The sequence below is a fragment of the Cervus canadensis genome, chromosome 4 (genome assembly GCF_019320065.1).
Source record: "Cervus canadensis isolate Bull #8, Minnesota chromosome 4, ASM1932006v1, whole genome shotgun sequence".
NCBI lineage: Eukaryota > Metazoa > Chordata > Mammalia > Artiodactyla > Cervidae > Cervus > Cervus canadensis.
Window position 1 is genome coordinate 82,184,609 of NC_057389.1, and position 144,179 is coordinate 82,328,787.

At 38.3% G+C, this 144,179-nt stretch overlaps 1 protein-coding gene across 1 annotated transcript; it reads left to right on the forward strand.

Annotated features, from left to right (window-relative positions):
• Positions 1–45,324: 45,324 nt before the first annotated feature.
• Positions 45,325–116,738, forward strand: SLC27A6 (solute carrier family 27 member 6). Its single transcript, XM_043465962.1, has 10 exons — positions 45,325–45,852; positions 53,741–53,944; positions 62,382–62,540; positions 63,848–63,972; positions 87,440–87,634; positions 104,562–104,652; positions 107,734–107,932; positions 108,934–109,031; positions 110,223–110,353; positions 116,154–116,738. Exons 1-10 carry the CDS (start codon positions 45,327–45,329, stop codon positions 116,328–116,330), a joined length of 1,905 nt encoding a protein of 634 aa, XP_043321897.1. The 5' UTR covers positions 45,325–45,326; the 3' UTR covers positions 116,331–116,738.
• Positions 116,739–144,179: the final 27,441 nt, after the last annotated feature.

The following is a 144,179-nucleotide window of genomic DNA, read 5'->3' on the forward strand; positions in this document are numbered from 1 at the left end:
ATTCTATATCTCTTTTTTATGGTTATTGTTAAACTTTTACTACTTGTAGATGATTAAGAAAGTCAATCAACACTTTTACTGTATCTAAAGAATAGCTTGTAATATTTTAACTTCAAAGATTATCTCCATTACATTAGCTCCTTAACAAATTATTCTATTACTAGTATTTCCCTTAGAGTTTATACAATTATTGCTTATGTATATATTATGACAAATTTGCTAACTCTATTGCTCATAATTATTTCTTTTACCTCAGGTCTTTTTTTCTGGAAGAAATCAAAATTTCTAAGTGAAAGTCCCTTGGTAAAAAATTTCCTCAATATTGTTCCTTTCAATATGTCATAATTTTACCCTTGTGCATGAAAGATAGTATTTCAGGGCTATAAAATCTTAGTTGACGGTTATTTTACCTCAGCACTTTGAGGCTTGAGACTATTATTTTTCTTCTGCTTTTAAGGGTTTTTTTTTTTTCCCTAGTCAATCTGTCTTTTCTGTCTGGCTGCTACAAAGAAGATCATTATAGCTATAAAATACTACTCTGGTTTAATTACATTGTATTTAAGTATGAATTTGGTCTTCTGTATCTTGTTTGTGACTTAGTGTATCTTGTGAATTTGAGGACCCAACTTCCATTGCACTGAAAAATTCTGAGCCATAGTTTTTCAATTGCCTTTGATTTGTTAGCTCTGTTTCTTCTTAAAATTCTCATAAGATGCATAATCGCCTTTCTCCTCATCTTTTAATTTCATTTTTTTGTGTGTTTTCCACTTCCTCTTTTACACAGACTGCATTATAAATGACCATTTTAGAACTTTAATTCAATCATTTTAGAATTATAACTATAGTTGTGTCTGATGCTATATATTAACAACTCATTGATTACTTTTAATTTCAGTGATTTTGCTTTCACACTTACTAGAAATTTTCATTTAATTTTTGTTCAAATCAACCTAGTATATTTTGAAAGTATTATATCTTTTTATTTTATTTTTATTTCATTTGTATTTCTCTAAACAACATAAGTCCATGGGGTCACAAAGAGTCGGACGCGACTGAGCGACTTCACTTCTTCACTTAAACAATATAACATCTTAATGTTTTAACTCCTGCTTTCATAGTCTGCTTAGCAGTATACTTATACCATTTGCTGTGTTTAAAGCCTTAATTGCGATAGCTTATATTCTGTCATGTCTTATAATTTCAGACTACATGCTTATGTTGGAAAGGATGGTGGAGCTTTATTTAAGGAAGCCTTATGGGGACTTATTGATTCCCTGATGGCTCAGACGGTAAAGCGTCTGCCTACAATGTGGGAGACCTGGGTTTGATCCCTGGGTCGGGAAGATCCCCTGGAGAAAGAAATAGCAACCCACTCCAGTATTCTTGCCTGGAAAATCCCATGGACTGAGGAGCCTGGTGGGCTACAGTCCATGGGATCGCAAAGAGTCAGATACGACTGAGCGACTTCACTTCATGGGGACTGGATTGAGGGTGTGCCTCCAAAGTTACTTTATGCTATACTTTCTTCTGCCATGAACATTACTAGATGGGATGACCTGACTGCCTTTGTGCTCAAATACTAGCATCTGTATTCGCAGACCACATAGAAAATGTACATTGTATTTAAAATATGCTTGAGGGTACACCTTTGGTTACAAATTCTCAGAGGTCTTTTACCCAGATACTTGTACTTTCTACACAGATTAGTATGTATGAGATTTCTCTGCTCATCTCCATAAACTGGTGGATGACTATGGCTTTTCCCCGTATAGCTTTCTTCCACCAAGTGTGGGTCTCTCGGGTGGTTCTGGCTTGGCACACACACTTAGTCTGTTCTTCAACTTTCAAAATCCAAACATTTGTCTCCTACACCCTACCGAAAATCTAAGCCTCTTCTGTACTCTGCCATCTTGGCTTTTACCTTCTTTCACCTTCTTTGCTTCCTGAGTGCTCAGATGGAGATTTAAAAACATGTTTGTTACAGTTTCCCTTTAGGATGGTCACTATCAAAACATCAGAAAACAAGTGTGGGTGAGGATGGGAAGAAATTGGAGCCCCTGACCATTTCTGGCAGAAACATAAAATAGTGCGACCACTGTGGAAAACAGTATGACAGTTCCTCAAAAAATAAAATATTGAAATACCATATGACTCAGCAATTCCACTTCTGGGTATATTCCCCAAAATAATTGAAAGCAGGGACTTGAACAGATATGATCACACCAACATTCATAGCAACATTATCCACAATAGCCCAAAGTAGAAGAAATTCAAGTGTCCCCTGAAAGATGAGTGGCTAGATAAAAATGTACATATGTACATATAATATAATAATATTCAGCCTTAAAAAAGGAAAAAAATTCTTATACATAGTAAAACATGGATGAACCTTGAAGATGATATACTAAGTGAAATAAAGCCTTGGCAAGAGGACAAATATTGAATAATTCCATTTGTTTGAGGTTTCTCACTAGTGGTAAAGAATCTATCTGCCAGTGCAGGAGATACAAAAGACACAGGTTCAATCCCTGGATCTAGAAGATCCCCTGAGGAGAAAATGGCAACCCACTCTAGTATTCTTGCCTAAAAAATCCCATGGACGGAGGAGCCTGAGGGGCTACAGTCCATGGGGTCCCAAAGAGTCAGACATGACTGAGCACAGTGGCAGTGGCCTGAGGTATCTAAAGTAGTCAAATCTTTGGAGACAGAAAGTAGAATAATTGTTGCTAGGGTAGAGGAGGGCAGTGCAGAAAGATCAAAGAGTTGTTTAATGGCTATGGAGTTTCAGTTTTGGAAGATACAGATTTTTGGAGATGGACAGTGGTGATAGTTCCACAATAATGTGACTATAATTAATGCCAATAAACTGTACACTCTAAAGTGATTAAAATAATAAAATTTATTTTATATATATATATCCATGATGAAAAAAAGGATATTTGACACACATTTTGCCCAACATCCAGTATTTCTAGGTATTTTATATCAGAAAAATTTCTAGGTTATTTGAACTGCAATTGTCCCAAAATAGGGATTCCCTAATTATATTACTTTTAGGAACTTTGGGTTTTTATTACATGCCAATGTATTGCTGAGACAAGTAAGCAAGAGAGCAGAGAAAATAAAACTTGAGGTTTCATTATTAGAAAATTCTTGTTCTCTTTAGTCTTATTTGACTGCTAAGGTAGTTGTATTATATGAATCTAATATGATAACAGGAATCTCAAGACTTCAAAGATGAGAAGCAAAGTAGTATCTGACCTCACAAGAAACATAACTGTTATCAACATGTCCAAGCTCATTCTGCTCATTGCATGATAGTCCAATAAGTCTGGGAGATGAGGTGTTGAGGCAAGACTTCAACTTTATTCAGAAAATCAGCTGACCAAGAAGGTGGCAGACTAACATCTCAACCATCTTCTCGGGGCCTGGAGGCCAGGTTTTTATGGATCAGAGATAGGGGGAGGTGAGGAAACAAAGTAAAAATTCTTACAAGTATCTCTTAGAATATCAAGCCTCAGGCAGTGGGATGTGTTCATTTCTTTCTTCCTGCAGAGATAGGGGGAGGTGAGGAAACAAAGTAAAAATTCTTGCAAATATCTCTTAGAATATCAAGCCTCAGGCAGTGGGATGTGTTCATTTCTTTCTTCCTGCTGTCTACAGGTGGACAGGGTTATGAACAAAGGCACTTTAGTTTAACAGTCAGACAGAGAGGGGAAGGGTTCCATGAGGCAGGCCATTACATATAATCTAATAACAAAAGCAGCAAAAAACAGGGATTAAAGTTACAAAAATGGATCCAGTATGGAGTCAAAGTTAGTCCTTTCTGGTTACAAACGCAGCTACATGGTCCTTTAGACATAGCTTGTCTTAATCTCTCTGGCTTTTCTATTTTCCCTAATAATTACCCCCTTATTTTCATTTTCTCATGGCATCCATTCCCATCAGCTTGTTGCAACCCATTTGAAGGGACCAAATTCTCTTTACCTCATGAAAATTTTTGATGTAGTATCTTGGCATCTACCTTTCAGAATAAGGGCTATAGATCCTTGACTTAGCAGAGGATCCCTTGACTTGAGAGGAGTCTGATTTGATGATGATTGTGAGTTCAAACACCTGGTCCAGACATGTTCATTCACTAATAATGAATACACTACCTGGCAATGTGAGGAGCTCCATGGACCCACTCCCCAGCAAAACTGGCAGAAGTTATTTTTAAAAACCCCAATAATTTTAAGTTTCTTGAAATAGTCCTAAAGGCATACAGAAAAAGAAACACTCAAGAAAGTCTTCTTAAAATGTGGTAAAAACAGCAAAAATGTGTGTCAGTGGAACCACCACCAGCTCCCTCCAGCCCCCTCCCACCCCATTCAGCTCAGCATAATGGAAACTGCACTTCTGATGGGTGCACCCTCTTCCCCCAGCTCCCAATCAGAGACTGTGGTATTTTCCCAGAAGGGCTAGATGTCAGTATTTCTCATACTGCCCCCAACTATATGTGGTAAAGGCTAAGGTCTGGCTAAGCACTGCCAAGAGTTGGGGACCCTGTTCTTCCATCTAGCATCCTCTCATGGGACAGGACCTTTATCTTGGATACAGTGAATACTGGAACCCCATCACACTCGGCTGTTCACAGACAGAGGTTCCATGTCACAGGTGGCAAGCTGAGACTGGAGCCTACTGTCCTCAGCCTCTACCTCCCTTCCAAATGTCCCAGATCCTGAAGCAGGGGTGTTGCCAAGAGAAAGTAGTGTGTTACTTTCTCTACTTTGAGCTTCAGAGGAAACCAGAGATTTTGCCCAAGAATAAAGGTAAGTCAAAAAAAGAGCAATTATAGCCCTTCCTAAAGGAACTCACCTTATTTGCAGCAGTTTGGGGAAGTTCAAGCCTAAGGGCACTCTCAAAAACAATGGCAATTGTAGTAAAAAAAAAAAAAAAAAAAAAAAACAATTGAGTAGATGTATAGATTCCATTAGAGATATAAGCTAAACCACCATTCAGTTAGTTTACCAGAGAAAACCAGTAAAAGGGACAATTATAAGGAGTCTTTCCAGGGTCAGAACAAATCTGAAACACTGACCTCAAAAACTGTCACTAACAACACGTCCTGATTTTAATCAGCTCAGTCTTTGGCGCAATTTATGCCCCAGAGCATTATTTAAAGCAATAGAACAGTCAGCTGGCAATCAATGGGGCTTAACAGCTGGTTGTGTTCAGGGAAAGGGACAATCAAAGAGATCTCTGCCAAAAATCACTGCCATCCCAGAGTGGCTGTGCAGGCTCCATGCTCCACAGGCTGCTCCATCTAGCAGCAACATTAGAAGTTTCATAATGTAGGGAGAAAACAGACTTTGTTAAACTCATCAAGCCAGTCTCTAAACAAATAAGCAAGCAGAAGATCAATAGCAAATCCTGGTGTGAAGGGCCAGAGTACCTAGTTTTGCTATTAATACAGTACCCAAAATGTCTAGTTCCAAAAGGGGAAAAAACGATTGCCAGACATACAAAGAAAGGAAAACCTACATGTGAGAGAAAATAGCAGGCAACAAAAACTGCCTGTGAGAATAATCAGATACCAGATTTAGCAAGACCTTTAAGAAGCCATTATAAATATGTTCCAAGAAACAAAGGAAACCATGCTTAAAGAAATAAAGGAAGAAATGTTGAGTGTCTTCTCAAATAGAAAATATAAAGAAGTTGTTAAAATTAATGACTTTGTCAATAGATTAAAAAACTTTTTTTGGTAAAGATATCATTTGAAAGGACCAAATGGAAATTATAGTTTTTACTGAAAAGTAAAATAACTGAAATAAAAAATTCACTAGAGGTTTCAACAGTACATTTTAACTGTCAAGCTAAAGAATTAATGAACTTGAATATCACTTTTTAGACATTATGCAACCTGAAGAACAGAGAGAAATAGAAATGAAGGAAAATGAACAGAACCTCAGGGAGATGTGGGACACCACTAAGTACATTGATATTTGCAAAATGAGAATACCAGGAGAGGACAGGGAGGAACAAAAGAAATACTTATTGAAAACTCAATGAAAAACATTCATCTACACATGCAAAATCTTGTCTGGTCTGAGACTGGGGGCCCACACGAACACAAAATCACATCATTTGTCTCCAAGAGCTGTTAGAAGGGGGAAAAAAATCCATGTCTGTAGCAAAATTATTAAGTAATCAGCTGTTTTAATTTTTGAGGTAGGTAATAAAAATGTATCTAGTTCACATCAACAAGAATTCTCCTTTAATGTGAATCTTGAGATTCTATAAAACACTAAACTAACTTCATAATCAAAGATGTATTAAAATAATCAGTGATGATTTAATGATTAAATACTATCTTAAGTATTATCTTTATTGACTTAAATGTTTGACTAATAGAATATTAATTCATGTTATCTAATGGTAGAGAGGATAGTTTCTAAGCTAACTCTTCTACTCCTTTGGGATAGAGCATGCCTTACATGTAGAAATTAAGATTTGAGGGTCTCAGTGACTCCCCTTCCCTAAATTTACTTCTCCTAAGACTTATTACTTCTAGTTAAGCCCCTCTTCCAGATGCAAATGGAAGAAGGACCCTATTTAAAGCTGGATCAATCTTTCACATAAATCCGAGTGAGCTAGTATACCTCCCTAAGGTGAAGCAGAGAAACCGGAAGGACCCTTAGAGTCACTAAGATTGGAAGACAACACAGCTTGGGCAGTGCCTTGATGGTATGAGAGTCAACTTTGATTACTTTTAGACCTTATTTATACCCTGCTCATGTAGGGGATTTGAAAGGCAAATTACTTTTTCTATTGGTAAGATAATTCAAATTTGTTCAACTTACTTGTCTCTACTTTCACCCACAAAATTTTTAAATGACTCTAATTTTAGGAAATGACAGAAAAACACATAAAGGAAAAAGTATTCTGTAGTGAGCCATGTATATTGAAGCTATGTTGTGATTATAGAACATAATACAGTTCTGAGGCTTTTTGATTGGGAGGAAAACAACAGTAGGGATTGGTATGTACAAAGAGAAGTAAATGCTTCAACACTAATGAGTTTAATCATCACATTCTTTCAAGGATTATAATATTGAGAAGGAAAGGATGCCAGATTATAGAGACCTGTTCTGTTTATGAACAAGCTGTATATCAAGTGGCTTCAAGAATCTGGTATCAGTCAGGCCATAAGAATGTACCCTCTGAATTGCCCTAGTAAAGTGCTGTGGCATTAGCATCTTCACTCCTTTGCATTAATCTCAGCACTCCTACCTTCTGGGGTGCAAGAGTGTGGTCAAAAAGGAAATACACATTATTTTTCAGTAATCCATGAAGTCTGATGGAAAATATGTTTCATTGTAATAAAACCACATTGTGCTATAGTTAAAACATCCCGTTTACTTTTGTCTTGAGTTTTCTTTTGGATGAAAGGACACAGAGGAGGGACACCCATGAGACTTGTGGTGGTGGAAAGCATGAGGAAGGCTAATTACTGAGCTCAGCTCTGAAGGAAAAATAAAGACCAGAGGTAGTTAGGGCAGGAAAGGTGTCCAAACAGAAGAAGCAGAACATGTAATGTCCAGAGGGTAAAAGTGAGCATGATTTTTTACTGGGACCTGTCAGTGTATTAGCACTTCTGAAGGATCGAGTGTGAGAGGAGACATTAGAAAACTCCAGCTATGAAGAGATGTGGCTGAAGAAATCAGTTAGAGGTTCTCCCCTAATTTAGCACAAGCTGGCAGTGAAGTGAGTTGGGATGATGAGAGTTAGAGAGAGCCAGTTGGGATGATGAGAAGTGAAGCAGTTCTCGAGAGAGCGTGAGGTAGAGATAACAGACCATGGTATCTTTTGTGAATGCTCAAAAAATTGGAGTCAAGCATTTATGTCCTGGAATCAAGATTGCTGGGAGAAATATCAACAGCTTCAGAGATGCAGATGACACCAGCCTTATGGCAGAAAGCAAAGAAGAACTAAAGAGCCTCTTGATGAAAGTGAAAAGAGAGTGAAAAGGTTGGCTTCAAACTCAACATTCAGAAAACTAAGATCATGGCATCTGGTCCCATCACTTCATGGCAAATAAATGGGGAAACAGTGGAAACAGTGACAGACTTTATTTTTTGGGGTTCCAAAAAATGGTGACTGCAGCCATGAAATTAAAAGACACTTACTCCTTGGGAGAAAAGTTATGACCAACCTGGAGAGCATATTAAAAAGCAGAGACATTACTTTGCCAACAAAGGTCTGTCTAGTCAAGGCTATGGTTTTTCTAGTGGTCATGTGAGATGTGGATGTGAGAGTTGGACTATAAAAAAAGCTGAGCACCAAAGAATTGATGCTTTTGAACTGTGGTATTGGAGAAGACTCTTGAGAGTCCTTTAAAGGAAATCAGTCCAGAATATTCATTGGAAGGACTGATGTTGAAGCTGAAACTCCAATACTTCAGCCACCTGATGTGAAGAACTGACTCATTGGAAAAGAGGCTGAGAAAGGTTGAAGGCAGGAGGAGAAGGGGATTACAGAGGATGAGATGGTTGGATGGCATCACCGACTCAATGGACATGAGTTTGAGTAAACTCCGGGAGTTGGTGGTGGACAGGGAGGACTGGTGTGCTGCAGTCCATGGGGTTGCAAAGAGTTGGACACGACTGAGTGACTGAACTAAACTGATTTATGTCCTGGTGTCTGATTTAAATGGGGAGCTCGTATTCCCATTTCCTGCAAAGGTTGGGGGGCTGTGGCTAGAAGGTGCAGTCAAGGTGGGTGCTAGGTGGAGGCAGAGGTCAATATAACTGACATTTCTACAAATGTCTGTTTCATCTTTATAAGGCATAGATTTTGTGACTACTTCTTTCTTTTTTTGGTCTCTTTTGTGCAGAATGGGCCCTTTATCTCTAAATTTTAGCTGAAACGTTTGATGAGAACAGCAGAAACACTCATATTTGCTGCCAGCAAGGCAATCGTCCCACTCTATCAAGGAGTGTCCACAGCTGAGGCATTGTTCAAGCAATTCAGGCCAAAACAAGTTTTCCTGAACTATATAGGTCATCAAAGATAAATAGGGGGAGTAATTTTTCTGTTAAACAGGGGCAAGTATAATTTCTTCACATCTTCTCTTTGTTTGATGCATGTAATCACAGCAAAGAGTAAATGATTTTAAATAAGGGAAATTATGGACGTTTAAAAATAAGTCTTCTTTAATTGTAAATAAATACAATTTGTTTTTCATAGTGACTATAGTTAGAATGTGTTTTAGATCTTCAGCCACATCCAGGAACATCTAAGAATGCTGTCTGGGGTCCAGAATTTTTTTTATATATAGCCTTAATGGTAAGTTAATTTGATCTTCATAAGAACTGCCTTGGCTGCTGTCAGAGTGTGACTTAGAATGTCTGAAGTTTGAGAGGAAACAGACCATTTGGGGAAGTAACTTCAGATGATGAGCGAACTACAGCATTCAAACCACATCAATCATGGGGGTGGAGGACTACCGCTAAGCACATATGAAAATAGTTGGGACGTTTCCAAAGGCATGGGGAAGAGCTATAGCAGGCACTTAATGTTTAGTTTTAAGGGTGTGGTTCTTTCTTTTAAAACATTTGAATAGTTTTAAAAGGTTACATTTCCTTATATATTGCACTTTTATTTTTTTAATACTAGCTGAGAACAGCACCACTGGGAAAAGATCTGGGTTGTCTTTGGTTGCTAGAGGATACCTATTCTGTTTGGATAAGAGACACGTGTAATATTGCTTGCTGCCAAAATTATCATCTGCTAGTATACTTTATATAAATGAAAGTCCACCAGTAGAGTTTTTTTTTCCTTAGGAAGGTTAACAATTTCTGATATTTACAAATCACCTAATAATATCCTTCACATGCAACAGCAGGGAGAATAAGGTGAAGGAAGCACAAGATGGGAGATGGAGGAAATGAACTGACCACCTAAAGAATCACCAGATATCCTGATATGAGAAAAGAATGAGAGTAGGGGCAATGGTGGTTGAAAAGGGGAGTGGAAGAACACATTAAAAAAACTGACAGACTTCACAGTGTTCATGGAGCTAAGTCCAGAGTCAGAAGTTCACTGAAGAAGAGGAGGGGTTGAGTGACGACTGCATATATGATCATGACTCATTTTCCATTGGGCTCCCCCGTGGCTCAGATGGTAGATATAGAATCTGCCTGCAATGCAGGAGCCCCAGGGCTCGATCTCTGGGTTGATAAGATCCCCTGGAGAAGGGAATGGCTACCCACTCCAGCATTCTTACCTGGAGAATTCCATGGACAGAGGAGCCTGATGGGCTACAGTCCATGGGGTTGCAAAGGATTGGACACAACTGAGTAACTAACACTATAATAAATATCATGAGTGACTTCTCTTTTAATTTACTCTAAATGCATTATTTAAAATTCAGCTTCTGAAATTTTCATAATGTTTTTTTGCTAAAAAGAAAATAACCAGCTTCCACTAACAGATTTATAGAAAAAAATGACTAGTTATTTTGACCATTCATTCAACAAAATATTTATTGGACATCTATATGGACAAGACTCTTCTAGATGCTAGAGATACAGCAATAACTAAAATAGGGGGAAGAAACCTGTCCTCACAGAGCTTATGAAGTAATGAGCTAAAGTTGTTTTGATATACAACAATGGATCTTCCCAAACCAGGCTTCCCTGATGACTCAGGGGTAAAGAATGTCTGCTGATGCAGGAGACACAGGTTCAATCCCTGGGTCAGGAAAATATCCTGGTGGAGGGAAATGGCCACCCACTCCAGTATTCTTGCCTGAAAAATCCCATGGACAGAGAAGCCTGGTGGGCTACAGTCCATGGGGTTGGAAAGAGTCAGACATGACTGAGCGACTAAGCATGAGCATGATATAACACAGTACATACATTAAGCAAACGGAATATACTGAATATATAGTATTTTAGATAATGATAAATATTGGAGAGAAAACACCAAACAGGAAATGGAGTTAGGAAAATTATGTGTGTTAGAAATGCACTAATTTTGCAGAGGCCAGCCAGCCAGCCAGGTAAGACATTACTGAGAAGCTGATATTTTTAAAAAGATCATGAAGACTTGAGGAAGTGAACTTTGTGAAAAGCTGAGGGAAAAGCATTCCAGATATGTATAAAATAAATATAATATCAAATTGGCAGACATAGTGCCTACCTTATAAGTAAGTACATTAAATGCAAGTGGGCCAAATTCTTCAACTGAAGGCCAGATACTGGAAGAATTTGTTTAAAAACATAATCCAATTATATACTGTCTCAAAAGACAGCCTAATTCAAATAGCCAAAAAGTGGAAACCATCCAAATTTCCATCAACTGATGAATGGGTAAGCAAAGTGTGGCACACCCATGCAGTGAAATATTGTTCAGTCATGAAGTATAATGAAGCACTTATACATACTACAATACGGATGAACCTTGAAAATATTATGATAACTGAGAGAAACAATACATAAAAGGCTGCATATTGTATGACTGCATTCTATAAAACATGTGAAATAAACAAATCTATTAAAAGAGAATGTAAAATAGGTTTGACAGGAATTGAGTGGAAAAATAATGGGGGTACTGTTTATGATTTGGAGTTTCTTTTGGAGGTGATAAAAGTGTTATGGACTCAGATAGTGGTGATGATTGCACAACCTTGTAGTATACAAAAAAACTGAATTGTATACTTTAAGATCATGAATTTTATAGTATGCAAATTATGTCTCAAAATAATTACCACTGTTCAAGAGGACAAATAACATAGCAGATTAGGCAGAACAAAACTGAAATTCTAGATTTGAAATGAATAATAATTAAAACCCAAACTAATGGATGGTGGGACAGGGAGGGTTGAAGATGATGGAATAGGAAGACTCTGAGCTCACCTCCCTGCCATGATTACATCAAAACTATAAATACATATAGAAACTCTCTCTGAGAATGACCCAAAGACTAGCAGAATGGCTCTTCTACAACCAAGGCTGTAAATAAAGAACCATGTAGAGTCTGATAGAAGGGAAGGAGTGGTTGTTTGCACCTCTAGTGGTTGACCCAAAAGAGGAGGGGAATGTAACAGGCTTGGGTATCCTCTCAGGAGAGGAAGGGGTTTAAGCAATGTGTTGGGTATTCCAGCCCTGGGACTTGACACCAGGGTTACAAGGCCTCTTAGCTGATTTGAAAATCACTGGGGCCTACCAGAAGGCTGTAAGAGATGGACAACAGTTATTCTTAAAATGTGTTGTCAATATTTATACAAAAAAGCGCTTCATAAACAAATAAGTCCAAGCAATGTTCCATTGTTTGTATTACAAGCAGATCTATCTTTTTGACTAAACAAATTCTCATGTCTTTATCCAGTGAGTCATAATTAAAAGCATTTGACTAAAGATGGTTATATTTATGTATTCTGAATACTGCTACCTCTCCAGCTTCTGCATGCCTTTTCATTCTTATCTGTGTCAACCATTGTATGTGTTTTATTCCCTTGCTATCACTATCTGAAGAAATCATGTGTACTTCTTTATGAAGAGAAATACTGGAGGTTAAAAACTGAGAAAAAATGGTCACGTATTTGTCAAAATGGCCTTAGAATTATAATATTGAAGACTAGACTTTGCAGCATAACTAGACGAGTAAGGCTAAAGGAAAATGTATCCATTTGTGAGGGGAAAAAAAACCTGAAGACCGTTTTTGAACACTGGTAGTGAGGAACTCGAGTGAGAAAGCTTAGTTAAGGGACATCATAAAATGGGTATGAACATTTAATGCATTAAAACAGTAAAATTTTACAAAACAAAATTTTACAAAAAAAGATAACCATGATGGTATGGTCACTCATACTATCACTCATACCAGACTGGCTTGCTGCAGTCTATGGAGTTGCAAAGAGTCGGACATGACTGACCGACTGAACTGAACTGAACTGACAGTTAACTCAGCTAAACCTAGAAATTATCATGCTAACTGAAGTAAGCCAGATGAAGACAACTATCATATGATATCACTTTGTATGTGGAATCTAAAAAAAAAAAAATGTGTTACAAATGTACTCATATACAAAACAGAAATAGACCCACAAACATAGAAAGCAAACTTACGGGTACCAAAGGGGAGGGAGGGATAAATTGGGAGTTTAGGATTAACATATACAAACTACTATATATAAAATAGATAACCAACAAGGACCTACTTAGAGCAGGAAACTGTGCTCAGTACTTTCTAGTAACATATAAGAGAAAAGAAGTGGACTACATACATATATATATATGTATAACTGAATCACTTTGTTGTACATCTGAAACTAACACAACATTGTAAGTCAATAATATTTCAATTTAAAAGATGAAAAATAAAATAATTCAGATTGGAAATAAGCAAAGTGACCACATAATTTATCCTTCAAACTGAGACACTGGAAACCAAGGTGAAAATTGTCAGTCATCTTCAGGCTAGACTTGGAACTAACATGCTGTCATTTCTTCAAAACTCATTAGCCACAGAAGTCAAAGGTTAGCTTGGATTCAAAGGGAAGAAACATCATACCAAGTTAAAATGGAAGAAGCATCAAAGAGCGTGTGGCCATCTTTAATAAGCTACATATGGTCAAAGTGGGCTCAGCGTAACACCAGAATGTCTGTACACAGCCATTCACTTACTGTTAAACCAAATACTATCAACTGTCCTTACTCAAATCTGGCAACTCAAATTTATATAGTCAGTCTCATGATAATTATGATAATGTTAATCTCTTGCCTATCAATTAGTCAGATGAGTAACTACTAGCATCATCCATACACAAGACATTGGCACTATGTAAACTGCTATGGAATAAAAACATGAACCCAAAGTTCCAACCTTTAAAGGAGCCAAGAATCTATCAGAAGGTAATCATTCTCAAACAGGCACCATAAAGAAAGGGATGTGAATTCATAAGGAAGTTGGTTCTTGGTGCCCATTCAAGAGTATGTGCAGGCTTATTTATCATTGAAAGAAAAATGTTTATTGAAATTATGTAACATTAGTACATAACTATCAAGTCCATTTAACATTGTATAATCTTCATTCTTAATATTCCAAGACATTTAGTTATGGTAACACAATTTAATAAGTAACCACACAGTGTTAGGCCTCTTTTTACTTTTACTCTTAATGAAAGTGAAAGTCGCTCAGTTGTGTCCAACTCTTTGCGACCCCAAGGACTGCACAGTCCATGGAATTCTCCAGGCCAGAATACTGGAATGGGTAGCCTTTCCCTTCTCCAGGGGATGTTCCCAACCTAGGGATTGAACCCAGGTGTCCCTCACTGCAGGTGGACTCTTTACCAGCTGAGCCACAAGGGAAGCCCATTAGGCCTAGGTAATGGTTTTATTTTAAAACATTTTGTTTATCCTTAAAATTAAAGCCTTTGAAAGAAAGAAAATTATGTAATTTGTAAAAGTGAAGTAGCTCAGTCATGTGCGACCCTTTGCGAACCCATGGACTATAGCCTACCAGGCTCCTCCATCCATGGGATTCTCCAGGCAAGAACACTGGAGTGGGTTTCCATTTCCTTCTCCAGGGGATCTTACAGACCTGGGGATCAAACCCGGGTCTCCCGCAATGGAGGGAGAGGCTTTAACCTCTGAGCCATGTGGCACTAATACAAGTGAACTTACAGATCTGGACGTACACAAGTATTATCTCAAGAGGTTTACCCACTTGTGTGCCAGACCCAGGAAGTCCTATAGAGGTCATACAGGAGTCACACACACACACAGAGCAAACTGTGGACGTTTCAACGTTACTTTGACTTATGATTATGGCTATATGAAAAAAAAAGATAGGCCCTAAAAATGAATGGTGGAAAAAGCCACTGTTATCTATACTGAGAAAGAACTGGTCTAACCCTGCAGGTAGCAGCTCCAGAGAAGCAATGAATCCTCTCTAAAGAAGCATTAGCTCTAACTCTGTAAAGAATTATGAGTTTCCCCCCTCAAGGAATGCAACAAAAATTAGAAAAACCACATAGACTGAGACTACAAGGAAGAAGAAAAGACAACCACATGAATTATACCTCAGGAGATTTAAGTTTACAAGCCAGGTTCTCAGAAGTCAGCAAAAAGTAACTATTCATTCTGAAATTTCTAATAATAGCAATGCCATCAGAAACCCCCTCCTCAATAAATCCTCAAACATAATCCATGTTGATTAATCTAAACTAAGATATGTAAATGTGCTACAATGTGGATCTCACTGCACGCATTTATCTTGTTCATCCTTTTCTTGACTCAAAGCAGATTACAGCAGCAGCATCACCTTATAGATTGTAGAACTAGCTCCTTGTTTGTTTATTCTTTTTGGATATTGAAATATTCTTATTCAAGCTACAAAGTGTATCTCTACTCAACCTAAATGCAGAAAAAGAGATTAGACTTGGGATAATTTATGTGCTTATCAGTCACTACAAGTGGGATTTGTACGACAAATTCCATCTGATTTATTTCGTATATTTGGTATTCCTGTTTGGTAGTTATCATTATCATTATTATTAGATGTGACAGGTTTGGGGTTTTTTTTGTGTGTGTATATGTGTGCTGCTCAGTCACTCAGTTGTGTCCGACTCTTTGCAACCCTATGAACTACAGCCCACCAGGCTCCACTGTCCATGGAATTTCCCAGGCAAGAATACTAGAGTGGATTGCCGTTTCCTTCTCCAGGGGATCTTCCCGACCCAGGGATCGAACCCACGTCTCTTGTGTCTCCTGCATTGGCAGGCGGGTTCTTTGCCACTGTGGCATCAAAAACTGTTCTAAAAATAATGAATTTTCTTTTTAGGAAAAATTCAGTAAAAAAGAACAATAAAAGTCAACTACAATCTAGAGATAATTCTGTATACATTTTGTCACATTTGTTCAATATTTAAAAAAATCTGCACATGTGTGTATAGGATCATGTTATGTACTGTGTATTGTATATGGACATGTATATGATATGTGTATATGTACTACACCCAAATGGTATGAGATGGGTTGATTTTAGCATTAAATACACTTAGCAACAGACCCTGTATAGTTCAGAAGACTGTGTAAATCAGATAGGTCTGAATGGAGATGGGGTAGATACTGGAAGATATCTTAGGTTGGGTTCCCTGGAAAAGCACTAAGAAAAAGAATTATGTGTGCAGAAACTTAATTAAGGGGGAGTGGGATGATGCCCCTCTCCCATCACCTATAAGGAAGTGAGAAAATCAGGATTGGGCAAACAGGGAAATTGAAACAGGGGTCTAAGGCAATCCAGTGGGGAATTTAGAGCTTGAATGGTCCTTCAACAAGGGGGCCAGGCATTGGGAAGTAATACTTTTTCTTTTATTTTGGAGGAGATGTCTTGTCATACTCCATACTACTGGACTTTTAAAATCTCAACTGATGTGTTGTGCCCTTGAAATTTTGTACAATTTATTTTCCATCTTATAGAATGTGTCTGGAGTCCCCCAACATACATTCTTCTTGAAACTGAATTTTAAAAAAACAAAACACTAATGTATAGAACACTAGCTGTCTTTCAGAAAATTCCTGGAGAGAGTCACTGAGCACTTAATGCTTCCTTATTATAATCTAGAACTCAGTCTAATAGCCCTATCGTGTTTAGGAGATAGGGATTTTCATTCTGGGCAACCAAATGTGCAGGGGAAGATCGAGTTTTCTGTTACAGACAATGAGCAAGGTTGGAGGGCCACTGACCATCTCTGCTGTAAATGTCGAGTGCATTTAAATGTGGAACCAAGGATAAAACTGTAGGAATTAGGAATTACTGCTTTAGAACCAAATGTAAATACCACACATTTTGACAGTGTAAAAACTCTGCCTAATAAATAAACAAATTACACAGAGAAAATCAAACAAATACCATATGATATCACTTATACACTGACTCAAAAAAAAAACCAAACCCTCACAGATACATAGAGAACAGGCAGGGGTGAGGGGAATGTGTTAAAGGGGGGAAAAGATAAAAACTTACATGTGTAAAATAAGTCTTGGAGATGTAATGTGCAGTATGGGGACTGTAATTGATAAATAGTATTGTATTGCATATTTGAAAGTTGCTAAGAGAGTAAATCATAAAATTCTCACCACAAGAAAAAAAGTCTATAACTGAATATGGTGGATGTTAACTAGACTTATTGTGGTGGTCATTTCACAATATATACAAATATGAAATTGTTATATTGTATACCTGAAACTGATGTAGTGTTTTATGTCAATTATACCTCAATAAAAATATACTGTCTAGTAGGGGAAGTGACTGTGTGAATCACAAAACTGTGGAAAATTCTGAAAGAAATGGGAATACCAGACCATCTGACCTGCTTCTTGAAAAATCTGTATGCAGCAACAGTTAGAATGGGACGTGGAACAACAGACTGGTTCCAAATGGGAAAAGAAGTACATCAAGTCTGTATATTGTCACGATGCTTATTTAACATATGCAGAGTACATCATGAGAAATGCTGGACTGGATGAAGCACAAGCTGGAATCAAGATTGCTGGGAGAAATATCAATAACCTCAGATATGCAGATTACACCACCCTTATGGCAGAAAGTGAAGAAGAACTAAAGAGCCTCTTGATGAAAGTGAAAGAGGAAAGTGCTGGCTTAAAACCCAACATTCAGAAAATTAAGATCATGGCATCTGGTCCCATCACTTCATGGCAAATAGATGGGGAAACAGTGGAAACAGTGACAGACTTTATTTTGGGGGGGCTCCAAAATCACTGCAGTTGGTGACTGCCGCCATGAAATTAAAACACGCTTACTCCTTGGAAGAAAAGCTATGACCAACCTAGATAGCATATTACAAAGCAAAGATATTACTTTGCCAACAAAGGTCTGTCTAGTCAAACCTATGGTTTTTCCAGTAGTCATGTATGGATGTGAGAGGTGGACTATAAAAAAAAGCTGAGCGCCGAAGAATTGATGCTTTCGAACTGTGGTGCTGGAGAAGACTCTTTGAGAATCCCTTGGACTGCAAGGAGATCCAACCAGTCCATCCTAAATGAAATCAGTCCTGAATGTTCATTGGAAGGACTGATGCTGAAGCTGAAACTCCAGTACTTTGGCCACCTGATGGGAATAACTGACTCATTTGAAAAGATCCTGATGTTGGGAAAGATTGAAGGCAAGAGGAGAAGGGGACAATAGAGGATGAGATGGTTGGATGGCATCGCTGACTCAGTGGACATGAGTTTGAGTAAATTCCACGAGTTGGTGATGGACAGGGAGTCCTGGTGTGCTGTGGTCCATGGGGTCACAGAGAGTCAGACATGACTGAGCGACTGAACTGAACTGAGGGAAAGTGAGACAGGTCTATGAGACTCACCAGGCAGTAATCCATATTAAGATAAAAGTGACGGATATGGGATCAGGCACATTTTACGAACCAGCACTGTAAGCAGGCAACAGTCAAACCTGTGAACCAATGTTACAGGCCGGTTATCTCTCAAACAAGCATGGCCTAAGGTAAACGAGGTTAGAGTAACGCTGGTGATGTTCCATGTTCTTTAATTGGAGACAGAGAGGTACTCTCCGTGACAGTTCTCTTCTTTAGGCAGCTTCCCAACAGGAATCCTATTCCTTCAAACACAGTGCTCATAAATACTCTGACAACTGATCTGTTCAGGTGACTTACAGCTAAAAAGTATGAAAGCCAAGGACATGGGGGAAGAATGAATATTACATTCGTATATATTACCTAGAAAGCAATTCGTCAAAGTGTGTATGGCAAGATCTGTTTAAGATTAGAAAGAGATTGACTTGGGATTACAGAATAGTGAAATTAATCTTGAAAGTATGTACTGTGTATTGAGAAGAAATTTTATGTGTGGTGAAGCGATTTTGCAATGCAATTAATTATTTTTAAGGAAAATTGATAGTCTCAGTTTTTTTAAATTTTACTTTTTCAATTGTTTTATTCAATGTTAATTTTATTCAAAAGTCTTTAATTTCAAAGATTAGTTATAAAGCATACTTTTCTAGGACACGTATTTGGTCAAAAAAAAAAAAAAAACAACTAAGTGATTTAGAAGTAGCATCAGTTCAGTCGTTCAGTTCAGTCGCTCATTTGTGTCTGACTCTTTGTGACCCCATGGGCTATAGCATGCCAGGCCTGCCTGTCCATCACCCACTTGCAGAATTTACTCAAACTCATGTCCACTGAATCAGTGATGCCATCCAACCATCTCATCCTCTGTCGTCCACTTCTCCTCCCACCCTCAATCCTTCCCACCATCAGGGTCTTTTCAAATGAGTCAGTTCTTCCCATCAGGTGGCCAAAGTATTGGAGTTTCAGCTTCAGCATCAGTCCTTCCAATGATTAGTCCATTCAGGACTAATCTCCTTTAGGATGGACTGGTTGGATCTCCTTGCAGTCCAAGAGACTCTGAAGAGACTTCTCCAACAGCACAGTTCAAAAGCATCGATTCTTAGGCGCTCAGCTTTCTTTATAGGCCAACTCTCACATCCATACATGACTACTGGAAAAAACAGAGCCTTGACTAGACGGACCTTTGTTGGCAAAGTAATGTCTCTGCTTTTTAATATGCTGTCTAGGTTGGTCATAGCTTTTCTTCCAAGGAGTAAGTGTCTTTTAATTTCATGGCTGCAGTCACCATCTGCAGTGATTTTGGAGCCCAGAAAAATAAAGTCTGTCACTGTTTCCACTGTTTCCCCATCTATTTGCCATGAAGTGATGGGACCAGATGCCATGATCTTAGTTTTCTGAATGTTGAGTTTTAAGCCAGCTTTTTCACTTTCCTCTTTAACTTTCATCAAGAGGCTTTTTAGTTCTTCTTCACTTTCTGCCATAAGGGTGGTGTAATCTGCATATCTGAGGTTATTGATATTTCTCCCAGCAATCTTGATTCCAGCTTGTGCTTCATCCAGTCCAGCATTTCTCATGATGTACACTTCATAAAAGTTAAATGAACAGCGTGACAATATACAGCCTTGACATACTCCTTTCCCGATTTGGAACCAGTCTGTTGTTCTATGTCCAGTTTTAACTGTTGCTTCTTGACCTGCATACAGATTTCTCAGGAGGCAGGTCAGGTGGTCTGGTATTTCCTTCTCTTTCAGAATTTTCCACAGTTTGTTGTGATCCACACAGTCAAAGGCTTTGACATAGTCAATAAAGCAGAAGTAGATGCTTTTCTGGAACTCTCTTGCTTTTTTGATGATCCAACATATGTTGGCAATTTGATCTCTGGTTCCTCTGCCTTTTCTAAATCTAGCTTGAGCATCTGGAAGTTCATGGTTCACATACTATTGAAGCCTGGCTTGGAGAATTTTGAGCATTACTTTCCTAGCGTGTGAGATGAGTACAATTGTGTGGTAGTTTGAGCATTCTTTGGCATTGCCTTTCCTTGAGATTGGAGTGAAAATGGACCTTTCCCAGTCCTGTGGCCACTGCTGAGTTTTCCAAATTTGCTGGCATATTGAGTGCAGCACTTTCACAGCATCATCTTTTAGGATTTGAAATAGCTCAGCTGGAATTCCATCACTTCCACTAGCTTTGTTCATAGAAGTATCTATGGTGCTTCCTAAGACCCACTTGACTTCACATTCCAGGATGTCTAGCTCTAGGTGAGTGATCTTACCATTGTGGTTATCTGGGTCATGAAGATCTTTTTTGTACAGTTCTGTGTATTCTTGCCACCTCTTCTTAATATCTTCCACTTCTCTTAGATCCATAACCTTTCTGTCCTTTATTGAACCCATCTTTGCATGAAATGTTCCCTTGGTATCTGTAATTTTCTTGAAGAGATCTCTAGTCTTTCCCATTCTGTTGTTTTCCTCTATTTCTTTGCACTGATCACTGAGGAAGGCTTTCTTATCTCTCCTTGCTATTCTTTGGAACTCTGCATTCAGTTGGGTATATCTTTCCTTTTCTCCTTTGCCTTTCACTTTTCTACTTTTCATAGCTATTTGTAAGGCCTCCTCAGACAGCCATTTTGCCTTTTTGCATTGCTTTTTCTTGAAAAGTAGTAGCATAAATGTAGTCATTTAAATTGGAGAAGGAAATGGCACCCCACTCCAGTATTCTTGCCTAGAGAATCCCGTGGACAGAGGAGCCTGGTGGGCTGCTGTCCATGGGGTCGCACAGAGACGGACACGACTGAAGCGACTTAGTAGCAGTAGTCCTAGTCGTTTAGAAACACATTTCTATTTGGCCACAAGGTGGCAGCACATGCAAGGATGCCTACTTAACAGTAATACATTTGTATTGCGTGCTGAGTCCCTAAGTCATGTCTGACTCTTTTGCGACCCCATGGCCCATCAGGTTCCTCTGTCCATGGGATTTCCCAGGTAAGAACACTGGAGTGGGTTGTCATTCCCTTCTCCAGGGAATATTTGTATTAGTGTATGCTGAAGCTGAAACTCCAGTACTTTGGCCACCTCATGCGAAGAGTTGACTCATTGGAAAAGACCCTGATGCTGGGAGGGTTGGGGGCAGGAGGAGAAGGGGACGACAGGGGATGAGATGACTGGATGGCATCACCGACTCGATGGGCATGGGTTTGAGTAGACTCCAGGAGTTGGTGATGGACAGGGAGGCCTGGCGTTCTGCGATTCATGGGGTCATAAAAAGTCAGACATGACTGAGCGACTGAACTGAACTGAACTGATAGTTAATGTATCCTTTGGGGGACATGTAAAGAATGATTCAGAGGTGAATTCCACCTTGTATAATGTAACCAGTTTACGTTATTGCTTATTTTATATTTTGTTCATGTTCTTTAGTTCTAGAGCAGTGTGTATTTTTTTACTCCATAATGCAGGAGTTAAACTTGTTTTATAAATTAAGCTACCTGGTGAAAAATCTATTTACTTTAAGTGCAGTGGGAGAAGACAATATCCTGAATCATGAATCTTATTTGGGCTCTCTTCTGACTTAACTGACTTAGGGAGGGAAACATCTCAAACTGCTGTTCCCTCTGAAACCTTCCCCCTGATTCCACATGGCTCTGTAATTTCCACTGGTCTCTGCTTAGTTTTGGTCAATGAGGTTTTCCATGACTATCCTGTAAAAAATAATGACACAATAAAGTCCCTTCCTCCCGTAAAACACCTTCTCCCCTTACCCTGATTGTTGTTAAAAATCTACATTTATCATCACTCAGTCTACTTGTGTAGTTGCTTTCTTGTGTTCCCATGTAATGAGATGTAAGCTTCACACAGACAGATTTTGTCAGCTTTGTTCATTGTTCCATCTGCAGCCCCTGGAATAGTTCCTACATATGGAGCACATGTAAAGAAATAGGTGATGAAGGGAGTGCCATGGAGAATGGAACAAAGAAGCATAGTAAGATGGTAGGTGTACTTAAGGGGCTTCCCTGGTAGCTCAGCTGGTAAAGAATCCATCCACCTGCAATGCAGGAGACCTGGATTCGATCACTGGGTTGGGAAGATCCCCTGGAGGAGGGCATGGCAACCCACTCCAATATTCTTATCTGGAGAACCCATGGACAGATGAGCCTGGTGGGCTATAGGCCATGGGTTGCAAAGACTCAGACACAACTAAGCACAGCAAAGATGTATTTAAGCAGAACAGTTATTGTAAAGGAGAATCCTAATGTAAGCTACAAAGGTAGAAGTTTTATTTCTGTTCTGTTCCACTGATGAGGCACTTTTATTCTTTTTCAAACTCTCTGGGTCTCGGGTTTCTATTTAATCAATACAGATGATAAAGCCATTTTTACTCACATCTAAACAAAGGTATGAGTCTTCAAACATGTGATGACTTCAAAATTTGTATCTCCAGCCTGGGTACCCTTTTTTCACTCCACACCTCAGTGTCTACTCCATGTCTCTATTTGATGGTCTCATGGGCTCCTCACATCTAAACACTGAACTCCTGGCTGTTCTGTCTTTCTGGTGATTCAGGTCAAAACCCATGGGTTTGTTCTTGCCTCCTTTCTCCCATATCCTAACTTCTAATTTGTCTGTATACACTTCTAGCTTTGTTGCCTTAAGAGATCCAAACTCTGACCACTTTTCTCCATCTTCACAATGGTCAACCAGGTCCAAAGTACTCCCCTTCCTGGAACAGATGAGTGCAGTAACTTCCTAACTGGTCTCCTGATTCTTCTCTGTCCCATCAGTTTGTTTTTAACCCAACATCCAAGGTGACCTTGTCAAATGGTGTGATAACTTTGCTCTTCTGCTCCCAAACACCAGTGGCTTCCCATCTCACTCAAGAATGGTGAAACCAGCAATACCAAACAGGGATGCCCTCTGACCGAGGCACTTGCTGCTTACTCCTGTGATCTCATCACATGTCAGTTCTCCTCACCACCCCCACCACTCACTCTTCTTGTTTATACAAGGTTCCTCTTCGCTCACACAACAGGTTCTTTGACATTCCTTAAACATGCCAACCAGACTTCTCCAGCAGGCGGCTTACACCTGCCTGGACCACTCTTTCTCTATGTACCTGCTATGACTATACCCTCACCTCCTTCAAGCTGACGCTCAACTTTTACATTTTTGCAGAGGCCTCTCTGATCACCATTACTACATTTTATGGCCTCCAATAACCACTATCCCCATTTCCTGCTTCATTTTTCTATAATTCAGGCTACTATTACCTAACATGGTGTATTTTCTGTTAATTTTGCCCATTGACTTCCTTTTCCTACTAGAGCATAAGCTCCATAAAGGGAAACTGACACTTGTGTTTTAACAGAACACTTGTGATCATGGAAAAGGCTGACAGTCCTCCACTTCCCTCATCTTATCTGCCGAGAGCAACCACAAACAAACATTTGAATTGTCCAGCTATAGTCATGATGCTTTGTTATAACTCATCAGATATGTATACATTTTCCTCATTAGATATGATCCTCTTGTTGTTGTTTAGTCTGTAAGTTTTGTCTGACTCTCTTTGCAACCCCATGGGCTGTAGCACACCAGGCTTCCCTGTCCCTCACTATCTCCCGTAGTTGGCTCAAATTCATGGTCATTGAGTCAGTGATGCCATCCAACCATCTCATCCTCTACCACCTCCTGCCTTCACTTTCCCAGCATTGGGATCTTTTCCAATGAGTCAGCTTTTCGCATTGGCCAAAGTATTGGAACTTCAGCTTCAGCATCAGTCCTTCCAATGAATATTCAGGGTCAATGCCCTTTAGGATTGACTGGTTTGATCTCTTTGATGTCCAAGGGACTCTCAAGAGTCTTCTCCAGCACCACAGTTTGAAAGCATCAATTTTTCAGCACTCAACCTTCTTTATGGTCCAACTCTCACATCCATACATGACTACTGGAAAAACCATAATTTTGACTATATAGACCTCTGTCGGCCAAGCCATATCTCTGCTTTTTAATATGCTGTCTAGTTTTATCATAACTTTTCTTTCAAGAAGCAAGCATCTCTTAATTTCATGGCTGCAGTCACCATCTACAGTGATTTTGGAGCCCCAGAAAATAGTCTGTCACTGTTTCCATTTGAGATATTTTATTTTGTTTCATTTTTATTTCTATCTCCAGCAAGGTGGCTGGATGATGAAAGATATTCAGTAAACATTTTAACTGAAAGGGACTGTATAAAAACATAATATATAGCTAGAACATAACAGTATATTAACAAACACACCAGAATTTATAAATATAATGGAATATTTCTTTTTTATTTATCTTCAAAGAAGTTTCACTTTGTTACTGAGTCCAAGCTCATACTTCATGCCACATGACAGGCCAATAAATCAAGAGAGAAGCCGTTAGGGCAAGAAATAGTAACTTTATTCAGAAAGCCAGCAGACTGAGAAGATGATGGACTAGTTTTGCCCAGAACTACCTTGCCTGAGTTAGAATTCAGGCTTCTTTTATGCAAAGGGAAGGAAGTTAAATCAAACATTTTTTGTTTCTGGTCAGCCTCTGGAGGGGATGTGTTAATTTCTTCCTCCCTGTAGTCATTCAAAGGTGGGTCTGGTCAGAATGTTTTCTATGACCTGAACAAAGGTATTTTAGCTTAATGTTCATTACCCAGAAAGCAAGGTTTCCAAAGATGGGCTATTATGCATAAACTAAGCTTATAAGCAATGTCCCTTTAGTCATTAACTTGTAGTGGTGGTGGTGGTTTAGTTGCTAAGTTGTATCTGACTCTTGTGACCCCCCATGCGCTGCAGCCTGCCAGGCTCCACTGTCCATGGGATTTCCCAGGCAAGAATACTGGAGTGGGGTGATTAACTTGTAATAGAATATAAAGCTTCTTCCCTATTATATCTTGGGAGGCAAAAACATACAATTTACCTTTTTGGGGATAAACATTTCTTTTGTAATTGCCTTCAATGTCTGAACCAGGTTTTAAAAACCTTATCAATAATGTCAAATCATCCTTTGAAGGTAGATTTGTTTTAAGGGCAACTCAATTTGGAGCTAAATTTAGTGAATACAGCACATGTCGTCTGGAATCCAAAACAAGTTGTGGTGATAATGTGAGATTTATCTTGTCTCATATAACTTGTAAACTGGCTCTGATTATAAATTTTTAAATATATTTCAATGATGATGACTAAAGAATCCGGTGACAAACAGGCCATCTAACCTAACTTGGAAGTGTAATGTGTATTTTTGATTTTTTGAAAAATTAGGAACAGTCTTTTCATGCTGCTTGCCCCATAGACTCTCTAAACTCTTTGGAAACTATTTTTTTCAAAGAGTCAGAGTGCGACAGTAGCAGGCTTAATTACATATTCCACAATGTCAGAGTAAGACATACTAAAAACAATACAGACTAGGGAAAAAATAGTCTTGTCAAAATCTTTATTGAGGTCCTGAAGATGTTTCTTGACCACATATCCAAGTCATTTCCTGCTGGTAGACATTTCCTGACGTGGTCACAGACAAGATATTACATATTTTTGGGATTTATGTAACCAAGAGACCTCACATTACTTTCAGTTTTGCTAGATCACTGTACTTGAACTCTCTCAATACTCATTCATTCAATAGACAAAAAGGGAGCAAAAAGGAGCAAAACATAATTGTTAGCTAGAAAACAGCAAGGTATCATATACAGGAGTAATTATTATTTAAATACCTAATTAGAGAAGCCTGATTAAAGTTTAAAATAATAATCAACGAGATGCAGAAGTATATAATTAGGTGCTAAAATAAGCAGATGAAAAATTAAGTGCTACAGGAATTCAGATACGTGAGTGCCAAAGATATTGAGATATTTTTAAAAGAAATTGGGCTTGAGCTACAGAGCTGAGAGTTTAAGAGGCAAGCAGCATGAAAAGCACAAGATAAGACAAAGGTGGAAGAGCACAGTTTTGGGGCAGAGAGCAGTATTAAGTATTCACAGAAGACATAGGTGAAGGGTTGAGGGGGAAAGAGTAGTTAGGAAGCAGGATGGGAGATTTGAGTGTTGTCTTACAAGATAGCTGAGGGCTTTTAAGGAAAAGAATGACCTAGAATTGGTATTTTAAAGATACTAATATGGCTGCTGAGTGAAAAAAATAGATTGAAACAGAGATAAATTGTTTTTAAAAATAATAATATCAAATAAGAAGCTACTGCTGAAATCATCAAATGCCCTCATCTGACTCAACCAGCCAAACATCTGCAACTCTGGCTGTGCATGTTTAGGTTTTGTGTCACCATCAGTCAATGCATGGGGCTCCCCTGGTGATTCAGACGGTAAAGAATCTGGCTGTAATGCAGGAGACCCCGGTTTGATCACTGGGTTGGGAAGATCTCCTTAAGAAGGGAATGGCTGCCCACTCTGGTGTTCTTGCCTGGAGAATTCCATGGACAGGGGACCTGGCGGGCTACAGTCCTTGGGGTCACAAAGAGCCGGACACAACTGAGCAACTAACACTTTCCCTTTCAGTCAAAGCGTACACGGATGTGTCCTGGATCTATCTACATGAAATGTCTCTAGCACAGACAGTTGTTTTTTTTAAAATGTGGATTCTGACCATCCTCTAACTCTTGGGTCTGTGTTATGGTTAATTCTGTCTACTGCTTGACTATTAAAATGTAAATTAAAAAAAAACTCATCTGTGTTCATTAACTTAGTTTATTAAAAAGAACTCATGGGGATATATCTCCAATGAAATTAATGCACTTATCTTTAATAAGAATATTTTCTAAAATCCTTCAACTTACCATTACTTTTGTGGACTTAAAAGAAATATTCACAGCCTAAAAGTGACATTTTCACGTAGATTTTCAATTACTTCATTTTCATGAAACTATAAATGATTTGAAAGTGGGGAAGTGAGAAATATTTGTGATGTGACCATGAGGAAGGTCAAAATATTCTCTGTTCTATCCAAGCAACTTGTAAACTAGGTCAGTACAGTCCTTGGCTCAATTATGTCTTTCTTTATACTCAACTTTGACTCCAAATAAATTGAGTTAGCCTATATAAAATACAGGAAGATTACTCAAATGCTCAAAGTAGAAGCAGAAAGAAAAAAATAAAACATGATCCTAGGAAACATAAATCAAGTCAGTAAAACAATGTATGGCAAAAACTACTACAATATTGTAAAGTAATTAGCCTCCAACTAATAGAAATAAATGAAAAAAAATAAAAAGAGCCATAAAATTAACTTGATTATGGTAGTCTTTTCACAGTGGATACATTTATCAAATCATCTTATTGTACAGTAAAAACATACAATTTCATTTGTCAATTGTACCCCAATAAGACTGGAAAAATAAATAACTAAAGCCACAATACTTCTATATATATACAAAAATAGATGGATGAAGGATCTAAATAGGTATTTCTTCAAAGAAGATATATAAATACCAATAGCGCATGTTCAGCATAATTACTAATCATGGGAATGCAAATCAAAAGCACAAGGAAATACCACTCACAACTATAGGATGGTAAGTAGTCAAAGAGAATAATAACAAACGTTAGTGAGGAGGTGAAGAAATTTAAACCTTCGCACACTGATGGTGAGAATATGAAATTTGAAAAATATTTTGGAGAATAGTCTGGCATTTCCTTAAAATGTTACCAAAGAGTTACCAAATTATCCAGCAATTCCAAGAAGACATTTGGAGAGTAAGGTGAAAATTATGATTAACTTGCTCTTTTTCTGGAGAAATGACAGGATCAGGCCTTCATAGAGTATTTGCTTCTCTCTCTCCACTCTAAAGGGCTTCCCTTGTAGCTCAGTTGGTAAAGAATGTGCCTGCAATGCAGGAGACCTGGGTTTGATCCCTGGGTTGGGAAGATCCCCTAGAGAAGGAAATGGCAACCCACTCTAGTATTCTTGCCTGGAGAATCCCATGGACAGAAGAGTCTGGCGGGCTATACAGTCCATGGGGTTGCAAGAGTCGGACACAACTTAGCGACTAAACCACCACCACTCTAAAGATCTTCCTCAATTCCTGCAAGTATTATAGAGATCTCTATAGGAAATGTTCAATAATTCCACTTGAGTTCTGTTTTCTCCTCTCTTTGAGATTAAGAAATATACATCCATGTAATATAAAGGAGTGAAACTTTACAGATTTTCTTAAAAGGTACATAACATAATCAAACCACCATTTGGCTACCATAGCTATTGGAAATGAATTGCTAAATGAACAGAAAAAAATGTAGGCTAAATAAGGACCTGGTAATATAGTTTCTGTTTTAAGAGACAAAAATTGTAAGCATGTTAACAAAGCTAATAACTTTGTTATTAATAAGGCAGAATAACTGCCTTAGCATTCAAGGCAAGAGAGAAAAATAAAAGAATTATAATTTATAAAGAACAGAACTAAAATCTCTTGCTGAATTTAGAACTTACAGCATTTTGGGCATTTTATATTAATCCCTTGTTTATAATATGGTCTATATATAAGTAAGTCTATGATTGGTTTGTTTTTTGTTTTTTGCTTAATTTTTTAAAATTTTTGTCAAGGTATAGTTGATCTATAATGTTGTGTTAGTTTCAGGTATAGAGCAAAGTGAATCAATTATGCATATATCCAAAGTGAGTCAATTATGCATATATCCAATTCTTTTTAGATTCTTTCATTATTAAATGAAAGATACTATTCAGGAACTCTATTTCCTTCTAGTAAGATAAACTGTGCCCATTATGAAGAAGGATATTTTAGTACATTTACCATATTGTTAACTTTAACAAAATGACATGCTAATGTCTGTATTCCTAGACCTCCAGGCCTAGGATACACCTTTTTGATTCTTGCCTCGGCTCCTACATCGAAGTAATTGACAAGCTCTACATACATTCTTTATTTCAGTTCCATCTCCCCTGCACTGCAATATGTCATTGGCATAAAAATAGACACCTAGAACAATAGAACAAAACAGAGAGCCCAAATATAAACCCATGCATACATGGTCAATTAATTTATGACAAGGGAGCCAAGAATATACAATGGGGAAAGGTCAGTCTTTTCAATGAACGGTGTCAGGAATACTGGACAGTTCATTCCAGTCACTCAGTCATGTCCGACTCTTTGCAACCCCACGGACTGCAGCTCTCCAGCCCTTCCTGTCCATCACCGACTCCCAGAGTTTACTCAGACTCATGTCCATTGAGTCAATGATGTCATCCAACCATCTTATCCTCTGTTGTCCCCTTCTCCTCCTGCCTTCAATCCTTCTGAGCATCAGGGTCTTTTCAAATGAGTCAGTTCTACCCATCAGGTGGCCAAAGTGTTGGAGTTTCAGCTTCAGCATCAGTCCTTCCAATGAACACCCAGGACTGATCTCCTTTAGAATGGACTGGTTGGATCTCCTTGCAGTCCAAGGGACTCTCAAGAGTCTTCTCCAACACCACAGTTCAAAAAGCATCAACTCTTTGGTGCTCAGCTTTCTTTATATACAACATCCATTGGATCATTGAAAAAGCAAGAGAGTTCCAGACGAACAGCTACTTCTGCTTTATTGACTCTGCCAAAGCCTTTGACTGTGTGGACCACAACAAACTGTGGAAAATTCTGAAAGAGATGGGAATACCAGACCACCTGATCTGCCTCTTGAGAAATCTGTATGCAGGTCAAGAAGCAACAGTTAGAACTGGACATGGAACAACAGACTGGTTCCAAATAGGAAAAAGAGTACATCAAGGCTGTGTGTTGTCACCCTGCTTATTTAACTTATATGCAGAGTACATCATGCAAAATGCTGGGCTGGATGAAGCACAAACTGGAATCAAGGTTGCTGGGAGAGATACCAATAACCTCGGATATGCAGATGACACCACCCTTTTGGCAGAAAGTGAAGAGGAACTAAAAAGCCTCTTGAAGAAAGTTAAAGAGAAGAGTGAAAAGGCTGGCTTAAAACTCAACATTCAGAAAACTAAGATCATGGCATCTGGTCCCATCACTTCATGGGAAATAGATTGGGAAACAATGGAAACAGTGAGAGACTTTATTTTGGGGGGCTCCAAAATCACTGCAGATGGTGATTGCAGCCATGAAATTGATAGACACTTGCTCCTTGGAAGAAAAGTTATGACCAACCTAGACAGCATATTAAAAAGCAGAGACATTACTTTGCCAACAAAGGTCCGTCTAGTCAAAGCTATGGTTTTTCCAGTAGTCATGTATGGATGTGAGAGTTGGAATACTGGGCAACCACATGCAAAATGAAACTGGTCTCCACCTGGCATACTCAAAATGGATTAAAGGCTTGACCGTAAAACCTGAAACCATAAAATTCTTAGAAGAAAAGTGGTAAGCTTTTGGATATTGGTCAGGGCAATGATTTTTTGGATTCATAAAAAGCAAAAGCAAGAAAAGCAAAACTAAACAAGTGAAACTGTATCAAAGTAAAAAGCTTCTTTCTATACGGCAAATAAAACTATCAAAAAAATGAAAAAGCAACCTATGGAATGGAAGAAAATATATCCAAAACATTTATGTGATAATGAGTTAACATCCAAAAAAATCTATAAAGAGCTCATGTATCTCAATAGCAAAAAGCAAGTAATCCAATTTAAAAATGGGCAGAGGGTCTAGTTAGACATTTTTACAGAGAAGACAAACACATAGCCTAAAAGTACATGAAATGGTGACCAACATTACTAATCATCTATAAAACGCAAATTAAAACAAAGTGATATTTCACTTTCACTTTGGTTTCTAACTCTGGTTAGAGTGGATATTATCAGAAAGACAAGAAACAGCAAGCATTGGTTGGGAATCCTAGTGCCCTGTTGGTGGAAATGTAAATTGGTGCAGCCACTGGAAAACAGAATGGTTGTTTCTCAAAAAATTAAAACTAGAATTACCCTAAGACCCAGCAATTCTCCTTCTGGGTTTCTGTTTGAAGGAAACAAAAACAAGAGCTCAAATATCTGCAGCCCCTTGTTATTTGCAACATTACTTACAATAACTAAGGCATGCAAACAACCGAAGTGCCTATTGATGGATGAATGGATAAAGAAAATGTGGTATATATATACACAATGGAATGTTATTCAGCCATAAAAAGAATGAAAGCTTGCCATTTGCAACAATATAAATGAATCTCAAAGGCATTATACTACTGAAATAAGTCAGAGAAGAATAATACTGTATTATTCACTTATTATTCACTTATATGTGAATCAAAAAATGAAAAAAATGACCACATAATTAAAAATACAAAGAACAGTTCGGTGATTGTCAGAGGTGGAGGTGGGGATGGGGTAAAATAAGCAAAGGTGGTCAAAAAATACAAACTTTCAGTTATAAATAAGTTTTGAGATACACTGTACAGTAGAGTGACTATAGGTAATATTACTGAATTGAATAGGTGAAAGTTGCTAAGAGAGTAAATCTTAAAAGTCCTTTTTATCATGAGAGAAAAAATTGTTCCCATGTGTGGTGGTGGATGGTAACTAGACATACTGTGGTGATCACTTTGCTATATATTATGCAAATATATATATCAAATCATTTATATGGGATAACTAAACCTGGCACAATGTTATACATCAATTATATCTCAGTTTTAAAAATGCACTATCTTTAGCTCTTACATTTCTTACTCTCCAGCAGTTTACAGTCTGGTGTTTTATATTCTCATGGATGAGTTCTCTTTGTAGTTCCTGTGGATCACAGCACACCAAAACAAGGTAAATTACTGAAGTGTTTAATCAGCAGATAGATTATGCAATTCAGTGCACCCTTCATTGTGAAGAATAGATGCTTTGGCGTAGTACAAAGGGAGATCAACATGATGGTATCATGAGATACAACCCCCCCACCATAAAAAGAAAAAAAGTAGTCTGGCTCTTAATTTGTTCAAGCTAATGATAACTCCCAGTTTTAGGGAGATCGGAAAACAAATAATGACAGAATATGGCAACATTAAAACTGTCTAGCATTACTATAATTTGTGAAAACGCCAAATTATAAGCTTATACTTTATAGACCTTTTGAAAAAGAATTTTTACACTATGAAAGAAATAACAAAGCAATTTCTACATGGTTTCTACTGCTTGTTCCTGTGTTTAAACTGAGATACTTCCTCCACTAGCCTTGTGATTTTTTACCAGCCCCCCAGTGCTACTTAGAACTATTAGAGGAGCTTATCATATGATCAGAAAATTGAGTCAGTTCTTTAGAAATCAAACTTCTTTCCTATAAAAATAATATGCTTGTAGCCTCTCTGACTGACACTGTGCTCAAATATAGCAGTAGTAACGCTGTTGACTCCAGCGTTGTATTCCAAGCCCTCTCAGGGGATTTGCAAAATGAATTCTAACTTGGGTTGACAGAGACCACATCCCACTGCTGTAAGTCTTTTGAACCATTGTTCAATCACAGGATGATTATTGACAGAGACCACATCCCACTGCTGTAAGTCTTTTGAACCATTGTTCAATCACAGGATGATTATTAGGACCTGGATAAAGAGTTCAGGGGCTTCCCTGGTGGCTCAGATGGTAAAGAATCTGCCTGTAATGCAGGAGCCCTGGGTTCGATCCCTGGGTTGGGAAGATCCCCTGGAGGCAACCCACTGCAGTATTCTTGCCTGGAGAATCTCCATAGACAGAGGAGCCTCGCAGGCTACAGCCCATAGGGCTGCAAAGAGTCAGACACCATGGAGCGACTAAGCACAGCACAGCAGAGGCTTGGGTGAAGGACAGTGGAGAGTGAGGATAGTCCTCTGAGGTCCTTCCTTCAAATCAGCTTCTAAGTACATTTCTCATAAGGCCCTCTAAGGACATTTCTGAGAATGGCCCACTGATTCCCAGTTCTACCACACTGACCTGTCCCTCCTTCCCATTGACTGTCTCCTCCCCCAGGCCACTGCCCTGGAAAACTGAAGTTATTCTCTAGTCTCCACATCTGTGGCAATTGTTCTTTGGAGCAGAGGTTTTCATTTTTTTTTTTTTAAACTAAGACCCACAGCAATAGAAGCATTTTACATCATAATTAAATAGATATATTCTTGTGACTCAGCTGGTAAAGAATCCGCCTTCAATGTGGGAGACTGAGGTTCGATCCCTGGGTTGGGAAGATCCCTGGAGAAGGGAAAGGCTACCTGTTCCAGTAATCTGGCCTGGAGAATTCCATGGACTATATAGTCCATGGGGTCGCAAAGAGTTAGACACGACTGAATGACTTTCACTCTCACTATATGTATTTACAACTGAAAAAAGAGTTCTATGGAACAAAACTCAACATACTATGTGATATGCTCAATGAGAATTTCTGTTCCATTCTAGTGTATTAAAAAAATGTTAGTCACAGCTCACTAAACTGATTTCATGACTGACTTATAGGTTATATCCCATTGTTTGAATAACTCATTTTACGGTTTAAAAATATATATTTTAATAATGATTTTTTTTTTAAAGTTTGAACTAACAAGGGAAAATTCTCAAAATTTCTAAAAATGTGACTCTGCTGGTTTGACTCTCTAGGTGTTGAAGCTCGTTCCTACTTTTGGAAAATTCTCCACCTCTTGATACCTGAGGAGGCAGGTCTTTCTCCTACTGCAAAGTAATCCCTCTCCTCTACCCAAACACACCCTTTCTCTGCCCGCTAGAAATGAGGGATAAGTACAACCTTCCTCCTTGGTTTGGAGCATGAGCTCATCGGGCAGCCTGAATTACCCTTGGCCACAGACACCATGTTCGACAGTGTACACTGTCTAGTGCCGGGTAGACCTGTGTGCAAGATGCTGCATCCAGAGTCCATCTGGAAGAACAGCAATATCTGCATCCGCGTGGTGTTTGGTGGTGGATTTTAGCCACAGTCATGCCCAGGCTCCTTCAATTCTTGCCTCGCCTATGTCTTATTCTCCGCTGTACTGACAGTTCTTCTCCTGTTTAAATCTGCACAGTGTAAGTTGATTTCTCTTGTTTGAAATCAGTTGCAATAATTTCCCTAAGGTTTAATTACATTGGGGATTTTAGCTATACTTTATGCAAAAAAAGAAAAAAATTCTGTCTTGGCAATTCTCAGCAAAATCTGCCTTAGAAGTCCAGGAAAGATAAGGTTGGGGAATTCTGAGATGAAAGTTTAACTGGGAGATGGAGAATGTGGCTTGCTGATGAGACATTATGTTGAGGAAGAATGATCTTGGAGTTTTCCACTTTTCCTTTCCAACTAGATTCCTCATTATTTTCCTTCTTATTGACAAAAACTATGGGGTTACTAAAAGACCAAGATTCAAAGTCATAGGCAAAAAGAAGAAAGGAACCCTAGTTGCAGCATTGGGGAATAAAAGCAAGCCATCATGGTGGCTTCCAGAGATAGACTTTCACATGCAAGAGGCCAGTCCCGGGTATATAAGAGTAGAGAACTATACAGGAAGCTAAACTATTACCCATGAGCATTCATCTGTGTATAAATAATAATGATTCTTATTAAATAATATAAATACATAAATAATTAAAATTATTTTATTGACAGGCTGTGATATCTGGTTTAGTGCTTCCCAATCAAGAGCTAGATTAACAGTATAAATTCTCTGGTTGGTTCATCCGGATGGTACTCAATTTCTGTACAGTTTCTAGTCAGTAGGACTGAAACAAGGAGTACCCAGGTATTACAAAGATGCAGGTTGGTTGGGGCAAACACTCATTAAATTCCAGTGCTGCTCTTATTTGAAACATTATGTTTTGGCACTTCAGCCATCCTTACTGCACAAGAGATTTCAGACTAAATGTTTTGTGTACAACTCTAGTACAGATGTGTTGAAAACTTTAATTCACACCCCAGATATCACCAGACTACCAAATCTGCACTGGATTGACACACATGTGTAAATGTGATGACTCTTTATGCCTCCTCCTAAGATGAGTGAGCACAAATATGTTTTTGTGAGCAAATAAGTTCTTATGAGATATCTAAGGAAACTTGAAATACCAATAGATTCACAAAAACAACAACAAAAAAGGATGATGTAACAAACTTACATTTAAACTTACATTTCATTTAAACTTAGACTAATTTATCTTTGGTAGTGAACATATAGGTATAATTAATATAGATATTCTTTTAATGTCTAAATATCAATTTTAATATTAAAAATTTGGAAAGCTAATTTCACTGGCATCGATCTCATGAATTTCCATTAAAAATATAGACTTAGACATATTTTATTTATTTTCTTAGAAAATTTTCTTTTCTGAGGACTTTTATTCACCTGCATTGTGATAATGAGTTATAGATATAAGGCAGAGATTTTGTTCATATAGACTTATGTGCAGTAGAGATTTTTGAACAGGATGAATAAGTGATCAAAGGGTATTACCTGTCATTTCAGACTTGAGTATGATTAAAGCTGTGCTGCCTACACTTGATGCAGTTCTGAGATGTGAAGAAAGAAATCTTTAGGGGCATCATCTAGTTTATCCAATAAAGTATTAATGTGTTGGAAAAATAATTCTTGCTCATGAATCAATGCTAAAGGTTGCTTGAGAAACTGACAAATAAATGTATCTTCACAAATAGTCACATAATCAAAATGAGAAGGAAAGTACCTAAAACATTTTAAGTAAGAACAAATAGTTTTATAGTTTTAGTCTTTGACCCAACTGATAAAAAATAATTAAGGGCTTATCAAAACTACATGACTATTTAAAAATCATGTTTTTGAATGTTGCCTTCATTAGGAATGGTAAGCTCAGAATCTAAACCTATTTAGAGTCAATGAAAATGAAAATGAATTCTGTTTCTCAGTTCAGTCGCTCAGTCATGTCCAACTCTTTGTGACCCCATGAACCACAGCACGCCAGGCCTCCCTGTCCATCACCAACTCCCGGAGTTTACCCAAACCCATGTCCACTGAGTCAGTGATGCCATCCAACCATTTCATCCTCTGTCGTCCCCTTCTCCTCCCATCCTCAATCCTTCCCACCATCAGGGTCTTTACAAATGAATCAGCTCTTCGCATTAGGTGGCCAAAGTATTGGAGTTTCAGCGTCAGCATCAGCCCTTCCAATGAACACCCAGGACTGATCTCCTTTAGGATGGATTGGTTGGATGTCCTCACAGTTCAAGGGACTCTCAAGAGTCTTCTCCAACACCACAGTTCAAAAGCATCAATTCTTTGGTGCTCAGCTTTCTTTATAGCCCAACTCTCACATCCATACATGACCACTGGAAAAACCATAGCCTTGACTAGACGGACCTTTGTTGGCAAAGTAATGTCTCTGCTTTTTAATATGCTGTTTAGATTGGTCATAACTTTCCTTCCAAGGAGTAAGCATCTTTTAATTTCATGGCTGCAGTCACCATCTGCAGTGATTTTGGAGCCCAGAAAAATAAAGTCAGCCACTGTTTCCACTGTTTCCCCATCTATTTGCCATGAAGTGATGGGACCAGATGCCATGATCTTCGTTTTCTAAATGTTGAGCTTTAAGCCAACTTTTTCACTCTCCCCTTTCACTTTCATCAAGAGGCTGTTTAGTTCTTCAATGCACTAGGCAGCTCTTCGTAAGAGCTGTTGATTACACTCATGTACTGTTTGGACTGGCAAGTTGGACCATGTCGCAGCACTGTTCACACCATGCTCAATCCAACTCCTGTCTGCTCTGCTCACCAAAGCAGGGCCAAGTTATTGATACTGGGTAATGGTCTTATTTTTAACATTTTTGTTTCGTATTAGAGTACAGTTGAACTGTTTATTTATTTTTGGCGGTGCTGAGTCTTCCTTGCTGCCCTGCGCTGAGCAGAGGCTCCCCTCTAGCTCCTGTGTGCAGGCTTCTCACGGCAGTGGCTTCTGGGTGGAGCGTGTGCTCTAGGGTGCACAGACCGCAGTGGTTATGGTACATGGGCTCAATAGTTGTGGCACATGGGCTTAGTTGCTCTGTGGCATGAGGGGTCTTCCCGGATCATAGATTGAACCCATGTCCCCGGCATTGGCAGGCAGATTCTTCACCACTGAACCACCAGGGTAGTACTGATTAGAGTTGCTTTATAATGTTTTGTTCATTTCAGGTGTACGGCAAACTGATTCAGTTCTTTGCCTATGTATTATACAACTGACCACTGTGGTTATGTGAACACAGGATCATCACATCATATATCCTAATACTTTAGTCTTAGTACTGAGGCTGGTGAAGGAGAGAGGCAACTAGTTAGGAACCCATGGGGTAGGGATGGGAGAGAATGATGGAGGCCAGGATTCAAGTCTTGGAAAAGGGAAAAGAAGGCAGAAGGTTTCCTGGGATGTTAGCTTGGTCCCTGAGCATCATCCAAGGCATGAAACACTTTGGTAGTAGTGTTATAAGACAGAACCAAAAGCTTTTCAATATATAACATGAACTAACTTGTACATATGTCAACTAATTTGTATAATATGAAGACGTTATACACAGTCTCTGATATTTCCAGTTCAATGAAAGTCATTAGTAACTGCTTTTGCACTTCCTAAATACTTTCATACATTGATGGTGAGCATGCCAATGATACAGCTGTTTTGGAAATTGGCAATATCTGGAAAAATCACAGATACATTTACACTTTCACTCAGCAATCTCATTTCTAGGAAGCTACCGCAAAGTCACACTAGCAAAAGTATATACTATGTACACAGACTCATTAACTGTAACAATATTTGTAATGGCAAAAGATTAAAAAACAAGTCTATCAGTAGAGAGTGAGTTGAGCAGGTTATGATACTAGCACACAGTGGAGTATATGCAAGCACACAAAAAAAATAAGGATTTCTAAATAATGATAGCTTATAACCACAGGGATTATTAGGTGAAGGAAGCAAGGTGGAGATAAGCATATACAGTATATACAGGTACCTTTTATCATCAGTAGTGATGTGCTATTTCAGGACAACTAGATGTTATGTTTATCTTGATGAACTACAACATAAAGTATATAGCATCACCTAACATTGTATGTTATAACATGTTATGTTATGTTATGTTATAGGTGAAGCTATATAGGCAGTCTCAGCCAAACATGTTTAACCTGAATCCCATCATGTCCTTAAATCTAGTTGTCAGCTTATTTTAAATACAGGGGACAAAGAACATGTTAAAGGAGATATGGGGAAGCATCATACCAGTGCAGAAGTTAGGACACCCTGTGAGACCACTGGCCTGTTTTCTTTAACTAGGAAATGTCTTGGGCAAAGATACAGAGGTTATGATGAGATCTATTCAGATTAGAAGAGAACTTGGAGCTGGAGTTGATTCTAGTTTAGACCAACTAACTCTAAAAGACATTTTGGAAGGAATTAATTATGGACTAAGTATTAGATGGCACTAAAGAATTGTTAATTTTATCTCATGTAATTATGATACAGTAATTAGGTAGGGAAACATCCTTTTATCAGATATGCAGGCACCCAGAGGTATTTATGGCAGAAATAGTCTATGTCATCTGTAATTTAAATATTTCAGGAAAAGAAAAAAACAGTTGAAACAAAATCGGCAGAATGTTAACAATTATGAAACCCAGGTGATGAGTATGGAGGCGAGACGCAGGCAGGCGGCCTTGTGAAATCAAGTCCCCCTAAACTGAGGTACCCTGCTGAGTTTGTGATTAATGTCTCAATCAAAAACTTTATTCTCTTTCTTGTTCTGCCCCCTGTTCCTCTCAGGATTGAGGAGTCGCAAAGAAAAGGGAAGGCTGAAAAGTAGGACTCTGCAGGGCCTTCCTGGGTACAAAAGCCCCTCCATATCCTCCGTTTCTTGTTTGTAGCGAAAGACTTTGGTCTCCTAGGCCTTCCCCAAGTTCTGAGGAGTAGACTCAAGTAATTACAAATTAGAAAGTTGAGGGAACGCAGAAACAAAGGAAAAGCACTTAAGCAAGAAAAATACGATAGCTTAAAAAATAGTTCAGCAATAAGAGTCCTATTTCCTCCTGAAGGGATATGTATGGCAATCTGATACATATATTTGAGTTTCTGCCAAAACTAATGCCTTGCCCCCCAAATAGAGGATGGGAACTAACATACTGACCAAAGCAGTAGATGCCAGACTGACTGGAACAAGAAAGTTAATTAAAATTCCCCAAATATCACCCTGTTACCTCACTGCCAACCATCAGAGGAAAGCCCATGAGCTGATCAGATGCCCTTCAACCTTCCCCCCTAAGTTTGACATTAAAAACCCTTCCCTTAAAGTCATCAGGGAGTTTGGGGCTTTTGAGCATGTTCTTTCTGCTTGGCTCCCTGCAATACATACTGAAATTTTCTTTCACCACAATCAGTTGTCCTTAGATTGGCTTTGCTGCGTGTTGGGTGAGCCAAACCAAGTTTGGTTTGGAAACAATTTTTTTTTTTTGCATTATTTCTCTTTTTCTATCTTGATGTATATTTGAAAGTTTTCATTTAATAAAAAGCTAAAAAGTAAAACCTAAACAAAGAAACACCCACCCACTGAGGTGACTTCTCTGGTCCCCTCTCTCCTCCTCTTGGTGGATGGGGTGGGCAAGAGCTGGAGTGAATGCCTGGCTTTTCTCACGGAAGGCACTGCCTAAAGTCTGTGGAGTCATGCCTGCTCTGGACAACACAGCCACCCAGAGAAAAATCATTACTATAATTAAGCCAATGGGGAATTTTTTTAAAAATTTAAAATGTTATAAATTTGCAGATGTGTTAAGAAATTGGATCTACACCCTGAACCTCAGAAGTCCCACTCACCCCTCCCTCACCTACCAGACTAATCTTAGGCTTTATCAGACATGCAAAAAATTGGGGCCCTTGAATAACTCACTGCAATATTCAGAACATTGTTGTTTCTTAATAAAAGTTGCCCAAGAGTTACTTTGATTTATCTCACTAATGATCAAATGACCTGCCTCAATAAAGGTTCAGTTCAGTTCAGTCACTCAGTCGTGTCCAGCTCTTTGCGACCCCATGAACCACAGCATGCCAGGCCTCCCTGTCCATCACCAACTCCCGGAGTCCACCCAAACCCATGTCCATTGAGTTGGTGATGCCATCCAACCATCTCATCCTCTGTCGTCCCCTCTCCTCCTGCCCTCAGTCTTTCCCAGCATCAGGGTCTTTTCAAATGAGTCGGGTCTTTTCAAAAGAGTCAACTCTTCTCATCTGGTGGCCAAAGTATTGGAGTTTCAGCTTCAACATCAGTCCTACCAATGAACACCCAGGACTGATGTCCTTTAGGGTGGACTGGTTGGATCTCCTTTCAGGCCAAGGGACTCTCAAGAGTCTTCCCCAACACCATAGTTCAAAAACATCAATTCTTTGGTGCTCAGTTTTCTTTATAGTCAAGCTCTCACATCCATACATGACCACTGGAAAAACCATAGCTTTGACTAGACAGACCTTTGTTGGCAAAGTGATGTCTCTGCTTTTTAATATGTTGTCCAGGTTGGTCATAACTTTCCTTCCAAGGAGTAAATTTCTTTTAATTTCATGGCTGCAATCACCATCTGCAGTGATTTTGGAGCCCAGAAAAATTAAGTCAGCCACAGTTTCCACTGTTTCCCCATCTATTTGCCATGAAGTGATGGGACTGGGTTGCCATGATCTAAGTTTTCTGAATGTTGAGCTTTAAGCCAACTTTTTCACTCTCCTCTTTCACTTTCATCAAGAGGCTCTTTAGTTCTTTTTCACTTTCTGCCATAAGGGTGGTGTCATCTGCATATCTGAGATTATTGATATTTCTTCCGGCAATCTTGCTTCCAGCTTGTGCTTCCTCCAACCCACCATTTCTCATGATGTACTCTGCATATAAGTTAAATAAGCAGGGTGACAATATACAGCCTTGACCTACTCCTTTTCCTATTTGGAACCAGTCAATAAAGATGGTTTATATTAAAATAGAAATGAGGCTATACTGAGGACTCAGAATCAGTGATAAAACACTATGTAAGTGTTTTATCTTTTCCAAATAGTGTATTTCACCAACACTGAGGAAGTTATCATAAACAAAAATATCTGGACATATGCAAACTGTTTTTAAAAATCCATGAATAAAATACAAGTGTAAAGTGTCTTCCTGGCCGAATTCTGACTGGCAAGAGTTTCTTGGCATAGTTTGTAGTCTGTAGCAGAAATGATAATTAAATATTTAATTTATTTGGGAATTGTTCCCCAGACTATTATTATCGAATCACTTGTTTCCTACTATAAAAATTTTATACTTCACGAAGTGTTTAGTGTATCTAAGACATGTAATAAAGTTAATGCCTTCCAACTCTCTAACAACAAGCCTCATCATCTTTAATGTTGAGTTCACTTCATGTATCCTTGTGAGGAATAATCTTGTGGGCAATAATTGTTCGTGAATACAAACAAATAGATTGCAAGCTTCCCATTAAAAAAAAAAACACATTTCTGGTCAGAGAGTAAAACACTAATTAAAACCTGAGCAAAAGTCTGTTCTTTAACAGCATTTTAAAGGGAATAAATCTTATCCTCAGCATTTGTCACCCTCCTTTCAGCATCTTTCTTCCTCACACATTCTACTCCATCCCCACCCTTTCCCCGTGTGCCAGCTGCAGTATAGGACTCAGTGCTTCTTGGCACAGTGCAAATACCTGCTGTGGTATTTTGGTACCAACGGAGCATCATCTGGTGCCCTTCTAAACCTCTGCCTTTTCCCCCAGACCTCCCGTATTTTAAAATGTGGCTGCTATACAATTTCATCAGAAAACATGGACACAAGTAATTGATCTGCACAAAGTCAAAACGTTTAACTTACATTGGTAAAACCCTATGGGCGTTAAGATGAGCCATGACTCATCATATGGAGCTTTGTTCAGTTTTACTTTGATCTACTCACTAAACAATTCATCCTCAACATAAGTAAGGCTACAGAGGTGGGTAGGAGCGGATTAGAGGAAAGTCAAATCAGAAATGAGAGAGGGGTAGAGTAGAGCATATTTAGACTGAAGATAAGCAGAATTTTTCTTCTACATGGATTTGTATTTAGTCACAATAATTATTTTCAAATTACATTAAAAAATAAATTTTTTTATATTTCCTGAAGGGGAACCTGAGAAATATTGCATTGTCCTTGATCGAAAGTAATGTTAACAGAAATGTCTGGACTATGTGTATGTGTTTATTTCTCTTTATTTTAATTAAGTGATAAGCTTACTTGTAATTACTGTTACTGTCTTTCCCCCATTTTGTAATAATTAACATTAATAATTAATGATTATATCTGTCTTTACTTAGCTGTCTTTGACATTATTTGAAAGTGAATCAACATCCCTGGAAAAAGTGAAGACAGATTCACGGGCTGATGTAGAAATAGACACAGCACTTCTAGCTGTCCCGAGATGATCACTGACTCCTTTTGTGGTAAGATTTCAGGCATGGAATTGGCTTTGGCCAATATAAATTTTGGCAACATATGTTTTAACTTTTCGTAATAAATCAAACTGCCTTACATTTATGGTGCCAAACTATTTTCTCAACTCACATATATCAGTAGTTACTAACAATTTTGTTCCATGCCCTGTGATCATGTTTGGAGATCCATAATATGAAAAATCAGTGTAACACATGAGTTTTTCATGAAGTTAATTTGATTTATTCTCAAAGAATGTCTTTTATTATAATGTTATTCCTTTTCTTCTTTTTAATGCTGAAATAAATTCTGTTTATGAAACAATGGTGACAGCAGATGATAATTGTTTTAGTGTGAGCTTAATGTTTTTAATTTTACATATTAAAAATATGGCACACCTATGTTTCTTAACTCATTTTCCACTAGAGAAGGACAGATTTTACTTGTATTGGAATTCAAAAGTCTGAGAACAACTTCTACATATTCTGTTCTCTGCTTCAACTATTGTTTTCTAGGAGTGTCTGATTCAAACTTGAGTTAGGGAAAAAAAGCATAGAATGTCAAAGATGCTTTTCAAGTTGTAAACTAACTTCTCAGTTGTAAACTACTGGATACTAATACTTTTCTTGAAATGGAAAGGTGTTTCTGAATTGAAAAGAGCAGTGTTTCTGAATAAATTTAGAAAGGATTTTCTTGATCTACACAAAAGAGTTTTAAGAGCCTCTCATTCTTTTAAGCTCTTCACTGTGACTTCAAAGTAATCATTTTCAGATTAATAAACCAAAGTCTGCCTTGGAGTTATAGTTTTTTCTTTATTAGGAAATCTGAGGTTATCTAGAACCCAGCTGGAGAACATGACTGAAGAAGGAAAAGCTGACAAAGTGAGGCAATGCTTAGTTATTTCAATATGTGCAATTAACCATTTATACACACTTCTGAAAGGCGGAGAGCTGGAATGGTAGTATCTGCAAGGAAAAAAATATGTAACTAAGTACCCCTCAGTTTATCTTTGGAGAAGGCAATGGCACCCCACTCCAGTACTCTTGCCTGGAGAATCCCAGGGACGGGGGAGCCTGGTGGGTTGCCGTTTATGGGGTCACACAGAGTCGGACATGACTGAGCGACTTAGCAGCAGCAGCAGTTTATCTTCAGTAAAATTTCACCATTGTATAAAATTTATTGTTATTTTTAATTCTCTGTTGCCTCTCCACCTTGCCCTACCCCCTTTTAGAATCTTTAGTTTGATGTTCTGATCATATTTTAAAGGATCTCACTGGGAAAAAAATCATTTTATCCTTTTTTTAAAATGTGGTTGTGAATATGGAGTTAAGCTCTCACCTCAAACAATACTTTTGGAAAATTTTGTAAAAAGCACTTATCAAGGCACTCTGAGGACTGAACTTTAGTATAAATGTCAATACCAACCTACTAATAAAAGTTTTCAAAACTACTTTTTGTATAACCGCAAACTCACTTTGTGATGTTTTATGAACCAGAGAGTTCAAATATTCCTGCATGAATTCCTGTGAAATTCATAAATATCTTTCTCGTCGCCTGTTTCCCTGTTCCCTATCCTCCCGCCCCCGCCGCCCTCTCTCGCCCCCCTCTGCTGGCAGCTTGAGTTTTTCTTTTCTTTAATTCTTCCCCTCGCCTCTGTAGCCTCTAGTTTAATTTCCTTTATTGACCATTTATGGAATGAATGAACTCCCCGGCCCGGTTCCAGGAGCCTGGCTGCTCTCTGCCCCATGCCGTGCGGCTTTCCTCCTGGGATTCGGGTCGCTGCACATTAGCCAGTGGGGGACGGGCCGAGGAAGCTGCTCCAGCGACCGCGGTCGGGGCAGGGTTGGCCCGGCGTCTGGAGGCGGGCGGGAGGCGATCCCCTCCGCCGGGGCTTGGAGGAGAGATGCCCCAGCTCAAGAACCTAGAAGGGGAGCTGCGATCCGCGTAGGAGGCAGCTTTTCCAGAGGGCGCGGCGGTCACCTGGGAGAAGCGCGGGGGCTCATCTTGCCCGACGGGAACCCAGAGGGCGCTGGGCCGATGCGCGGGGCACAGCCGGGGCGGCGCTGCGGGCCCTGGGATCACACAAGACCTGGGGACACCCTGGACGGAGGCGTGGCCCCGACACCCTGCGCGGTTCTGCAGCATCCAAGCGGAAAACCGCTGCGTATCTCAGTCTTCGCCACCCCAGCTTCTGTCGGCTGGAATTCAGCCTCCAAGTTGCAGGCACCGGAGAGCACCTGCCCCCGAGGGTGGTGGGGTATGCGCAGGAGCTTGAAAGGCACCGCGGACTGATCCAAGCAGCCCGGAGAGAACTGGTAGGTGCCTCAGAACTCCGCGGGGCGCCGGCCGCCGTCGGGGTTCAGACGCCAGTGTGTGCTGTGCTGGATTTCTCGATCCCCGCCGGAGGCCCTTGAGCTTATCTCACGCTCTAATTGCTCATCCGCCGGGTGTCCTAGGCCTTATCCCCAGCATTCTTTGGAGCAACTTCTGTGCAGAAGACTTTTCACTCAGTTTCGCAAGAGTTCTTCTCCCTCCCATAAAGGTTGGGGCGAACTGCAGGTGCTAGCCCTGCACACTGCAGACTGGTCTCCGCAGAGAGGTGCCCCCGGGAGAGCAATGGCAGAACCGGGATCTGGGCTGCCTTCTGGTCTTGCGGCCCCCACGTTCCTGCCCTGGCTAACAGGACTAGGGGCTGGAATGGTCTTCCTGAGCTTCTTGCAGAAACTCCTGTACCCTTACTTCTGGAGTGACCTCTGGTACTTGCTGAAGGTGATTCCCCGTGAACTTTGGACAAACAGGCACAGACAGCAAGGGGAGCTAGTCACTGTCCTGGATAAATTCCTGATCCAGGCCAAGAAGCAGCCCCAGAAACCTTTCATCATCTACGAGGGAGACATCTACACCTATGAGGATGTGGACAGGAGAAGTAATCAAGTTGCCCATGCCTTCCGGAACCATTCCCAGCTGAAAAGGGGCGATACTGTAGCTTTGCTGATGAGCAATGAACCAGATTTCATTCACGTGTGGTTTGGCCTGGCCAAGCTGGGCTGCGTGGTGGCCTTCCTCAACACCAACCTTCGATCGGTCTCCCTCCTGCATTGCGTCCGCAGTTGTGAGCCCAGGGCCCTCGTGGCGGGTGCAGGTAGAGTATGTGAAATGATCTGCTTGAGCAGAATGGCAGCCCTGCCTCCTAGCCCCCACCCCGACCCGCACCCCCCACCCCCATTTTTTTGTTAGAACCAGTTAGCAACTAGTATCCTGGGTATGTGATGAAGTGTGGATGTTAAGGGTACAAGTGGTTTAATTTCCCCTTCCCTCACTTCAATCACTGTTGTAGATGAATTCTTCAGGACAGCTTCTGAAGAGCTTTACTGAAATCTCATACTTTTCTGAAATATTGTTTTAGCAAAGGGATGGGATGAGTCTAAGGGGCATATTTTACTGTCTTGATACCTTAAGTGAGTACAAGAACACAGAGAGATAGAGCTTGCTAAGTTCTAAATTTTGTCAGATCTGACAAAATTATCTGATGTGAAGGAAGACGATTCTGTTTCATTGTTAAATACCTTCTGCCTCTAATAGTAGCACTATCAAGGTTGACTGCCTTTGCAGAAGAAACATGTTTAATTAGAAGTGCATGAATTCCTGTCTTCATGTCTGCTCTTATTCTGCATTGCCTGCAAGCTAGGATTTGCCTGGTAAAGTTGGACTCCCACCTCCCAGCCAGTGGCAAGCTCTTGGCAGACTCTCAGTCTCTTTCTCCCCCATCTCCTTACCCCACTGGTGCATCATTTTATTTTTCTTTCACTAAGTGCTGACCTTTTTCCCCTCCCCTTGGATTTAGGCTTTGGATATGTATACTGACAGTGAACTATAAAGAAAAGTTTTTGGTTGAGTGCCTGACTAATGAAGAACCTAGGATGATAAGTTGCATAACAGGGGAAGCGAAATATGAAAATTGATAACTTATTTGGTATAATCTAAGGGGTTTATGCAGGAGAAGGCAATGGCACCCCACTCCAGTACTCTTGCCTGGAGAATCCCATGGACGGGGGAGCCTGGTGGGCTGCCGTCTATGGGGTTGCACAGAGTTGGACACGACTGAAGTGACTTAGCAGCAGCAGCAGCAAGGGGTTTATGCATATGCTTCTTTCATGAGGGTAGGAAGATCATGGCAGACCTTAGTGAAAGTATTTAAGTATTTTAGGTTAATAGATACATTATGACACCTCATATGGACTTCTCAGATGACACTAGTGATAAAGAACCTGCCTGCAAGTGCAGGAGACATAAGAGATACGGTTTCGATCCCTGGATCAAGAAGATCCCCTGCAGGAGGGCATGGCAACTCACTGCAGTATTCTTGCCTAGAGAATCCCATGGACAGAAGAGCCTGGTGGGCTATAGTCATATAGAATCTTTAGATTCACAGAGAAATATGGGGGGGGGGGATCTACATTTATATACCAATGATTTATAAAGTATAATACTGTCTGTGTACCCTTTCTTATATAATTGTATATCATATGAAAATGAGTTAGCCAATATATAGTTCAAGAAAAAAAAAGGTTATTTATTCAAGGCTTTCACTTTTGCTTGTTTCATTTATCCTTCCAGCTCAATTTGTGACTAGATGAAGAAGCAAAATGTTTGTTCTTTTTAATTTACGATTATATTTTTAATGGAAAGGCATTTTATTTTAAATATAGCAATGTGTACATGTCAATCCCAGACTCCCAAATGTGTCTTATTACTCTTAAGGACTGATTTTATCTTAAATTACTGGAGTGGAGAAACCAGAAAGCCTCTCTTGTGGTTTCTTGTTTTGTTTTTTTTATAATTCAACAGTCATATCTTCCAAGATTGAAATTCAGCTCGTCACCTTGGAAAGAGGTTAGCTAGTATGATAACATTTCTTTGAACTGTAGCAATAAGTAAAGTAGTCACACAGAGGTTCCATAACATGGTGAGGCAATGTTTACCTCTTGTGCCATGGGCAGTAATAATATGAATAGAGCAGGGAAAACGATCACAGCAGTTCATCTTTGGATATATTCTGACATTTTAGTTGCTCATTCTAATTTAGATTGCAGTTTCTGGAGCAAATCTAAACCTTAAATTGTGCAAAGAAATTAGTAAAGCCATAAATTCTCTCTAGAAGAGCAAACTAGAAGGGCTGCAGTATCTCTGAAAAGATTTCTGTGGCCATGATGTTGAGGTCAACCTGAGAAGCATCCCATATCCTGTCTCCTGAGGGACTCTTCCTGAAGTGTGTAAGGCTGTTTAACTCTCAAAATAGAGTTTTCAGACTTTGGTGTTGACTGAGCTATTGCCCAGTTAGGACCAATTAATTCTGCAGTTCTACTTGTCCCAGCTTTAGCTTTGCTTGCCAACAACTAATTGCATTGTTTCCTTGTTTTTGTTTTTAACATTACCAGACAAGTTTTGTATATGAAAGCCACATTGGGATGCTGGAATTTTAAGCCAAACATGTTTAATTACTTTGCTCAGTAAGTAGGTACCTGGAGAATTCAACCTTAAATCCTAGTAACAGTTCTTTATAGCACACTTCCAAAATATATAAATAGCATATGTTTCTTTCAAAAATGGGACAGTTCCCTTTTAATTAACTACTAGTTTTGTTGTTTTGTTTTGTAAGACAGCATAGCTTCCTTCAAAGTCACTTTTCTGTATTTGAAGCTCTTACCCTGAAAACTGTATTCTTGGCATCTTGAGTCTAATCCATGAACAATATATACATATAGTTTTTAGAACTTTACATTTCAGAGTTCTTAAATTCTCATTGGATGTTTCTAATGGAAATGTACTATTAAATCCTTATATCTTACTATTAAATCCTTATATCTCCAGCAAGAGTGTATTGAAGTGGAAAGACCAGACAGTGGTTTAGATAAGCTGGACAGCCCCAGGCCTCACTTCTGATCTGCCACTTCTTAATTGTGTGGTTGAAAAACAATCCTCAGCTGCTTTGAGTGATACTTTGCTTTGCTGTGAACTGGTGATAATACCATCTCCTTCACAGTGTAATTCTGAGGACTAAATGGCAGAGTTTTGGTAAAGTGACTAGCTGAGTCACTAGTGCATACGAAGTAAATCCTTGGTGAATCGAAATAATTGCTATTATCATTGTAAAGTCATTGGAGGCTTTTACTAAGGGATTTCATTTGAATTTTGATGCTACATTCTAATTTGGTATTAGCTGCAAAAAAGACTAGTAAATCGTCTGTTTGGTCCAGGACCTTTAACACTTTGCTATGTTTTAGCAAAATTCATAAGTTATGTAAAACCAGTGTCAAACAAGTTTTATAGGCAGGCCAGATAATGTCCATGGTGGTCCATGGTGGTAGATGACATTACAATCATGACAGTTGCCTGATAGTTCTGTCTCCAGGATAAGAATAAACATTATTCTTGCTCTAGTTGTTGCTACCAAAGGTCAATGTTGCCATTTACTCAAGGCTGACTATGTAAAAGGTATACCCAGTACCTCTTGAAAGGCAAGCGCATAGCTATATTTTAGAAACTGAGAGGAGAAGAAGTGCTCCTAGGGTCTAGGTGCAGAACAGACCCAAAACCTGGTCTCTCATCTAAGGCTCTGCTGTGTTATACATTATGGCCCAGTGGTTTCTGGGGCTGTTAATCCCCTTTTGCTATAACCATGAAAAAAATTGCATTCCAGTTATATAAATATAGGAATATAAAAAGTTGCATTTAGGAGAGGCAGCACAGGAACAGGAACCTGGATTTTCTGATGGTGTGCACACCTCTGTCTTTGTCCTCGTTTCTGCTCCTGCGCGTTTCCTCATCTCCATCTTTCCCCTTTCTCGTCCCTTCCCTCCAGCTCTCCCTCTGCCCTGCTGCTTTCCCGTAGCTCTCTCTGTCGTCTTTCACCTGATCATCTACTTGGTTTCAATATTTTCCCCACCAATCCTCTTGCCTCAGGCACTGTGCGCCATGGCTCTCTCAGTGACTTAGTGGAATGGTAAAGATGTGTTTGCCAGATCACGTAGAGGTACTTGTGCAACTTGGAGGAATTGGCCAAGAGCTCAGATGTAAGCTCTTTGAGCTGAGGAAGTTTGTTCTCTTTGCTGCTAAATTTTTAGAACTTAGTGTAAAAGAGATGCTCAATAAGTATTTACTGCCAAGATGAATGGATAGGTGATCGAATGACCTAATGAAAAACTTTAAGGTACACAAGGGGCATTCAGTAACTCTTCACTTACTTGCCTGTTTTTGCCCAGGAATTGTCCCTGTGCTGTTCTTCTGGTGGCTGATTTTGGCAGTAGATATATCAATGAGTTACTGGTTATGTTATTTTATATCAGTGTGCTAAATGTTAGAATCATGACTCCCTGAAAGTCAAACCATTTTAAGCTTTGTAGTCTTTAGTTTCTAGACTTAGTATCCACAAAATTTCAGATTTACTTGCATTTTTGTATTTTCTGGGCTCAGCAGTAAAGAATCTGCCTGCAGTGTAGGAAATGCAGGAGACATGGGTTCAATCCCTGGGTTGCGAAGATTCCCTGGAGAACGGCATGGCAACCCACTCCAGTGTTCTTGCCAGGAAAATCTCATGGACAGAGGAGCCTGGTGGGCTATGGTCCATGGGGTTGCAAAGAGTCAGACACAGCTGAAGCGACTGAGCATGCATGCATGCGTGCATGTATTTTGTACTCTCTCCTTTCTCAGTGTATCACATATTAAATCGTTATAATTATAAGTAAATAACTGAAAAGTATACATTAATATTCCCCTGGACCTTTATACTTTAGATTCAATAGTACGTTGTGTCTCAACCTTCTGGGAAGGGTTTTGTTTCTTTTCACAAGAAGCACACTCTTATGTCGGTTCTCTAAACTTAAAATAATGCGTGTAGCATTGCCCTGTCCGTTTTCATGATCTGTTGCATTCACAATGTGCAGGGACAAATGTTCCAGTTAACAATCAAACCATTGTAATTCTCCAAATGACTTTCAACCGTAAAGATATCTGCTTTTCAAAGACCAAGAGGAATAGTTGGAGGAAAAAATAAAAACTCTTTAAGTTCTATAGAAAGTAAGACGTATTCAGATAGATGAGATGTGGCTCATGTGAACCTGTATTATTTTATCCATGTACTATGCTAGCCTCAACATATCTATTTTCATTTTCAAGGCATTTCTATACTTTTATGTAGAGTAGAATGAATGGCTGTTTTGCCTTTTTTTTTTTCTCCCATTTTAGACTCAGCTAGGTCAAGGATTACCTCCATTCCAAAAATATATATATATATATAACTAATTTTGATTGTTCATGATTTACTAGTTGGAAAAGGTAGTATTCTAAGCATGATACAATTTAATCTTCATACATTATAATGAAATTGACTAACATGAAATTGACTTAGAAGATTAAATTGTATCTCCTCTGATTCCTAGGAATCCACTCACTTCCTTTTTCTTGTAAAGGTCATCACTCTTAGTAAATACTATGATTTTTTAGACTCTACAGTTCCAACAAAGATTTTGATCCACAGTTTATCATATTGTAGCTTTCTTGGCACCTATTTTGCCAATTTATTACATATATTATTAAGAACATATAAAATTTGTCTTGTTAATTTACAGTTCCAGGTGACATATTTGAAGTTAAGGGAATGAAATGGGTCAGTTCAGGCTTCTACTTATACATTCAAAATGCCAGAAAGAATCACTTAAGCAAAATCTAGTGCTAAAAATTAAGAGAAAATACAAAGTACAAATCATTTGCTTGTCTTGCTTTTTCATTTATTTATGACTCATCCTTCCCCCAGCATTCCTTATGATTTTTTCACTTCTCCTTCTTACCAAAGCAATCTGTATACAGCAATATGCTGTGTGTGCTCAGTAGAAAAAGATTTTCCTCTGGAACCTGACATCTTATTTTATTTGGATTTGTTAAAAAAATTAAAATTAACTCAAAAAATTTCAATCACCAATTTGCCTCCCCAATCCTAACATATCAACTCCTTACCATTTTTCTGTGTTTCCTTAGTTTTCTTATGAATTTCCCAGTCCAATTTGATGTATTTATCTTGCTGCTTCGTTGTAATCAATCTGGATTATAGATTTTGAGGATGTAAATCATGAGTTTTTTTTCAAATGTTTTGTATTTATAGTAGAACTAAGTCAGGGCTGGCAGATGGCTTTTTGAAAGAACCAGACACTGCTTTACACTTCCAGAAATGTTTAATGCAGCACCCTGAATTTAACTTTAAAATAGAATATACCTAGTGATTATTTTTTAATTCTTGTTTAAAAATTATTTTAAAAATGTACTTAGATCGACAGGTCCATAATTATGTGGACTTTACCATTCTGACCAGGGTATATTTTACATTTAGTTGTATTTTTTATCATTGGCTTCATTTATGAGGTAATATGTAGACTTTAGAGTTAGTTAGACTTAGGTTAGACTAACAGTTCTATTCACCAACTTGTGACCTTGGTTGAGTTAGCTTCCCAGGGCTGCTGTGATAACATGACACAACCTGGGTAAGCTTAAAATAGAAAAATTCATTCCCTTTCAGACATGGGGGCTAAAAATACACAATCACAGTGTCTGCAGGTCCATGTCCCCTCTGAAGGGTCTAAGGAAAAAAATCTTCCTTATCCTCTTCATAACTTCTGGTGGTTGCTGGTGATCTCAGGCATTCCTCACATTAACTCCAAAAGGCCACTGTTTAATGTCCCTGTGGATGTTAACATAGATTTTAAGATAAATAATGTAGCACTCAGAAATCCCGTTTATCTCAAAAAGTATGATGTGTTGTAGGACCATGAAAATAAAGCTGCAGCACCCATGTAGAACAGGAAAGTGGTTAAAGATCCATCTTAAAGGAAGGGAGCATTACATTTTAAAAGAACTTAATATTGAGAACTGTTTGTCTGTCTACTCTGGGGGAAAAAAAAAAGATGCCTGACTTGCTTATACATCATCCAAGAATGATGATGCCCTGCTTGTTTTGTGTCCCATAGAGTGCCAGGTACCCTCACACTAAATATTTCCTCCTCAAAGATTTGCACCCACCTTCCAACTCCCTCCTTTTCTACCAGTATTGTCCTCCTGGAGAGATGACAGTTTCTCCTACTTTGAAGATCAGATTCAGAAGGTCTAGTTCAGTCTCCCAGAGTACCTACACAATCACTCTTTGGTTATCTGTACAGTAGCTGATTCCTGAGATGAGTATCCCTTTACCTTTCTCAAGCCTGGATTTCAACCCAGACCCTTGAGATTGTGAAGACCCCTAAGCTCTTCAGGCCTGAAGACACCCGCGTTTGCAGTTTTCTACTCTTTTATCTTCTTTTTTAGCTTGATGCTGGTTCTAAAGAAGCCTTGGATCCCACTGCTACTGTGCACTGTGAATCCTGCCACCTTTTCTGGAAAAGCATTCTTTTGCTTTAAAAGACCTTTTACCTTTAATAATTGTGATCCAGAGGAAAGAGCATCTCTAATCTCCTCCTCTAACTTTTCACTCTGAAATGGCCTCTAAGGCAGCCTCTTGTGAATCCATAATCTGGAATCTTGTGCTTCCGGAGCAGTCAGATGTTTCTCCTGGATTGTTGCATTACAGTGGAACTGAGGAGTGACAGACAGATGGCTTTTTAGAATAATGAGATACTGAGTTGTATTTCAGAAAGAATGTTCAGGGCAGTGTCCAGAATTTAAATTTAAGGCAAATTACAGAAACAGAGTTTTATTTAAAAATGGGAGGGGGGGGGCGGGAACATAGCCTGGATAATGGGATCTCCAAATTTCAGTTTGAATTGGGTTTTTTGCATTGATGAAATCAGGTAATAACTAGATTTTCCTTTAAATTTGTCATGTTGAAACAGAATCATAAAATGGCTAGGATGTTACTTATCCAATGTGAAAAGGAAGTTGGCATTGTATTTGCATTTCATCCCTGTTCCAACAGGCAAAAGAATGCACAAGGTGAGTGGTTTGAGATTTATGTCTTATTTACTTATTCCTAATCCTTTGGTTTTTAGAATTTCTAGAAACTATAGAAGACATCCTTCCAAGCCTCCCAGAAGGTATCAGCGTTTGGGCAATGAAAGACTCTGTTCCACAAGGCATAACTTCACTCAAAGAAAAACTGGACACAGCATCTGACTGTCGGGTGCCACGCAGCCTCCATGCCATCTCAAACACCAAGACTCCTTATCTTTATATTTTTACTTCTGGAACAACAGGTATGATCCATTTGCTCTTTAAACTTGAAAAGAACACAGTGTATTATATTTGAAAAGCAACCGGTTTGGACAAATCTTTGCCATGTGTAGCTGTAACTGAGCAAAGGACTTGAGTACCCAAGGTACAGAAGGCCAAACTCTGATAGCAGGAGATTGCAGAAAAATAAGGATTTATTGCAGCCCACCAAGCCTCAGAGCCACTTCAACTTGACCTTTGAGTTGGGGGTTTCTTAAAGGAGAAGAATAAAGAAGCTGGGGTTAGTCATCATCTTGTAACAGTTCTGTTGACAGTTTTGGGAGTCAGGATGTCTCTGGTTTACAACTCTGGCCAGGTGGTCCATGGCTTGAGGGTCTGTGAGCTCATCTTGCCCTGGAGAAACAATGTGTTAACAATATCTATGATAACCACTTTAGTGCTTTAACTATGTCATCAGCCACAGCAATTTTAGTCATCTGACTCTGGTTGATTACTGTTCAGTTCCCTGGGGATTGAGGTCAGAGGGGACAAGAAAGGGAACAAAGCTTTGGATAGAGAGTTGGTAAAAGAATTTGGTTTTAGTGGGGCTCAGTTTCATAGCTACAAAAAATCTGAGAAAGCATGTATCCAAGAAGACCTGGGTTTCTTTAGATCTTTGAACTCTCAAACTTGGATGGAAAATGTAATTGCTTTACCTTTAGCTTGGCAAGTCACCATGTTCACTTGGCCATTGTTGCAAGTGGAAAGATTTTGAAGTTTGGTAGTACAAATGGCACTGGAATATCTGAAAACTTGATCCAGCCCAGTTACTCAGAGTGTGAAATTTGGACTGCTTCTTTGGCAGGATCTTTGCTAGCTTCCCTTAGATGCCTGATATATAAATGAAAAGATGTTTAAATTTTGTAATCACCCTTCTGAATGAAAAAAGCCATTAGTCTACTTTAAAACAGGTTTCTATATTCTTGTATAAAATGTTAGTTCCTAAACACAATCCAAGTATAGAGTGCCATTTAAATACCTGTAGTAAGCTCTCCTGGTTTTCCCTGGGTTGACTGGAACATGTGAGAAACAGGAAATCTTGAGGTCTTTGTATGTTTGGGGGAGGTTACAAATCAGAATCAAGAAACTAACTTTCCTTTTATCAGGTAAACAACACACACACACAGAGAGTAATGAAACTACCTGGGAATTCAAAAGAAATGTTAAACTTAATTGATTCTGAGAAAAATTCAATGGTATTTATGGTAGTTTGAATAACCTTTTGTAATTGATTTGAAGATGACCAGGAGTTTGAATTGAGGTGTGTTAAAAGCAGGGTACAGTCCATGGGGTTGCAGAGTCGGGCATGACTGAGTGACTTTCACTTCACTTCAAAAGTATTGGTACTTATTTCTTATGCACAGGTAGTATTGTAAGCAAAACTACTATTGCCTAAGTAAAGTTTTTTTACTTTGTTCTTTCCTTTTTCCTCTTTGGAGGCTAACAATAATCTCTTTTATACTGGAGATGTGTTGTGCTTTTTGTTGCTGTCACTTTGTTTAAAACAACTCTGATAAATGAACTGGGAAATGCTAATGTGTATCAGGTTGTCAGCACAAAGATGACCTGACTTGACTTTGAAAGAAACAATAAAATTTTGGAAATTATATCTTTGAAAACTTCCAACAGAAGTTACTTGACAATTTGTCTTTACGCTGTTTTCTTATAAAAAGTGACTCTGGTCTTCAAAACAGTCTTTACCACTCTCCTCTCCCCGTAACCCTCCTCACCCCAAAGAGAATAGTGTGGAGCAGACTATTAACAGCTCCTGTTCTTGAAGATTAAAACCAGTGTTTGATACATTTGCACAACAGGCTGAAAGCAAAAGCACTATTAATTTTTTACTTGATATTTATTCATATTAAAGTAATACGGTACAGAGATGAAAATGCTAATAGTTTTAGAAATATTAGAGAAAAGTACCCTGCTTACCTATTCCCAAACCAATTGCATTTGGTATTTTTTTTTTTTTTTTGGTCATTCAGTCACTAAAGTCCAACTCTGCAACCCCATGGACTGCAGCGTGCCAGGCTTCCGTGTCCTTTACCATCTTCCGCAGTTTGCTCAAACTCAAGTCCATTGAGTCAGTGATGCCATCCAACCATCTCATCCTCTGTCATCCCTTCTCATCCTGCCTTCAATCTTTCCCAGCATCAGAGTCTTTTCCAGTGAGTCGGTTCTTTGCATCAGGTGACCAAAGTATTGGAGCTTCAGCTTCAGCATCAGTCCTTGCAGTCAATATTTGGGGTTGAGTTCCTTTAGGATTGACTGGTATGATCTCCTTGTTGTCCGAGGGACTCTCAATAGTCTTCACCAGCACAGATCTTTCTGTAATCATCTCCATATATCTAAATAGCTTGAGAATTTTATTGGGTACTTAATAGGTGCCCCCCCCCAAAATAGGTGCTGCTTGTCCACAATGGAAGATGAAAATTTTATCTTCTTTCTTTACCACTCTCTCCCTCCAACTCAGACTTTTTCCTCTGGTACAGATACTGTCTCTCCCTGACATCACTCTATATATTGTTTCATCATAAATATTGGTTTGATAGTTATCAGTATCATAACACTTTCTAGCTGCCCTCCATAGTATAATAAAATATATTTATTTCCTTTCATGTAAAACCCTTCCCAATCTGGAATCGATCGTTTGTTTTTTCATTTGCTTGCTTGGCTTTCTCTACATCTATGACCAGTCTGTACCCATCCTTCTATCAAAAAGTAACTCACCTTTAGACATTGAAAAGCTTGTCTGTATTTTGTCAAGCCTATGTTCTTGTTGTTGCTATATTTTCTTTTGATTGGGGTATTGTTGCTTTAGTTCCTCTTTAGTTCTTTACTGTAGAGGAACGAAAGAGTCTATTGATGAGGGTGAAGGAGGAGAGTGAAAGCCGGATTAAAACTAAATATTAAAAAACTAAGATCTTGGCATCCAGTCCCTTTACTTCATGGCAAATGGAAGGGGGAAAGGTGGAGGTAGGGACAGATTTCCTCTTCTTGGGCTTTAAAATCACTGAGGATGGTGACTGCAGCCATGAAATTAAAAGAAACTTGCTCCTTGGCAGGAAAGCTGTGACAAAGCTAGACAATGTGTTGAAACAGACATTACTCTGCTGACAAAGGTTCATATAGTCAAGGCTGTGGTCTTCCCATTGGTCACATACGGTTGTGAGAGCTGGACCATAAAGGAGGCAGAATGCCAGAGAATTGATGCCTTAGAACTGTGGTGCTGGAGAAGACTCCTGAGAGTCCCCTGGACAGCAAGGAGATCAAACCAGTCAATCTTAAGGGAAATCAACCCTGAATATTTGTAGGAAGGGTGGATGCTGAAGCTGAAGCTCCAGTATTTTGGTCTTTTGATGCAAACAGCCAACTCATTGGAAAAATCCCTGATGCTGGGAAAGATTGAGGGCAGAAGGAAAAGGATCAGAGGATAAGATGACTGGATGGCATCACCCATGCAGTGTACATGAACTTGGGCAAACTTTGGGAGATGGTGAAGGACAGGGAGGCCTGGCATGCTCCAGTCCATGGGGCTGCAAAGAGTCCAACACAAGGAGCAACTGAGCAACAATAACTACATAGTTGCTTTACATTGTTGTGTTCGTTTCTGTTAAACAGTGAAGTGAATCAGCTGGATGTATACATATATCCCCTCCTGTTTGGATTTCCTCCCCATTTAGGTCACCATAGAGCATTGAGTAGAGTTCCCTGGGCTATACAGCAGGTTCTCATGAGTTTTCTGCTTCATACATATTAGCGTATATATGTCAGTTCTTGATCACATCTTTCCCAAAGCTTTCCTCCCTATGATTTCAATCTTGACATGTCCTGGGGTTCGTTTCTCACCATCACCCTGAGAATTCCCTTCAGACCTTCTTTCCAATCCCCTGATTCTTAGATTCTAAATTTATTTCCTTTGTTTACTTTTCATTTTATCACTGCACTTTTTTTGGCAGCTGCTTGTTAGTAGGTAAGTTGAAGTTCTCACATACCTGAATGTCTTTTTGTTTCTACCCTTACCCTTGTATAGAATTCTAGGTAAGAAATGATACTGGTGCAGGGGTTTGAAGGCATTGCTTTTTTACCTTCTATCTTCCAGTATATGTATTGAGAAGCCTTTTTTTTTCTGCTTTCATGTCCTTTACGTCAACCTGGTGGTGTTTTTCTTTCTTTTGGTGGGGGAAGGTGGGGGCAAGGGGGAGGAACTTTTAGAATTTCATGAGCCTTCAGTAGTCTATGATTTCAGGATTATTTGTACTGGGACTAGTCTTACTTATCCATTTTGCTGATAAATCTGTCAGCCTTTTAAATCTAGAAACTCATGTCTTGCAAGTCTAGGTACTTGAAATTTTTTTTAAAGATGTCTGCATATTCTCTTTATTTCTATTTTTTTCTGACCATTCTCTCCTTCTATTATTTTGTTTGTTTGTTCATTCTTTTATCTTTGGGTCTCTAACATTTTAAAGCTTGGCCTCCTTGAACTGTTATTAATTTTCTAATCTTTTCTATCCTATTTTCCTTCTCTTACCTTTTGGTTTACTTTTTGAGAGATTTATATTTTCACCCTATGTTCTCTGAATATTTCTCATTTTGTAGCATGTTATTTTTGTATTATTGATACTTCATTGTCTCATACCTCTCGGAATATTAATATTGTTAAAAAAATTTCTCCTCTCTACCTTGTCTCTATTTTCTCTAATGCCCTTTTACCTTTTATTTTACAGTAGCCTCTGTTCTTTACTCTAGAGGATTTCCTCAAATATCTGTTGACCTTTGGCTGCTCATGTTTAAAGTGTAGCTACCAAAACAAACAAAATCCTAACTAAAAGCTCTGTGTGACCGAGCAGGATTGTGAGCTGGTTAGTTTCAGTGTCCAGGACATTTTGTTGGCAGATTCATGACTACCAGTTTTACTTGTAGGTGCTTCAGATTCCTCAGACCAGAATCTTAAAGGGAAAACTAGTAACCTGCAAAGAGGGAGCTGGAGGAGGATGCCTACTTTCTCTTATTCCCACAATATGTTCAGTCTCTCTTCTTCCTGGTGTTTCCAGAGGCTCATCTTTTTCCAGAGAATACATATCAGATCTTTACCATTGTGGGGGAAGCATCTGGTGCTGTAATTTCATTTTATTTTTTACATTTTAAAATGTCAAAAGCATTTATTGGCATTCTTTCAAATTTGGATTGTGGATGATACTATACAAATATCATCTCTCTTTAGCTTAAAGTTCTAAGCAACTTGAGGTCTTATAGAGAGCAAAGCAACATACAGAATTGGGCATACAGTAGATGTCATGCTTTATAAATACAAAACTGTCAGAAAATGTAGCAAAATCACATTTCCTACAGACTAGGGTCCTTGGACTCTTTAATCAATAGAAAATGGAAAGGGATCAGACGAGGAATTCGAGCAAAGCTTGACTGGGACTCATGCCACAGCACAGAGAAGTGAAAACAAGTGACAAGCGCTCCTGCTGGCTCCCTGACTAGGGAGGGCAGGCTGGTTCCTAAAATGGGGTGAGGGTAGGGGTGGATTGGTGGGTGGGGCTGGAGGGGTGGCTTAAGTGGTCTGCCCACCCTCTTGGAGGTGCTGTTTACAGGTGTCATGTACAGTAACCTCCTTTTGCTCCTGGCACCTCAGAAATGGCAGTTGATTTGTGCCCCTTTTGAATGTTTTTCATAATTGCCTCAACTGTACATGCATGCAGTTACATTTAGTCCCTTGTAGATTCTTCTATTCTGTCACTTGAGGTGCAGGCGGCCCACGTAAAGGGTCACAGGCCCCAGATCCCAGCCTGTCTCACACTGAACCTCATTAAAGATTGAATTGATGTTTTTTATTAAAAGCATCTCTCTCTCTCTCTCTCTAAGCTGATGTTTTGCAGCTAGAAACCCAGAGCTGGATTAAGTGATAGTAGTTGTAATGATCATGAGAATTTATATTAGTGTTGCCTATTAGCATAAAAATCAAACAGATTTTCTCAAACAAAAAATCTTATAATGTTGATAATGAAGTAAGTGTTATACAAGTTAGGGAGTGATGTAAAGAAGTGAGACTTAGAAAAGTTAAAAATGATGGGAGCAGAGTCCGCTCACAGGCCCTTTCAAGCAGGTTGTATGGGAGCCCTTTGGATGACATCAAACCTTTCCTAATCATTTTACTAATGTGAAGCTCACCAAAATATATCCATCAACCTAGGGACAAACTTAGAATGTCTCTGAGTAAGGAAAGGACTGAGGTCAATTTTTATACCATTCATGTGTCTTTGACCTGGGAGATTCTGTGAGATCTTGATGAACAAGAGAGGCTTCCCTTATTTATGACAGGTGGAATTGCTTCTTAAACAGAACTCTCATTTAGCTCCCTCTTTATAGTTCCATATTGATACTCCACTCTGGGAGGTACCTAGTCTCCAAGTTTCTGAGCCTTGCTGGGATTTTGTGGGAGCAAATCAACTTTCTCCAAGGCTGTGTCAGTTGTCCACCTGCCTTTCTAAAGTCTTGTTGTGGTCACCTCCAATTCCATTCTTTTTGGCCTTGAGGGTCTATGTATGTATTCAGTCTGCCCGTATCCACTTCTGAGGTGGCTCGTTGAGTTTAGCTAGGTGCCACAAGATATCCAGGAAAGGCTTTTTAACCCTGGAAACAGCAGCCTTGTGGTCAGTCACTCTTGCAAGCAGTGGAAGGAGAAAAAAATGGAACTGCCTTCCAGGCTGCACTGGGACCGGTTGCAATCACCGTTAAGTTTATTTCCTTTTGTCTTGCCTGCTTAATATTAGGGATTCTTTCCCTTTTCCAAAATTATCCCCAAATTCCCGAGATTTTTTCCATCCCTACCCATAAATTGGTTTTCTCTTAATAGCATCTCTTCTTCCTTCTTCCTGCTAATCTCCAATTCACTGGACAGAACCTCACTCCCACCTTTATGCCTGGACCTCATCACAGTGGTCTCTCTACATCTGTGGATGTGTGGAGAGTTTTAATGCCAGGGATCCACAGAAGGTTAGAAAAGCAGAGGATTTCAGAGACCACCTAAGGTAGCATTTTCCCAAGCTTGTGCCACCTATATCCCTTCATGTCTACAAAGAAAAAAAATTAAACTTGAAGAGGTGCTTTATGACCACAGGACTTTGAGAAACACCACTGAAAAAAACAGTAACATTTTTGTACAGTTGGGCCCCTCAGAGGCTTTAGTAAGGTAATGAACCAACTCTTCCAAGAGAGACTCTAAGTTGTAGTTTTAACAAGCTTATTTATTCTGTTGGTTCATCTTTCTTTCTTTAAAACTTTTTTTTTTCTTTCTTCAAAACTTTAAGTTGCATGAACCTTTGATCACTTTCATTGTTGGATAAGCTCCTATCTGTTGTCTCCTTTATCAAAAAGTCTGAGTACCTTAAATAATTTATAATAACTTTTATAACAAGTTAATGAGATCATTATTCACTTAAAACTAACCAAATCAGGAACCAAAACATGAGTAATTTGTTTGTCACTAAAGTGCTTTATCGGAGTGACAGAAGCACACAGGTGAAAAATAACTAGATAAAGCATCCTTCATTTTTTGACACACCTCCAACTGAAAAATTATTTTTAAAGCTGGGTTGCCATGAGATCAGGAACAATATGGAAAGTAGGGAATATGATAACTGAAGAACAGCAGGTAGGAACTTTGCAGAGGCAGAAAATGCATAAATATTTGATTCTCCAGATGAAGATGAGAAAAGCAATTACAGTATCAAGAATCAAGGATGCTAGTCTCACTGAAAATCTTTATAATGGCTTGACAAGAAATTTTGGAGGGATTCTCTATCCATGTGGAGGACAATAAACTCTTTCAGGTTGTGAGATGCCTAGCTATCAGAAAGAGCCACAGAAATTTCTTTTGAGAAAACTTAAATGAATTTTAGTTAGGACTGTAGGCAAGACCATGCCAATTTTGTGTATAAGATCAAGTCTCTTCCAGTTGATGAAACTGAAGCCCAAAGCCTATCAGAAAATGTTGAAGGAGGTGCAGCAACTATGCAGACACGAAGCTCACTCTGGAAGAGTGTCTGGAAGTCACTGTAGACTGGGGTTTGCAGTCACATGTGCTGCTCTCACTAAAAATCCCATGACAGCTTTAGTTTTATTCAGTAAATAGGTCGAACCAGAGAAAAAACTGTGTATTGGGGGCATTTTTATAGCAAATATGGCTCTTTGAAGCTTCCTAGATTTCAAACTCTTATATAATTTTATAGTTTTAATCCTCTGGGTAGATCCAAGATTCTAGAGATTAATTTAAGTCACAGCCGGCATTTGCATGGCCCTTTTTACCAAGCATATAGACTATTTTGATGTATTTTTGCCTCAGTTGCTGTTGTAGTTGATACCAACAGAGTATCTTTTCTGTTACATTTTTTTTTCTTCCTTTTATTCCAGGTCTACCAAAAGCAGCTGTGATTTGTCATCTGATGGCTACAAAGTATTCTTCTGGATTATGGGCTTTTGGTTGTACTTCTGATGACATCATTTATATAACTCTTCCTCTGTATCATAGTGCAGCATCTCTTCTGGGAATTGGTGGATGTATTGAATTAGGTATGCTTTTATTGTCTGAATAAGTTTTCACAATGTCTAATAATTAGAACTTGTCTTCATTAAAGTTTGAAATGCTATTTGTAGAATTCAGAGTAATTGTGTGCATGTTATACAATTATAAAATGTTTACTAAAAGGACACAGCTTCATCACCCACTTCAGTGTATGCCTGAAGTGGAAGGAGCAGTGCCCTGGGAATTTGGCCTTGTGGTTGGAACTGGCTATTGACAGGACTTCCTTCTCCATGTGATCACTCACTGTTTAGTGGCCAAGCCCTGCCTCCTTAAGTGGAGGAAGGAGCTTTCCCAATCAGAAGCCTAGTATCTCTTAATCTCTTAAGTCTTAGTTTTGGAAGTCACATGGATCATTTTATCTGCATTTTGCTGGTCAAAACAAGTCACAAGCCAGCTCAGAATCAAGATTTGACGAGTGGGGAAATAGACCCAACTTCTTGAAAGACAGGGTGTCAAATCCACATTGTAAAGGTAAGTGTAGAGGAGGAGTTATTGAGGCTATCTTTGCAAACATTGTACTCCAGATACCCAAGAAGTCATTTGGTGGAACTGACAACTCAGTAGATTCCATTGATAATCATGTTGAGATTATGTGTCTGTTACTAGCTCACTCAGAAATAATATTTAGAGATCACTTACCATGATTTATATGTATATATATATCTAAAATACTATAAAGTAATGTTATAGAATGGTATGTTTAGAATGTGACAAATGTCTACAGTAAATAAAGATGAAGGTCGAGACATTAGCATTTTCCTTGGAACATATTCCTATGACTTAAAATTGTTATTAAAATTAGGTTGTTAAAATTAGGTTCTGCAGTCATCAATGAACCTTTTTGTTGGTGCTTTCTTACAAATTCTGCCTTGCTAACTCAACCTCAAAATATATTGAGGCTGCTTTAAAATTTTTTAAAATAAATATTATGTATGTATTCAAGGTCAAAAGTAAGTGAATATTCTTGGTCTCTGTGAAGAAGGATGACCTTTATCTATATTCATTCTCTACTACTTATAACTGTCCTATTTATTTTGAGTGCTTCTTTCATCCCATGTATTATAAGAAGCGTACCTACAGTCAAAATATAGAATTACAGCATGAATATTTTTAAAAGACTTTTTTGACTGTAAGATTAATGTTTTCAAATGAGCTTGATATAAATGGCCACTGATAGATTATAAAAGCCTTGAAAGTGAGCAAAACTCTTCTGGACAGAGCAATATCATTTGTGTTTTATGTTAATTCTGCCCTTGAATTTTTTCCCTTGTGCCTTTTTATGCTTTCCTCATAGGTGCCACTTGTGTGTTAAGGAAGAAATTCTCAGCAAGCCAGTTTTGGAATGACTGCCGGAAGTATAATGTGACTGTGTTCCAGTACATTGGAGAACTTTGTCGCTACCTTTGCAAACAACCTAAGGTAAGAGTAATCTTTGCTGGAGAGAAAAAGTAATTTCAGAAAGAAAATGTATTGAGAGATAATAATTTTTGTTTGCTTATACTCCATTTTTTTCCAGAACATAGTTTAACTGACTTACAAGGATATATGCAAAACCCCAAAATAAAATAAATATGAAACAATCAAAGAAAATAAAAGAAGAGCTATTTACGAATGTACTGTGCTTTTTATTGAGGCAAGGGAAGAGAGACTCGCAATTCGGTCCACTTCATGCTTATACTGATTAAAATTTCCGTAAACAACAAAAAAAAATTTCTGTAAACATAGCATGCATCTGATTATGAAATAATTTCTGTTTACAGAGAGCAGTTATTCCAAGGGTTGAATTAGATCATCTTTTAAAATGTTGGTCTTTTAGAAAAACACAAAAACTAATGACACTGATTATACTTGTTTTTTTATTTTTTTTTTCTTTTGAACAAGTGATTACATTAGAATATTTCTTTGGTTTTGCTGTAAACTTAAAAAGAAGTGTTGCTTTGCACTTTGCACTTATCTTCCCACTAAGGTGGTCATTTTCATGACCTTTTGATAAATCACCCCTTCTGAAAGCAGACAGGTAGGGACAGTTGCATAAGCCTGAAGGCTGTCTTTATGTTAGTTGGTTTGCTTTTTTGCCCTCAGGAGTTATCGTCCTTTTCCTGGTCTCGTTTGTGTTTCAAGATGCTTATTTTACAACTATCTGATGATCTAAACATACTTGAGGCTACAAAGAAGGGACTGTCTGTAATCAAATCTACACCAGCCCCCTGAAGGGTGCTGATAGAGGATGCCTCCCTATGCAAGGTGGAGCAACAGAGCCTGCCTGATGACCTGCCCTTGACCTTTGAGAGAAACACATTTTCTAAGACATCTCTCACTCGTTACCTTTCCCCAGCTTCACCCTGGCTTAAGGCTTGGATGGTAGACTGGAATGCCTTCTCTGGCAGCTAAAATATGGACATGTAATCCTTCCTTACCCACAGCACAGCTGAGGCTAGACTGGAGGCATTTAAATAAGACCGTATTAAAGATACAGAATTACACAGGAGAGATAATACAGAGAAGAATCTAGAACTGGAGAATCTTGTTTACAAAATGCTTGTCAATTTAAGCTTGGAGTTTACCATCGTGAGACCTCCCATCTGACTCCTGACTTGCCTCCTTGTAGGAGAGGCCATCCTACCCTTTTGTTTGGTCAAGAGTGCTTCAAATCCCTAGGGATTCCCCACATTCATAGCTTAGACAAGGAGTCTCATAAACATGTTTCAGCTTTTTGACTTTTATTCTTCTCTAGGAGAGTTTGCCAAAATCAGAATTGTGGTCTTACCTGAAGATTCCCAGTAGAATAATTTTAGTGCTACAGACTGATTTATTTCTTCTTGCAGATTTTATTGTATTTTTTGATGATGTGATAACTGAACTATTTGAGGAATTAATGCCATCCAGTAAAATGAAAGGCTTTTTCAGTGCAGGGCATCATAAGCACTACCTAACAAACTTCTTCATAGCCTTTCTAGACCTTGGCCCAAGCCTTTCCCATTTCCTCTCATCCTTTATTAGCAACATGAACTTTTGCAAGATCATTTGCTCTGTAAGTCTTTATTAAATGGTTGGATACGTTCATCAGTTTTTTTCTATAAGTTTTGCCATCTTAAATGATGCTATATTTAGTATCTTCATGGAATATAGTCAATGTAGGGCCTCAGAAGTGAAGGTAGTCAAAGAGCATGGACATTTTGGTTATTTTTATGGCATGTTTCCAGATTGCTGTTCAGAGTGGTAGATGTGATTTAGAATCTCATTGACAATTTGGAGTATGCCCACTGCACAGTCTCTTATTGATACTGAGTGGTATTAAAAATAATGGTCTTCCAGTGTCCTTCACGGAAAACTAGATGCTAGTTGTCTTTGTCATGTTGTTGTTAGTAACGCTTACATTTTATTTACGTGGATAGCGCTTAAAATACGTTATGCTTTGTAAGTTTCTTCAAAAGTCCCTGTAGGATAGAGAACAGGGAGAAAAGACCAGTCTCCCTAGCTCACTCTTTCAGATATCATGGCTGAAACCCAACTTGCTTGGACTTCGTAGTAATATTGTTTGAACAAAGAATGTTGTTTCTTTAAAAAAAAATGAGGAAAAGAGTTCTAATTTTATTTCTACTTTTATAAACTAGAAGCTAACATATTTTTAATTTCTTTGTTAAGATTACTGGCAAGATGGGGTAGTTTTTTTTAACTGTATTTCCCTTTTAAAATACCTCTTTTACTTATTTATCTCTTTGGCACATGTTTTATCTTATTCACTTGAGCTCCCGTTTCATACAATAAAGGAATTAACAGTTTGTTGTATTTGCTATAAGCCTTTTTTCAAGGTATTTTCCTTTGATGTTTTTAAGTGAGGTGAAATATTCTTTTCTCTTCCCTAAACTTGTACTGCACTGATTTGGGGAAAATACTGTAGCTGCAGAAAATTTGAGAGAACTGAATTGAAAGCAGAACTCCTGTTTGCTTTTAGTTAATTAAGTATTTTAATTCTTTAGTTCTTAATTCTTTAATTCTTTAGTTCTTTGAGGAAAGACTCGTGTTTGTGAAATAATCTCTAAGCACTTACCTAAAGACAAGTTGATGAGGAGAGAGGGAAATAAACATATTTGCCGAAAGGAAAATAGAATGATCTTTTTTTGAACAGAGATACATTGTATTACCTAATCTTCTTTGTTGATTTCTCACAGAAAGAGTATAAACAGTTCTTGGCATTAAAGATTGGGAACAGAAGAAAGTCATTTTGTTATGACATCTTATCCCTTCAAGGGGATCTTGTTCTCTGGCTGTCCAATGTTCATTCCTTTCAATGAACTTCCCCTGAAAGGAAGTGGCAGTGAGTGTGTGCAGCCAGCGTAGCAGTGGGTTCAAGTAGGGCCATAGAGTTAGTAAGTGGCACAGTCCACACACCCTCAGAGAAAGTAAATTGCATGTCTCCTGAGACGTGGTTTTAAGCCCCACAGATATTTAATAGGCATATTTAAAAGAAAGCAAAGCCACGTATTCTCTATATCTAGAGTTGTTGTCAATCGCAGGGTAAGTAATATATTCTGGACATTTACCTGAAGGCAGAAGCCACAGTCTGAGTTGAGTGTTTGTATGTGGTTGTATAGAAACCTCCTAGAGTTGGCTATCCCTAGCTGGAAGCGCTTATCCACCCCCTGACTCAAACCCATCATTTTTATTTTTGAAAACTTCAGTTACAAAATTTCCTTTGGCATAAACATTTGGATGTGCCTCAGACTGCTGGCAGCAGCACTGTCCTTAAAGAAAATCTAAAAAAATAGCTGAGGTACTCGCTCCTCTTGGTCATGGAGTGTTAGGGGAATTATCCTCTTCCTCTGAGACTAGAAAAGCAGCTCTTTCCCCATCTTCCAATCTTACATATGTTCTACATTACTGAAGGCCATCATACATTTTATCATTAGATCTAGCTCTATATTTGCTTAATATTAGGGCTTCTCAGGTGGCACAGTATAAAGAATCTGCCTGCCAATACAAGAGACACCAGAGACACTCAGGTTCAGTCCCTGGGTCAGGAAGATCCCTTGGAGGAGGAAATGGCAACCCACTCCAGTATTACAAAAGTGATCACAGATAATGATTAATATTATGAAGAAACGAAACCTTTTGAGGTGATGGAGACCAATGAGTGGTAGGAGTGAGGCATTGCTGATTAGATTGAGCACTCAGGGAAGGCTTCACTGACATGGTAACCTGTGAGCTGAGGAATCATCATGATGGTGTGGGTGGGATACCACCATGGCAAAGCTAGGGGACTGTAGTCATGATGGAATAAACTGAAAACAACACAGCCCACAGAGGACACACTACTGAGTGTTTAATGGGATGGAAACTGTGGCTGGGCCATCCATGGACCAGATCTTATGAGGCTCAGTAGACCCTGGAGGTCAAATTTGGATTTTGTACCCTTCAGAGTATTTGCAAAAAGATGGTAAACTGGAAAATATACCAATTCAGGAATCCATTTTGAAGGAAAGATAACAAGATAATAAGATTCCTCTTAGTTCAGGAATAGGGAGTGAAGAGTAAAGAAATGGATAGAATCAAGGAAGAATCTGTCCCAGGATTGCAGTTCAAACTAGGCAAATTGTGAACTATTTGTTGAGATAAGGAAAACTGAGATTCGAGAAGTGAAAATTAAATGTCTTTTGGACACGTTAAGTTTGGCATGTTAGACATCCAGTTTAAGTAGTAAAATAGGCAATTGAATTCAGGAGTCTGGAGCCCAAAATGTACAGGGAATGGGGCCTAATTAACAAAGCCCTATGTTATGATCATATGTAAGATGCCTCTTTTTCAAGTTAACATTATAGTTTATCATTTACAGTATATAGTTTGTCTATTGCTCTCAATGTGAAACACCTACATTTTGACATTCTCAAAGCATAGCTTATATTCTTTAGTATATGTACATTTGTATATATGTTTTCTATTAATTATGTCCTGTTTCCTTTATATTATTTTTTTTTAATTTAAGAAATTTATTGGGAACTAGGAAATATACTATGATTCTGAATATTATAGTGAATATTAATGTCAAATATTAAACTTGACAATATTAGAACTTTGACAAAATAGTTTATGCTCAACTGTCATCATGAAGAGAGACATTTTTAAACACCTGAATATTTGATAAATATTTATTGACTTTTTCATTAAATATTAAATAGTCTTCATTCAATTCCATATGGATTATACTAAACTTTCATTAGTAATGTTTAGACAGTCCTACAGTGGACCCTTAGGTGTTTGCTGTGTTTTTTTGAAGGTAACAAAATGAAAATTTTGACATTGATGATGTGAGATTTTTTAAGACTTCGTTATGAAAGGGAACCTGCTTTACTTTCTCCAAAGAGAATCCATCATTTCTTTCAAGATTTTTGAGGTTTCCTTCCATGGACAGAGAAGCCTGGATGCTACAGTTCATAGTGTCACAAAGAGTAGAACACTTTGACTTTGTCATATTTAGATAAGATGTAAGGATAAAGACAATTCAATAGTACTAGAGAATAAAATTCCAATTCTTGTTGTTTAGTCCCTAAGTCCTTTCCAACTCTTTTGCCACGCTATGGACTGTAGCACATCAGGCTTCTCTGCCCAAAGTGTTCTCCAGGCAAGAATATATAGGTGGGTTGTCATTTTCTTCTCCACGGGATCTTCCCAACCCAGGGTTCGAACCCCCCTCTCAGGCATAGTGGGTAGATTCTTTATCACTCAGTAACTAAATGATGCTGACTTAACCTAAATCTCTTCAACTTGTATGTTTGTTTTACCAGTTATGTTTTTAATCAGTCTGAAGACAGTTACAGGCTTTCATTGGCATTACCTTGTCCCTGATTCAGGGCATTACCATTTATTCTTTTCTAATTGAAAAATGAATATTTTAAAAGCATTTGTTCTTTTATCATGTTTTCATTTTCTTAGTCTCTGTATAACTTCAAGTGTTTTACCATTAGGTTTTCCCCATTTCACCTCTTGTGAAAGATATAGTTTCTCAAAGCATTAAGCTTTGGAAACTTTTATTATCACATGTAGTAACTTTAGTTGTTTTAGTTGTTATCAAGATGTTCTGATTTAGTTTCATTGCCATTGTCTTCTTGACAGCACTCAGAATAATTGATTTTATCTCCAAGACCTAGTTGTTTAAAAATATTTAGGACTTTTTAAATTTTTTCTTTTCCTCAGATATTTGAAGCATATTTTTACATGGTTGAGAAAATCAGCTCTCTTTTAAAACCCAGTTTTTCTTTAATAAATTAGAGATGTGTTTACTATTCTCATAATAAATATGAAAGCTTTAGAAAAGTTTGCAAGGAACCAGAACTTTCTTTTCTGCTGAGAAACTACAAGTATAGAAATACAAGGGACTAATATCTTAAAAATAGCTATTAGCAACCTAAATGTTGGTAGAATTAAAAGGGAATTAATGTTTTGGAAAGTTTTAGAACTGTGTATATATTAAAGGCTTTTTATAAATGCATTTTTAATACTTAGTGATTCATAGTTCATGGGTAGTGGTACATGTAAAGCATGCATATCTTTTTCTATCTGCTTATACCTCCTGCTGTCATTTCCACTAGAATACATATATCCTTTTTTACTAGATTTCCCCACAAATTTGCTTTATATGGAAAGCCATCAGGTAGTGTGTTAGCTGTGGAATCAAAAGACACAGGCTCAGTTCAAGCTCTTATTGTATGACTCTCTACTGCTCTCTTCTCTTGGAGCCACAGGGCCTGTCTTTATATTTATTGTTGTTGTTCAGTTTCTCAGTAATGTCTGACTCTTTGCAACCTCATGGACTACAGCACACCAGGCTTCCCTGTCCTTCACAATCTCCCTGAGTTTTCTCAGACTCATGTCCATTGAGTCAGTGATGCCATCCAACCATCTTGTCCTCTTTCGTCCCCTTCTCTTCCTGCCTTCAACCTTTCCCAGCATCAGGGTTTTTTCCAATGAGTCAGCTCTTCGCACCAGGTGGCCAAAGTATTGGAGCTTCAGCTTCAGCATCAGTCCTTCCAATGAATATTCAGGGTTGATATCCTTTGGGACTGACTGTTTTGATCTCCTTGCTGTCCAAGGGACTCCTAAGCGACTTCTTCAGCAGCACAGTTCAAGGCATCAATTTTTCAGTGCTCAGCCTTCCTTATGGTCCACATCCATACACGACTACTTGGAAAAACCACAGCTTTGACTTTTGCCAACAGACCTTTGTTGGCAAAGTAATATCTCTGCATTTTAATATGCTGTCTAGGTTTGTCACAGCTTTTTTTCCAAGGAGCAAGTGTCTTTTAATTTTATGGCTTCAGTCACCATCTGCAGTGATTTTGGAACCCAAGGAAGTAAAGTCTGTCACTCTTTCCATTGTTTCCCCACCTATTTGCCATGAAGTGATAGGACCAGATGCCATGATTTTTGTTTTTTGAATGTTGAGTTTTAAGCCAGTTTTTTCACTCTCCTCTTTCACCTTCATCAAGGATTTCTTTAATTCCTCTTTGCTTTCTGCCATAAGGGTGGTTATCATCTACATATCTGAGGTTATTGATATTTCTCCCAGCAATCTTGATTCCAGCTTGTGCTTCATCCAACCCACCATTACATGATGTACTTTGCATATAAGTTAAATGAGGGGGAAGGCAATATACAGCCTTGACTTACTCCTTTCCCAATTTGCGATTAGTCTGTTATTCCATGTCCAGTTTCTAACTGTTGCCTCTTGATCTGCATACAGGTTTTGCAGGAGGCAAGTAGGTTGCCTGGTATCCCCATCTCTTTAAGACTTTCCCACAGTTTGTTGTGATCCACACAGTCAAAGGCTTTAGTGTAGTCAAAAGTTAATTCATGTTTTTCTGTAACATCTTATGGAAAAACCTGAATGAACTTTATGGCTAACCCAATAAAAAATAGATAACAGTACCTACCTCTCCTAATTTGGCCATTGATTCTAATCATCCAGTTATGAGATATATGTGAAAAAACGTGAAGTGATAAGCCAAACACAAATGGAAGGATATTATTTTTAAGCAGAATGTGGTAATGTTTTCCATGAATGTCATTATAAGATTGATGTTTTAGTGTTAAAAAACATTTGGCCTCCTCTTTGATTTCTTTCATCAGTGTTTTATAGTTTTCTATGTATAGGTCCTTTGTTTCTTTAGGTAGATATACTCCTAAGTATTTTATTCTTTTTGTTGCAATGGTGAATGGTATTGTTTCCTTAATTTCTCTTTCTGTTTTTTCATTGTTAGTATATAGGAATGCAAGGGATTTCTGTGTGTTAATTTTATATCCTGAAACTTTACTATATTCATTGATTAGCTCTAGTAATTTTCTGGTAGAGTCTTTAGGGTTTTCTATGTAGAGGATCATGTCATCTGCAAACAGTGAGAGTTTTACTTCTTCTTTTCCTATCTGGATTCCTTTTACTTCTTTTTCTGCTCTGATTGCTGTGGCCAGAACTTCCAACACTATGTTGAATAGTAGTGGTGAGAGGGGGCACCCTTGTCTTGTTCCTGATTTCAGGGGAAATGCCTTCAATTTTTCACCATTGAGGGTGATGCTTGCTGTGGGTTTGTCATATATAGCTTTTATTATGTTGAGGTATGTTCCTTCTATTCCTGCTTTTTGAAGAGTTTTAATCATAAATGAGTGTTGAATTTTGTCAAAGGCTTTCTCTGCATCTATTGAGATAATCATATGTTTTTATCTTTCAATTTGTTAATGTGGTGTATTACATTGATTGATTTGCGGATATTAAAGAATCCTTGCATTCCTGGGATAAAGCCCACTTGGTCATGGTGTATGATTTTTTTAATATGTTGTTGGATTCTGTTTGCTAGAATTTTGTTAAGGATTTTTGCATCTATGTTCATCAGTGATATTGGCCTGTAGTTTTCTTTTTTTGTGGCATCTTTGTCTGGTTTTTGGAATTAGGGTGATGTGGCCCTCACATGAAAAGATGCTCAACATCACTCATTATCAGAGAAATGCAAATCAAAACCACAATGAGGTACCATTACACGCCAGTCAGGATGGCTGCTATCCAAAAGTCTACAAGCAATAAATGCTGGAGAGGGTGTGGAGAAAAGGGAACCCTCTTACACTGTTGGTGGGAATGCAAACTAGTACAGCCGCTATGGAAAACAGTGTGGAGATTTCTTAAAAAACTGGAAATAGAACTGCCATATGACCCAGCAATCCCACTTCTGGGTATACACACTGAGGAAACCAGATCTGAAAGAGACACGTGCACCCCAATGTTCATCGCAGCACTGTTTATAATAGCCAGGACATGGAAGCAACCTAGATGCCCATCAGCAGATGAATGGATAAAGGAAGCTGTGGTACATATACACCATGGAATATTACTCAGCCGTTAAAAAGAATTCATTTGAACCAGTCCTAATGAGATGGATGAAACTGGAGCCCATTATACAGAGTGAAGTAAGCCAGAAAGATAAAGAACATTACAGCATACTAACACATATATATGGAATTTAGAAAGATGGTAACGATAACCCTATATGCAAAACAGAAAAAGAGACACAGAAATACAGAACAGACTTTTGAACTCTGTGGGAGAATGTGAGGGTGGGATATTTCAAAAGAACAGCATGTATACTATCTATGGTGAAACAGATCACCAGCCCAGGTGGGATGCATGAGACAAGTGCTCCGGCCTGGTGCACTGGGAAGACCCAGAGGAATCGGGTGGAGAGGGAGGTGGGAGGGGGGATCGGGATTCGGAATACATGTAAATCCATGGCTGATTCATATCAATGTATGACAAAACCCACTGGAAAAAAAAAAAAAAAACATTTGGCCTTTAACTAATAAAAACCATGCAACATTGATTGTAAAAATCAATTTAGATCATGATTATTTTAAAATAAAGCTTTACTAATGTTAAAATGTTAACAGGTTTATATTGCACTTGTCACACAAAAACATTAGATATAAAAATACAAAATCAGAAACCCTGAAAATATTATACCTGTTTATACTCTATATGTACTATATATACCTATATATACTCCTGCTATTACTGTAAACATGGTGTATTAGTCAGGTTTTCCTACCTTCCATATTGATTTAACATTTTAAAATTTATATTCAAGATTATTTATTTTACTATTTATTTGCTATTTTCCACATTGCCTCTTCCTTTAATAGTCTGTTTCTAATGTCCATGCTATGGACATATGAAGTCAAGGTCAGAAATGGTGGATCTCTGCCTTTCCAGTAAGGCTTACCAAAAATTACAAGATTCTTTAGCAAAGTATTAGCAGCTTGAATTTTCTAGCAGATGATTTTATTCCCAATGAAAGAAAGACAATGAATTTAAATAAAAAAGAGAGTTCTAAGTCCGTCTTTTCCATTAATTCATCATGTGGCATCAGGCAAATCATTTAATTTCTTTGCACCTCAGAGTTGGGGAGCTTCACATTAAAGCCTGTCTTCCCTGTCTTATAAGCTCTGTGATCATGGACGAATTGTTCAGCTTCTCTGAGCAGCCCCCACACCAGTTTTTTCATCTATAGGATGAATATAATAGCAATTACATCCAAAGCTGACATAAGTATTAATGAGACAGATATTGAAATACAAATGGAGACAGATGGGCCGTAATGATGGGGTCTCCTGGAAGAGAAGACAGCCTTCTCCCAAGAGGCCTCACGAGATGTATTTGTTATTGTAACAAATGTGCCAAAGTTGTTCTAGTCTCCAGCCTGACAGGTTCGCAATGGCATCTATCAGCCCCTGATAGATATAAACAGGCATGCCAGTTTATAGCTTTAAATTGGCTCTACTGCTGGGGTCTTCCTCAGTCTTCCTGACCTCTAAATGTTAGCATGTCCAGAACGCTCAGTCACGCCTTCCCCTTCTCTCTCTCTGGACGTGTTCCCAGCTGCAAATACCATCTACAACTTAACTCTCAAGCGTGTCTTTGCAGCCCTGTCATTAATCTTCCTTGCAGCTTCCCTTTTTCTCACACCTCCATGGGCACCTCCTGCAGTTTCAACGTTTAAATAGATCCAGACTCAAACCTCGTCTTACTGCCCTGCTGCTCTCATCTGCATTGGCACAACTTCTGCCCCCAAATCCCAGAAAGGGCGTCTTCTGAACTCCACTTTGCCCTTCTGACTTTGATTCTTACGGAGCAGTTGGAATGATTCTGTCAAAGTGTAAATCAGATTATGTTACTTCACTACTCAAATCCCTCTGATAGTTTACCTGGAGGAAAATCCAGATCCCCTTAGCATGGGGCCATAGAGCTCTGTGGGACCTGCTTGCCCTGCTAGGATCCCCCCACCCCCACCCCGATACACACCGTTTCATCCACCCCAGCCTCAGTGGCCTCCTAGGTTTTTCTTCAATGCACCAGAACTCTCAGTTCCCCCCCTTGAATGCTCCCCCAGATATTTGCATGTCTCACTGCCTGGCTATTCAGATCCCCTCCTCCTCCTCCTCAGAGAGGGCTTCTCTGGCCACAACCCAGATTTGTGTCCGGTACAGTCGCCTTCCCAGCTCACGGGGACCCCACACCCAAAATCGGGTTCTAGTGTTGAGACAGATGATGTCACACGTGCACTAAGAGAATGTGAATGGATTTATTACTCACGTAATGAGACTTTCTGGGGAGAGGAGGACAGGGGCCCAAGCAGGTCAAAAACTGGCCTGAGATAGCAGAGGAAAGAGACCAGTTCAGCTTTTATTGTGCTAAGAGGCTGGGACTAGGGTGAGGGACCTTGTGCACGTAGGGTTGCTCATGTGCTTTGAACTTCCTGTTGCTGCCAAGGGAAGGAGCCCTGGCCATTCTCAATAGTTTGCCCAGATATAGGGCAGAAGAGGAAAGGGGATGGGAGTGGTTTGAAAGCTCTCCACAGTCAAACATAAAGAATGGAGTCAGGCTCTTCACTACAGTCTCCTAGTTCTCTTTCACTGCCTTATTTTCTTCATAAAACTTATCACCTCATTATGTATTTCATAGATAATTTTTATTTGTTGTCAGTTAATCTCCCCACCCTATTATATAAGTTCCAGGAAACCAGGAGGTTTATCATTTTTATCTGTAGTTATATCCTCAGTACTCAAAATGGTGCCTGACATCGTAGCACTCAATAAAAATTTGTTGTATTATTTTTAAAAATAAAGTAACAAATATGAGAAGACCAGTTGCTGGGACACACAAGTGTTCATGATTGGCACAGTCTTTGCCTCGCCCAGACCTGAAAGGGAAGCTCATTGCAATGAGAAAGTCAGAATTCCTGGGGAGGACAGAGTCCAGGGAGAGTTAAGAAAGATCAAAGTTGGCATTCTTGCCTAAAGGGCCTGAGGCCATTGCTGCACTCAGCACTCAGCAGAAATTATCCTGCATTTTTCAGAACATTCATTAGTGACTTATGGTAGTTGTGGCTCAGGTGAACTTTTTCTGGGTCTCCAGGGAATATAATCCTCCCTTTTAGGTGAGTGAACTCAGTCATTTGGGTTAGAGGTGAGTCTTGTCAACTCCTGGAGCTGGTCTTTCTCTACAAGGCCACTTTGCAGCACCGCTGGTCTGAGGCATTGCTTTCCTCCCATTTTCAGTTCTCCCAGTGCTGCCAGGATAGAGAACACCTGTGCAGAGTAGTCTACAAATGGTAATCTTGATTATTTATTATTTTCTAGAAAATAAGTGGAAATAAGCCCACTAGGTGTCATGGTATGATTGGAAGGACTGATGCTAAAACTGAAGTTCCCTTGATGCAAAGAGCTGATTTATTGGAAAAAACTCTGATGCTGGGAAAGATCAAGGGCAGGAGGAGAAGGGGGTGACAGAGGATGAGATAGTTGGATGGCATTACCGGCTCAATGGACATGAGTTTAAGCAAACTCTGGGAGATAGTGAAGGACAGGGAAGCCTGGCATGCTGCAGTCCATGGAGTTGCAAACAGTAGGACTTAGGGACCAAACAACAATATGTTACAGCTTTTTGTGGCAACACTTGCAGTCACAGAGGTCTTTTCTTACTGTTATTTATGACTTAGATTGGTTTGTTGAACTGATGACTGTCATCTCTGATATCATGGCTTGCCCATACCCAGACCTTTCCAAGGCAGCTTGACCATGACTTTTAGGGGCAGCTGAGCCTATGCTGTCTCATGGGACTCCTAAGCAATAGGGGACTCCTCTTTTAATTCCTCTTAGGTCCATTTTTGAAAAGTCCCCTGGCCTCTCCCCTGCACCATTCCTTTCCTGCTTCAGTATAAAATCTGCTCTTTTGTGCCTGTTTTCTTGTCAACAGGATTCTTTCATACCCAGTTTGAACTTAAGTTTCTTTGTCCCTGTTCTATGACACCCACTGGGCTTGCTGTCTGTATTTTTCCAGTGTGTAGTAGTAGAGTGTCCATGAAAGAAGCAAACTGTTGGAATGTTATAGTCATTCTTCTCGGTACAGGGCTGTGTGGGCGTGATACTTGTATATGTGTGATTACAGTGGGTTTCAGAGAAAAGAGGTCTTCTGTTAAATAGAATAAAGATGGAAGAATCGTAATCCCTAACACATGTCGTTGTATGTTTTTGATGATCATTTACGAATTACACCATACTTTCGTTTTGTGCCTTAAGTCACTGCTTATCCAGGGCTAAAAGGCAGAAAAGATTTGCCCCTTTGTTTTCACTGTGAGTTGTTGGTTTTTTTTTTTTTTTTTTTGCCTCTCCATCTATCAACAGTCTTTGTTTCCTGAGAAATCAGGGTTGATACACAAAATTACCTATATTAAAACAGAACCTCCAGAGTTTCACTTTTCACAGGTATATAAAGAGGCTATTCAGCCTGGCTGTGTTGTAGATTCACTGAACAGGATTAAGCACATGGTCTGGAAGGAGGAGGCTTTGTTTCTAAGAGGTATTGTTAGAGACCTGCATATTTCAGCACAGGCAAAAATCTGTGACTGGGTAGGAGGTAACTGCAGTTCAGCCACTCCCTCAAATACAGAAGCTCAACAGACACTTCTGGAAAACAGCTCCCAGAGGATATTTTGAAGAAACAAGAGCCTTGGTGCAAATTACTGTGACTCCTCCACTGCTATGGGCACATCGTTGTGATGCGTGCTACTGAAAGCCAGAGGGAAACCATCTGCTGGAAACTGTGACCCTGGAATGTCGGCATGGAACGCTCTGACCCATTGAGCAAGCTCTCTCTTAAATTTCAAATGGGATAGAATGTGTCTGTTCTGTGTACAACGAAGTGGTTTACTCTGTGTGTGCACCAGTGTGTAAACACTTGAGGCCTTACTGCTAAATTAGAGTTTTCTTTTTTCATTACTACTAAATAGTGTTCAGGTCAGTTCAGTTCAGTCGCTCAGTCGTGTCGGACTCTTTGCGACCCCATGAATCGCAGCACGCCAGGCCTCCCTGTCCATCACCAACTCCTGGAGTTCACCCAAACCCATGTCCATTGAGTCGGTGATGCCATCCAGTCATCTCATCCTCTGTTGTCCCCTTCTCCTCCTGCCCCCAATCCCTCCCAGCATCAGGGTCTTTTCCAATGAGTAAACTCTTTGCATGAGGTGGCCAAAGTACTGGAGTTTCAGCTTCAGCATCAGTCCTTCCAATGAACAACCAGGACTGATCTCCTTTAGGATGGACTGGTTGGATCTCCTTGCAGTCCAAGGGACTCTCAAGAATCTTCTCCAACACCATAGTTCAAAAGCATCAATTCTTCGGTGCTCAGCTTTCTTCACAGTCCAACTCTCACATCCATGCATGACCACTGGAAAAACCATAGCCTTGACCAGATGGACCTTTGTTGGCAAAGTAAGGTCTCTGCTTTTTAATGTGCTGTCTAGGTTGGTCATAACTTTCCTTCCAAGGAGTAAGCGTCTTTTAATTTCATGGCTGCAGTCACCATCTGCAGTGATTTTGGAGCCCCCCAAAATAAAGTCTGACACTGTTTCCACTGTCTGCCCATCTATTTCCCATGAGGTGATGGGACCATATGCCATGATCTTAGTTTTCTGAATGTTGAGCTTTAAGCCAACTTTTTCACTCTCATCTTTCACTTTCATCAAGAGGCTTTTTAGTTCCTCTTCACTTTCTGCCATAAGGGTGGTGTCATCTGCATATCCAAGGTTATTGGTATTTCTCCTGACAATCTTGATACCAGCTTGTGCTTCATCCAGCCCAGCGTTTCTCATGATGTACCCTGCATATAAGTTAAATAAGCAGGGTGACAATAAGCCTTAAATAAGCCTAGATGGACTCCTTTTCCTATTTGGAACCAGTCTGTTGTTCCATGTCCAGTTCTAACTGTTGCTTCTTGACCTGCATACAGGTTTCTCAAGAGGCAGGTCAGGTGGTCTGGTATTCCCATCTCTTTCAGAATTTCCCACAGTTTATTGTGATCCACACAGTCAAAGGCTTTGGCGTACTTAATAAAGCTGAAATAGATGTTTTTCTGGAACTCTGTTGCTTTCTCGATGATCCAGCGGATATTGGCAATTTGATCTCTGGTTCCTCTGCCTTTTCTAAAACCAGCTTGAACATCTGGAAGTTCACGGTTCACGTATTGCTGAAGCCTTTCTTGGAGAATTTTGGGCATTACTTTGCTAGAGTGGGAGATGAGTGCAATTGTGCAGTAGTTTGAGCATTCTTTGGCATTGCCTTTCTTATGGATTGGAATGAAAACTGACCCTTTCCAGTCTTGTGGCCACTGCTGAGTTTTCCAAATTTGCTGGCATATTGAGTGCAGCACTTTCACAGCATCATCTTTCAGGATTTGAAATAGCTTAACTGGAATTCCATCACATCCACTAGCTTTGTTCATAGTGATGCTTTCTAAGACCCACTTGACTTCACATTCCAGGATGTCTGGCTCTAGGTGAGTGATCACACCGTTGTGATTATCTGGGTCATGAAGATCTTTTTTGTACAGTTTTTCTGTGTATTTATATTACTAAATAGTTTTGTGTGTTTATTTATTTTTGGCTGTGCTTGGTCTTTGTTGAGGCGAGGGCTATTCTCTAGTTGTGGAGAGCGGGGCCTAGTCTTTAATTGTGGTAAGAGAGCTTCTCACTGCAGTGGCTTCTCTTGCTGCGGACCACAGGCTGCTGCAGGCTTCAGCAGTTTGGGCTCCCAGGCCCTAGAGCACAGTCTCAATAGTGGTGGCACATGGGCATAGTTTCTCCACGGCATGTGGGATCTTCCAGATCAGGGATCAAACTTGTGTCTCCTGCATTGGCAGGCAGATTCTTTACCACTAAGCCACCAGGGAAGCCCAGACGCCCAGGTTTCAACTGTTTTCTATTACTAAAATCATGTGGAAAGGCTTGGGAAAATAGAGCAGGAGCTGTTGAGGGGTTTTGAGCTGGTTTTCTCCCTGCTCCCCTTCTTTCTTTCCTTCTGTCCATTCCTCCTTCCTTCCTTCCCTTTCTGCCCACAGAGCACATAGGCTTTGATGAGTTCACATTCTATCTCTGTTTATTTGATGTTTGACTTTGGACCTGAACTTCATTCTCCCAATGTGCAAAATGGGGATAATGCTTATTTCATAGAGTTGTCATGGTGATTAAAATGAGATAATATAATAACCTGGTCACGGGGTACAGACACACTCCCTTGCTTCTTCTGACATGACTGCAGGCTTGTCTTTTGTTCCTGTCCCACACCGTCCAGATTTCTGCTATGCTCTCTTTCTTGGACTCTCTCTGTCTTGGTTTCTGATCGTAAGTCTCTTTATTTGAATGTGTCTTGTTCTGTGTGCCTCCACACTGATGCCTCTGTGTGCAGCTGTGCGTCTCTGTGTACGTGCTTTTCTCTGTCTTCCAGGATATCTGTGTCTCATTTATATCTTTTTTTTTTTTTTTGGCTTTGTATGTGTGTGCATGTGTGTGTGTGAGAGAGAAAACATCCCTCTGTGCACATGCGTCTCTGTCACTACCTCTCACTCTGTTTGTGTTGTGGATCTCTGTGCTGTGTGAGTGTGTCTCACTTTATATCCCTGCACGCGCGCGTGTGTGTGTGTGTGTGTGTCTTCAACTCTCTGAGTGTCTCTGCGTTTCTCTCACATGCAGATGAGTCTCTTTCTGCCTCTGCATATGTCACCGTGTCTATGTTTCTGTATTGCTCTATTTCCCTCTGTTTCTTTTTTTTTTTTAATTCTCTCTCTCTCTCTCTAACTTTTACTCTCTGCCTTTCCTCTTTCCATCTGTCTCTTGGTCTCTGCCACTCTGTGTCTTTCTTTTGTGTATGTGCCTATGTAGGTGCTATATGTTCATTTGTTCTTTTAATTGTGCTTATATTTGTTCATGTATGCTCAATTTGTGCTTACTGAATAAATTGTTCAATTTGTGCTTATACATTGTTCATTTAATTGTACTTATATATGAGCATGCTGTCCTCATCCTGTTCCCAACACAGCCTAGATATCCAATGACATTTAGGTAGTAACCTCATAACTCAGGAAGAAGTGAAAGGAATTGGAATTTTTCCTAAAAGAAGTCTTTAAGAGACTTTCAGACAGAGAGGAACTTCTTTAAATTATAGATGGGCACTAGGAAGATTGAGACTTCCCAGGTGACGCTAGTGGTAAAGAACCTGCCTGCCAATGCAGGAGATGTAAAGGGCAAGGGTTCAATCCCTGGGTCAGGAAGATCCCTTGGAGGAGGGCATGGCAGCCCATTCCTGGATTCTTGCCTGGAGAATCCCATGGACAGAGGAGCCTGGTGGGCTATAGTCATGGGGTTGCAACAAAGAGTCAAGACACAACTGAAGCGACTTGGCACGCATGCATTACAAAGATTTGGTTGCATTTTAGATGATTTACCACTGATTTCACAAATCACCTTCAAAAAGGACACACAAGAAATTAGGTGTAATTCACAACCTCAGACCCTGCTCTCAATTTCCATATCAGTTCAGTTCAGTCACTCAGTTGTGTCCGACTCTTTGCGACCCTATAGACTGCAGCACACCAGGCTTCCCTATCCACCACCAACTCCCAGAGCTTGCTCAAACTCATGTCCATCGAGTTGGTGATGCCATCCAACCATCTTATCCTCTGTCATCCCCTTCTCCTCCTGCCTTCAACCTTTCCCAGCATCAGGGTCTTTTCCAATAAGTCAGTTCTTAGCATCAGGTGGCCAAAGTATTGGAGCTTAAGCTTCAGCATCAGTCCTTCCAATGAATATTCACGGCTGATTTCCTTTAGGATTGACTGATTTGATCTCCTTACAGTCCAAGGGACTCTCAAGAGTCTCAATTTTCATATATGCCAGAGTATGCTTGAAGTCTCCCTTTACCAATCTTGATAATTTTTTCTTCCACACATTTGTCTTTTTGCTGACCCTCCTTTATCATTTCTCTGACCATATAGTGGGTTCCTCCTCTTAGCATCTTTTATCTGGACCTCAGCTGCTATCTGCTGCAAAACTCTCAGGCCATCATGCCAGTGGTGACAGCTTACTGTTGTTATTACCTCAGGCTCTGCTTGATACCTTCCCTTGGTTTCTAGTCATCTTGCAGGGTCACCAAGAGAGCTTCCCAACATCACTAGGTGGGTAGGATTTTTTTTAAGGCTCATCTGAACAACCTTTTGCCCACCAACCAATGTGCTTGTATACATAAGAAACTCTTCACCTGCTTTACAATAAAACCAACTCCCCTTTATTTCCGATAAGATAAAGCCCTTCTTTTAGGAAGAAAACACAAAATGAATCTGGATGGAAAAACTTAATGAACTAATTTGTAGCACCAGTGTGTTGTCCAGTTTACCAGGTGGTGTTTGCTATGTGTTAATATTAAATTGTTGGTTTTCTCACTTTGTGTATAATTTAGGGCAGAGGTCAATAAGCTTTTTCCATAAAGCACTGGATTAGTAATTATTTTAGGATTTGTGGATTATGCTGTCTGGCACAACTACTTAGTTCTGCATCTGTATAGCAAAAGCAGAGTAGACAATTCAAATAAATGGGTATGATTCTGTCCTAATAAAACTTTATTGACTAAAAGAGGAAGTAGGCTGGAATTAGCCCCAGGTAACACTTGATAACATCTTGATGGCATTTATGATAACATCTCCCTGGGTATTATATATCTTTCAAATAAAGTTTCCACTCCTGTGTAAACTAGTCTTTTAAAAGCTTTTGTTTCTCTTCTCCCCTCACCTCTCCATATAGGTGTATATATGTGATTTTGTGTGAGTGTATGTCAAATATAATTATATAGTTTGGTCTTGCTCCAGAGCTTCATATATTTTTATATCATTATTATAAATAAGAGAATCATATTATTTTCATTTGTATATTTCCATGCTCATGATTTTCATCAGATAAACAAAAATCTGAATGTCATCGAAACTTTAGATTATATCTCAATAAACTGTAAAATAACTGTAATTTATATACCTTATATTAATTATGTCATTTGTATTTTACTCTTAGGCGTATATGCATACCAACAACAGAAGAAATATTCATTCTCTTTTTTCCCACAACACTAAATAATGAATCTGTTGACCTTTCTTCATACCCCTCAAAGCATGATCTTCTGGATTTTCTTTTAAAGGAAAGAAAAATAGAATAAATATTTAAACACTTTAAATAAATACATATCTGAAGAGTTAAATACATGAATTTAATATTTCTAGACAAAAGTCTTATCCTAGTTTTGGTGATTTTATTTTCTATATCATTGAATGACTCTGAATGAATATTCTTATTTATTAATAGTAAGCTTATATAGCTATAGACCACACAGGTTAAAATCTATGTAATTGGGTTTGCAAACAACCTTCTTACTGGTTTTCCAGAGTGTGCCTGTTCATTTTATAATTGATGATACTTGCTAAAACTCGTCTCTTACCTGAAAAGCATCCAGGAGTCATGCCGTACGAAAGATCGTTCTCTGTTAAAGCAGAATAAATCCTAAGATTTGCAGGACTACTATTTTATATATGAAGATGGCAGTGAAAAATCCTTGAGCTGGTTCCATGCCAGGTGGGCAGTATTGGACATGCCCACGGTTGGAGGAACCGGGACAGAATTGCTCCTCGTTGTATTTAGTGGTAGAGAAGGATCCTCTGTCTTGGAAGAAGCTACTGTGATTGAGTGACGATTTTGTTTGTTTATTCATTTTGTTTTGTTTCTCTATCAGTGGAATATTTACCGTAAGAGTTTAAAGGCCTAAGGAAATCAGCAAGTCAGATTCTGATGTATCCATAGCCCTTGGCTCTTATTTTATATTTTTAATTTGATTTTTATTTTATTAAACTAGTACTTTTACAATTTTTTTTTAAAAAATCAGATAGTACTCTCAAGAGAAAATGGTACCCAATGCTGTCAATACTTGATCTCTAGAGGTAAATATATTTAATTATTTTAAGATAATTTGGTTATTATTTACTTCCATATTTCTTTTTTTTTTTTTAATAATTTTATTTCTTTATTTATTTTTGGCTGTTCTGGGTCTCCATCGCTGCACAGGCTTTTCTCTAGCTGTGGCAAGCAGGGGATGCTGTCTAGTTGTGGTAGATGGGCTTCTCATCTCAGCGGCTTCTCTTGCGGAACATGGGCTCTCAGGCACCTGGGGTTCAGTAGTTGCAGCACGTGGGCTCAGTAGTTGTGACTCCCAGGCCCTAGAGCACAGGCTCAATAACCGTGGCCCAGGGGCTCAGCTGCCCTGCGGCACGTGGGATCCTCCTGAATCAGGGATCTAGCCCAGGTTCCCTGCATTGGCAGGAGGATTCTTTACCACTGAGCCACCAGGGAAGCCCCTACTTCTGTATTTCTTAATAAAACATTTATGTTACTATTTCTTGATTTTTCAGTTTTAGCTATCATCTTCTGCCCTTCCTACTCACATAGTCACTCACGCACACATATGTTTCTTCTCCCTCTGTGGCACCAATCTAATTATATTAATGTTTTAAAATATTTTGTTTTAAATATGTTTTAAAATATGTTGATGATTAGTTGTTTTCATTTTAGAAAGTCATATATAGTTTATTCATAGCTAACACACAATGTAATTAAAATATAATAATAATTTTATGCTTTTTATTCCTGATACTAATTGACTTCTAAAGTTTTGTTTTCTAAATGCCTGTTACTAATTCATCTCAAAACTTTCCATTATAGCTGAAATTTCTGAACATGATTTAATAACATTTCAAGTATTTTTAATCAATTTTATTCATTTTCTTCTTGAATATATTCCCCTAGATATCATCAAAAATCAGTCATTGTCCTACCAGATGTAAATAATATTCTGCTTTCTGCCTCTGCAGATCAGTTTGGCTCTGAGATCTCACCCCTTAATATTCAGGCTTGCATTGAATCTACTGTTTTCAATAGATTCCTACACCTGAAATGGTATCTGGTTGGGCTTCTCCAGAGAGTAAGTCTCAAGTATTTGACCAATGTGCAGAGGGCAGACTCCCAGATACATTGTCTGTATTAGGATGTCTAGGAGTGCAGCTGCTTCCTAAACAAATTTGCAACCAAGATTTCTGCCTTCCTCAGGTTTTTTTGTTTGTTTTGATTCTTTGTTGACACACTCTGGAGTGTGTATTGTGTTCCCAAATGCAGGCTTAGAGTTCAAAATTATCCACTCTGCTTAGTCACATGCTTCTTATCTCTTCACTTTTCAGGTTGAGAAATTACCTTTCCCATTCTCTGTGTTCTTTAAAGTTAATAGATTAAAATCTCCTTTAAGATTGAGAAGAAGGAACTGGGATAAAGAATGTTCATTGGGCCATTTTTAATTGTGTCAGGGACATTGTGTTCTCTATCTTATTATTATTGCTGACATTATTATTTCTTGTTATTTTATATTACTTTTGTAAGGATGATGGTACATCAGAGGGAATCATGGTTTTACCATGACTAAGCTGATATTATATCCTTACTATAACTTTTTAATTGAGGTATAATTAACATAAACATATTAGTTTTAGGTATGCAATATAATGATTCAGTATATTGTATGTATTGCAAATTGATCACCAATGTAAGTCTAATTAACATTCAAGACCATACATAGTTTCAAATTTTCTTTTCCTTGTGATAAGAACTTTAAGATTTACAGTGACCCTTGAATAGCATGGATTTGAACTACAAAGGTCCACTTATCGCAGATTTTTTTCAGTGGTAAATATCATAGTATTACATGATCTGCTGTTGTTGAATCTGGGAATGTGGAACTGATGATACTAAGGACCAGTTAGAAGTTATGTTTGGATTTTCTTCTGCATGGCAGGTCCTTGTCCTTAATCCCTGGTTGTTTAAGAGTCAACTCTGGTGGCTCAGACGGTAAAGCGTCTGCCTACAATGTGGGCACTCCGGGTTCAATCCCTGGGTCGGGAAGATCTCCTGGAGAAGGAAATGGCAACCCACTCCAGTATTCTTGCTTGGAAAATCCCATGGACGGAGGAACCTGGTAGGCTGCAGTCCATGGGATCACAAAGAGTCGGACACGACTGAGCAACTTCACTTTCTATTCTCTTAGCAACTTCCAAATATGCAATTCAGTATTGTTAATTATAGTCACTACGCTGTGTTGTGCATCCTCAGGACTTGCTTATTTTATGACTAGAGATTTGTACATTTTGACCCCCTTCACCCATTTTTGACCAGTCCTTATCCTGCCCCTGGCAACCACCAATATGTTTTCTATTTAGGGCTTTGTTTTTGCTGCTGTTTGTTTGTTTGTTTTTCAGATGCCACATATATGTGAGATCATACAGTATTTATCTTTCTTTGTCTGACTTACTTCACTTAGCATAATGCTCTCAAAGTCCATCTATGTTGGTAAGATTTCATTCTTTATGATGGAATAATATTCATGTGTATCTATATCACATTTTCTTCATCCATCTGTTGATGGGTATTAGGATCTTCCATGTCTTGGCTTTTGTAAATAATGCCACAGTGAATATTTGTTATTGCTGTTGAGTAGCTCATTCATGTCTGACTCTTTGCGACCCTGTGGACTGGGGCTTTCTTGTCCTTCGCTCTCTCCTCGAATTGTGTCCATTGAGTCAGTGATGCCATCCAACCATCTCATCCTGTGTCGCCCCCTTGTCCTCTTGCCTTCAACCTTTCCCAGCATCAGTGTCTTTTCTAATGAGTTGGCTCTTCTTATCAGGTGGCCAAAGTATTGGAGCTTCAGCTTCAGCTTCAGCATCAGTCTTTCCAATGAATATTTGGAGTTGATTTCCTTTAGGATTTACTGGTTTGATCTCCTTGCTGTCCAAGGGACTCTCAGGAGTCTTCTTCAGCACCACATTTCGAAAGTATCAATTCTTTGATGCTCAGCCTTCTTTATGTTCCACCTCTCACATCCATACATGATTACTGGAAAAACCATAGCTTTGACTATATAGACCTTTGTCAGCAAAGTGTCTTTGTCTCTGCTTTTTAAAATGCTGTCCAGGTTTGTCATAGCTTTCCTTCCAAGGAGCAAGCATCTTTTAATTTCATGGCTGCAGTCACTGTTTGCAGTGATTTTGAAGCCCAAGAAAATAAAGTCTGTCACTGTTTCCATTTTTTCCCCATCTTCATGGGGTGCATTATATTGGATCACATGGTAGTTCTGTTTTTAAATTTTTGAGAAACCTCCATTCTGGTAAGGAAGAAAATATATATCAGGGAAAATAAGACTTCAGCATCTCAAATTTAGGAAGAGATTTTCCCAAATATAGGAACATAAAAGCTGTATTACTCTGGGCCAGTGTTAGCTCATTAGCTATGGGACACAGTTATGCCACGGACTTACATGAATTTTTTTACTCTTTTCCATATCCAACTTACTTCTGGATGGTTGCCATTTAAGTAATAGCAATGAAAGAAAGAATCGGGAATTGGAATTAGTAAATTAAGAGGAAAATATTTTCTTCTAACAGAGGGAAGGAGAAAAGGATCATCGGGTGCGTGTGGCAGTTGGAAATGGAGCACGCAGTGATGTATGGAGAGAATTCTTAGACAGATTTGGAAATATTAAGATCTGTGAGTTTTATGGAGCTACTGAAGGAAACATTAGCTTCATGAATCACACTGGGAAAATTGGAGCAATCGGGAGAGCGAGTTTCATCCACAAAGTAAGTACAATATTTTCTTTAAAAAAGAGATATATTAAGATCTGCTAGTCTCTCGTCTAGACTTTATACTGTAACTTATAGTAAATATTATCACTTTTTAAAAAAAATGTTAAGAACTCCTATAAATATCATAGTTGCCTTTAGGTAAACCATGGTGCCAAAAATTATGAAAACCTTGCCTATCTCCCATCTTTTCCCTCTGTAATATGGGGATAATGATAGTTAGTTCTTTTGTTCAGCTTTCAAATTTAATGATAAAATGTATAAACAGCAAGCATAAGTCCTGATATATATTAATTTGATTCTTTTCATTTTCTGTGTTTTCCCTCCACAATTTCTACTGTCACTCATTTTTATACCACTCAAAAATTATATGTAGGCTTCTAATATATAGTTTCCTTAAAAACTATGCCAAGATATTACTAACATTTTAAAAGTAGCCAAGAAATTACCTTCTTAGGAGTAAAATACAGCTGATTTCTCAACAGCAACCATGGAAGACAAAATATAGTGGACAGATACCTTCAACTTGCTTGGAGAAAATAATTATCAAATAGACTTTATATTCAAGAATAATATTTTTAAAGAATAAAAATGAAAATTTGAAATAAGCAAATCCAGAATCACAGTAGAATATTTTATCTCTTTGATAGAATATGCAAAATTTTTTTTCAATGATATAATGTATTAAATAATACAATAAAGAAACTACTTGCACTGATGAACATATATAGGACACTGCATTTCAGTTCAGTTCAGTCACTCAGTCGTGTCCGACTCTTTGCAGTCCCATGAACTGCAGCATGCCAGGCCTCCCTGTCCATCACCAACTCCCAGAGTCCACCCAAACCCATGTCCATTGAGTCGGTGATGCCATCCAACCATCTTATCCTCTGTTGTCCCCTTCTTCTCCTGCCCTCAATCTTTCCCAGCATCAGGGTCTTTTCAAATGACACTGCATTTAAAAACTGCTGAATATCCATTATTTTTAAGCATTTACAAAACATTCACAAAGATTATAGGACCACTTAGTGAACTCCAGCAAATTTCATAGGATCAAATATATATGGATTATGTTCTCTGATAACAGCTTAATTAAGAAAGAAATGTTTAAAATAACAGCTAAATCTTTTTCTAAATATTTGAAAATGAAGCATCTCTAAATATCTATGAGTCAAAGAAAAAATTATAATAGAAAAATAAAAATAGAAAATAATTTAAGCAGAATGATAATGAAAATGTTACATTGCAAAACTTGTGTACTCAGAGAAGAATAACTGAAAATTAGTGAGCTAAATATCCATTTCCATAAATTAATTTTTAAAAACAGCTAAAACAAACTCAAAGAATATAAAAGGAAGGAAATGATAAAGAGAATAATTTAAGGAAGTAGAAAAGAAGCATTTAGTGAGTATCAAAAGAGATAAAAGTGTAATTTTTAAAAGTAAAGAAATAGATTCAAAGCTGGTATTAATTGCTCTGATATCTGAAACTTAAAGAAGGTACAAACCATTTTTATAATTATGTTCTTTGGGATTGTGAAGATCTTGTTGACATTTAAGAAATTCATGTGAATTGTGAACAAAATAATTGGTGGAATAATAAGTGCTGATATTATCAAGTACTGCATTCTTTTTTTTTTGTCATACATTGATATGAATCAGCCAAAGATTTACACGTATTCCCCATCCCGATCCCCCCTCCCACCTCCCTCTCCACCCGATTCCTCTGGGTCTTCCCAGTGCACCAGGCCCAAGCACTTGTCTCATGCATCCCACCTGGGCTGGTGATCTGTTTCACCATAGATAGTATACATGCTGTTCTTTTGAAACATCCCACCCTCACATTCTCCCACAGAGTTCAAAAGTCTGTTCTGTATTTCTGTGTCTCTTTTTCTGTTTTGCATATAGGGTTATCGTTTACCATCTTTCTAAATTCCATATATATGTGTTAGTATGCTGTAATGTTCTTTATCTTTCTGGCTTACTTCACTCTGTATAATGGGCTCCAGTTTCATCCATCTCATTAGGACTGATTCAAATGAATTCTTTTTAATGGCTGAGTAATATTCCATGGTGTATATGTACCACAGCTTCCTTATCCATTCATCTGCTGATGGGCATCTAGGTTGCTTCCATGTCCTGGCTATTATAAACAGTGCTTGCGATGAACATTGGGGTGCACGTGTCTCTTTCAGATCTGGTTTCCTCAGTGTGTATGCCCAGAAGTGGGATTGCTGGGTCATATGGCAGTTCTATTTCCAGTTTTTTAAGAAATCTCCACACTGTTCTCCATAGCGGCTGTACTAGTTTGCATTCCCACCAACAGTGTAAGAGGGTTCCCTTTTCTCCACACCCTCTCCAGCATTTTATTGCTTGTAGACTTTTGGATAGCAGCCATCCTGACTGGCATGTAGTGGTACCTCATTGTGGTTTTGATTTGCATTTCTCTGATAATGAGTGATGTTGAGCATCTTTTCATGTGTTTGTTAGCCATCTGTATGTCTTCTTTGGAGAAATGTCTGTTTAGTTCTTTGGCCCATTTTTTGATTGGGTCATTTATTTTTCTGGAATTGAGCTGCAGGAGTTGCTTGTATATTTTTGAGATTAATCCTTTGTCTGTTTCTTCATTTGCTATTATTTTCTCCCAATCTGAGGCTGTCTTTCACCTTACTTATAGTTTCCTTTGTAGTGCAAAAGCTTTTAAGTTTCATTAGGTCCCATTTGTTTAGTTTTGCTTTTATTTCCAATATTCTGGGAGGTGGGTCATAGAGGATCCTGCTGTGATTTATGTCTGAGAGTGTTTTGCCTATGTTCTCCTCTAGGAGTTTTATAGTTTCTGGTCTTACATTTAGATCTTTAATCCATTTTGAGTTTATTTTTGTGTATGGTGTTAGAAAGTGTTCTAGTTTCATTCTTTTACAAGTGGTTGACCAGTTTTCCCAGCACCACTTGTTAAAGAGGTTGTCTTTTTTCCATTGTATATCCTTGCCTCCTTTGTCAAAGATAAGGTGTCCATAGGTCCGTGGATTTATCTCTGGGCTTTCTATTCTGTTCCATTGATCTATATTTCTGTCTTTGTGCCAGTACCATACTGTCTTGATGACTGTGGCTTTGTAGTAGAGTGCTACGGTTAGTTTTCTCAGTGGATTGTACTGGTTCCATTAAAAATTTGCTATTAATATTAAACATTTTTGGTGAAGCTGTATCATTCCTAAGTAATTATGTAATAGGAATACAATGAAGCTTGACTTCATTGTAATTTTCTAATATATTAAAGTCCCTGTCAGACTGTTATAATGTCCATAATACTGGAAGTTATGATTGTCTCCAGTTATATTTGGAAAAACTATTTTTTTCTTTTTTTGCAGTTTGGAAATGGAAGAAAAAAAGTCCCTAATGTCATGTGAATTCTAGTCTTTTATCATTTCATTTGTGTGTTGTTTCATTACATAACAGGTAATCAGAAAAAAATTAGACCAGTAATTGTTTCATAATTATGTCAGGAAATTTGATAAGTGTGTCTCTCAAAAATTTAAACCTATCGGAGGATTACAGTTACCCTCTCAGAAAGGAATCAGCATCTAAAGAGAGGTAAGATGTTATAACCAAAAAAAAAGATGAGGCAGCAGCACAAAGTTCCTGTGACCCAAATGTCCTTCTTGTGTGCTGCGTTTCCTGTTTACTTAAATGCATGAAGAGAGGTGTGTCCCATAAATGCCTTCAAAGCAAATAATATAAAAAATTTGATGACAGCTCAATTGAGAGGCAGCCACATAAAAGTTGTAGACTGCCTTCTCCTTTTCTATGCTCAGTAGTTATAACTGAGAAGGAACAAACATGAAATCGAAAGAAATAAAACTGGAAAAAAAAAGAAGGAAGAAAATGAATCTAAATAAAAAACTGCTAAAAAAAATATGGCTGAATATCAAAATAGGTCCCCCCAAATAGCCAGAAAATGTTTAGAAAAATAATTTCCAGTGGTTCAAAAATTTGTAATAATATTCTGTTTAAAAACAAGAGCCCAAAGGAAAGTGCAGGAAAGGCATAAATCAACAAAAGGAGTTGAAAAGTAGCCATGCTCAACCCAAAGGAGAAAAATATAAGGGAAAAATGAAAATGTTACAGACCTAAACATCACATTGAAGAACTTAAAAATAAATAAGGCTGTAAACATTACTAGTGAGCAAGATGGATGGGATTAAGGAGTCACACAAACAATATAAAGAATAAGCAAATAATAATATAAAATAAATGAAAAAGATAAAATGAAAACATAGACAACGATCTGACATGTGCTTAATTTGTGTTCTTACAGAAAAAAACTCAAAGTGAAAAAAACTACTTGAAACCTAATAGAACAAATCTTCCTGAAAAGAAAGATTTGAATGTTTAGCAAAAAGAGCTCATATTTCAGGGGTGGAATATATGGTACAGAATGATTATCAGAAAATATTTTCTGGTGAAATTACTGAATGTAAATTGAAGAACCATAAGCAGATACTAAGGCAGAAAAAGCAAAAGATGTACAAAGTAGAGGGTGAAGATGGGAAATGGCTCAGGCATCTTTCAAAATGAAAACATCACACCCAGTTCCCCCCAAAGGGAAAGTAATGTTTTCAGCTAAGAATGCTAGTTTAACCAAGTTGTCCTGAAAGTCCAAATGCAAAAAAGTGGCATCCTCAAACTTTTAAGAAATCAGAGAATGTAATTCCTATGTACTTACAGGAATATACTACTGCTTTATATTCACTAAGTGAAAAATTCTGGTGAATATGAAGATAAAGCAGTCTTTAGAAATGAAGGAACAACCTTCTAGTAAAAGGTTTGATTGAATCCATTTAAATGTAGAAGATTTAAAACTCTTGAATTACGTTTGTAAATGGAATGTAAATGTAAATCCTGACAACATAGAAATATTTATAACTAACAAAAATGGGAATTGGGTGGGAAGAAAGAAGAAGGTATAAGTGCTAATTATCTCATCTTTCATGGTGGTAAATCCATAGATACAAAAAGTAAAGTTTGAGATTTGGTAAAAAGACTTCTTTCCTTCACATTTGTATAAACATTTTTGTTGTCTTAAAGTAAGCATCTTTTGAGCTTCCCTGGTGGCTCAGACAGTAAAGAATCTGCCTGCAATGCAGAAGACCCAAATTCTATCCCTGGGTTGGGATGATCCCCTGGAGAAGGGCATGGCAACCCACTCCAGTATTCTTGCCTGGAGAATCGCATGGGGGAAGGAGCCTGGAGGGCTGCAGTCCATAGGGTTGCAAAGAGTCAGACAAGACTGAGCAACTAACACTTTCACTTTCAAGCATCTTTTAGAGACTAGGAAATTTAGCCAACTGTGAAGTTAGAAAAAAATTCACACAGGACCATCTTCACACCTGACTTCAGTTGCAATTGGGGGTCCCTAAGACCACCTTGCTTGGAAAATCCCATGGACGGAGGAGCCTGGTAGGCTGCAGTCCATGGGGTCACACAGAGTCAGACACGACTGAGCGACTTCACTTTCACTTTTCACTTTCATGCGTTGGAGAAGGAAATGGCAACCCACTGCAGTGTTCCTGCCTGGAGAATCCTAGGGATGGGGGAGCCTGGTGGGCTGCCGTCTATGGGGTCGCACAGAATCAGACACGACTGAAGCAACTTAGCAGCAGCAGCAAGACCACCTTTAATAATTTTTGATAATTCACTACAGAAAACTCATGAAAAGTTGATATAATAGTTACATGTATTTCCAGGTCAGGAAGCTTACCCAGTCTTGATGTCCAGAGTTTTTTGGGGGAGTGGGGGTGCTCAATCATTTAAATCTAGTTGGCTGCCTCTATGGTTAGTGTCCATCTCTTGTCCTTCAGGAGGTCAAGATGTGTGAGTACAGACCTCTATCCTACATAACATTATTGACCTGGCTCAGAGACCCACTCTCAACAGTGTATTTACAATCTGGCTACCCAAGGCCCTTAGGCAAATAACAATAGTACTACCCTTCATGATATTGCAGGAGCTTAAGAGATTATCCCATCCCTCTGGGTTGTCCCAGTGAACTGACTTTGAGTGTCCTGTTTCATGCATCGAACTTGGATAGGTGATCTGTTTCACATATGGTAATATACATGTTTCAGTGCTATTCTCTCAAATCATCCCATCCTCGCCTTCTCCCACAAGTCCAAAAGTCTGTTCTTTATATCTGTGTCTCTCTTGCTGTCTTGCATATAGGGTCATCATTACCATCTTTCTAAATTCCATATATATGCATTAATATACTGTATTGGTGTTTTTCTTTCTGACTTAATTCACTCTGTATAATAGGCTTCAGTTTCATCCACTTCATTAGAACTGATTCAAATGTGTTCTTTTTAATAACTGAATAATATTCCGTTGTGTATGTACCACTACTTTCTTATCCATTCATCTGCTGATGGACACCTAGGTTGCTTCCATGTCCTAGCTATTGTCAGCAGGGCTGTGAGGAACACTGGGATACATGAGTCTCTTTCAATTCTAGTTTCCTCAGTGTATATGCCCAGCAGTGGGATTGCTGGGTCATATGGCAGTTCTATTTTCAGTTTTTTTTTAAGGAATCTCCACACTGTTCTCCATTATGGCTTATTAGTTTGCATTCCCATCAACAGTGTAAGAGTGTTCCCTTTCCTCCACACCCTCTCCAGCATTTACTGTTTGTAGACTTTTTGATAGCAGTCATTCTGAAATGGTACTGGCATGAGATGGTACCTCATTGTGGTTTTGATTTGCATTTCTCTGTTGATTAGTGATGTTGAGCATTTTTTCATGTGTTTGTTAGCCATCTGTATGTCTTCTTTGGAGAAATGTCTGTTTAGTTCTTTGGTCCATTTTTGGATTGAGCCATTTATTTTTCTGGTATTCAGTTGCATGAGCTGCTTGTATATTTTTGAGATTAACTCTTTGTCAGTTGCTTCATTTGCTATTATCTTCTCCCACTCTGAAGTTGTCTTTTCACCTTGCTTATAGTTTCTTACATTGTGCAAAAGTTTTTAAGTTTAATTAGGTCCCATTTGTTTATTTTTGCTTTTATTTCAATCACTCTGGGAGGTGGGTCATCGAGGATCTTGCTGTGATTTATGTCGGAGAGTGTTTTGCCTATGTTTTCCTCTAGGAGTTTTATAGTTTCTGGTCTTACATTTAGATCTTTAATTCATTTTGAGTTTATTTTTGTGTATGGTGTTAGAAAGTGTTCTAGTTTCATTCTTTTACAGGCAGTTGACTGGTTTTCCCAGCACCACTTGTTAAAGAGATTATCTTTTCTCCATTGTGTAGTTTTGCCTCCTTTGTCAAAGATAAGCTGTCCATAGGTATGTGGATTTATCTCTGGGCTTTCTATTTTGTTCCACTGATCCATATTTCTGTCTTCGTGCCAGTACCATACTGTCTTGATGACTGTAGCTTTGTAGTATAGCTTCAAGTCAGGCAGGTTGATTCCTCCAGTTCCATTCTTCTTGCTCAAGATTGCTTTGGCTATTTGAGAATTTTTGTATTTCCATACAAATTGTGAAATTATTTATTCTAGTTTGTGAAAAATGCCATTGGTAGCTTGATATGGATTGCATTGAATCTATAGATTGCTTTAGTTAGTATACTCATTTTCACTATATTGATTCTTCCAATCCATGAACATGATATATTTCTCCATCTCTTTGTGACATCTTTGATTTATTTCATCAGTGTTTTATAGTTTTCTATATATGTCTTTTGTTTTTTAGGTAGATTTATTCCTAAGTATTTTATTCTTTTCATCGCATTGTGAATGGGATTGTTACTTTAATTTCTCTTTATGTTTTCTCATTGTTAGTGTTTAGGAATGCAAGGGATTTCTGTGTATTAATTTTATATCCTGCAAATTTACTATATTCATTGATTAGCTCTAGTAATTTTCTGGTGGTGTCTTTAGGGTCTTCTATGTAGAGGATCATGTCATCTGCAAAAAGTGAGAGTTTTACTTCTTCTTTTCCAATATGGATTCCTTTTTATTTCTTTAACTTCTCTGATTGTTGTGGCTAAAACTTCCAAAATTATGTTAAATGGTAGTGGTGAGAGTGGACACCCTTGTCTTGTTCCTGATTTTAGGGGAAATGCTTTCAATTTTTTGCCATTGAGGATAATGTTTGCTGTGGGTTTATCATATACATCTTTTATTATGTTGAGATATGTTCCTTCTATGCCTGCTTTCTGGAGAGTTTTTATCATAAATGGGTGTTGAATTTTGTCAAAGGCTGTCTCTGCATCTATTGAGATAATCACATGGTTTTTATCCTTAAATTTGTTAATGTGGTGTATCACATTGATTGATTTGTGAATATTGAAGAATCCTTGAATCTCTGAGATAAAGCCCAGTTGGTCATGATGTATGATCTTTTTAGTATATAGTTGGATTCTGTTTGCTAGAATTTTGTTGAGGATTTTTGCATCTATGTTCATCAGTGATATTGACCTGTAGTTTTCTTTTTTTGTGTGGCATCTTTGTCTGGTTTTGGTATTTGGGTGATGGTGACCTCATTGAATGAGTTTGGGAGTTTACCTTCCTCTGCAATTTTCTGGAAGAGTTTGAGTAGCATAGGTGTTAACTCTTCTCTAACTCCATCTGGCTCTGGGCTTTTATTTGTTGGGTGATTTTTTATTACAGTTTCTATTTCCATGCTTGTGATGGGTCTTGTAAGATTTTCTGTTTCTTTCTGATTCAGTTTTGGAAGGTTATTCTTTTCTAAGAATTTGTCCATCTCTTTCAGGTTGTCCATTTTATTGGCATATAGTTGCTGATAGTAGTCTTCTCTGATCCTTTGTATTTCTGCATTGTCTGTTGTGATTTCTCCATTTTCATTTCTAATTTTGTTAATTTGGTTCTTCTCCCTTTTTTTCTTGTTGAATCTGGCTAATGGTTTGTCTATTTTATACATCTTTTCAAAGAACCAGCTTTTAGTTTTGTTGATTTTTGTTATAGTCTCCTTTGTTTCTTTTTCATTTATTTCTGCCCTACTTTTTATGATTTCTTTCCTTCTACTAACCCTTCATTTCTTCTTTTTCTAATTGCTTTAGGTGTAAATTTAGGTTATTTATTTGATTTTTCTCTTGTTTCTTGAGGTAAGCTTGTAATTCTATGAACCTTCCCCTTAGCACTGCTTTTACTGAATCCCATAGGTTTTGGGTTGTTGTTTTCCTTTTCATTTGTTTCTATGCATATTTTGATTTCCTTTTTGATTTCTTCCATGATTTGTTGGTTATTCAGAAGCATGTTATTTAGCCTCCATATGTTTGTATTTTTAATAGTTTTTTCCTGTAGCTGACATGTAGTCTTACCACATTGTGATCAGAAAAGATGCTTGAAATGATTTCAATTTTTTTGAATTTAACAAGGTTAGATTTATGGCCCAGGATGTGATCTATCCTAGAGAATATTCTGTGTGCACTTGAGAAAAAGATGCAATTCATTGTTTTGGGGTGAAATGTCCTATAGATATCAATTAGGTTTAACTGATCCATTGTATCATTTAAAGTTTGTGTTTCCTTGCTAATTTTCTATTTGGTTGTTCTATTGGGGTATTAAAGTCTCCCATTATTATTGTGTTACTGTTAATTTCCCCTTTCATACTTTTAAGCATTTGCCTTACGTATTGAGGTGCTCCTATGTTGGGTGCATATATATTTATAATTGTTACATTTTCTTCTTGGATTGATCCTTTGATCATTATGTAGTGTCCTTCTTTGTCTCTTTTCACAGCCTTTATTTCAAAGTCTATTTTATCTGATATGAGTACTGCTACTTCTCCTTTCTTTTGATCTCTGTCTGCGTGAAATATCTTTTTCCAGCCCTTCACTTTCAGTTTGTATGTGTCCCTTGGTTTGAGGTGGGTCTCTTGTAGGCAGCATATATAAGGGTCTTGCTTTTATATCCATTCAGCCAGTCTTTGTCTTTTGGTTGGGGCATTCAACCCATTTACATTTAAGGTAATTATTGATAAGTATGATCCTATTGCCATTTACTTTGTTGTTTTGGGTTTGAGTTTATAAACCTTTTCTGTGTTTCCTATCTAGAGAAGATCATTTAGCATTTGTTGAAGAGCTGGTTTGGTGGTGCTGAATTCTCTCAGCATTTGCCTGTCTGGAAAGCTTTTGATTTCTCCTTCATATTTGAATGAGATCCTTGCTGGGTATAGTAATCTGGGTTGTAGGTTTTTCTCTTCCGTGACTTTAAGTATGTCCTGCCGTTCCCTTCTGGCCTGAAGAGTTTCTATTGAAAGATCAGCTGTTATCCTTATGGGGATCCCTGTGTGTGTTGTTTGTTGCTTTTCCCTTGCTGCTTTTAATATTTTCTCTTTGTGTTTGATCTTCATTAGTTTGATTAATATGTGTCTTGGGGTGTTTCACCTTGGGCTTAACCTGTTTGGGACTCTCTGGGTTTCTTGGTCTTGGGTGGCTATTTTACTCCCCATTTTAGGGAAAGTGAAATGAAGTGAAAGTGAAAGTCACTCAGTCATGTCCGACTGTTTGCGACCCCATGGACTGTAGAGACCATGGAATTCTCCAAGCCAGAATACTGGAGTGGGTAACCTTTCCCTTCTCCAGGGGATCTTCCCAACCCAGGGATCAAACCCAGGTCTCCCGCATTGCAGGTGGATTCTTTACCAACTGAGCCACAAGGGAAGCCCAAGAATACTGGAGTGGGTAGCCTATCCCTTCTCCAGTGGATCTTCCTGACCCAGGAAATGAACCAGGGTCTCCTGCATTGCAGGTAGATTCTTTACCAACTGATCTTTGAGGGATGCCCCTATTTTAGAGAAAATATTTGATGAGATAATTTCATACTTGATGAAAAAAAAAGTCTTAGGGAACTTTTTAACTGTTATCACTTCAAGTATTTTCTTATGCCTTTTCTCTTTATTTTCTTCTTCTGGGACTCCTATGATTCGAATGTTGGGGTGTTTAACATTGTCCCAGAGGTTGTCCTTATTTCTTTTCATTCTTTTTTCTGTTTTCCTCTCTGCTTCATTTATTTCCACCATTCTACCTTCCACCTCACTTATCCTATCTTCTGCCTCAGTTATTCTACTATTGGTTCCCTAGTGCTTTTGATCCCAGTTATTGCATTATTCATTATTGATTGACTCTTCATTATTTCTTCTAGGTCCTTGTTAAACATTTCTTGCATCTTCCCAATCCTTGTCTCTAATCTATTTATCTGTAACTCCATTTTGTTTTCAAGACTTTGGGTCATCCTTACTATCATTATTCTGAATTCTTTTTCAGGTAGTCTCACTATCTCCTCCTCTTTTGTTTGGTTTGGTGGGCGTTTATCATATTCCTTTCTCTGCTGAATATTTCTCTGCCTTTTCATTTTGTTTAGATTGCTGTGTTTGGGGTGCCCTTTCTGTAGGCTGGAAGTTTGTGGTTCCTCTTTATTGTGGAGCCTGCTCCCTGTGGGTGGGGTTGGATTAGTGGCTTGTCAAGGTTTCCTGTTTAGGGGAGCTTGCATCTGTGTTCTGGTGGGTGGAGCTGGATCTCTTCTCTCTGGAGTGCAATGAAGTGTCCAGTAGTGAATTTTTGGGTGTCTGGGTTTGACATGGCCTTGGGCAGCCTGTCTTTTAATGCTCAGGGCTGTATTCCAGCTTTGCTGGAGAATTAGCATGGTATGTCTTGCTCTGGAACTTGTTGGCTCTTGGGTGGAACTTGGTTTCAGTGTACGTATGGAGGCTTTTGGATGCGCTCTTGTCTATTAATATTCCCTGGAATCAGGAGTTCTCTGATGTTCTCAAGTTTTGAGGTTAGGCCTCCTGCCTCTGGATTTCAGTCTTATTCTTACAGTAGCCTCAAGACTTCTGCACCCATACAACACAGATGATAAAACATCTAGGTTAATGGTGAAACAATTCTATTCTCCACAGTGAGGGACACCCAGAGATTCACGGAGGACCAGGAGGAGAAGAGGGGGAGTCAAAAGGGGAGAGAGCAATCTAGCCAATAATCAATTCCCTATATGCTCTCCACAGTCTGGAACACCCAGAGAGATTCACAGAGTTACATAGAGAAGAGAAGAGGAAGGAGGGAGATAGAAGTGACCAGGAGGAGAAAAGGGGGGAATCAAAAGGGGAGAGACCAATCTAACCAGCAATCAGTTCCCTAAGTGTTCTCCACAGCCCAGAACACCAGAGAGATTCACAGAGTTAAGTAGAGAAGAGAAGGGGGAGGGAGGAGATAGAGGTGACCTGGGGGAGAAAAGGGAGAGTCAAAAGGGGAGAGAGCAATCAAGCCAGTAATCACACTCCTAAGTGAAAATGGATACTGAAGATAAGATTCTTAAAGGTACAAAATTGGTAACAAATACCAAAAAGCAAAAATTAATAGAGTTTAGACTCTCAAGAATGCAATATTAAAAATACAAAACAAAATCAATCACAAAATCAATAATCTAAAAATTATAAAATATATATATATGAAATTTGCTTAAAATAGGGTCTTTTTTTTTGTAAGGTAATAGTAGGTTATAAAAATGAAAATTAAAGAAGTAATAAAGAACATAAATTTTAAAAAATTTAAAAAGTGGTAATAGTAAAAATATATCTAGGAATTCTTTGGAGCTGTTGTGGGCAGTGTGGGGTCAATTCAGTTTCAGATAGTTCCTTGTTCTAGCTTGTACTTGTTCTCAAGGTCTATAGGCCCCCTCCAATGCTTAACGGCAATGTAGTCAATGTTAACTGCAAGGTTTTAATCTGTACCTGTCACTTCCAGAGTGGTTCCCTCTTCTTTGTTTATTTTGGCCTCCTCTGTTTGCAAATCTCTTTGGTGTCTAATTTCCAGTGTCTGAGGGGGCGAGGGTGGTCACTTATTTAGGCTCACTTGTTCAGTTGTGTTGTGGGGAGGGAGGAATACTGCAGACAAATATCACTGGCATGTGTGGGGAGTGCCCACAGTGTATGGACCACACTGGGTTTGCCCCAGCTTACACCGGCGTATGCTTTCTGGGTCTACACTGATCAGGCTCCAGGGTGTTCTGCGGGGCACTGTCCACAGCGGGCCCTCATTTCACGCACTTCCCAGGTCAAAGCCGCTCAGGTTCTTGTTCTCAGGTGCTCCGCAAGGGCACAGACTCAGTTGGGCGTGCATTTTGTGCCCTTCCCAGGTCTGAGCAGCTCAGACTGAGTGCTTGGTGAGCGCACTGTCCCAGGTGGGCCGTGCGTCTTACCCACCTCCCCAGTCCTGGCCGCTTGGTTTCCCGGGTGCGCTGCGAGAGCATCATCTCAGGTGTGCCGTGTATCTCCTCTGGGGAGTTGATATCGGGCTGCGACCCTTCTGGCAGATGTCAACCATCCAAGATCCCAGGAAGACATGGTTAGCAACTGAGAGCCTGCTCACAGTTTGGTGGAGGGTGCTGGTCTCTGGTCTCTGGAGCTGAGATTGGAGCAGCCCCTTGCCTTCAGGCTCTGGCTGCCGCCCGCCTGCCTCTCTGCCTCCGGCGCGGGGGAGGGGCCTGGACGCAGCCGGCTTGCTCTCCTCTGTTTTTCACTCAGTCCTTTGTGAGTGGGCCAGGCTGTGAGTTAGAGTCTTTTTTAGGTCAAGTCCTCTCTCTCTCTCTCTTTTTTTTTCCTCTCTGGCTATCCCACAGTTTGGGCTGCTATCTCACATTAGCTCCCTCGGATTGTCCGCAGGGCATTCAGGCCTGGTCCTTACCCTAATTGATGATGCCACCCACGCCTCCCTGTCCAGTCCCTGCTGGCTGGTGGCAGATGCGAGCGTCTGGGCTACTTCTCTGCTGGGAGTTGCGGTTAGGCGCCTATTCTGTGGGCTTTTTTGTTGTTGTTGTTCCTCCCAGCTATGTTGCCCTCTGAGATTCCAAAACTCCCCACAGACCTGCCTGTGAGAGGGTCTCCTACTGTTTGGAAACTTCTCCTTCACAACTCCCTCCCCAGGTCCCTAACTCTGTTGTCTCTCTGTTGTCGTTTATATTTTGTCCTTCCTCCTTTCAAAGAGAATGGGCTGCCTTTCTGGGTGCCTGGTATCCTCCGCCAGCATTCAGAAGTTGTTTTGTGGAAGTTGCTCAGCATTCAAATGATCTTTTGATGAATTTGTGGGGGAGAAAGTAAACTCCCCATCCTATTCCTCTGCCCTCTTAGGACCTTCCCTCACAAATGATTATTTTTTAAATATAACTCTGTGAACCAATCAGAACTATGCTGTTGCACCTAGAAATATGTATTCATAATGGCCCAACTCTATATAATATTACATGTTACTACATATAAATATATAACAGATGAGAAGTTTACATTTGTGTAGGATAAATGAGCTTGTAATGTACAGGTTTAGGCAATGTGGTATAATGTTGAGGCCAAACATCCCAAATTGGAATCACTGTACCTAGGGGCTTAATTCTAGCTCTGCCACTTACATGACTTTTTGACTTTGACAAGTCACTTTCTCTGGATTCAAAGTATACTCATGTATTAATAGAGGAAATAATTTTTGTGTTCCCTTTCCAACTTCTGAATTTACAAATTTGAATATGCAGAAGCATACAGGTGTAGGAACTCTAAGGGCCAGTGTGCACAGCCACATGGGTGAGTGCCACACAGTTCTGGGGACCCATTTGCCTAGACAGTTACAAATGAGACCCCCTGCAGCTGTGTTCTAGACATGCATACCTCTTCCTATACCTACACCTGTATGTATACATTCACGAGATATTAAAATGCGGCATCTACTTTTTATTTGTGTTGTTATAACAACCATTTTTGTAACCTTGTGGGACCTCTTGAAGGTAAAGAAAAAAAAGTAGAAATCCTTATAGCTGAGACTTAATACTCTGATCCAGGCTACTTCTAGAAGATGCTATGATATATTTAAATTTCATTTGTATTATAAAATTACTTGATTTCTGACCATAAAGTCCCCTGTATCCAATAGGGAGTGCACTGACAGTGATTTGATGCAGAATGAATCTTACTCATGCATGTGGTTGCCAAATTAATCTCAAAGAAATAAAGTTAAAGCTGATATTACCAGTTGCTGGGCAAATTTTTCAAGATATAAAGCATGATAAAACAGGTAAAACAGGAAAGAGAAAGATGGGTAATAAACAGAGTTCTGTTCTTGTTTGGCCAAAATGACAAATGCAGTTCTGGAGTTTCTGGAATCTTTCTTCTTACCAGTTATTAGGAAGTGGCCAGTCTCTTGTTATGCCAATTAAAGACAAAAACCAACAAGATGCAAGCTTGCATTGTAACAAGAATCTTTATGTCTAGAATAACAATATATTTTGCTTTGCTGTCTCTTTCATTGGTCCCCATCTTAAAACAGGATAATATTAGCTTCTACCTCATAGTGTGTTTAATGATTAAAAGCTCTTTGCACAGTGACTGGAAAACAGTAAGTACTCAGTTGCTATTAGTTGCTCTCATTTGTATTTACTTGAGATTCATTAGCTCATTTGAATTGTGATTGTGGTCACATGTTGATTATCCAGAGATAGTGGTGTTTAGTCTTTGATAGCAAATAGTATTGTTACATTTATCTCATTGATCTTATCCATCTTTTCTCCTTTGTTCTATGTTTATTCATTTCTCTCTTCTTCCTCATGCTCCTCCTCCTTCTCTCTTGCTCTCTTTTATTTGTCCTTCCTAATTTTTTTTTTTTTTTTTTTTTACTTTATTACCTTCGTTTTAGTTTACTGTGTGCTGGTTCAGCTTAATAAGATTGCTTTTTTGGTTGATTGGGAAAACCTCAATTTTCTTATGTATGACATGAGGGAACTGGATTGAACCAACTTGCAGTTCTCTCCCAGGGTCAGATTTTGAGGCTCTGTGAATCTGTATGATACAGTAATATGAATGTTTCAGGAGCAGATGAGAAGGAAATATGGAGAATCAAGGAGAGATGTTCAACTAGCTTGTTTCCTGGTGTGATAAGTGTGTTCCAAAAAATTCCCATCTTACACAATAGTGTGCAGAAGTGCTGAGGGTTAGTTTAAAGACATTAAAGTGAAAGACTGGGGAAAAGGTCTAGGTAAATGACAAAAACAGTACTTTCAAGGCATCTAATCCCTTCTCAGAGGATGATAAATTAAAATATACAGCAAAATCCTTGCATTCACATAGTATCTATTTTGTTGTTGTTTAGTCATTAAGTTGTATCTGACTGTTTGCAACCCTATGGACTATAGCCTGCCAGGCTCCTCTGTCCATGGAATTTCCCAGGCAAGAAGACTAGAGTGAGTTGCCATTTCCTTCTCCAGGGTATCTTCCCAGTTTACATTTTAGTTCTATTAAAATTTCCATTTCAAAGGATGTTTTGAAAGATGGCAAAAAAGAAAAGGCAAGAAAGTGGTCCTCTTAACTGTAGTTAGCAAAGTATGTGATTTAGTACATGGATTGCTTCCTGGTATTCATTCAAGATTAAAACTAGTAAAACTTTTCTAAGGTAACATGCAACATAAAAGAAGTGAAAGTGAAAGCCAGTACAGGAGTGCTGGTTACTAACAACTTCAGTTTTGATTTTGAAATATTCATTTATTTTTTTTTTACCAGGAAAGCTTACTTGTTTTTAGTAAATCCACATTCTGATTCTGTATTTCAATTGTTCTTGTTGTTGTTCAGTCGCTCAGTAATGACCAACTGTCTGCCACCCCATGGACTGCAGCATGCCAGGCTTCCCTGTCTTTCACTGTCTCCTGGAGCTTGCTCAAACTCATATCCATTGAGTCGGTGATGCCATTGAACCATCTTGTCCTCTGTCATCCCTTTCTTCTGCTTTCAATCTTTCCCAGCATCAGGGTTTAAATTAAGTTCAGTCAGTTGAAACAAACAGTATTTCAACTGACTGAGCTTTAAGTCTCCTACCAGTGGATGTTATTGCACAAATAAATTACTAAATTTTGTTTTTGTTTAATTTTTCTTTTGCAGCTTTTTTTCACTTTTCACTTGATAAAGTATGATGTTCAGAAAGATGAACCCATTAGAGATGAGCAGGGCTGGTGCAGTGAAGTGAAAAAAGGTAAGATTATTGTATTTGAAGATGCCTTTTCAGGTAAATTTTCTCAATTTCTCTTTAGTTACTGAATTTAGAAAGAAAGAATGGTTACTTCTGATATGTATTTGGATTTTTAGTGCAAGTAGAATGGTTTAATTGTTAAAAGTTACAGGCCCCATATGGGTCACTCAGATTGGTAATTACAAAAATTTCCAAGTGATTACTACTGACCTTAAAGTTTTCTTAATCCACCACTCCTACAGGGGCATATGTCTAATGTCCTATGTCATCAAGATATAAAAATGAATGGCAGTTTATGAGTCTATATACAGAGGAAGGTGAGACAGACTTGGATTTAAATCTGGGCTCTCACACTTAGAAACTGTCCAATTTGGGGCAAATCATTTAACCCATCAAAGTCTCATTTTCTTTATATGTAGGGTAGCAGTGACAATATTTTTTCATTAGCTTGCTGTTGACAGCTAAATGAGATGATGTTTACAGAGCCCTGTGGAAGGCCTGGCATGTAACTTGTTACCTCCCTCCCTTTCTCTTTGTTGTCCAGCTCCTCCTCCTCCAAGCTAGTCTTTCTTATAGTTTTGGGTTAGAAAATTTTTAATCAAAGCAAGTGCCCCAATTAACTAGCAGCTGCATATAATCAAGGTAGAAAATTAAATGTAGAAATGTGCCCTTAAAATTGATTTGAGATCCAGTCTGAGAAAATCAGGCCAAAGTTACTTTTAACTGCCTCATAATGTTTCAACTGCATTTCAGATGACTTCAAATATGGAGATAAAGTTCATAGACCTGTTCCCCACCTCCCCTCCGCCCCACACTACCTGAAAGATTGGACAAAAAGATGAGCCTTATCTATTAAAAAGCAAATACTCCAATCCTCTGAATTTCAAGCTTCAGAGCATTTATCAAATGTTTTTTTCTAATCCAACTCCATAGACAGTGTCTAAGAGAAAAGTCATTTCTAAGGAGATTGAAAAGACCTTTGTTTATCCCCACTCTTCTAGTGTGTTTTATTTATTATATTTATCATAATATGTGATATTGGAACTTAGATCCCCAAACTGCTTATGCAATCTCAGGGTTTTTCAGAAGCAGATTGTCCCCAGATATCTACTTTATAATTTTGCAGTTCTAGAAGAGGATTGCTCAGTTTTTGTTTTTGTTTTTTTCCCATTAAAGCATTGTGTCTTTCTTTGTGCTTGCACCGCAGTGAGGCATGGGTTTGATCACTCCCTAGTTGGGGAACCACGATCCCACATGCCATGCAATGTGACCCCTCCAAAACAAAATCATTGTGTCTTTCATAAATTATTCCTAAGAGGGAAAGATAAGAATACACTCTAACCTTTTTAAGCATTTGCAATAATTAATTTGTCAGGTAAGGAACTATGACCTGTGTCCTGAAGAAGAAAAAGAAAGAATATAAATTTTAAGGAAAATATAAGCGGCTTAGAAAATTCTGAAATGTTTATAGGGAGTGTAGATTGATGGAATAAGCAAGGGAGGAGAACCTTTGGAGTCAGATGAAAGTGAGAGTAAAAGTCGCTCAGTCGTATCTGACTCTGTGACCGCATGGACTTTACAGTGGAATTCTCCAGGCCAGAATACTGGAGTGGGTAGCCTTTCCCTTCTCCAGGGAATCTTCCCAACCCAGGGATAGAACCCAGGTCTCCTGCATTGCAGGCGGATTCTTTACCAGCTGAGCCACCAGGGAAGCCCAAGGATACTGGAGTGGGTAGCCTATCCCTTCTCCAGGGGATCTTCCCAACACAGGAATCGAACGGGGGTCTCCTGAATTGCAGGCGGATTCTTTACCAACTGAGCTATTCCCACCCCCGCTTCAGTTTCTTCACCTGTAAAATGAAGATAAAAGAGGGCCTGACTCAATAGGTTTCTGATGAGACTGAGATGGAATACCTATGTAAAGTGCTCAGAATAGTGACTGGTACCCAGAAAGTGCTCCTAAAGTGTAACAGTGGCAGCGATGATGATGATGATGGCATTGGTGATGACAGTGACAGCGAGGGGTCTCTGCTGAAGCAGGGCAGGTGAGTTTTGGCAGATGGCTTGTGTGCCCTGGGAACCCACAATGTCCAGAAGGAGTGGGAACAGTAAGAGTTGGAAAGTGTGTTAAAATAACAGAAACTTCTTTAGAGTTTGCTGGAATAGCCTCATCAGACTTGTCACATAGATGTTAACTGTCTTTACAGTGACCAAAATAAATCATTGGCCTTGAAATTGTCTGGGGAAGTGATTGCTGGTCCCCTTTGTCTTCTACTTTTAGAAGTAGTTTTTTACCTTGCTGACTGCTGAGCAATATCGTGATTAATTTGAATATACCTGATTAAAAATTATTTTAGGTTATGTATCTAAATATAAGTAAAACCAAAAAAATTCATGGCTTATCTCCTGTCTATTGAGGATTTCCAGAGGAATAAACATCTTCTTAAACTTGTAATAACATATTAATTAAATATAATCTAATATTATACAGAAAGATCATAGAGACTTGAGTTTGAGTTCTAGGCCCCTTCCTTTCTATTTGTTGAGCTTTACTAATATACTTCACTCTTTTGGGCCCTAGCACCTTCCCTGTGAAATAGGGATTATATTGATCAACTTCAAAGAATCTCTCTGAAAAAGTAATGACAGTTGCATTTCTCATGGGGCTTGCTCCATAGTAAGTGCCCAATAAATAAATATTGCCACCATCATAATCTTATTTAAAATTATCATTTTTGTTGTTATTTATATTATGGCCATTATTATTGGTGTTAGAATCTATGTAATCCAAAAACATAGCCATTAGTGTATCAACTCAGAATGTAAAATAAATTTAAAATTACTTTTTTTACATTCTATTTCCTTTTTGTTAGCTTTTCCAGAGTTATTTATACTTTGGTAGCCTGTAAAAGGGTGTGCTAGACTTGGGCACCCAGAGTAATTGATGTCAAATGTAATAAAAATAAGTTCAGAGGAAAGAAGGATAAGCTACACTGGATGTATTGGTCAGATGTAACAAGGTACACACATAGTGTGTGTAATAATAGTTTTAATCAAATCACTGAAAATGCCTCTCTCTCTCAGGGGAACCCGGACTTCTCATTTCTCAAGTGAGTGAAAAGAATCCCTTCTTTGGCTATGCTGGGAATAAGGAGCAGACAGAGAAGAAATTGCTTTGTGATGTTTTTAAGAAAGGAGATGTTTACTTTAACACAGGAGATTTAATGGTCCAAGACCAGGAGGATTTCCTTTATTTTTGGGACCGGATTGGAGACACTTTCAGGTATGGAATAGCATTGGTTGCAAAGCTTTTTTTTCAATTGTGAACACTGCTCTGAGGGAAGCTCTGTGGAAACATTATACACCACCTGCTCTGTACCTTCAGGGCACAGAGTGCTTTTATCTCAGTAATGGCTCCCAATTTAAAAATTCACTTCCCATCTGTTTCTAGATTGAAACATAAGTTACATTTTTATGTCATTTTTATAATTATCTTAATGAATCACTTGGATCACTTGGGTCCAAATCAGTGACTTCTTTTTTTTTTTTTGCTTGTTTTAAGAATATGATACAGGGAGACTAATGTGAAGTCTAAATTATAGGGTTAAAACAGAAAAACAATTCAGTCAAATACTGCCTAATTCTTGACTTCATGGCAAAAATAAAGAAACAGCAAAATTTACCTTTCTTATGTGTCTTTTTAATTCTTTATCTTAGGCTTATGAATTTGTTTTCTAATCAATGATTATAGAACAGTGGAGGACCAGACTATAAACAGTTCAGAAACATTCTTTTTCCTCACCTTCTTTGTGTCATGTTAGAAGGGCACCTTATGTAAAATCATTTTTAAAAAATATTCATTAAAAGAGCCAAAGAGGTTAATCCCTAGAAATTAAACAGGCTCAATAAACTGAAAGACAATATAACTTTCCTTTCAGGTTTTCTACCATTGTAGATAGAGAATGCTTTGTACTTAACTGTTATTATCAATATATTAGAAAGCAAAGAGATTTGTAGTTATTTTTATGACATTTAAAAAAAACATTTTACAGTAAGCAATTTATACCAATAAGATAAAAGATAAAGTAATTTTAACTGAAAAACAGATACTGATTTTGTTGACTTACAAAGTTCTTCCTTAGAAATGTCTTTCATATTGAAAACTGCCATTATTTTTGGTTATTAGGTGTCTGCACAGGGCCAAATACAGAGCGCTAAAACTTAGAACTGGGTACCTCATTCTTAACATATAAGTGTACTAACTGGAACTTGTTTTTTGTTTAGATGGAAAGGGGAAAATGTAGCAACCACAGAGGTTGGTGCTATCATTGGAATGCTGGATTTCATACAGGAAGCAAATGTCTATGGTGTGACTGTGCCCGGTATGAACAGATTTCAGGTTTGGGAGGGATTCTTAGAATGGAATGAAACTTTTCTTTCATTTTCAACAATCTTACTAATTGAACATTTCATTTTTCACATATTAAGATGTCTTAGTTTTGGCTTGGCAAAGTGATGTTGTAACCCCAAGCTAGCAAACTTCACAGTCACACCTGGGGAATGGTACCAATTGCGTTTTAATGTATGTGTGTATTTTTAAGCAAATCTTTTGAAAACTATAGTCAAGTTATTTAGTGCTAGAAATAGTTACAGGTTTTCAGTGGCCTATTATTTTTCTCTTGATGATGAGAAAAATGACTAGAATTTATACACACCACTATGTGTAATGACTAGATGACTAGAGTTTATACATACCACTAAACAGGAACATGTTCTAATTTAAATGTTTAATAACATTGACTTGTAGTTAAGTTTAATCTTTTTCAGAAGTTATTTTAAAATCTGTTTGGCCTCATCTTTATAAATATGTATATAAGTATTGTCTCATGTTGGTGAAAATGGCAAAGAGAAGTAACCAACTTGAAATCACAGTATAGCTATTCCCCTTCACCTAGTTTTTGTGTGTGTATGTGTGTTTTAAACAAACAACAGTATTTTCCAACTGATGTTTGCATGTGCAGGGGATACTGTTGGTGGGGATGTTTGGATAAGGCAGCAAAGAAAAAGTCTGCTTAATAGACAGTCTCTGGGTCCTAGGGAAATGCTATAAGAGATTCCGAACCCCTGGGGAAAAAGATGGGATGTTAAGCAGTAAGTAATCTGTGGATTTAGTCATGGAAATATCAGTCTCTAGTTTCTTATTTTTTTCATTGATACTTAACATGGCATTTTAAAAAATATATTTGTCTTTAAAATGTTTCCTCTTAATATTTCATATTAATAGTAATGGCATGCAAGTTAAGGGTAATTTATGGTTTTTTCTATTCCATCTATTTTATTTTTGTAGTGTAGGTAATTAAACATAGATTCTGCACATTTTCTTTCCTAAATCATTTCTAGAGAGTAAATCATAAGTTCAAGGAAAGACCCACTCATTCATGCTACTGTTGCATTGTTACTACTGCAATAGATGTAATGCCTATATTTGTAATAGTGTATAATGAACAGGAATTTTTTAAAAAATTCACCTACAGCTTGTAAAACTAACTCTATTACAAACTTTTCATTTTCAGGTTATGAAGGAAAAGCAGGAATGGCTTCTATTACTTTAAAACCAAACAAGTCTTTAGACTTGGAAAAAGTTTATGAGCAAGTTGTTACATTTTTACCAGCTTATGCCTGTCCACAATTTTTAAGAATTCAGGTAATTTTACCTACCCCTAAAATTTAAGACCAGGAATTTACAAGATAGTTTAATTACCACTTAGACAATATGTTCATTTTGTTTTTATTAGAAAATTTCGAGAACAATGAAAAGCATTAGGATGCTAATTTATGCCATATTTGAAGCTTAATTATAGACAAGAGCACAATAAAATGCTAGTCTTTGCCCTTGTCCTATTTGTTGCCCTCCTCCTCTTCAATCTGGATAAATGATAGTCCCCGTGATGGTGGCAAGACAAACCCACATCTTACACATGCCTTTGTGCTCTGTGAAAATAATTGATGCTGTATTCCTAAAATTAGATCCCACCAGGCCGCCTCAGAGCATCTGCAGAATGTGTGTAGACCCTCAAGGCAATTGGCTTTAAGCAATTTTGCTTTTAATTTTTATCCTCATTCTGTCCAGTCTCCCTCAGCGACTTTATATCTTGGGGGAATTCTGAACTCATTTGTTTTGAGAGGTGAGTGTGTGTGTTAACCACTTACTCGTGTCCAGCTCTTTGTGACCCCGTGGACTGTAGCCTACCAGGCTTCTCTATCCATGGAATTCTCCAGGCAAAAGTACTGGAGTGGGTTGCCATTTCCTTCTCCAGGGGATCTTCCTGACCCAGTGATCAAACCCGGCTCTTCTGCATTGCAGGAGGATTCTTTACCATCTGAGATATAGGGAAGTCCTTTGCGAGGTGGGCCCTCTCTTGTTAGGTTGCTGGAGAAAAGTCCAGTAAAAAGAAAGCAAATTTACTCAGCTACTAGGTAACTTTGCATGCTCATTTATTCAGCCATTTATTCATATAATACTGTGCCTCAAAAATAATTTCCCAAAACTAGTCCTCCATATCTCTTAACATCAGTTCAGTCATTCAGTTGTATACGACTCTTTGCGACCCCATGGACTGCAGCACACGAGGCTTCTCTATCCATCACCAACTCCCGGAGCCTACTCAAATTCATGTCCGTGGCATTGGTGATGCCATCCAACCATCTCATCCTCTGTCGTCCCCCTCTCCTCCCACCTTCAATCTTTCCGAGCATCAGGGTCTTTTCAAATGAGTCGGTTCCTCCCATCAGGTAGCCAAAGTATTGGAGTTTCAGCTTCAGCATCAGTCCTCCCAGTGAATATTCAGGACTGATTTTCTTTAGGATGGACTGGTTGGTTCCCCTTGCAGAGACTCGCAAGAGTCTTCTCCAGCACCACAGTTCAAAAGCATCAATTCTTTGCACTTAGCTTTCTTTATAGTCCAACTCTCACATCCACACATGACTACCGGAAAAACCATAGCTTTGACTAGACGGACCTCTGTTGGTAAAGTAATGTCTCTGCTTTATAATAAGCTGTCTAGGTTGTTTACAACTTTTCTTCCAAGGAGCAAACATCTTTTATTTCATGGCTGCAGTCACCATCTGCAGTGATTTTGGAGCCCCCCCCAAATAAAGTCTGTCACTGTTTACATTGTTTCCCCATCTATTTGCCATGAAGTGATGGGACCAGATGCCATGATCTTGGTTTTCTGAATGTTGAGTTTTAAGCCAACATTTTCACTCTCTTCTTTCACTTTCATCAAGAGGCTCTTCAGTTCTTCTTTGCTTTCTGCCATAAGGGCGGTGTCATCTGTATATCTGAGGTTATCGATAGTTCTCCCGGCAGTCTTGATTCCAGCTTGTGCTTCATCCAGCCTGGCATTTCGCATGCTGTACTCTGTATATAAGTTAAGTAAGCAGCATGACAGTATACAGCCTTGACGTACTCCTTTCCCAATTTGGAGCCAGCCTGTTGTTCCATGTCCAGTTCTAACTGTTGCTTCTTGACCTGCATACAGATTTCTCAGGAGGAGGGTCAGGTGGTCTGGTATTTCCGTCTCTTGAAGAATTTTCCACGGTTTGTTGTGATCCACACAATCAAAGGCTTTGGCGTAGTCAGTAATGCAAAAGTAGATGTTTTTCTGGAACTCTTGCTTTTTTGATGATCCAGGAGATGTTGGCAATTTGATCTCTGGTTCCTCTGCCTTTTCTAAATCCAGCTTGAACATCTGGAAGTTCATGGTTCATGTACTGTTGGAGCCTGGCTTGGAGAATTTTGAGCATTACTTTGCTAGCATGTGAAATGAATGCAATTGTGCAGTAGTTTGAGCATTCTTGGTAATTGCCTTTCTTTGGGATTGGAATGAAAACTGACCTTTTCCGGTGCTGTGACCACTGCTGAGTTGTCTGGATTTGCTGGCATATTGAGTATAGCACTTCACTGAGTCATCTTTTAGGATTTGAAATAGCTCAACTATTTCTTATCTTAACATAATTATGTAGAATTTTTCTGGGTATATGAGTCATATCACTGTTAGATCCCTAATAGAGCAATAGCTGACCTAATATTCTTTTTTAAAATATTTGCTGAGTAATTGCTGTGGCCAAGTCACTGCTTGGCCAATGAGATGGATCATCTAAACTGTCACAAATACATATCCATTTACATCATATTTTAAGAGCTTTTACATATATCATCTCAGATTATTTTTATAGCAATGCTCCGAAATGATAAATGTAGTGCAAAGTGTAAGTCGCTCAGTTGTGTCTGATTCTTTGCGACCCCGTGGACTTTACAGTCCATGGAATTCTCCAGTAATTATGAAAAAGAAGTAATACATTTTTAATTGAAATTTTTGAAATAATTGTAGATTCACATGCATTTGTAAAAATCAATACAGAAAAGTCATCTGTGCCTTTTACATTAGCTTCCTCTAATGGTACCATTTTTCACAAAGATTATTGAATATTGACAATGATACAGTCCACTCATCTTATTAAAATTGCCTCTGTTTTTACTTGTACTCATTTGTGTGTGTGTATCAGTCCATACATTTTTATAACCTGTATGGCTTGTATCAATTACCATAGTCAAGATGTGAAAAATTCCACCACCACAATGCTCCCTCTTGTTACCCTTTTCTAACTCCACCCAGCTCTCTTCTGTCCCTCCCATCTTGCCCCAGAAGAATATATTTTAATGGAGTAGAAAGTTGATGGATCAAATAATATTTTAAACATGTACCTCCAAGGGCAACTTAAAATTCACGATCATTAATCAAAAGAAGTATTTTGGGCATAGGACTCCTCCAAAGATTAAATCAGTCTTGTACAAATTTAGAAGATATTTTAGAATCTTTCAGTTCAGTTCAGTGGCTCACTAGTGTCCGACTCTTTGCGACCCCATGAATTGCATCACGCCAGGCCTCCCTGTCCATCACCAACTCCCGGAGTCTACCCAAGCCCATGCCCATTGAGTCAGTGATGCCATCCAGCCATCTCATCCTCTGTCATCCCCTTCTCCTCCTGCCCCCAATCCCTCCCAGCATCAGGGTCTTTTCCAATGAGTCAGCTCTTCGAATGAGGTGGCCAAAGTATTGAAGTTTCAGCTTCAACATCAGTCCTTCCAATGAACACCCAGGACTGATCTCCTTTAGGATGGATTGGTTGGATCTCCTTGCAGTCCAGGGGACTTTCAAGAGTCTTCTCCAACACCACAGTTCAAAAGCATCAGTTCTTCGGGACTCAGCTTTCTTCACTGTCCAACTCTCACATCCATACATGACTACTGGAAAAACCATAGCCTTAGAATCATTAAACACCTAAAAAACATGATCCATGAGTGTCATGTTTATTACAGTATTTGCTATAATGTCATGCATAGTGCAGGACAGTTGGCAGCACAATTATTTAATAAATAAATAAATAATTTAATAAATAAATTAATAAATGATCTAAGAAACGCAAAAGTATAAGTTACTTCTGACAAAAGGAATAGGATGATTATCTTATTAAAAATTTGTTTAGCACATATTTTAAAAGGATTCTTTTTGCCAATAAATTTACAAGAAAATTTTAAATGTGATATTACTTAATATGGCTGAGGTGCAGTGCAACCAGTCCTTTCAGTCTGCTTGTGGAAGCACAAATTGCTGTCATCACTCTAGGAAACAATTTGGTAAGTGTGCGATCACACTCTTAGAACCTGCATATATTTTGATTTTGCAATTTCAGTTCCAAAAATTTACTCTTAGGACATAACTAAAGATGCACAAATGTTATGTATAAAATGTTATTTTTTTTTCTGTTCTCTATACTTTCAAGAACAAGTATAAGGTTAATTAGCATTTTATAATTAGAGGAACCCTGATTAAACCATTAAATTGTGGTATTTTGATGAAAATTACCTAATCTGGAGAAAAATACCTAGTATAATATTTTTGTTATTTTCTAAAAAAAGGCAGAACATCAAATTTTATGTAGTGAACTTCTAGTTTTCCAAAAGAGAAAAAATAATATATGCTTCTACACAGTTATATCTAATTCTGTGATGACAGTGTAGGATAGGGGATGAGATTAGAGAAGAAGGTTCAAAAAGAAGTAGATTTAGTTGAATTAGCTCATAAGGATGTTTAAAAATGGCCAAACTACTCATAGAACCTGAAAGTTATATGGACCCTACATGTCATCTGAGTTAAAAGAAGGTTGCTTCTTTATGCCTGAAACTACCACACAGATCCTTTAAATTCCTTGTCTCCTTTAAATTCCTTAAAGCAAAGATGTGTAAGCTTTCTAGATCCATAGCATCTTTAGTGTCTTTGTAATTATTTCATGGCACTCTTGCATCAAAGCCTACTGCTTCCCTGTGGCATCTGTCTGCAATGCAGAAGACCCAAGTTCGATCCCTGGGTCGGGAAGATCCCCTGGAGAAGGAAATGGCAACCCACTCCAGTATTCTTGCCTGGAAAATCCCATGGACGGAGGAGCCTGGTGGGCTACAGTCTATAGGGTCGCAAAGAGTCAGACACAACTGAGCAACTTCACTTGGGTCAAAACAAGTACCTAAGCATTCATTTATTCAGTAGTTAGGACAAAGTAAAATAAATATTTACATCTAATAAATTAGTTGCTATTTGTAAAGATAATGCATATACGTGGAAAGAAAATGCTTTTATTTCATATTTAAATAATCACATGTATTAAGGAGATGTTACATTGGGTATTACACAGCTCCTCAAATTTTGGAGTTGCATTGTATTGAACAGGACCAGACTAATTCCATAGTCCACATTGATTTTGGTTATGCTTGCTTTTTATGATAGCAACCACTGAAAACCCTGTTTCCCAGAGACATGACATCATGGAAAAGAATGTATCACAAACTGATATTGAAACTGTGAACTGTTCAGTACCTTGAGCCAGACGTTTTCTCATGTGACATCAGATGTCACTGGATTTACCTTGAAACATTTAAATATCCCATGGAGACCCTGGCAATTCACTGAGGTACCATGAAGCACCTCAGTGTATAGTTTGGGAACCCAAGTTTTAGATCATTCCTTATCCTCTCTGGTTCTTGCACTATTCTGCCTTATGGAATAGTTTGCTGTCTTTTGTAACTTTTATCTCCTTACAGTCTAGTAGCATTCTTTGTACATGATATCGTATTGATGTTGGAGTGGAGAGATAAATCTATATGTTTTAGACATATTTGTAGTCAGTTGTAATCAGTTATTAACTATATTTGTATTTCTTATGAAGTTTACAGGAAAATCAAGGTAAAGATTTAAATGTTCTAAAGGGCACTTAGAATTTAAAAATCTAAACATTTTTAATGCTAAATTATTAGTAGTAAAAATAGAGATGCTTACTGGATGTAAAAATGTTATAATTAAATATTATGGTCTGTATTATTGAATATTTTATTTGTATATTATAGGTAATGTTAAATGATTCCACTAATCCAGGTCATTGCTTTATAGGAAGAGATGCAAGCAACAGGGACATTCAAACTACAGAAGTTTCAGTTGATGGAAGAAGGATTTAGTCCATTGAAAATTTCTGACCCACTTTACTTCATGGATAACTTGAAAAAATCATATATTCCTTTGACCAAAGAAATTTATGATCAGATTATATTAGGGAAGATTAAACTTTAAGATATTTTTATATATGGGATTTTCACATGCTGCTTAGGAGGAATGAGAGGACAGTGATTCTTTAATATGATAAGGGGAGTGGGAACTGACATTAATTAGGCATGTACTGTATTTCCTTAATATGAAACAATTTTTCCTTAATTAAGTAATAATTTTAATTTGTCTCAATTGATAACAAACTTTAGTTGATTATTCTTTTTACCTATTTGGGGATCCAGTGCATAAGTAAATATCTGCCTTTAAGTTTTTAAATAATAAATAAGTAGTTAACAATTTAGACACATGCTAAAAATATACATATTAATGTTTAAAATTTCTAGTTTTGAGTGAAAGGTTGAATTTTACTCAAATATTTGATTTTTATGTGCCCTGTCTTACAAGTCAATAAAACTATCCTTATTAATGTGAGTTTTGAGGTTTTGTTTTGATGTTTTTAATTGTAAATTTTCATTTAAAGGAAGGTAACTGACTAAATGCATGCACTCCTGTATCCCTTTTCCTAAATTCACATGAAGATGCTAGAAGAAATGTAAAAATATGAAACAATAAAGCAGGAAAACTGGAAAGCCCCAAGCATTTAAGAATTTTTGGAAGATATATAAGTGGGATCAAGTTGATGCTAAAATCCAACAGACCTGTGCTGGTGGTGGTTTAGTGACTAAGTCATGTCTGGCTCGTGCGACCCCATGGACTGAGCCCACCAGGCTCCTCAGTCCATGGGATTCTCCAGGCAGGAGTACTGGAGTGGGTGCCATTTTCTTCTCCAGGGGATCTTCCAGAATCAAACCCAGGTCTCCTGCAGTGCAGGCGGACTCTACTGACTGAGCTATGAGGTAAGCCCTCAATAGAGCTACAGAGACCACTAGCAATACAGGGAAATAATAGACTAGAATAGGACCAGTGTGTTAACACCAAGATCAGATGCATAAAAGCTTTGAATGTGAACAGTCTTCTGAATAGTTAACCAGGAAATGTATCAAAAGAATTGTGCAATAATTACAGTGGTACTTATCTCCATCTGGAAGCACCAGGCTCCAGTGTTTGGCTGAAGCCAAAAGCAGGTGAAAGACTCTCTTATCAAAGTAAGCTAACTTCCTCAGGAGTGGGTGGTAGAGCTGGTCTTAAAGTCCTGTATAGCACGGGGAACTCCGCTCAGTGTTATGCGGCAGCTTGTATGGGAGGGATGTTAGGGGGAGAATGAATACTTGTGTATGTGTGGCCAGCTTGTATGGGGAGGGTGTTAGGGGGAGAATGAATACTTGTGTATGTGTGGCCAGCTTGTATGGGGGGGTGTTAGGGGGAGAATGAATACTTGTGTATGTGTGGCTGAGTCCCTTTGCTGTCCACCTGAAACTCTCGCAACATTGTTAATCAGCTAAACTCCAATACCAAATTGGAAGTTAAAAAAGAAGAAGAAGAAGAAAAGCAGGCCCAGCAGGCAACTCCTTTGCCCATAAACCTAATTCTCTGTACAACCAGAAGGAAAGTTGGCTTTGCCTCCTGTTGCTTCCCCATGCTAAAACATTTATTTTGGCTGGAAGAGAAGTTGCAGATAGTTCCTTTTTGTCATTGTTAGAAAAATGTATATTATAAAGGTGAAATATTTTTTAAATGTAAAGATTAATCATAAGTAGCATGTAAACAAAAGGTTACACTTTCTAATGAAGAAAATGAAAGAGAAAATAATGTCAATTTTGAAAAAATCCATAATTTTAAGAGAAAAATTGTAAATGAATAGGAATAGAAAAAGTTAAATAAATCTAAGGGTATCCATGCTCTTACTATGTAAATGAAAATGGATAATTGTCTTTATTAAAAATTTATTAAGTAAATGAAATTTTTATTTAATTTTTGTATTGCTTATCTGACTGCTATTTACCTTTCCCATTAAAAATCTGTTTTGCTTTTATGTTTATATTTTTAATTTAGATTAAAATGCTATAAATTTGAATGAACTTTTTTTTTTAATACTAATTCATAGCTCCTTAAAATCATTGGAGACTAGATTGAGAGACAAGATGGTGGAGTAGAAGAACATGAGCTCACCTCTTCTTGTAGTAACACCAAAATACAATTAACTGCTGAATAACCATCAACAAAAAAACAGTGGGATCTACCAAAAAAGATGCCATGCATCCAAAGAATACGCCACAAGAAGATGGTAGGAGGGGTGCAATCATGATAAAATCAAATCCCATACATGCCATGTAAACAACCCACAAACCGGAAAATAATTATAACACAGAAGTTTTCCCACAAGATCAAAAGCTCTGATCCCCACATCAGGCTTCCTATACTGGGGGCGGCGGGGGGCAGGGAGCGGTCTGTCAATGGGAGGAGGAACCCCCGGAGGGTCTGGCTCTGGTGGCCAGTGGGGTTGGAGCTCAGGAGTTCCACAGGACTGGGGGAAACAAACCACTCTTGGAAGATGCGTACAAAGTCTCATGCACACCAAAGCCCAGGGGAAAAGCAGGGACCTCATAAGAAACTGGACCAGACCTGTCTGCTAGTATTGGAGGGTCTTCTGAGAAGGCGCAGGTTGGAGGGTGGCATGGGGCGGGGGGTGCAGTTCACTGCTGGGACAGAGACAGTGGCAGTAATAATTCTGGAGAGTACTCATTGGTGTGAATCCTTTTGAAGATCACCATTTTCTTATCAAGATCTAACTCCACACAACAGTTTGTAGGATCCAGTGTTGGGACTCGTCAGGTTAAATAACCAATAGGGAGAGGACACAGCCCTACCCGTCAGCAAACAGGCTGCTTAAAGTCTTCATCAGCACTCAGCTACTCAATAAATAAGCTCCCTGACACAGCCCTTTACCAGTGGGACAAGACTCAACTTTACCCAGCCCTGGGCAGGAACCAGTCCCTCCCACCAGGAAGCCTGCATAAGCCTCTTAGACAGCCTCATCCAGCAGAGGGCAGATACCTGAAGCAAGGAAAACTATAACTGCAGCCTGCAGAACAAAAACCTCAGTCATAGAATGTAGCATAAAATGAGACAGCAGAGGAAGATGTCCTAGATGAAGGAGCAAGGTAAAACCACAGAGCAACTAAATGAAGTAGAGGTAAGCAATCTACTGGAAAAAGAATGCAGCGTAATGATAATGAAGATGATGACCCAGAATTTCAGAAGAATGGAGGAGCAGATTGAGAAGATACAAGAAATATTTAACAAAGACCTAAAGAACAAACAGAGAAGAACAATACAAAAACTGAAATGAAAAATACACTAGAACAAATCAACAGCAAAGTAACAGAGGCAGGAGAATGGATAAGGAAGCTATAAGACAGAATGGTAGAATTTGCTGCTGTGGAACAGAATAAAGCAAAAAGAATGATTAGAAGCAGAGACAGTCTAAGAGACCTTTAGGACAACGTTAAATGCACCTAAATTTGCATTAAAAGGGGTCCCAGAAGGAAAAGAGAGAGAAAGGACTTGAGAAGGTATTTGAAGGATAGTAGCTGAAAACTTCCCCAACATGGGAAATTAAACAGTCACCCACGTCCACAAAGCACAGACAGTCCCAGGAAGGATAAACCCAAGGAAGAGCATGCAAGACACATAGTAATCAAGTTGACAAAAATTAAAGATGAAGAAAAAACATTAAAAGCAATGTATAGTGTATAAAAGAATTCCCATAAGGTTACCAGCTGATTTCTTAGCTGAAGCTCTGTAGGCTGGAAGGGAATGGCACAATATATTTAAGTGATGAAAAGATAAAACAACCAAGAATAATCTACCAAGTAAGGCTCTCATTCAGACTTGACAAAGAAATAAAAAGGTTATAGACAAGCAAAAGCTAAGAGAATTCAGCATCACTAGACCAGTTTTGCAACAAGTACTAAAAGAACTTCTCTAGGGTGAAAAAGAAAATGCACAACTAGAAACAAGAAAATTATGAATAGGAAAGCTCACTGGTGAAGATAACCATATCGTAAAGGTAGGAGATAATTCATACACAAGTATGATATCAAAACCAGCAATTGTTAGGAGAGCACAAATGCAGAATATTGGAAATACACTTGAAATGAAAAGACCAGCAACTTAAAACAATCTTGGCTATATATAGACTGCTTTATCAAAATCCCATGGTAACAACAAACTGAAAATCTACAATGGATACACACAGAAAATAAAAAAGAATCCAAACATAACACTAAAGTTAGTCATGAGATCACAAGAGAAGAGAACAAAGGAGGAAGGGAAGAAAAAAGACCTATACAAAACACATCCAAAACAATCAGCTAAATGGCAATAAGAAAATACATATCAGTAATTGTCTTAAACATAAAGAGATTAAGTGCTCCAACCAGGAGAGATAGACTGACTTAGTGGATACATAAATAAGACCTGTATGTATGCTACCTACAAGAGACCCAGTTTAGATCTAGGAAGACATACAGACTGAAAGTGAGGAGAGGAAAAAAGTATTCCATGAAAATGAAAATCAAAAGAAAACTGGACTAGTAATGCTCACATTCAACAAAATATATTTGGAAATAAAGACTGTTATGAGAGACAAAGAAGGAAACTGCGTAATGATCAAGGGATCAACCCAAGAAGACGATATAACAATTATTAATAAATATGCACATAGCATTTCAATATTTAAGGCAGGTACAAACAGCCATAAAAGGACAAATCAACAGTAACACAGTTAAGTGTGGGGAACTTTAACACTTTCATCAATGGGCGGATCATCTGGGCATAAAATCAATAAGGAAACACAGGCTTTAAATGACACATTAGGCCAGATGGAAGTAATTGAAATTTAAAGAGCATTCCATCCAAAAGCATCAGAATACACATTCTTCTCAAGTGCACATGAAACATTCTCCTGGTTTGATCACATGTTACACAACAAAGTGAACCTTCTTAAAGTTAAGAAAATTGAAATCATATGAGACATCCTTTCCTACCATGACTCTATGAGATTAGAAATCAACTACAAGAAAAAAAAAAAACCAACAACTAAAAAACACAAACATGTGGCAGCTAGATAGTATGGAAGAACTGATGCTGAAGCTCCGATACTTTGACCACCTGATTTAAAGAACTCACTCACTGGAAAAGACCCCGATGCTAGGAAAGGTTGAAGGCAGGAGGAGAAGGGGATGACAACCAGATGGTTGGATGGCATCACTGACTAGTTAGACATGAGTTTGAGCAAGCTCTGGGAGTTAGTGATGGACAGGGAAGCTTGGTGTGCTGCAGTCCATGGGGTCACAAAGGGTCAGACGTGACTCAACGACTGAACTGAGCTGAACTAAACAACCAATGGATTACTGAAGAAATCAAAGAGGAAATCAAAAAATACCTAGAGACAGATGAAAGTGAAAACACAGGATATAAAACCTGTGGGACAGAAGCAAAAGCCGTTCTAAGAGGGGAGTTTATAGCAATACAATCTTAAATTATTTACTTAATAATTTAATTGAATTATTTACTTAAATCTCAGTAAATAAAAATCTCAAATCAATAACCTAACCTCACACCTAAAGCAACTAGAGAAAAATAAAAAACAAAACCCAAAATTAATAGAAGGAAAGGAATTATAAAGATCAGAGCAGAAATGATTGAAATAGAGATGAAGAAAATACAAAATATCAGTGAAACTGAAAGCTGGTTCTTTGAAAAGATTAAAAAAAAAAATTGATAAACCTTTAGCCAGACTCACCAAGAAAAAGAGGTAAAGAGCTCATGTCAATAAAATTAGAAATTAAAAAGAAATTACAGTGGACACCATGGAAATACAAAGGATCAAAAGAGACTACTCAAGTGGCACAGTGGTAAAGAATCCAAACAGTAGATGCAGGTTTGATCCTTGGATTGGGAAGATCCCATGGAGAAGGAAAAGGCAACTCACTCCAATATTCTTGCCTGGGAAGTGGACAGAGGAGCCTGGTGGGCTGCAATCCATGGGTCAGAAAGAGTTGGACACAGTGACTAAACAACAGCAAAATGCAAATAATAATTATAGCATAGACAATGTGAAATTCAATGGAAAAATTATAGATATCTATGACGCACTGGGGAAAGAAATCTTAAAGTTCTTTACAAATTAGGAAACTACAACTTAAAATAAGGATGAGATACTTTTTACCAATGAGAGTTGAACAATTATGAAGATTGGATGGGTCTAGAGCTGGCAACATACTAAAAATAGAACTCTTGTAAGTATTGTTGGTAGGCCTATAAACAATTGCAACTCTCTGGACAACAGTACCTGTCAGAATATAAAATGCATATAACTTTGACCCAGCTATTCTACTCCTAGGAATAAAAAGTTATTGATAGTGAGCCAATATTTATGTTAGATTAGATTCAATTCAGGGCAATATTACTAATTGAAGACCAACCTAAAAGTAGAGAAAACTAAATAAATATTGGTAGAATCTATATTTTGTGATGCTCTGCAGTGATTAAAAAAATGTGACTAAAATGTCAGTATGTGCTAATGTGGAATCATTTCCATGTTATATGAGTAAGTATAGAGTTTGCAGAGAGTATCATTTGTTAAAAATACATTGAGAAATACAAATATTTGCAAGTACATTTTCAAATAGTCATAATTAATTAAGAAGTATAGAATTGGATGGGCAATGGGTGGGTTTTTACTTTTTACTCTATACCCTTTGTGTCATTTGAATTGAAAAACTCTGCTGATGTAAACTTTTAAAACAGCTTAAAAGTTAACTATCTTGACATCTCTAAGGAAAGCATAAGATAGATAGCAGAGAATTAAATTGTGTTATTACAGGAGAAAATGTAATATACTCAACCTTTCTCAGTAGAAATAATTTTTAGGTTGTCATCTTCTCCTTCAATATATTTTACTTCCCTGTAGATTCTACCACTTCTTGACATATATAAGATGAATTAAGACAGTTCAGGAAAGAATAAAAAACAATGATATTTTTTATAAACTTCATACATGAGTGTTATCTTCTTGAGGAAGCACACTCTGGCTATTAATTCTGCCTACATTTCAGTTACTTTGCAAGTCAATTTTAAAATATATAACAGAAACCAAGTTTGAACCACATTCTTGATGATCTTTCATGATTTGTTACACCTGATTTTTTTTTTTTTTTTTACTGGTGAAAGGATTTATCATTGGGGCTGTAGTTTTCACACCGGAAAGCTCTGGGTAACATCTTCACCAAATTAAAAGTCAAACTTAATATACAATATTAAAAATGTCTGTGGAGTTTACTGACCTCTTGCAGTGCTCCCATTGTCTTTTCCTTAGTCAGAATTTTGGTTTCCTGATTTAAACTGACATTTCATCCATGTAAACTATTTGACTCACTTCCTTCTGAAGGGACATAGCTGCACGGTTACCATCTGTGTACTCTGTCATATTTCAACAATGAGGTAAAAGGGTGAAAGTGTGAGTGCATTTCCCAGTCAGCACAGCCTGACCTGTGAAGAGAGATGATTTCTCCTCTTCGTCTGATTACTACAGGAAGCCCTCATTGCCACAGTCTTTAGCCTCCAACAAGAGGCCAGATTCTCAGGGTCAGAGTGAGCAACAATCATTTGTGCATCTTTTAATATGTAGGTACTCAGGTGCTCCCCCAACTCTACAAATCAGCAATTCTGTTGGATATAGGTCCTGGGAACTTGCATTTTAAATATCTCCTCTAAGATTCAGTCCCAATCTTCATTAAACCAACTGGTTGCTCATGTTTTCTTTACTATATCATACTTCTCCATGCTTTCCCAATCTTCCAGTCCGCATCCACCCCATTGCATTCAGTTGATAGCCTGCCTCACACTTATTGAGAATATACAAGTCACCATCTGGGAACACTGTCATTTTCATAGCACTTGAAAAATTGTAAGTCCACATGCCAATTACTTTCATTTTTCTTGCTGTGGAATGAATGTTCCTTTTACTATCAAAAGCTCTTACCTTCTATGTTCTGGAAGTCATCTTCTCCCCCCCACCCCAACTTAAGAATTCTTCCTGATTATCTTCCTTTCTCTTCTGAATTTAATCTCTCCTTTCTATTCAATTATTTCCCTCAATATATAAATATGACCTGTTATTTTCCACATTTAAAAAGACGTCCTGTTTCTAGAACTAGACTAAACTAGAACTAGGTGATTTTAAAGTATGTGTGGAGAAATAAACAGGCAAAAATATCTAAGATAATTTTGCAGAAGGATGAGCCATGAGTGCTAATGAGTCATATCTCATATTAAAACATTTCATAAACACTCAGCAGTTAAAGCAGTGTGTTCCTGGCTCATGGATAGACAGGTCGGCCAATGGAAAATGATCAAAAGGTTGAAACAAAGACAAGAATTTTAATGATGTGGATAACCATGATGGTGTGGTCACTCACCTACAGCCAGCAGTCCTGGAGTGTGAAGTGAAGTAGGCCTTAGGAAACATTACTATGAACAAACCTAGTGGAGGTGATAGAATTCCAGCTGAGCTATTTCAAATCCTAAAAGATGATGCTGTTAAAGTGCTACACTCAATATGCAAGCAAATTTGGAAAACTGAGCAGTGGCCGCAAAACTGGAACATCATTCCAGTCTTTTCCATTCCATTCCATTTCCATTTCCATTCCATTTTCATTCCAATCCCAAAGAAAGGCAACGTAGACTTACATTTTTCAAGTACTATGAAAATGACTTTGTTCCCAGATGGTGACTTGTATTTTCATAAATTACCATACAATTGCAATCATTTCACATGCTAGAAAAATTATGCTCAAAATTCTTCAAGTGCTCAAAATTCAATAAAAATTATGCTCAAAATTCAAGCTAGGCTTTAGCAGTATGTGAACTGAGAATGTCGAGATGTACAAGCTGGATTTAGAAAAGGCAGAGGAACCAGAGATCAAATTGCCAACATCCATTGGATCATAGAAAAAGCAAGGGAATTCCAGAAAAATATCTACTTCTGCTTCATTGACTACACTAAAGCCTTTGACTGTGTGGATCACAACAAACTATGGAAAATTCTTAAAGAGTTGGGAATGCCAAACCACTTTACCTGCCTCCTGAGAAATCTGTATGCAGGACAAGAAGCAACAGTTAGAACTGGACACGTAACAACAGACTGGTTCCAAATCAGGAAAGGAGTACATCAAGGCTGTATATTGTCACCCTGCTTATTTAACTTCTATGCAGAGTACATCATGTGAAATGCCAACTGGATGACTCACAAACTGGAATCAAGCTTTCTGGGAGAAATATCAACAACCTCAGATATGCAGATGATACCATTTTAATGGCAGAAGGTGAAGTGGAACTAAAGAGCCTATTGATGAAGGTGAAAGAGGAAAAGGAAAAACCTGGCTTAAAACTCAACATTCAGAAAATTAAGATCATGGCACCCGGTCCCATCACTTCACGACAAATAGATGAGGAAAAAGTGGAAATAGTGATAGATTTCATTTTCTCAGGCTTCAAAATCACTGCAGACAGTGACTGAAGCCACGATGCTCGCTCCTTGGAAGAAAGCTATGACCATCCTAGAAAGCATATTAAAAAGCGGAAACATTGCTTTGCTGATAAAGATCCATATAGTAGAAATGATGTTTTTTTTTTCAGTAGTCATGTACGGGTGTGAGAGTTGGACCATAAAGAACATTGAGAGCCAAAGAATTGATGCTTTTGAACTGTGGTGTTGGAGAAGACCCTTGAGAGTCCCTTGGACAGCAAGGCGATCAAACCAGTCAATCCTAAAGGAAGTCAATCCTGAATATTCATTAGAAGGACTGATGCTGAAGCTTAAGCTCTAATACTTTCACCACCTGATGGAAAGAGGTGACTCATTGGAAAAGACCCTGATGCTGGGAAAGGTTGAAGACAGAAGGGGTAGGGGGCGACAGAGGATGAGAGGGTTGGATGGCACAATTGACATGAGTTTGAGCAAACTCAGGGAGATAGTGAAGGACTGGGAGGCCTGGCTTGCTGCAGTTCATTGGGTCACAAAGAGCTGGACATGACTTAGAAACTGAACAACAACAAATGACAGCAATAGAACAAAGATACGTTTTTAAATAAATGGTCTTGAGACAAAAAGATTACCATCTGGAAAAGATAAATTCATACCACACACTGTATATGAGGATAACCTCTAAACACATGAAATATTTAAATGTGAAACATTGAAAGAAAATATGAGCCAATATCTCCATAACACTAGAGAGGCAAAGGCCTTTCAAATATAACTCAAAATTCACAAACCAAAATGGAAAGATAAAAATATTTGATGACATAAAAGGAAAGAAGGAAAAATGAGGAGACAGTAGAGGGAGATGATGGGGAGGAAATATGAAAGAGATAGAAGAAGAGAAGTTGGAGGAGGAAGAAAGAAAAGAGTAACTTCAGTTTGGGGAAAAAATACTACAAAATCAAATGACAAATGAAAAACTAGGGGAATAACTGCAACTCACATCACAGATAAGGGATAATCCCTTAAAGATCTCTTAGAAAAGGTAAGTAGTGTGGTACATACACACAATGGAATATTACTCAGCTATTAAAAAGAACACATTTAAGTCAGTTCTAATGAGGTGGATGAAACTGGAGCCTATTATACAGAGTAAAGTAAGTCAGAAAGAAAAACACCAATACATTTTATTAACACATATATATGGAATTTAGAAAGATGGCAATGACGACCCTATATGCAAGACAGGAAAAGAGACACAGATGTAAAGGGCAGACTTTTGGACTCTGTGGGAGAAGGTGAGGGTGGGAAGATTTGAGAAAATAGCATTGAAACATGTATATTACCATATGTGAAATAGATCACACATCCAAGTTCGATGCATGAAACAGGGCACTCAGTCAGTGCCCTGGGACAACCGAGAGGGATGGGATGGGGAAGGAGGTGGGAGGGGGTTTGGGATCGGGGGGACACATGTACACCCATGGCTGATTCATGTCAATGTATGGCAAAAACCACCACAATATTGTATAGTAATTAGCCTCCAATTAAAATAAATAAATATTTTAAAAAAAGAAAAAGTAGTACAGTTAACAAAAACAACAACAAAAAATAGATGAAGGTTATAAACATAAATAGTTTGGAGGACATAATTTTCTCAAGTGTATAAAAAATGTCCTTGCTTATTCATAATAAGAGAAACACAAACATTCTGGAAGTACACTTCGCTTCTATTTTGCACTTATATTGTCAAAACTCAAAAGTCTCCCAACAGTTGGCAAGGGAAAAGAAAACAGGCCTTCATATATTGCTAATGGAAGTGTAAAATTATACAATCCTGTAGAAATCACTAGCAATATCTATAACTTTGTAAAGTAGGTATCTTTGGTCTAGTGATCATTTCTGGGAATTTATTCTGAGAGTTGCACCTATTTATTCTAAAGAGTTGCACCTGGACATATACAGAAAAATATTTACAAGGTCCCTGACTGGGGCGTTGTCTGTAGTAGTACAATGCTGGGAACAATCCAAGTGTACTTTTTCCACCAGCTTAGATCTCAGTGGTTGGTCTGAGTTAGAGAAGAAACTTGAATTGCCACAGAAATAAGATATTTAGAATTAAGGAGCTCAAGGACACTCAAGGAGCTCAAGTAGCAGAATGAAATGTGACACGAGACCAAGTTCGGAGAGCCTAGGACCAAAGTATAAAGAGAACCAACAGCTCAGGTGGAGGTGGAAATACAGGAGTGATCAGAGAAGTAAGAGGTGAGTGAGTGCTACATTGTCACAGACCCATGAAGGTAAAGTTCAACAGTGTAGAATGATCTGATTGATCTAAAAAGACAAAGCTAGAAAGAAAACTGTTACATGGGTTTGACAAAATAGGTATCATTAATGACTTCAGCAAGAGTAGTTTTTAACTGGTGGGGAGGCAATAAGACAGATTCAAATACGTTGAAGAGTGAATGGTAGGTGAGAAAGTGGAGATAATTTTATGAAATTTGCATTAAATGGGGACAGAGATGAAGAACTTGAAGATGTATGTGATATTAAGAGAGAACTTAAATATTTGTATTTTCTTTTAAATAGACCATATTGTTTTAAATAAAGCAAAACATAAAGCAAGATGAAAAAAATACACAGTAAGTCTTGGTTTCATCCTCATTTGTCTCTCACCCATGGTAGGGAATCATTTTTATTTATTTCTTGTGATAACTTTCAGTATGTCTTTATGACAATATAATAAATATAAATACATATCCTTATTTCTGTGCCCATTTCAAGCATATAAAATGCTATTCTGTTTTCCATTTAATAATGTATATGGGAGATCTTTGCAAGTTAGTATGCAAGGAGCTTTCTCATTTTTTATAGTAGTTTTTGATGCAAATATCATTGTTTATTTAAGTAGCCCAATGCCCCCCTCCTCCCCAAGTGTCCTTAGCACACTCTCAAAAACTTAGACCCAATGTTGAGAGAAATTATAGATGTAAGAAAAGTCAAAATAGCCTGAAACTAAGTGCTGCCACCTTGCCTTTTAAAATGGAAATTAATTCTGGCTTGAACTGAAATTTAAATTCCCTGACTTTTAATTCTTGACATAGAATTACAAAGAAGCCTCTCTATAAAAAGACATTCAGAGGACTGTTTACTGACTGCTTCTTGGGGTCTTCTAGTATGATTCATGGAGCAGATCTCTTAGGAATGACAGCTATTTTACTTCTTTCCAGTTGTCTGTGAATTAAGTCTGGAACAGGAAGAACAGCCAAGGGATTACTGTGGCCTCATTGTGCATGATGAATTTGAACAAGGAAGCCATTATCAGTAACGGGTGTGTCAAAGAAAGACGTGCTGACACGGAGCTGCCAAGTGTGGAAATGGAAACAGGTAAGCCATTTGCTATCTTTATTATCATAGCTCTTTGTGCTACTTCTTGAATGTACTATTTTCTGTAAGTGGACATCTGAGCCAAAAAATGACATTTTCTATAGATATATGTTTTATAAATTGTCAATAACTTAATGGAAAGTTAAAGCAATTCTTCATATATTAAGAACTGCAGCATGAAGACCAGATATTATATTCTTGTGCAGACATCTTAAAATTATTGAAGATGATACATGAAAGCTTATGCCAAAGAGGCAATAACATAATGAAAAATTTCTATCAAACTGAGTTTGGTAAACAAAAAGGAAATTCTTTTTTGACATTGCCAAGAAAGTCAGTAAGGGAGAAATATGAAGTAATTGGTTTATATCAAAGCTAGGCCTGTAAATCCTGTGTCAAATATTTTGGTAACTGATAAGCAAGTCAAACTATTAAGCTCAAAAAGGAAATCTATGAATGGTCAACTGTTTTTCATCTTCATCAAAATACCCGATTTTACTATTTAGTTGCCTTCAAAACCTATTTAAATAAAAAAAATATTATTTGACTCTTTTAAGATTTAATTGTGTGCTATATGAAAGCATGAAAGACATTTAGCTCAAATTGAGTTTTGTAGTAAAATGAATGAAATTTTTATAGGCTATGTGGGAAAGTTCTGTATGTAAGGAGAGCAAAGCAATAATACAGACTTCTTATATGCTTTCCTTAGACATTAGTTACTGACACAGAACTAAAAAAAAAAAAGACAACATGTAGACTATAACCTATAGATAACCCTATTCTTATTATAAAAAAAAAATTAAGAACTTTTTACAAAATACCTGTCCTTGTACTCCTTAAAACTCCCATGGTCAATAAAAACAAGGAGTTTAATTAAATAGCAATTAAATGAATGGATAATATATGGTATATTTATTTACTTTTATTTAGCAGATCCCTAAAGAGAGAGAATGTGCTTGATTGGGGAGGTTTGCAGGAGGGGCATGGGAAGAAAGGAACCGGATATAAGAAATTTAGAAAAAGCCTGCTTGAAGCTCCATGCTGAGGGAATAAGCCCCCAGAGTATAACTGGCAAGAGGCAGAAGTGGGGGGGTCTCTACTAGAAAAAAGAAGTTCATAAATGACCAATCTGTTTAATTTTCTAAATCTGTCTGAAATGCTGATGATAGTGATGATGATGATAATTTTCTCCTGCTAGTTATAAGATCTGTGTGATTGATCTCATGGGGTAGAAGTGGTTGGTCTTGCTATTGCCTTTACTAATGACTTGTTAAGAACAGAAATGAGATACCAGGGCAGGTTTTCTGAGAAAGTCCTTCCTTACTTTTAATGGAGAACAATGGAAAGCCAGACTCTTCAGCCAGACATGAATGAATGAGGATGCAGGATGCCATGACAGTTGATGGCAACATTGTTGATGACGTTCTGTTATCATGATGAGGGTAATTAAGCTAAAACAAACAGGCAAAAGAACCTGATACCTATGGAAGAACAGGGCTTCCCTGGTAGATAGATACTGGTAAAGAATCCACCTGCAATGCACTAGACTCTGGTTCGATTCCTGAGTGGAGAAGATCTGCTGGAGAAGGGATAGGCTACCAACTTCAATGTTCTTGGGATTTCCTGGTGGTTCTGATGGTAAAGAATCCACCTGCAATGCCAGAGGCCTTGGTTCAAACCCTGGGTTGGAAAGATCCCCAGGAGAAGGTAACGGCTACCCACTCCAGTAATCTGGCCTGGAGAGTTCCATGGACAGAGGAGTCTGGCAGACTAGAGTCCATGGGGTCACAAAGTGGGACTGAGTGACTTTCACATGGAAGAACAGAGTTTGACAACTGCAGAGGAGTTGAGCTAAAGCCCTAATTGGACCACTCTACAATTTGTTCTTCTTTTGGACTGTTACTTATAGGAGGCAATAAATTCCTGTTAGCTTGGGCAGAGTTCCTGTTACCTGTCATTGAAAGAATCCTGAAGTGATCAGTGTCTACTAGGAATCACATCAGGGACTTCCAGGAGAGCAGCTAAGTCAGGTTCACGTGGAAGTCCAGCACAGAGTCTGACAGTATTAGCAGCAGTAGTGAACCATAACCAGAAGGAAAAAAAGGAGAGTAAAATTAGAAGTGGCCATTATTATGGGGAAAAAATCACTTACAAGAACATATTTTGCCACATGTTGCCTTATATAAATCGTACTTGAAAGATGGATTAAATAAGCTTTCAAATGCCAAAGTAAATGACACGAGTGAATATATTGGTGTACTGCGTTGCTGCTCGCTGGTGTTAGTAGCTGGCACCCTGGTTCCTGAGTGCCCAGAACAGCTGGGGTTGGCCTGTGTGGCCCAGACAAGCATGCCCATGTTGCCAGATTCAGACTGTTCCCTTTATGGAACTGTAGCATTACATTAATCATAGGGATGAGCAGATTGTGTACTTATACCAGGAGACTATAAGGCTTTTATGTACTGGTGTCTGGATCCTTTTCCTGTTACTATGTAGAGTAAAACCTACATTGTGCATTGAAAAATACAATCCTCTAGCAAGAACACAAGTATTACTTTAGCAACCATTTGTTGTTTAGTTGCTAAGTTGTATCTGACTCTTTGCGACCCCATGGACTACAGCTCGCCAGGCTCCTCTGTCCTTGGGATTTCCCAGGCAAGAATACTGGAGCGGGTTGCTGTTTCCTACTCCAGCGGATCTTCCTGACCAAACCCAGGTTTTCTGAATTGGCAGGTGAGTACTTTGCCACTGAGCCACCAGGGAAACCCCTTAGTGGTTATATAAAAATATAAGTTTAGGAAAAAGAGAGAAAGAGAACTCCAGTCCATAAGATTTGATAGGTTATAAAAATGAGTGGATTTTCTGCCCCAGCTCTTTCCATTCCTCATAGCATTAAAAAAAAAAAACAAACTTAACATTTAACTCATTTTAAGAAAAGTGTTAACTTCTAACTTCTACCAAATGTTAGAAGTGAGTTTAAAATCTTAACTGACATTCAGAGTTATTATTCATTTTATTTTACTGATCTTGAAAGTAAAGGTAATCTACCAAGAGCTAGTATATGTTCAGTTCAGTTCAGTTCAGTTGCTCAGTCATGTCCGACTCTTTGCAACCCCATGAGTCACAGCACGCCAGGCCTCTCTGTCCATCACCAACTCCCGGAGTTTACTCAAACTCATGTCCATTGAGTTGGTGATGCCATCCAGCCATCTCATCCTCTGTTGTCCCCTTCTCCTCCTGCCCCCAATCCCTCCCAGCATCAGGGTCTTTTCCAATGAGTCAACTCTCTGCATCAGGTGGTCAAAATATTGGAGTTTCAGCTTTCAGCATCAGTCCTTCCAATGAACACCCAGGACTGATCTCCTTTAGGATGGACTGGTTGGATCTCCTTGCAGTCCAAGGGACTCTCAAGAGTCTTCTCCAACACCACAGTTCAAAAGCAACAATTCTTTGGCACTCAGCTTTCTTCACAGTCCCGCTCTCACCACCATAGTGCATGTTAGAAAGATGTAAATAAAATTAAGGCTGTGGTGGACAGAATAATGTCTCCCCCACATACACCCTAAGGTGTCTATGTCCTAATTTCCAGAACCAGTGAATATGCTACCTTAAATACAAAAGGTTCTGAATTTGGAAAACATAGATCCCTCATTTGATCGCTGTTTCCACAACAAATTGGTTGCACTGACCTGGGAAAGGGGGCCACAGCTTTTCTCAGTTTCTCAAAGTAAGTCTTGAACCTAACAAAATTTCAGAAAGAAGCACTACATTAGAACTGTGGTTTATTGTTCAATTTAATAAAAGGTCTTTAAATCTCCAGTTATTATTAAAACTGCAGCTGTATGAAGATGTGAAGTAACTGAAGCTTCAATGACTGCTCATGAGTTCTTTCTGACCTGCTGAGATGTCTGAGTTGTACACGCTTACCACACGAGTACACTCTCATGGATACTCTGGATCTCCTATCAGCATAGTGTTGGTAACTAATGGACTCTGGGATTTGTGGTCAGACCCCTTGGTAGCCATTTAACTTAACGTGTTCTAGTTTAATTCTTGGAGCTTCCTGGGTCTCTCCTGAAGCACATGACTATTCAGAAGTGATCTGGGATTTCAATGCACACCAGAATTTTCACTGACTCTAGGAAATTAATGGTGATGGCATTGGGTGGGTGGCTGGGGAATGAATGGGGGTTTCTCAAGTACCACACAAGGAAGAGGATATTTTGAGCAGCTAGGTTGAGCTGGGCAGTGATTCTCAGGAGTGGTTCTGGAGCAGTGGCAGCAGTATATGAGAAGTTGTTAGAAATGCAGTTACCTGGTTCTTCTCCAAACCTACTGACTCAAACTCTGGAGGCAGGCCCAGCAGTCTGTTTTAACAACCCTCCAGGTGTTCATAAAGTGAAAGTTGGTGAATCACTGAGCTAAAGCATAAAATCCCTAACCTGTCTGTTGAATATTTTGCATTGATTTTTGAATTCAAGAAACAATATTCAAATTATTGGTTTTTCAGGATAGGAAGGAAAAGAAGGAAGGCAACATAAGTTAACAGAAGACGGATAAATTAATTTGATTTCCTTTTTATCACTGTTTTTCTCTCCTTGTGTGTGTGCATGCTAAGTCGTTTCAGTCGTGTCTGACTCTTTGCAACCCTGTGGACTATAGCCCGCCAGGCTCCTCTGTCCATGGGATTCTCCAGGCAAGAATACTGGAGTGGGTTGCCGTGCCTGCCTGCAGGGGATCTTCCCCACCCAGGAACCGAACCCGCATCCCTTATGTCTCCTGAATTGACAGGCAGGTTCTTTATCACTGGTGCCACCTGGAAAACCCCTTTTCTCTCCTTAAAAAAATGTTAATACAATCCTTTCCTAATCACTTGTGGCTGCAAATAAATGCTTCTTTCTAGGGCACTGGGTTTCAACCTAGGAGCTAGGAGACTGTGAGAAAGCTTCCAGGGCCTTATGAGCCTCTTAGACATTTTTCCTGGGATAGATTTTTATCATCAGGACAATAGTTCAGTCTTAGCTAATTTCTCGTAGTCTGAATAACTAAACTAAACTTATATTACCCAGAATAACAAGGTCAAATTAGATTAAAGCAAATTACATTGGGAGTGGCTTAGGACAAATTCCAATAGACATCACCATCTGATTTAAGATTCTTGGCTATCCTAACTTGACATATTCACTCAACTCCAAGGTGACCTTTCTTAGTGTTAACATTCCACTGCTGCTGCTAAGTTGCTTCAGTCATGTCCAACTCTTTGCGACCCCATGGACTGTAGCCTGCCAGGGTCCTCTATCCGTGGGATTCTCCAGGCAAAAATATTGGAGTGGGTTTCCATGCCCTCCTCCAGAGGATCTTCCCAACCCAGGGATCTAACCCGCATCTCTGATGTCTCCTGCATTGGCAGGCAGGTTCTTTACCATTGGTGCCACCTGGGAAGCCCTTCACATTCAACTAAAAGTAAAGTAAAAAAAAGTAAAGTCAAGTCGCTCAGTCATGTCCGACTCTGTGACCCCATGGACTACAGCCTACCAAGCTCCTCTGTCCATGGGATTTTCCAGGCAAGAGTACTGGAGTGGGTTGCCAAGCTCACCATATGATAAATGCTAAATAGAAAATGAGGCTGGGATAACACTTGTAGACCGGCAAACAGGGATGTGTGATCTCTGACTAAATTGCAAAGGTTAATATGAATGGAAGATTCCTAGGTGCAGTGAGTTATAGTGAAAGCGTGAAAAGCCCCTTTCTTAGCTCTTATGTTGTATCATATCTTTAGTCATGTCCTCTTATTTGACTTTTGCTATCTCAAATATTCACCCTATCCTGAGGGACTGTATGTACTTAAAGTCTCAGGGTAGTCTAACTGATGAGAATATAACCTTTGTGGAACATTAGCAACTCCCTTATATCCCATAATTGTCATTCAACCTCAATCTTGTGTGCAAGATTTTTATTAAAATCCAATTATTGGATTTGTTCACAGTATAATTTATCTTATTTAGATACTTTATTATGTGGATGACTATTATAAATTGTCATTCCTCGTAATTATAACATTTACATTAAAATCAACTTCTACTGAGTTTTCAGAGTGCAGCTTAATTATCAATGTATCTTGCTCGGCTTAGGGTCTGGGTCATGCATCATCTACACAACTCATCTTCTATAAACATATTCACATCTGTATCTTCCTTAAGCAATTTCACCTATCCTCAGTTGTTAAACATGTCCTTCTACTTTATAGCCAACCAGTTTCTATTACTTTCTGTTAAGACCCCTTTTCTCACTTGCTATTTTCTCCAGCAGATATGAACATTTTCTCCTGTATATATCCTATCAGTCTCTTGAGCCGTCCTCAGTCTCTAAGTTTATTCCTTCTGGAGGAAGGAAAAGAAACCCCCCCTCAATCTTGCATTTCTTTATAGCTGCCATCCCATCTCACTGTAACTGAGACAGTGAAAGTCTTGAAAGTCTACTCCGACCTTATTTCCAGTTACTTACTGCCTTTGCATCTTAACTCAGTGATATCTTATTTTTGATGCCAAAACTGCTCTCTAAAAGTCCTTACTGATCAATGACTTTGCAATATTTTCTGTTTATATATACAGACTTTATTTGACATCTCTGAGTGCTTATTTCTTCTTGAAACTCTCAAATCTCTCAACTTCTAAGACACTACTTTCTCTGGCTTTTCTGTGTTATCTCAAAGTGCTTTGCCCCTCTTTCTCAACTTAGTTCTTAAATATTGATGCATCACAGGGTTTCAACCTACTACATTTCTGGTAACAGTAAATGGCGCCATTATCCATCCGCACAATTACTGAAGTCAGAACCTTGTGTCTTTTTAGAGTCAGAAATTGCTCCTTTGGCGGTCACATAATAATAATATCTTAAAATATATCTCTTAGATGTCTCCCTGCATCAGTTATCCACCCCCTCTGCCCTTCTCAACCTTTCTAATTCATTCCCATTATTCAAAAGCTAAAGATTTTTTCTTTATCAGGAAATCTTCCTTAATCCATAAACAGTTTCTGAACAAAACTGTATTAAGCAAAATTTGAAGTATTAAAGTAACCGAGTCCATCTCTTGCCAACTGACTGCACATTGCTTATTCACACTAAGAAAAGCAACTGAAAGCCTCTGAGTTATTCAAGACTAACTTCTATTTATTTAAGTTCTGGTAGCTGTCTCATCCAGCCTGTTAACTGGCTATACCATCTGGCTTTGTTTTCATTATGAAGAATAGCCAAGCATAAAGTTGTGAAACTGAGATGGGAGAAATATTCACATGTGCCCCCAACTCAACATTATTTGCATACTAGGAAAACTGCCAGCTATTCTAGCACAGCTGCAAAGAGCCATAACAGACCCTGGGAATACTGAAAGAGAGTGGAATTTGTCTTCTGCACATATCTACCTTTACTTCTATCCTTCCTTTTAGCTTCACAGTATTTCTATCTTGTGTCTTCTAAGCTATAAATATTTGGAGTCCACTTTCCCCATATCCCCAATATTTTATTTGTGGTCCTTATGTTTTTCCTTAGTGTTAGTTCAGGTAAAGGAAGTTGATGTTAAACATGTTTGCATAAAACTTATGCCCGTTTTAATATTGATAGAATTGGGTATGAGGCATTGCGTACCATGAATCTATTAAACTCTTGACTTATAAATATTAAATAAAATATTAATGATTGAATTCAGAGATTCTGACTTTCAATGAGAACTTACGCTATTTTATTAAAACTCTTAGTTTTAATAAGTTTAAGAAATAAATAAACCATTTGAACTAGATTAAAAAGAGATGAAATGATAGATCTTATGCACATGAAAAGCAAGAGGGGAATTATCTTTGCAGTAGTAGGAAATTAGGTAATCAAGACCACTCTTCCCACTGAGAACAGCTAGAAAACTTGCATAAAATTTGTTATAAAACATTTATTTGAAAAGATCACAATCTTAACAAGACAGTAAAACAATTAGTGGCTGAGAAGACAGAAATGCTGAGAATTAAGTCTTGACACAAATGCAGAGACATGCATCACCTCTTTGGGATTTTGGTCCAGGGGTCTTTGATCAGCCCCAAAGTGTGGCAGGGAAGCTGAGCAACACCATGGAAGAAACTGGGAGGATATGGGACAGAAGTTACCCTCCAGAGCCTGCCAATGGTGGGGAACCTTATACACCCCCAATGCTATAAATTAAGGCACAAAAATTGCATTCTAGAAATTAGGGTAAACGGAATAAATCAGCTCCTGCAGAGACTATAGAATAGCTTTAAGACATCTGAGATGTTCTGAAAAGTCCCAACCCTGGCACTTAGTAATTCACATTTAATGTAACTAGTATTTGAAATTATAACTAGTATCAATAGTATTTGAATTAAAATTCACCATCTTGCTACTTTCTTTCTACATAGTGTGTCTCTTTGCTTTTCCTTTCTCAACTGTTATGACTTCTTTAAACATCTTCCTATTTATCTGCCACTAGCTTTAATTTATCTTGGTTAATATTTGAGTTTCTTGAATGTAGCAATTGAAGCCCTTCGTCAGTTTTAGGAAATTCTTAGTTGTTATCTCTTTAAATATTCCTTTATCCCATTCTTTCTCTCTCTCTCCTTTTTCCTTTCTAGGACTTTAGTTAAATGTGTGTTAGATCTTCAGAAAAATACAACTTACTTAAGCTGATGCAAAAGAAAATGGTAAATCTGAATATCCTTCTATTAAGTAAATTCAATTTTTAATTAAAGGTTTATCATACAGTTAAATTACTTATGATATTATCATAGCATCACAAACAGAAAAATAAAAGAAAAAATAAAATAGGGAAATCATAAACATACCTGTATGCATGTAGATTTCTGGCTTATGAGCAAAATAGCACTAGAGAGTGGTGGGAAAATTATATTGATTTCAAAATATTATGTTATGAAAATTGGATATTCATATCAGAAGATAATGAAACTTGTTTTGACATCATGCCACAACCAAAAATCAATACAAGTTGATTGCAAATCTCAGTGTGAAAGCAAAAACAATAAAATTTTTAGATAATGAGAGAATATGAACTCAGGATGTGAAACCTTTGAATAGAACCAAAACACTAACTATGAAGATGGTTAATATCTCTAATTCAGTTCAAATTAAGACCATATATTTCTCTAAATTTATCATTAAGAACATGAAAATTCAAGCCACAGATTATGAGGAACATGTACATTTTTATTGCAAAAGAGTATTTAACATTAAGTGTGTAGCTAGAAAGGGCTTCCTACGTGGTGCTGGTGGTAAAGAACCCACCTGCCAACGTAGGTAGATGCAAGTTTGATCCCTGGGTTGAGAAGATCCCCTGAAGGAGGGCACAGAAACTCACTCCAGTATTCTTGTCTAGAGAATTCCATGGACAGAGGAGCCTAGTAGGTTGCAGTCCATAGGGTCTCAGAGTTGGATACAACTGAAGTGAGTTAGTGTGCAGGCATATGGCTAGAATAGCAAAACTTGTTAACCCTGTATTAAAATAAACTTATCTTTGAATTTTACCTTGCATGAGCATGGATATTTTTATATTGCAGTCATAACTCACATAGATGTAATGGATGTAAATAATAAGCTATTATGCATAATAAATATGCATTGAAGCTAATGTATATTAACATTTTAAAGAAAAGGAAATTTACTGGTACACTAAAGTATGGCATAAGTGATAACACTTGGAAAATACTAAATAAATTAGTTTTACCATTTTATATTTTATGGTTTCCATTACAAAAACTGAACAGATTAAAGCAATTTAAGTATAAGAAAAACTTTCAGATTTAAAATTTTGATAACATTTTGTGAAATTAAAATTTCCCTGAGGTAAAGCCTTAATGTTTAAATTAAATTTATACCATCTTATTTAGAAAGTAGAAGAGTAAGCCCATAGTCATAACAAACATTAACAATATAGGGTTATAAATAGTGGAAAAATATGTCTAAACTGAAGATGAAATTTTCATGTGTTAGTTTAAAATTCCAGAAGAACATGACCTTGAAACCATACCATTCAAATCGTAATTTGATTCTTGTTTGAAATTCATCATGGACTACTACTGTAATTAATCTTAAACAAAATATTTAAACCTTGAGATTATTAGATATAATGTAAGATTATGATCACAGGAACTAGATTCTGTTACATATTCTGCCACTTATACAATATATGGCCTTGGATACACTTAACTTCCCTGTGTCCAAGTGCTCTTTATTATATAAAGATACTTATGTGACAAAGGTTATACTTTTAAATTTATAATACATTTCATGTATTTGTATACCTGATTTATGCATGTGTACATTTACAGGAATATGTAAGAACACAATGTAAGACATTCCTCTACATAAAATTGTTTTTTCAAATTTTATGTTCATTGTTAGCCATCCACATAAACTTTATCTCAGCAGTTACATTCTACACAGCAAAAGAAATACTTCTAGTCCAAAAGGGATAGTTTGAGCTTTGTGATAAATAGTCACCAAAACCAACTAGTTGTCAGGCACTGTGTTTGATGCTGTCTTCTAAATGCAAGAATATGTGAACAATTATATCATTTCATTTTAAGAACTTTTCATAACTGTCATTTAGATGATTGCCGGCATCAACAGACATGAATCACCAGGTGATGTATTTAAGATGCAGACTCTGATTTTGTAAGTTTCAAGACTCAAGTTTCTGCATCGCTAACAAATTCCCAGATGATCCCCATGCTGCTAGTGCAAAGATCATGCTGTGACAGCAGGAGCGAGTCTCCTTCACTGACTTCTGTTTAAAAGTTCCCCATGTGTTTTTCTTTTCAATTGCTTATTCCCCTTGGTGTTTGGCAGTCTGTACTTCTTTCAGGGTTATTTCATTATTTCCTGGTGTTACCCTTCTTGAAGTCTAGTATACATATTAAAAGATATCCCCATACTTTCTCATCTATAATTTATTTTTCAGCCAATTGTGCCATCAGTTAATGAAAAGAGTTGCTCTGTGAAAATTCCCCATCCTTGTAGAAAAATATTCCCTTTCTTTTTATAGATCTATCTTCAGTAGGGGAAAAATCAGTTGGGACCAACCAAACTAGATGCCAGAAGCACAGACACTAGACTTCAGTCCAGATGAGCTCAGGGGCTATAGACCACACGGGCAGGACAGGCGGGAAGAGGAGGTGGAAATAATGAGAAATACATTTGCTAAAGGACTCTGGAGTTTCAATTTAGTCAGCCCCACAAGGGAATTTAATTTTGCAGATCTAGAAAGCTATAGACATGCCTGGGATAAAAGTAAACTGTCATATCCTGGTGCCTATCTTTATGCAGACTACCTAAGAGTTTTAACCTCATCATATTAATTTGGCAAAGTACTGAGTATTGGAAGCCTCTTGTGTCTAGCTTTTCCAGGTATTGCCCTACCCTAGTTTAGCATGAATAAAATGCCTGACTGATCATGCTCGTTGGTAAAAGTCACAGAAGAATTATCACTAAACTAGTATTTTTCAGCAGTTCTTAACTTCCTGAACTGGCCTCCTAGTGTTGCCAGCATTAGCCCACGCATACCCGAATGTATGGTATGTATGTGCATATGTGTATGTATGTGTTGGACTTTAACTTGTTGACAAGGTTTCCATTTCTAGAGTAGCTACATCCAAATTTGAAGTAGAAATGATGACTATAATGCAGAGATCCAAGATATTGAGCTTAATGCCATGACGGAGTGGGATTTTTTTTTTTTTGGTTGTACCATGCAGTATTCAGTTTGTTTACTTCCCCAATCCAGGATCAAACTCATGCTCCCTGCTTTGGAAACCTGGAGTCTTAACCACTGGACCACCAGGGAAGTCCCATGAGTAGGATTTTTGGATTGTCTTTCTTGGAGTAGGGGTAAATGTAATCTCTTGGTGGGGCAAAGAGTGAACCATTGAACCAACATTTTTATAAACAGAGTGACAGTTTCAGGTAGTCACTATGCTCTTTGCCAAATATCTCCAATTTCTTTCCAGGCATATCATGGAAAGTCTGTCAGTTATAGGTGGCCATGAAATTTGCTGGGGACAACCAAGTGTGGTCAGAAATGATGTATACAACTTGGGGAGAAGGCTCTTATCACAAGAAGCTTTCACCTCCCAAATAACTGCATTGGTCAGAGCCTTCTCTAATCCATACTGAATATGTAATATACGTAAGGAAAAATTATTTATTGGGTTAAGTCATTATGCTAGGGGTTGTCTGTTACTGCAGCATAAACTCTCACCTATTCTGACTCAAGTAGACTTTAATTTGGTCAATTTATGTTCTCCTAATCTTTTCTGACTCTTCTCTTTCTTACATCTCTCTCTTGCCTCCCTCAAGCTTAGATAGAGTTCTTTCAGTCTGTACCTCATCAGCCGTGAAGAATGAGTAGGCTTTTTCAGAGTCTTTCAGTAAGTTGATATATAAGGAACCACCAGTATCTACTGTTAGGGTCAACCCTGGGAGATGCCACACTATTCAAATGAAATTCATACGGACAATATAAATGATCTCTCTATCATCTGGAAATGACTCACATTAGCTAATGACTGACCTTCCAAGTGCTGGCCATGTTTTTGTTGTAAATACTATTAACTGATGGACTGTAGTCATTATCTAAATTAGCGGATATTTAAGCCTGGATGCGCAATAAGAAAATCTTTGACAATTGGCAACATGTTTAGATTCTGTTGTGTTTACCTGCAGGGGAGGTGAACAACAAGAGATTCAGTGCAAATGCATACATGTATATTAAGTCACTTCTGTCATGGATGCTCCTCTGTCCATGGGATTCTCCAGGCAAGAATACTGAAGTGGGTTGTCATGACCTCCTCCAGGGGATCTTCCCAACCCAGGGATCAAACCTGCGTCTCTTGCATCTCCTGCATTGGCAGGTAGGTTCTTTACCACTAGAGTCTCCTGGGAAGCCCATTAAGCGATAACTGTGTAACAATTCCTTTGGTAAGTGCTTTAAATAGATTAAATTCCAATTAATCTTCAAATCCCCTTGAGAGATGATTATCTCAACTAAAAATTAGACAACGTGTAACTTGGCTAAGAGCTCCAACTTATGAGGACCAGAAAAAGTGAGTGAAGTGAAGTTGCTCAGTTGTGTCTGACTCTTGGCGACCCCATGGACTGTGGCCTAACAGGAACCTCTGTCCATGCGATTTTCCAGGCAAGAGTACTGGAGTGGGTTGCCATTTCCTTCTCCAGGGGATCTTCCTGACCCAGGGATCGAACCCAGGTCTCCAGCATTGTAGGCATATGCTTTACCGTCTAAGCCACCAGGGAAGTCTGTGAGGACCAGAAGCCAACTTTCAAATCTGAATATATCTATCTGTCCTTGACACTTATATGGTCTGAGTTCTGGGTCTATATCCCCACTATATTGTTTTTTTTAAATATTCAGTTTTATTTCTTTTGAAAGATTGATGTGGCAGAGGCTGTTCATTAACCAACAAAAGATTAGATCCTCTTGAATCTGTACATAGCTTGATTACATTCCCAAGCTGTCTTTCAGTTAGGTGAATGATGAGTTTTCACCAATGGAAGGTGGGGGAAGTTATGTCTATCACCTCTGGGTTAAAGCTTTAAGTGAATGTAGCTTCCCTGTGCTCTCTCTTCTGTTTGCCAGGTGCAGATGATGGTGGCATAGGGGATGGCAATGCTTTTAGAAATGCATTAGAATGCTTTAGAAATCCATTTAGAAAGAAGTCTCCTCATTTCTAAGTCATCTCTAAGTCAGGTTGTCTAGGAAAGTCACCCTAACCAGGCTACCTGAGTACTTACATAAGTGAGAACTTAACTTCTTTTGTGTTTAAACCATTACATGTTTGTTTTGAAACCAATTTACATGTTTGGAATCAGTTACAGCACCTCAACCTACAGCAACTTATGCAATAGAATTCTTAGATCAGAGATCATTAATATGTTTAAGATTTGTGATACATGATGTCAAGTTGTTTTCTTAAAGGGTTACATTAATTTACATGCTGACCAGAAATATATGAAGAACTATACCAACATATATTTTAAAAAATATTTTAATTCTATGATTATTATTCTTTGAATACATCTTTCCAGTATTTTGTAGAATAGCAATACCTGTGGTGTCTCAGAACTGGTAGGACAGCCTAAGGCTATGAACTGAAGTGCATGTGAGCTCCCATGCTAGTCTGGCCAAGGGAGAATGAGATTTTGTGGAAGGAAAATGTGGCCTTTGGGCCAAGTAACCTGACCCTCAGAGTGTGGTGATGTGAAGAACTATGAAATTTGTTTTGGTAAAACTAGGTTTATGGGGGAGAGAAATAGAAAATGATTTCACTAAAAAGGTGCTATAAAGAACGTAGACTTGGAGAAGGGTGTAGATAGCTTCCTGGAAGGACCCCTAGAACATGCATACAGAGATGGGTTAAAACAGCCTGCCCTGAGCAAGATGCAGAGATAGATGGGTCAAAGATTTCAAGGGGCAGAAACCTTCTGGTCTCCATAGCCCAAAGGTTCCAGGATTGTCTGCCAGAAGTGTGACAAATCTGATACCATAGGATGTTTAATCTAGAAAACCCTCTCCTGGGATCTATGAATTGCTGAAGAAGGTTTAACTGGCTGAAATATTGAGAGTACAGAATCTAGAAAACTTTTGTACAAGGGTCTGTCTTCAATGTTAAAAATGATAAGGAGAACCTAGCTTATTTACCACTTATTGTTAACAGCGGTGCTCCTTTGGTGGATTGGTTAAATGTCCATTCATTCAGCAAATATCTCAACAGAATACAGTTTATACAGCATACTTTTCTCACATTACTCTAAAAGCCCTGCACTTAAATTGATTGTGTATGTATGAAAGGATAAAGTACACACTAGAACCAGGAATCTTGCCAAAGATGAGAAAGTGAGGGAAATTCCATAATCTAGGAGAAAACTTTAAAGGAGAAAGCTCTTTTCATTTGATCTCTGTCTTGGCACCCTCAGCTGGGGAAGTACTCCCATAGGAATTATAGAACTTG

Bases quoted from the DNA above. Each gene is read 5' to 3' on its own strand.
- SLC27A6 (XM_043465962.1), top strand. From the start codon at position 45,327: ATGGCAGAACCGGGATCTGGGCTGCCTTCTGGTCTTGCGGCCCCCACG. The intron at 45,853-53,740 runs GTAGAGTATGTG...TTTGGTTTTTAG, and splicing joins GGCCCTCGTGGCGGGTGCAG to AATTTCTAGAAACTATAGAA. The intron at 110,354-116,153 runs GTAATTTTACCT...ATTGCTTTATAG, and splicing joins CACAATTTTTAAGAATTCAG to GAAGAGATGCAAGCAACAGG.